Consider the following 108,861-nt stretch of genomic DNA (forward strand, 5'->3'; position numbering starts at 1 on the left):
TGCTATAACAATAGGATGGGGGCTTAGCATAAATCACTACATGGCCATTAAGCAGAAAGATCATTCCCTCTCTCTCTCTCTCTGTCAATTAAGCAATATCAGATACAGGCAGATACACTGACAAGAAGACATCCTTTTTCATCTGAGAAAATAAGCTTAAGCAATCCCTATACAATCACTCTTTTTCCCAGCAAGCTTTCTGGAGCACAGATAAGATCAAAGGCTGCTTTCCCAGCCAACAAAGTTATTAACACCTCAAGGAAAAAGTGATGTTACACAAAAGCCAGAGCCGTCTGATGGCTTCCTTAATCTGAGGATGGAGACACGTGGAGCAGCAGGGAGCCTTACCCCAGTACAAACAGGGCAGCATCTGCGCATGAATCAGAAAACAACACGCTTTTTGGGTAAGAATACATATTTTCAAGACATTTTCTTTGACAGAACAGTGCCCAAAATAAAAAAAATGCACATGTATTTTTAACTACAGAAAAACATCTTCATGGCACGCAATCAGAAAGCACAGCAGACAATGCACTGCCTGCTGAAGTTAAGAGGAAAGGAGATAGGTTTTACCGTAAAGTTGTTTCACAAGCAAGTGAATTCTGAATCCATTTTCACAAGACAAACCCTCTTACCCCCAAGATCTCAAAAAATCCAGTCAGCTCAATTTTATTACGAACATGAAGATAACAGACCCATGGAATACATTTTAATTTAATTTTTGTCTTTGTTAGCTGGGAAAAGAGGCCAAACTGTAGGGAGTACTAGGGAAGGGAGTCCATTAGAAACTAGGAGCTCCATACAAGCAGATACAGTAAAACTGTTCCCTGTCTTTACTTTCGCTAAAGCCAACATACAGCATGGACTCTGATGTACAAGGAATGTTTTTCCTCCTATTTTCAAGAAAATTACTTCAACTCACTACCCCTTGACTTTCCTTTGTAAAATGTGGCTAGAATGGGCCAAAGGATTCAAAAGCTGCTGAGGAGAGACAACAAAAAGAGACAGAGATGTACAAAGTAAGGACATGAATTTGTTTCCTGAAGCTGTAACAATAATAAGAAAGGAGAAAGAATAATCTGGGCCAGCAGTTCCAAAAATATGACATAAGTATCATCTGCAGTTTGAAAGCGGTATGCAAATGACATCTGAACAGCCAAACTATGTTTGTGCATGCCACTGAGACTACATTTGTAAAAGCCTTGTGCAGAGTACAATCAAGCTAAAACAAACCACAAGCATTTAATTCATCATAACCAGCATGGCAAGAGACTCCTCCCTAACACAGCACACTCTGACCCTCCTACCTGCACTACACCAATTTAAGGAGAGCCCTACCACACCTTGCCAGTGACCATCACGGTATCTAAGGCTCTTCAAGAGACATGCCAAAATTGCATCATTGTTACTTCAGCCATGTAAGGAAAGAAAACCTCCACTCTTCTAGAAAGAAAATATAGCTCAGAAACATGGAACTGAAAGGAGAAACATTGCATTTGAATTGAAGAAATGGTAGCATGCATTCCAGTTCCAGCCTGAAAAGCCTGGGAACATGGACATGGGAGAGGATTATGCATCTCTGCCTAGGTCAGTCCATAGCTCTATTCACAGATGCCCAAGAGAAATCAATGCAGAGAAAGCTATCAGAAAAAATTATTATTACTTAATATTTATGCAGCACTTTCCACCTGGCAATTTTTAGGCAAGCAATACATTAAGTAATTTACCAAGAAAAAGAAAAACATACATTGGCCTTCTTTGTGATCCGTAGCTCGTGCTTTCAGAGGAAAACAATTCTACTTTATTAAACTTTAAGGCCTGAATTTACTACACATGATTCACTGTTACATTTTAAATTGGTAGCGAGGTAATCAATCAGGTTATTAGCTCCAAAATGCATTTAACAGTGCATTTTGATAAGTTCCCATATTAAGAAAACCACAGAAAAAGCTGGAGCTGTTAACATCTTTTTTATCATTGGTTAAGAACAAGTTAGGGCACTGTAATTGTTGCTAAAAAAATCAAAGCAAACCAACCTGAAAAATATCCCACCTTCCAACTTTGCCACCCTGGATTATTCTCTTGCCAATGATGCCCAGTTAGTGATTCTCCCTTATTTCAATTCATCTGTTGAGATCCTTCTGAAATCATTTCCAGCTACAACAGGGCTTCCTTTTTGTGGGTAGCAGCACATGTCAGCTTGGCACAGCTTTCCTTTTACACAAATGCAAGATGCTTCCTTGTGTTAATACAGAAAGCTATCAAAAACATACAGTGGCTGGATTTAAAAGCAGATTCCATAGCACTGGCTGTCATTAGCATTTCTAGCCAGCAACATTATCTGAAAATAAATCTTTTGGGGCTATGATTTAAAAAATACTGTTCACATGCTCACTGCCAACAGAGCAATTCCTGTATTTCAGATATTTGGTCCATCTCTCCTCTATGGCCTGTGGGATGAAGTGGCAGCACACTGATTTTTATTGCTGGTGAACTCAGACAAGAGACTGCTCTTTATAAGACACAATACAAGCACAAGCAACTATGATGGCTGCATCCACTCAATTCAGATCTCTTTTTTTTTTTTTTAATGCATAAAATGGGTACATGAATTTAGGTGACATTCAAACTTTTGGCAAATGGCCAATCCACCACATCAGTAACATAAATATTGGTCATTTTTGACTTGGGATACCATGGCATGAATCACTGAAAAAATCAGGGACTCATCTTGTCTCCTTCTCTCCTTTAGCAGTAGGGAGATGAATTTCCAGAGGGGGATAAACTTTCTGTTCTCTGAGGTACTCAACTGAGCAAGGCTGGATACAAGAAAAAGGTGGATCGTTAACCCAAGTAAGCAGCTCTTTAATATGACATCTTGCTTTTGTAACTTCTTTATTAATCTTAACTGTTAGAAGACAAGTTAAATTGCGTGAGAGCATCTTGTGATTATTATATGTGCTCCCACAAATACAACTGATACTTTAAATTAATTTTCCTTAAAGTTTCCTTAGCAGTTTTGTATTTCTTCTATGCTCTGCTTGCAGCTGGTATTCCCACATAACTTACATAGCCAGGAGTCAAATAATCTCTTGAAAATCAAAAGTAGAACTATGAGGCTCAATACATCAGTAGTAAATACAGTAAACACTTGACAAAAATACAGAGACAACTGGGGTGTGGAACCAGTTCATTTTCTTACATCTCTAAAAGCTTCTGTCTAATTAGGTTCATTTTTTGACAAACAAGAATGGGATTAGATCAGCATTATTGTTATTATAGCAGTCACATGACAGAACCTAGATGGTTATATTTGTCAAGCATTTGATCAATTTCTAGTCCTGTACTGGCCTCTCCTTAACAAAGCTCATGGGAGACTACATGACTTTCTCATGAGCAGGAATCATCATGTTTACCCACATGTCAGGGTTAACCCACAGTGGAATCACCATCTTTATAAATACTTCACAACATTTCAAAAATGGCCTTCTGTCTGGGAGGAGAGGAAGATCATAGCCCATTTGTTCTCCCTCTTTTTTCTTGGAGGGAAAAGGGGAGAAATCAAATTCCGTATTTCAGAAAACAGAGACATAATTCCTAACAAATTGCAATGTCATGTACTGAAAACGTGGTCAGGAAACAACAACTATAAGCCCCTACTTGTTCATATGACAAATATTTCACTGAAAGGTGGAGCAACATCAAAAAGCTAGAAAATAAATGGTCATTCTCAGCTCTGTCAGTGTTGCAGCTGGTATTCACGCAGGTTTAGATTAATCCATGAGACACTTTCTCATATCTCATCCCAGGTGTCAGTTAAGCAAGAAATCAGGCTCACGATAACCAAAGAGTTTAAAATCGCCTTCAAATCGTGCATAGAGGCGTCTTATGTCTCTCTTGCTAATTCCTGAAAAATACCGCTCTACTTTTGTTCTGTTGTACACCGTTATGCCTGGTGGGATGGTGGGGTATGACACCAAGTGGTCTATGCCAGCTGCTTTCAAGATATATGGAGCATCGTCCTCCAGGGTCTCGTGGTGTCCGATCACACTGTATGTGATTTCACAGGGAGCACAAAGTTCCACATATGTTACCCAGTGAATGATGTGGTCACCAAACTGAACATCCAGCCATCGGTGATTCGGGTCACCCAGGTAGCGCACAAAATCCTCAAACTGCAGCCCTTTGGTCTCTGTGCGATTCTTTCTGTATTTACGAATGATGCCAGGAGCAATTTCATGCCGGTACCAAGGTTCGAACCGAGGATTGTGCACAAACTTGTCTTTAAATGCAGAAATAAGTCTTTCAAATGGATCTCTAACAATAAAAAACTTGAAGTATAAATTCAGTCTAAACAGAGGAAGAAAAAAAATTAAAGAATTAAGGAAAGTGTTTAGCACATACTTAAAAAATGTACATAAACTCTGAACACAGCCACAGCAATGTGAATCTCAGAGCACTTGCATAGTCTATCAGTATTATAATCAATAGGACCAGAAATACCATTTCTGTCTTCTTACTAGCAGTTTTTGCATACAGGACAAAGAGGAAATAGTTTACCCCAGTTTCCACATTTTTTTCAAACTGGAGGAGTTTAGTTTATCTCAATCCATATAAACAGGAGACAAAAGATGCAGAGAACTCCAAGTCAAAGACATATGTTATGCCATGTGATCGAGCTCAAAAAGCAAAATACACAAGGGCATGGGGAAAAGTGCATTGCTGAAGCTAAATGCATACAGAAGGCTGCATTTTTCACTGGCAGGCAGTTAGATAAATTGCTGCTTAAGTTAAAAAAAAAAGAAGTATTTTATTTGATGTTTTGTCATGTTTTCAATAACGGCTGAGAACACTATTGAGACCACATGTTTCAACAGTGAAACATGTGACCACAGTTTTCAAATTAATTTCACGTATTACTGTGATACTATAATATGTAATATTCTGTAGTCAGATTATCTGTAGGAGGAGTAAATTGAAAACAAAGTTTATTTCAATAAATAACTAAGAAAAGAGATTGAGAGCCCAATCCTCACTGAAATAAGGATGGACTGGATGTGGATGGACTCTTTTCAGCCTCTAGAGCACTTGAATCATACTTCAGATTCTCCTGACCTACTCCTAGCCAGGCAGGGCTAGATAGAGGTCAGCAAACTAAATCAACAGATCCACACCATCCTGCTTTCCATACCTAAAACTCTGGTAATTTCATGTTACACACCTGCAGCATAGCCTCCATGCTGAGCAGAGAATGCAGCAACCCAAGCAATAGTGGCATTCAATTTCATATATCCTAACTAGGGCACACTCCTAGGTGAACAGTGTTCAGGGCTGCACTCAGGGAGGGAGAACAGATCCCCTTTCTCAAGAAAATAATGACAATACTTTGCTTTGCACAGTATCAATCCAATCAACTGACCCCAATTCTACAGGCAGAGCTGTGATAAATGTCCTTGTGCCACTGCATGCAACAAAAAACCTTGGGCTGAGCTCTACTGACATCTGACACATGTATAAGGGGTTGAGTCTTCAGAATGGCATAATGCACACAAACCCCATGCAGGCACACGCTTACACATGTTCACTGTCACCTTATGTCCTATTCTGTCCATGCTGCTACCCCTTACAGGGATTATATATGGCACAGGCTTCAGTAGAGATGAGAGCAGGCACAGTTAAAGATCTAGCCAAAGTAATGTAGAAGTTCTATTGCAGAGTATTTTTTGGCTCTGAAAATAACTAGAAGCACTTGAACAGGAAGACAAAAGTGGTTCAGCTGAATGGAAAATATTGTGGGGCTAAGAAGCACTAACAATTTAAATCTAACCAGTTCAATCCCAGTAATTAAGTCTGCTGCAACGACAATCTTACCCGTAGGCAGTAAGGTTTACCATGCAAGACATCAGGAATGGGCTGTTCAATTAAACCTTCAGTTCTGAAGGTCAACTATCTAACAACTAGGTATGCACTGAATTGCAGAAACCTTATATCCAAGGAGTTGGTTGGCTCAGCTAACTATACCACAAATTACACTGGTGCTCTCCTTCAAAGCCAGTAGGAAGACAGACACACCAACATCTGTGAGGGTAACAGAATAGTGCCATAATACAAGTGGTGGAGCAGAAACTCTGCTGTCCTCAGTTTCAGATGCAGACTTCAGCTGTACCCTTGATTGCTCATAACACCACTGACCTCAACGCCGTCCCTCATCAGAAGGGCCACTTACCGTTTTTTAATTTCAGAGTCACTGAAAGAGGACAAGCGTGGAAGGCCATTCTTCTCATGATCATGTACAATGTTTTCTGGGATCTCTTCTATGGAAGAAAATGCTCCTAGACAAATCAAAATGACAGAACAAGTGATTCATTCAAGGGAAAAAGCAGTGAGTATAAGCAAGCATGTGTGCCTTTGGCTGACAGTTTTATGTCTTTCTCTTTTCTTTATTTTTACCATTTAAAGTTACTATGTTTAAAACTGTTAAATTATGAGAGATTCTGACTGCAAAGCGGAAACCTGCTAAAATTCTTTAGGGTATATGACATCAAGGTCCAAGACCAAATGGCCCCAAAATTCTCAGAAAAGCATATTATGCAAATTTCATCAACAATTATGTCTAAGCCTGTAACTCCTCACATGTCAGTGTACCCATTCCCTTTCCCTCTGCCTGCCCATGCAAATGGAGGAAGACTTTAAGGATTAACTCAGACGAAGGAACCAGCTTTTTGGCTGAGTTTCAACCACCAACAAAAATAAATGCTATGAGCTGCTTTTGGAACTGCTTCAATGCAAAAGTACTTTGCTGTCAGGATCCATAAAGTTTTTTTAACAAGTATGCTGTGCTGAAACAAAAATTCCAATCAGAGAATACTCCACAGATTAAAAGGCACTAAAATTAACAACAAAAAGTCTCCAGATACTAATTTCTGCAAGCACATAAGCTGACAAGAAAAATAATGTCACTTAACTCTGCTGCGTTCATTTTAATATCCTGATCCAGGAAAGTTTTATGACCTTGAGAAACATCTCATGTGGCCCCTTGGGCTTTAGGCATAAGCCTTCACACAACAGCATCATTTCAGAGTATCAACCTGCAACAAGCACAGGGTGCTACAAAACAAGCCCGTTCGGTGAAAGTCTCTACAGCCTTCTCGTTTCCAGAACTGAAGCGAATAATACACACCAGTCAGCTGCTCAGTTTTCCAATTTTTTTTTCCTGGAGGGGGCAGGGCATGACAGGTGGGGACTGGAGTTGTATTTTAGCAATTTCACGTTTTCAACTGTATTTTTTGGTACTACAGGTAACTCACATGTGGACAACGGATGTCAGATTAGACAGCCTCAGGAACCGATACCTTGCATTTATTCAGAGAACATATTCAGTACAAGCAGTAGCAGAGTTACCCCCCCACACACAGTGCCACAGCTGCATTTCCCCATCCTGAATCTCCAAATACCACTTAGGTATTTGAACATAAATTATTCCCCCTCAAGTATGAGCCCTGCCTTCTGAAACTACCCAAAGAGGAGAAAGTTAGATCAATCACAGCAGTAGCCTTCATCAGCAGACACCAGTGCACTTAAGTGGCAGCTTAAGGCAAAAGGGACCAGTGTTTATGGGGAAACAATTTTTTATCATTATCTAACATGATAAAACTAGGAAACTCAAGGTGAAAAGTTCCCTGCTTTTAAGATGTGAGTTATCCTCCACTTGGCGCAGCCAATATATCCCTGCCCATCCTGAGGCGTTCTTTGCATGTTATCTTTTAAATGCTGATAAGAGAGGTACTTCTAATGTCCTCATATAGCTCCATATTTAGTACTTAGAGTGTGACTTTCATAGGTACTAAGACACATGCACACACATAGGTATGAGTGTATCTCTGCTAGATTTTTAGCTCACATCCATAGATCAAGGATGAAACAAACATTAAAGTTTTTAATGTTAGTACTGCTTGCTAGAAAAATTTTGCTGAGGCACACAGTTCATTTGCTTATTTTTCAAACATACTCATCCCTTTATTCCTTCTTTCACCATTTTTTATAACGTAACTTTGGTGAGCAAACTATTGCATTAAGCACCTCAGAATCTTCATAACTCTTAAGATGGTTCACTGATAGAACATACACAAGATTTCAGCAATATAGACCAACAGCACCTGCCAAGTTTTAACTGGCTTTCTTCATAGCTAAGATCTCTAGTTAAAAGTCACTGGCCTTTAGTCAGAAATTTCATATTATTGCTACTTAGGAATTACGATACCTTGTCATATACTTTCAAATTCTGTAAATTAGTGCACCCCTTCAAAGATCAGAAACCTACCTACCACATGCATATGGGGACTCTGTCATGACTCAAATAACTTTTGAGCCAAGAAATAACAATACTTATTTTTACAGAAAGAATAGATCTCATTTTAAGGGGATATTTTGAAAGGACTAGAAACAACTGTGATAAATGCAAAGCTGAAATTAAGTATCAGTGTACAGAAATGCAGAAAGAATCCATTTTAGTTGCCCCAGTTAGAGCAATTCTGTTTCCTCCTGCTCTTCAAAGAAACCCACACACCCATGGAAGAGTAGATACCATTTAAAACAATCAAGACTTTTTTCCACTGAGTGTTGCCCACTTTCGGCGTCTGACAAAACAGGATCTTGTGCTTGTCACACACAAATATTCGGTCCAAGACGAACTTGGACACTGCAGTATGAGAGAGATCTCTCAATGCAGTGTCTCTGCAGACATTCCTGAGAAGCTCGAGTCTTTCCATATGAACCAGGGGTTGGCGGATAAGACTTCCTGAAAAAGCTTTTCCAGTTGGCTTTATGAAATGCAGAGGAGAAAGAAAAAACAAAAGTGAAAGATTTCAGTTTTCAGATCAAATTCTCAGGTATAAAAATCCCCAAACTACGCACCCTAATGACTCCCAGATTCATGATTAAAACATTGCTATGTATTAATTAAAGGAGTAGCCCACAGTTTGCTTTCTGCGCTGCTGCTATACATTGTTTCAACTCTTAAGACATTACATGGTAGTATACAGTAGTAAGAGCTTTTCCATACAATAATTTAAGTCTGCTGCACAGCAGCAGTGTCTTATCTGTGTGGATAAAACATGCTTTGATCAAATACTGGAACTCCCACAGAGTTCCAACAACCTGTAAGAAAGCTTCTGAGAGGTTAGGACAGGAATTTCAACACAAATTATGCTTTAAACTCTGAGAAAATGGGGCTGACCCATGGTGTGATTCTTGGGGACATCCTGTGCAGAGTTAAGAGTTGGACTCGATGATCCTTGCGGGTCCCTTCCAACTCAGAATATTTTGTGACCCATCTGGCAGGGAAAGAATTTAGGATAAAAATTCTGCGTTGTTGTTTGCTAGCACCTGTAGGCATTCACTGTTTCCATTTATCCAAGTTGAAATAAAATCAGGTGAATAAAAATGTGAACAATGAGCATCAGTGTGACAAATAAAAGAAGTAGCAGGATACCTCTCCCCAAAAATGGATGAGCTGTTTCACACGTCTCATTTTCTGAGACTTAGATGGGAACCAAAACCACCTCTTGCCTCACAACTAGTGGAGTGAGAGGAAAAAGGAGCTTCTCTGATTAAGAGGTGATGGGAAAGCTTAAATTTCTACTGACAAATTTTCACCTTTCCACTAACTGAATGGCAATCCCCAATATCAATACAGACTAAGGGATGAACTGATTGAGACCAACCCTACCAAGGACTTGGGGATACTGATGAGTGAAAAATTGGTATGTGCTGGCAGTGTGTACTTGCAGCCCAGAAAGCCAACTGCACCATGGGCTGCATAAAAAAGCACTGTGGCCCGCAGGCCAAAGGAGGTGATTCTCCCCCTGTACTCTGCTCTACTGCCACCTGGAGTGCTGCATGCAGCCCTGGGGCCTCAGCACAGGAAAGACCTGGACCTGTGAAGGGAAGGTTCAGAGGAGGCCATGAAGATGGTCTGACATGGAGCACCTCTCCTACGAAGACAGGCTGAGACAGCTGTGGCTGTTCAGCCTGGAGAAGAAAAGGCTCCAGGAAAACCTCACTGCCACCTTTCAATGCTCACAAGGGGTTTTTAAGAAAGACAGAGAAACTTTTTACGAAGGCCTGTAGTGACAAGACAGGGGTAATGGTTTTCAACTGAAAAAAGATAGGTTTAGACATTAGGAAGGAATTTTTTCCTATGAGGGTGGTCAGGCACTAGAACAGGTTACCCAGAGAAGCTGTAGATGGTCCAGCCGAGAAATATTCAAGGCCAGGTTGGATGGGGCTCTGAGCAACCTGTTCTAATGAAGGGTGTCCCTGTCCATGGCAGACGAGCTGGAACTAGATGATCTTCAAAGGTCTCTTCGAACTCAAACCATTCTGTGATTCTATGATTTTAGGTACAGCGTCCAAGTTACAGATGAAAAAGGAATTATTTTTGTCCCAAGCTTCCACAAGGAAAAAAATATTCTCCTTTTTCTGTTTGTTACTCTTCTTCAATATCCCCTGCTCAGAATGCGATCTGAACAGTCTGTCAGATTATTTTATCTGTCCAAACAATTCTTTCTGCATGCAACCAAAATTAATGTTGTTATTCTACATTTCATGCTGTCAGGAAGCCAAGAGGGAATTGGTTTAGATCCAGAAACCTTATTATCCTCTTCCATACTAGTAAAGAAAGCATTTAAAACTCACTACACATATCTGCCAATCTTCCACTGAATGAAGTGTTTTTCCCAAGTATTTTGAGGGTAACTTAAATTTCATGTTTTTGAAAAATGGAAGCAAAAAGAGTCGTGTTTATACAACTAACCTATGTTCCATGCTGCATCATAAAAATACTTTAAATATAAGATGACTTACATACTAATGCAAAAAAAAAGAAAAAAAATTGGGATTTAGCCCACTCTGCAAATGGTCTCAAATTTATACTTGTATAAAGGATTTTCAGAGTTTCTGTGTCAATCTGCTGAAAGCATGGAACTATGCATCCAAAAGATCAACTGGTATTGATTACTATTGTGTTTATATTCTACTTCGGAAAAATGCTGAAATGTGACACATAAAGAGCACAAAAGATGAAAAAGAAATTGACACTGATAAAAAGAAACAGAGAGATTGGGCAGAGATCTAAGAGAATAGAGAAGACACAGGCCTGCCCTCAACAACCACAACCTGATCTCTATGGCAAGACAGAACTTGAGTAATCCAAAACTGGGCCATTATATTAAAAAGGCTAACAAAAATGACTGTTCTGACTTGATAAAGGAATACTGTAACAATTTTCTCCTAGAAATGGAAACACATTAAGTTCAATCATTCAGATGAAACAAGACAGCAGGTTACCGTGACAAACCAGCTCTGTGAAGTTAAAATGAATTCTGTTGGCTCTATCTAAACAGAACAGTCTGAATAAGTAATTCCTGTCTATCAATTCACCTTAACATCAGGAAGCCCTTCCTTAAGCTCTTATTTTTTTCTACTCTTTAACACACATAACCCTTATCTCAACAGTATGCACCTGGAATTCTTCAGGCCAATGTTTTTCCTCTGGCACATGTACCTCCTCCACTTTTGTCACAGCTGTCAGTATCAATGGCTCTTGCTTGGCACCATAGCCTAAAGAAGGAAGAGAGATAACAGCATTACAGAAGATGAGGAGAAGGCAACTATTTCTGCTTTACAACTAAAACACATGAACTTTACGTTCTGTATTAAGCTTACAAAACATTAGAATTTGTTTCTACATGGAAAGGCACTAGACAAGACAGGCACAAACTATGAATATTTTAAAGGATGTACTCTGTGGGAATTTTGGATGCAACTTCATTTGAGTTTTATCAAAGAAATATGCCCATCATCTTTTACTTGGTTTTTTTGGTTGTTTGTTTTGTTTTTTTCTAAAAACTGTGCAGATAGACATCGAAATCTTGAATCCAAATATCGCAACTGATAGACAATTTGGTCTAACAATATGGACTTGTGCATAGGAGATTTATATTTTCAATAAAAAACAATCTATCAGGTTTCTCTCTCCCCTTGCACTAGTAGAAATGTTTCTTCTTCTGTAAACTATTAAACTTACAAGAAGAAGTGTTGTTACAGACACCCTTTTATTTCTGTGGTACTCTAAGTAAGCACCTATAACCAACAATAAAGAAAGATCCCCCCTTCCTTTGTTACTGGACCAATGGCCTTCCTTAGAGATTCTCACAACAACAACAAACTCTGCTCATACTCTTGTTCCTTTTATTGGTTTTAGGGCAGCTAATAGTTTGAGACCAATTTAAAGCATGTAAGGGAAGAACCCTTTTCATCTTTTGCACTTAGTATGGTACAGAAAAACCAAAAAATAACACAAGGTTATAGCTTTAGTCTACACATTGCAGAAAGATCAAAAATAATTTAAAGCAGCTTTCGCTAACTACAAAGCAAAAAGAACACGATTTCTCTCTGAAAATTTATTTCCATCTATATTGGATTACTTTTCCCTTCATACAGATTCTTCTATGAATAATGTTTCTTCATCTGCATCCACAGGGGCTTACCGCTTTATGGTTGAGAAAATGTGTGTACTGCCTATGTCCTTTTCTTCAGGGAGTACTCTGCCTACACTGGATTTTAACAAAGGGCACACATGGAAAAGCAAGTTAAAACTGAAAGCAATGTAAGCATTCAAGCACTGTAATTATTGCTGTGCGCAGATTTACTTCATGGTATTCTTCTGGAAAATACAAGTAATCCGATTCAGCTAAACTGTTTTTCACTATCATTGTGTAAAAGCATGCCTGTAGATGCTACAGAAACTTGCTCCTTAAGAAGTTCCTACTGTTCATGCACCCAGGACATTAGTAAAAGGCTTAAACAAAAGAACATTGATTCATTGAGCATCTGCTGGTTTTAGTCTATCTGCTAAGAAGACACATCCAAATAAGAAGAATTTCTGACAAGTCATATTTTATTAAGTCTAGAAGAGCTTCTCCAGGATTTACCATCCTGTTTGGACTTTCTCCAAAATTCTGTTGGTATATTCAAAGTATTTCCCTTCATTAGTTCTAGTACACTCCAACACATATATACACTTAACCACAGTCATGCCTTTGCAGGACAAGCTTAAGAACTTATATATCATCTGGTTAGAGAGCTATTTAAAAGGAGTGGAAGATTCAGCATAGAAAAAAATAAAAAAGAGAAAAAACTCGGCAAGCAAAGATAAAAAAAAGCAAGTAAATGCAGAGGGTATGCTGTAGTAATTTTTTTTTTTTAACTACATTTTAATTTTCCTGACAAATTCTGATGAAAAGAACCACTCAAAGAACACCTGAGCTGGGAAACGAGTTGGCATAGAGTGAAATACTGGAAGATACAACTACCTAACGTAAGACTAGCTGATTTGCAGATGTACCAGGACAGAACAGCCGGGTCCAAGGAAAGCTAAGTTAGTCTACAGTTCTCCTCTGCAAGATTTGCTGAATAAATCTCCACATAGATGCGTACTATTTATAAAGGTACACCTAATGTACTTACCCCTTATCAAGTTATTGAAAAATATGGCACCTAGTATCAGTGCTTCAAAAGTTACTTTTTTTTTGCGTATCTTAGGAAGATTCAGAAACACAGACCTCTTAAGACTGTAAGTCATATCATCACCTTCACCCAAAACTCTGAGTAGGATGGCTTTGTAAGAGCAGCTCCCCAGCAGACAGAAAACTAAAATGCTAGGTGGTGTCATCAAATGGCTTAAATTCTTCATCATCTTAATAACATCTCAGCTACTTAAGCTAAGCAAAAGCCTGTAAGCTGTTTACAAGTCAAACAGCAGGTGATAAAACTGAATGCAAGAAGCAGGGCAGAGGTGGCTAGGCAAAGTGCATTGCAAATGAAATAAAACTTTCCACAAGTTTTACATAATACCTCTGCCACAAGACAAGCAGTCACAAGGAGACAGAAACTAGTATCATGTGAAATGAACTCTTCAATATCTTCTGAGTCTCTTTTAACTTTAAACAGGTAATAGTACTCTGTTGTTTTTGCACAACTCCTACCCCTAGTAAATCAAGATACTGACACTAAATGTATTTGAAAAAGCAGACCTACCAGAACAGTACTGTCAAACATGATCCCTCCTGTTCTTAACCATCAAAACCCCCACCATGACATTAGACTTGCAGACTTCTAGCAAGGAAAGAAGGAGCTGAATATCAGCACTGTCACTTCTAGAAATTTAGTTGTTCTGTTCTCAGTCCTACTGAAGAAGTAGTAACATGCCAAGAACTACTTTTCATAGAAAAGAGTATTTGTGTGAAGCACTATTCAATTTTCTGTTTCACACCAAACATTAAAGCTGAACTTACCATCTGGGTCTTTAAAAGTCAGTGTGATAAACTTGCTAGCAACCATGAACATGAATATCACCCAAAAGCATGCAGCTAGCAGCAGCCACTGGTGGTGCATGTTGTCAGATGTGAGCCATATAAAGTTGGCACTTCCTGTTTGAAAGAGAAAAGATTGAAACACTAGTTATTTTTGCTACAGTTTAGAAAAATACTTTCTATAACCTAAAAGAAAAAACTTTAATACGTATGTGTGCCGTAAAACACAGCAGTAGATTTCACTTTTTACTTTTTGCCCATTCAGTCATATTTTTAACCAGTGTTAAGGCTGAGGCAATGTAACCACTGACTGCTATCAAAAGGAGGCTTCACTTCTTCACCCCTGTGTACACATTCCCAGCCTCCTGATTGTGCTGAGAATAGCACTGGCTGGCTGACTGCTCGGGGAGACAGATCAGCAAAACCCATGATTTTTTTAAAGAAGAGTTTATTTTTTGATTCAGCTTAGCAAGACAGCCCAACGCAGAAAAGGAAGGGAGCATGAAGAACGCTGTGCTCTCAGTGGTAGATGTAACATTAATACTGTTCTTGGTTATCCCAAGTCAGCTTATGACACATAACATGGACTCTTCCCCTGCCCGGCCTACAGAAGCTACCAAGCTGCAATGCTAAGCTTAACCTGGCCAAATATTTTTCGTTTTCCTTGCAGCAGTGCCTACTACCTGCAGCTGTATCCCTGCCTCAAAGACACAACTTCCTCAGGAGTGCAGGAAGGGTTACCCAAACAGTTGAGACTGCAGCTTTAATGTGCAAAGAAACCACCCACAGGAACAGACTGAATACATGCAGTTTTATCCTGATTTTTGAAACTGCAATCCTAATAAATTATTTTCCATGACTGTAAGTTAAGATTAAATATAAGGAAACCGATGATAAAAAGGATTGAAGCTCCCAGCCACTAAGAGAAATGGAAAATGTTAAGCTGTATCTTTTGCTGAATTGCCAGCTTCTGATGGGCAATACACACAGGGGTGGAATCAGGCATCTGTGAAGCTCCACCACAAATAAAAAACAACCCACAACCAAAACCTAGAAAAACACAGCTCTATTGTCTCTACTGTTGCTGGAGAGGTAAGACACCTGAGGGGCTGAACTCAAAAGAAAAAGAGTGAATGCTTCCTTCTGAGGACGTATGCAACACAACATCAGAACACTTAACTGAAGAGGACCTAATACAAAAATCTCATACAATTACATCCTCACAGCAATCCTGTAACTACCAATAGGATCAAACTCAGTCCTAAAGTAGCCAGACGCAACTTCAGCGAGAGTCACAACTGCATGGTTTGTGATCACAATTTCTATACAGCCATTTGAGTGAATTGCCAAGGAATGTAAGAAATGCCCTCATTCCCAGTTATGATGCTAAAAAATGTTAGTTAATACTTCTAAGGAAGCGTTTATTAAGTTTTTCAGTCATATACCAGTATTCCATCTTCTTCATTCCCACAAAGCATCAATAACAAAAGTAAGATACTACTGCTACAGGTGCCAATTGCTTTTCCAACTAGCTTTTGCCTTCTAGCAATGTAAATGTTTCCAGGAAGAGTTCTCTCCACAGCTGACAGCAGTGAACCATCTTCAGAACATGCTGAAAGTCTGTGCAGGCAGTCAAGCAGTTCAAAACACATTTGGGACCCAAATGATGTATGCAAAATGGGTAAGAGGAGGTAAAGAACTGAGTATCTCCAGTTAAAGGGAAAAATATTTAGCTAGGGTGCCAGTGTTCAGGCCTACTTTTATTTTCTCGGTGCAGCATTTTTCAGCTTGGCTTCTGAAAGTTCCCTTCTTTCCCCCTCTTCTTTCATGAGTTCATTTTTAAGTACTTCTAAAAACACCACACCTAGGTATCAACTGTCTTTTGGACACTTAGAGGTGCAGTGACCTCCATTAAGACAATGTTTGTCATCTCCTGTTTTTTGCTGCAATTCCCTGGCTCACAACTGAGCATGCCATGTCCAAAACATGTTTATTCTTCATGATCTGGAAGACTGTTGACCAGGAAAGGCAAATACGGTATGAATTCCATCAGACTTTTCAGTCTGGCCTCTTTTCAGCTAAGCAGTTCAAAAGTTATTCCCAACCTACCACTGCACTAGTGCAAAGCCTACCCTAAGATTCATGCTGAAAACCACCAGGTCTCAAAGGTCCTCATTTTTCAGTCTGCCATGAAATGCACCATCTTCCACTTAGGCACTGAGATTTGTCACCTTTACTTTCAGACATCACATTCATTTCCAACTCTCACAGATGACAGAATTCAGACTGACTATCAAGACACAAAAATGTAGAAACAACATTTTTTACTTTTTAGGTAGCTCTGCTAAAACCATGAGAACCGTTCAACATTCTAAACACAATGCAGCGGGCTGACAGAAGCTTGCAGAGAACACTCTGCAGGAGGAAAATCTCTAACCATCAGCTGATGGTTAACCACGGGCTTTTCAGAGGTATAATGAAAGGTCTGGGCCAAACCTCTCTGCCCAACTCAGTATATTTGTTCTACATAAAGCAGGGTAGAAACAGCCTCCAACATTCGTAGCATCCCTGCTAGTCTGCCCACTTTTATAATGGTGACGGATGCACACCATTCAGTAAGAAGTATTGATCTATATCCCCTTACGTAATTTATGTATTGGATTTCTAAGAAATTGTGTTAAGTCACATGGGAAATGCAGTTTCCATGTGCTCTGACCTGAAATGCAGTTAGTGTAGACAGGACCCTGCTGCCAGGTCCTGTGCTGTAAGGACAGGAGAGCATTTCAGCCAAAGTCACCTACAAGCAGTACAGTTCTCACCTCAAGGACAGGGCTTAGGGAGTAGGAAGGGGTCAGAACTGCAGCCACATCCATAGGAACCACCACTTCTACCCTTGAAGACGTGGAAGCTGAGAGGAAAACATTAAGCAGTTTTGTCTACTCTTTTTTTTTTTAATGTGCACAGGAAATCTGCAACCATACCCATGAATGTAAGAGCCTTGTCAGAGGATCTGTCATAATGTAATTATGATGTTACTACACTGTTACTCACTTCTAGCATCCTAAAGTACATCTATATCAGCAGCACATCACCCATCTCAAGAAGCAGAACTCTTCAAAGTTACAGACAGAAGTACCTCAACATGCTCACTTAAATGCAATGATCAGTACTTTGTAAAAAAATAATGTGTTTATGTGGTTTCTCTGTCTCTACCTTAACATTTTTATTGTTTTCACATAGGGCAATTGCATTTCCTATTTTATCTCCAACCTTACTGCATTTCTGTTGCTTCTCTTGCACTTATTTTCTAGTAAATACAAGTACTAGCTTCTGGTTTTCCTCTTTAATAGTTTCCTTCAGCTTCCAAAACAGTCTTCTATTTCTGGTTGTCTAAAACACAATTTTTCTTTACAAGTAGAAAAAAATGAGAAATATGTTGACGGTTTAGTCCATTTTCTCACAAGGAAATACACAGAGTTTTCTGGTTACTCTTTCTCCCTCTTATTGCAATTCTACACTTTTTAGGAGTGATCGCAAAACTCCTGTCCCTACCCATTCCTCTGTCCTTCCCCCTCAGGGCTACCACAAAGACAAACTGCCACATAACCCTCAGATTAGCCAGATGAAGAGTTTTGCATGAGAAGAAATGGGATCACCAACACACACACAAACATAAACCAAAGATCAAGACACAGAGTTGCAGGCTTGACCCGTTGCCTGCAAGTAACCTGCTACCTCCAATAAAATTCTTTGCACAAGACTGCTGTCTTCAAGTGACTGATGGGACAAAGTGTGAAAGATTTAAGCAGCATTAAAACTCAGTGCAGTCTCTGCTCCGCAGCTTATGCTGCTTGCATAGGGGCTCCTTGGCAGGACAGTCCTTGCACGCATCGTGAATGGCAGTGACACGCCAGGAGGCTCAAACTCCCAACTTCGTGCCCAATCAGCACATGATTAATGACGTAACTAGAAATGGAACTGGTAAGGAAAGCAGCAACTAACTGGGACACCTAAGCCATTTTCATCAATGCTTCCTTTGTGTTATCTTACAGGTAAGAAAATCTGGCCAATTTGTTAAATTTAAAAATATTCCTGACTAATATCTATCACAGACGGTCCTTTGGCAAGTTGCGTGGTGCTACTAAATGTTGTAACATACATCGTAACAGGCTGGTTCTTTCCTAAGGCTTTGCTCCTCCCGAGGGCACTGACAGGCCTGTGCGTCTGCTCTTCCAGCTCCGGCTGGGGCGCGGAGCGCTGCCTGCGCACGCAGCTCACCTGTCAGCGGGATGTGAACCGAGGCCCGGGGCAGCAGCGCCTGCACCAGCTTCGTGACCCACCTCAGCCCGGGGCAGGCCCGGCGTGTGCCGGTGTCGCGGCCCCGGGCTGCGCCGGGACCCTGCCTCCCCTCCGTACGTCGTGCCCTGACAGACACCAGCTCCCACTCCAGCGAGCGCCCCATGCTCTTCACAGCTGGGAAGGGCAGCGGCTCCTCTGTCCCCTGCATCCAGGCTTCCTGGGTGCTCCATTCATTCCATAAGAGCAGAGCGGTCCCCGCCAAGAAGAGGGGACAGGGCCGTGCTCTGACCGGCAGGGGACGAGCCGAGGTAATGGCCAGCCCCAGCCCGGCTCCGGACGCAAGGACCTGGGCTGAACAGACATAAACTTTTCCCGTTCTGGAGGAGGACGACGAAGCTGGGCGGGCTTCCCCTCACCCCCAGGAGGGACGGACGACACATGCCCGCAGCGCCCGCTGGCTTCCCCGCCCAACCCGGGATGCCGGAGGAGCCTGTGCCCGGGGCTGGCGGCCGCCAGGCCTCCCCCCGTGGCCCTCCCCAGCCCCTCCCCGGCTTACCGGCCCTCCAGCGCCGCTGCCCGCGGCCCCGGCCCGCGGCGGCGGGGTCCCGCCTCACTCGGCAGCACGGCCGGCCCGCTCGGGCGGCCCCGGCTGTCGGCGCATCCCCCCCGCCCGGCTGCGGGCGGCGGCGGCGCCTCCCCGGCCCCGCTCAGCCCCTGCCGCCGCCGCCCGGCCCTGCCGCCGCCGCCTCCATTTCCTCCCAGGGCCGCGGGCAGGCCCCAGCCCCACCGCCGGGAAGGGGAGGAAGGTGAAGGCCGCCGCGGGGACGGCTCGGTTCGGCTGCGAGAAGACGCAGCGCCGCACCCGGCCGCCCGAAGGCGGGAGGGAAGGAGGGAGGGCTGGGCAGCTCTGCCCTCCTCTCCCCGCCTCTTCCCTCCTTCCCCTCGAGTGTGGCTTTCCGGCTGGACTCACATATATACACGTGTGTACGTGTGTTTGGGTTGTTGCGGTTTTTTTTTTTTTGACGGCTAAAACATCTTTCGTAGGTAACTAATGCTCCTGTTTAAAAAAACCATATAGATGTGGAAATCACAGAACCATTAATATTGGAACAGACCTCTAGGATCTTCGAGTCCAACCGTTTCCCCAGCACTGCCAAGGCCACCACTAAACCGTGTCCCCGAGGGTCACATCCATATGGGTGCTGTGGGAAGGTGATTGCACCGCTGCCCTGGGCAGTCTGTACCCATGTTTGACAACCCTTTCCACAAAGAAATTTTCCCAAAAACCTGACCTAGATCTCCTCTGGTGCAATTTGAGCCTGTTTCCTCTGGACCCATCACTTGTACTTAGGAGATGAAATCGATCGTTGCTCGGCTACAGCTTCCTGTTAGGGAGTTGTAGAGATCAAGAGTCCCTTTCCATGTGACTCTTCCTCCCTGATGTTTCTCCAAACACTTCTTACTATTTCTTCAATTGTCTGAGGCCCACCATCAGGCAGGAAAGTTGCCCTTGGCCAGGCAGGAATGAAAAAAAAATGTAAAAGCAGCTGGCAGAGCCAGGCATTGCCCAACGCCTCACCCTGACACGGTAGACACAGGGCGGGTGTAGGCTCCAGGAGAAGAGGAACACTGCCCTAAACCACTGTGAGAAACAGCTGTAGTGTGAAGGCCGGTGTTGTCTGAATGCTGCTGTCCATAGCCTTTAGCTAAGCCCAGGCTCCTTTTCCCCCAAAGGCACTGCATAGTGCACACAGTCACTGCACACAGCTGTACACTCAGTGCTCAGCTCACTGGACAAGAAACATGCTCACAGTGGACAAGCAAAATGCTCACCTTGAGGACTCTGATACACACAAACCCCATGAAAACCCAGTGATGGTGATCTTCTTAACATCTATTTAAACAGGTCCTCTTGAGGACATATTGCAGTCTTACAGGGCACTCCTCCCTGTTAGAGGAGGATTTAGCCCCTCTGATCCATGTCTTTTCAGACTTGACTACCGTGGTGCACTTTGCTGAAGCCTGACCAAGGAAGTCCAAGGATTCTGTCACTGGTACAGATACCATGGCCAACCTATGGAGCAGAACAGGGTAATGCAAATGCGTTAGCAATTATATGCTCAGCTGATGGCTGCTGGTCTCCAGTGAAGCAGCGGAAACACAGATCTCACTGGGAACCAGTGGCCAAAAGCCAGTAATCAGAAAACCAATTCTCTGACTGACTCTCTGTTTGTTTGTATCAGCACCTTGGGACACCACATTCTTGTGCATCCCTTCCTCTCTACCTGTGAAGTAGAAATGATGATTGTGACAGTTACCTTGTTGGCAAAGCACGTTGGAAATCTGTGGCTGTCACCAGTCTGAGTCTTGCACAGGCTAGAAAGCTACTCCTTTCTTCAGGTTTCAGTGATGACTACCGTTTCAGCTACACACAGATTTATTAATAAGCAGTCTCCAGCTGTGGAACCAATTCCTGCCAGATTATCAGGCTCAATTTAGGAACTTTAACCTTTCAAGTATGTTGTTACTGACATGTATAATAATTAATCCAGTACAAAAGAGACCAATTTTCCAAATTAAGCAAAGTTAATAAGCTTTGTTGTCAGTAATCAGGCCTGAAAGTGTCTGATGAAGTTGAAGAATGTGTTGCATAGGCAACTGTACTGTTGGATTATATAGTTGCTACTTCAGGCCAACAGGATTCTTGCTACTAATAATGCTAAATCGTAGATTGTAGTGGAGTTTAGCATTTCAAATAGGCAGCAAAATTGATGTGTGAGTCTAGGTTCTTTTTAATACTAGAGAATTTTTACATTGCCAAAGAGATGTAAAGGATAAGTGAGCTGGTGAAAAGTCACCCTCCTCTCTCTGGGATATTCTAGAGTGTCTTTCCCAGATATATGATGCTAAAGCCAACGGAAGTGATGTACCCATTTTTTCTGTAAAGATATGGGCCTAAACGTAAAAAGTTGATCTTTATAACATGTTTAATGTTTATGCCACTAAAAAAAGGGGTGTATGTCCTAATAACTCTTGTATATCTTTATTCCAGGTTTGACATTTCTCCTGGAACAGTCTTACAAAAGATCCACATTTGCAGGTTGGCCACTCAGGGAAGACCAGGTGTAGCTCATTCAAGCATTTTAAGAAGTTATCTGTCAGTGGCAGGCTGTCATGACTGCCCTTGGTATAAGTTAATTCTAAATAGCATTTAAGCATACCAAAATGTTTAAATGAGCCTCTGTCTTGGACAAGGTAAGCAATCATCCATAGTGCAGTTTGCATTTGAGCACATCCAGCCTAATCACACTGAAAGAACCTTTATTTTCCTTGACCTTCCAAGCTCATCCTATTCAGCAGAAGCCTGGGCTTGCCCATATTGTTAAACTTATGCTATGTTTATTTTTTGCTCTTTGCAGTTATTTCAGGTTTAAATCCAATGCCAATTACTAGGATTAGTCTTGGTAGCCCTTTTGAGTCATGCTTTGTTTCCATAAGAGCTGACCTTAAGACAAGTCACCTGCGCAGCATCAAGTACTTGCGAAGATTTAAATCTTATTGAAATCAGTAGGAAGACGTGCTTTTCCTAGTGCACTGCCATTATTAGTGAAATCATCTGTCTGTTTCATGACTGCATTTCTGAAGCATGACTGATCACCAAAGGAGATCTCTTGGGTACAAGTACCTTGATTTGCAGATCAGACATGGCACCTTTGGTATGTAACACATTTATTAGAGTGTGATCTTCGTCACCAGATTCTGTCTCTTTCTGGAACTTAAGGGAGCTTATTTAAATGTGGTTTGTGTTGATACAAGATACAACATATAGTATACTTTGTGGCCTCTACATTATTAAGAGACACTGTGGAAATAAAAAAAAAAGGCAGGCCAATGAATGCAGGGAGATACAGCCTCACACAGATGCAGGATTTACTAATATGGCATAAATATCATACATAAAGTAGCATGTGTTTCCTGGATTTTTTAAAATATAAAATAACTTTAACAAAGAATAAAGTGCATGTCAAAAACAGCTCTTTCATAGGAAAGATTGAGGTGTGTGGAGGGACTGGGGGGACTTAGGGCTGATATCTGTAGCAAAAACATACTGCCTGTAGTAGGGGTATAATCAAATCCATAAGCAGCAAATGAGATGTGTTCATTTGAAGATTAAGTTAACTTTTTATTTTGGGTTAGAGGCAAGTTTTACCTTGATGACGAGTGCCTTGGAATTCTTAAATCTTTGCATATCATTACACAATTTGATTGCCCTTTGAGAAGGAGACAAAAAGTTTAGATTGAGGTAAGTAGGTCATTAGCTGAACCATCTAATTTATCTTATATTCTTCAGACATTTAGTCTGAGCTGGTAGTTTGAAAAGGGAAAACAGCTTTGTGAAGTTTATTAATAGCAAAGAACGAAACATGCTGCTAGACACTGGACTAGAGTAGCTAAGAACTACATTTAATTATCAAACCAATTTCAATTAAAATTGAACCTAATGATTCAAAATTAATTATATAGGTCATAAAATGAGTGCAGCCAATCAGCAAACTATCATGTCAATGTAGCAAGGTAAGTCAATTCTTTAAATAAAAATCAGAAATAACAATTGAATTTTAAGTCCCAGTTATGGGTGTTTCCCAAAGTAGAGAAATTAAGACAATTGACTGAACCACTTAGTGTCCAAAACAAGTTAGTGTATTGCAAAGCGACCTGCTACCCTCTTTTAACCCTCCCCTCTCCCCACAGCTCAAATCAGACAGCTGGATTCACCAACTTTCATTTTGCTCTATGGCTGGCAGAGTCAAACTGGCAAGCAGCTGAGTCTTAAATTCACCTGTTGCATTCCCCAAGGGACAAGTTATTTCCAGGCTACTCCCAGGTGACAAAGTTGCTGTGACCCTGCAGGTATGGCGCTCACGGTTGCATCTGTGACTTAGGCTCCAGTGAGGACAAACTGCAGCAGTGCTGCAGTGCAAACCTGCCAGTGCTGTGCCTTGCCTCGAGAGGAGCTGCAAGATTGGCATTGCACAAATAGAGAGCACCAGAGCTGCTCTAGGCTCAGTAAGAAGTAAGGCAGATTTCAGGTGGAGGTTTTTTTTGTCACTGCATTTCAAAAAGGATTATTGAGTGGAGGCAGCTGTGCTGCTCTGAACCAATACTTCTCTTTACCAGTGTTTGAGATTACACTCTAAAATATTGGAAAAAACACCTAAGGACAGCATGCTAAGCAGAAGACACAATTCCTCACATATCTGATACCAGTAGTACTGCTGTAGCAAGGGTTGGGAGAGCTGTTGTCTTCTGCTTGATTATCTCCACATTAGAAAACTGACCAGTTTTGGGGTAAGCAGAAACACCTGAAGGAGGCTGAGGGGTGACTTGGGTCATGGGGGGATGAGATTAAAAAAGAAAAGAGGGGGCAGGCAGAGAACCTGGGTCCCATTTGCTAATGAATGTATGTAGGATTAGAATATTTTACGTTAAGTGGAACAGCCTTCACAGGGACACTGAGTGCTTCAAATAATTTATAACTTGCTGTTTAGGGCTGGCTCTTGGGAGGTGGCAGATGTGGTATCTATCAGGAGGAATTTGAACATTTGTTTCCCATATCCTTATAGTTGAATAATTAATTAGGAATCACACCACTCTTGTGAAGGCAAGAAAAAAAATGTTTGTGCCAGAAATTCAAGGAAATGTAAGTCTAAAAGAGTTATCCTAAAATGACAGGCATTGTGCTACAATCCAGACTTGGGAGGGCAAGTGGGTGAGAGGTGGGACTTCACCTCTGTTGGCACATCCTCCTGACCAAGGCACTGCAAATGCAGACTGTGCTCTGGCCACAGGGAGTGACTCCCCAGGGAGGGCCCACGTCCTCCTGCACAGTGTGGCCCCTGTGCCATACCTCAGAGTGTGGTCCTCTGGGGGCATGGTCCTCATCCAAGAATAATTTTGGAGTTATTTATATGTGACTGTTTCCAATGGAAATTAAGAACCCATCATTTTACAAAATCTGATGCCTACTCCATAGTTTCCTTGACTCTTTAAAACAAACAAAAAACAACAAAAAAAATCCCCTCACCCCCCAAAAGAAGAGAAACACAAATTCTTTGTGTTTTTAGGGGATTTTTTTGCTGCCTTCCTGAATATGAGCTGTTAACTATGTTACCATGTGTCCTTAACTTACCATGCATGTTCACATGCTACAATATAAAAAAACAAAAAAAGGGACAAGGAATTTCCCCAGTCACCACATAGACAGAAATAGGGATGGGAGGAAGAATTAAGAGGAAGTAGTTGGATTGTTTTGAAGAACAGGCCTTTGGAGTTGTAACACTGAGGTGAGATGAATTCTTCAGTCACTGAAACTTACGTTGAAGTTTCTTGCCCTTGAAAAACAGAGACATCAAGATCTAGCTTTACCTTGATTCTCCGTGGCAAATTTTATTTCCTTCAACTCAATGTTTCTGAAGATATTAGAGCACAGCCCGTCTTGGGCTGCAACAATAAAATCTTGTTCTCACTAAGGTGAGAACACATAGGAGATTGTCTATTTGAAAATGCCCATTTCTAAAATAGGTGTAATTTAACCAGTTATGGCAACCACCACCAAAAAGATCCCTGAAAATATGACGGGTAGGGTAAATATGGCAAGTTTTAGTGACACTGCTTTCAGCCTCACTACAAGGAAAAGGCTTGAGAATATAAGATGATTTCAACATTTAATGTAAAGCTTTGAGATCTCCCGAAGTATAACTGATGGTCACCAACTAGCCTCTCAATTTATTCAGTTCACCCAAAGTGCAGTTGATGTTTTGGAATTGTGACCGCCAGCCATGCATCAAACCTTATGTCAGGACCAGCCATGATAGATCAACCATGAAAAGCATTAGGTTTTATCTCCAGAATTTATTCACCTAAAAAGAGGGAGAATGATTTTACATCTTCTTTCTATGTATTCAACTTAAATGAAAGAAGGTTAACAAGATGAAATTCATATTCACAGATGATCTCTGAAAAGTATTAAAAGATACTCAGTTACAAAGCATACAGTTAAATGAATAAGTCACCTGTTGCTATTGCAATTGGTATTTGATAAAAGGCAATATTGAAGGTGCCAGCTTTATACTTCAAGAAAAGAAAAGTCATTGTTTAATGCTTTATATCCATCACTGTAGTGTTTATGAAAGTATCATTGTGTTTTTTCAAGTGATGTTGCTCTAAATTGCAAAATCTACATCTGAGCTCAAAATAATGAAACGAAATAAAAAAAGAGTAAGCCAAGCCAAGATGTTGTTTTCAAGTATGAACCAAGTGTTATGATTAAAAGTACATTTTTTTAGTGGTTCAGAATACCATCTTGTAGCACAGATCCTACAGACTCTCAGCTCTTTTAAAAATATTGTGGGTAGCCTATATCAGCTGTATTAAGCATTCCTCTCTTACCATATTACAGCATAAATTCTTACTAAATACAATCTTTTTTGACCATTTGGAGCCAAACCTTTCCCTTTCTTAGGCTGTCAGCTCTTGCTGTCAGGCACTAGATCCTCTGTTCACCTTCAGGCTCTGCTCACAATAATCTTTGAGAATTACAACTATTTCTTTTTTAGTATAAGGAACACCCCAGCCCTGCATTTGGAAGCATCACACCACTTAGGCAGGCATATTTCCACAGCAACACTGTCTTTCTTTTAAGTTGTATCCCCAGAAAAGAAGGAGGCTGCCATCCATCCATCCATCCACTTACCAATTCCCTCTAGAGATTTTGTCCTTTTATATTTTTCATCATTTAACTAGTGGGCTTTCCTGGTTTGAAAAAAACCCTACCAGAGCAGTTAGCACGTACTTTGCTGCGACATCCTTATTCCCTAATTTACACATCTTTGTTGAGCACTCACTTCATTAAGGAAACTGTGTCACTAAGCAGTGACTCATTGATCCAGCCACTGCAAAGAGGGCAGATTATTTTCTCCTTCAGGAACGATAAACAACAGCAACACACTGAGCCTCATTCTCTTGGGTAACTCGTGGTGCCACATTGTGTCTTGCTCTGTTGTTGTCTAAATGCGCTCCTGTTACAGAAGTTCACAGAATTCACAGAATGTCTGGGTTGGAAGAGACCTTCAAGATGATTGAGTCCAACCCATGCCCTAGCACCTCAACTGGATCATGGCATCGAGTGCCATATCCAGTCTTTTTTTAAACACATCCAGGGATGGGTCATATCAGCTTCTGCTGTTCTCTTGATATTGCTGGAGTTAGAACAGGAAAATTAATTTTGGCTATGTTTTCTCCAAACAGAAGGCAGGGAGCTCTGCTTGATTTTTCCTTTTTTTTTTTTTTTTAATTGTCACACTGTAGTCATTATTGATGCCATGATGATTTTTTGCCTTTTCTTTTATACCCCTTTTATATACCTTTTTATAGCTTTTTGTATTCTTAGTGGTTTTTAGCCTACATTCTTAGACTTATTTTGTTAAGCTAGGAGACCAAACATCTTAGAAGCCTCGTAGTTAAAGATCAAAAAGCCCCAGACACCAAGGTCCTCTCCAGAACACATTTTTTAAACTAAGGTAGAACCATCCAGGGGAAGGTTCCTTGAGGAGAAGGGCTCACTTGAGCCTCTCACTGGGGAATCTTTGATAGATATGCTAATTAGTAAAACCTATAATGTTATACCTGATCTATTGGGTGTGGGCATTGCAGTGTGCGTTTCAACACATTCCACCTGGACGTAGTGCACCTAAGGATCCTTAAAATAAATACTGAAGTAAAACCCCTTTTTCCCTTCTAACCATGTTTGATTCTTAATTTTAAGACCAAGAAAAGGCATCATTATGAGGTTATCCTTAAGCCATTGCACACAGATTTCATCTTATCCAACTCCTTCACACAGGAAAAATCTCTTTTCTTCACTAGCATTTTACAACTGGATAAGTGAAGCATGTTATTGATTCCATGGCAAAAATAACACTGCTTTAAAACAATGCTTAATAATGGTAGTTTGATATAGAAGTTACCTCAAGACTGCCTTTCAGAGTTGCAGGCAGACCAGGAACTGCAGCAGCATCACTGTTTTATGCCAAAAACTCTGCAAATTGCTAGAACCTGCCAGGCTACGCTCTGAAGTGAATGTGTATTTCTTTTAATGTAAAACCAACAGAAATTGGATACACAAATATGTTTCTCATGTAGAACAGAGGACATTTAAAAATATTTTTCAAATGATAGCTTGGGTTTTGGAAATATATCCAATACACTCTCTAGAAATTGTTTCTGTAACTTTATTATGCCTCATGAAGCTTTATCAAGGTCTTTATTGGCTTCTTTAATGTTGTACTCATTTATCTTACTGTATTTCATCGTAGATGAATTGATTTTGACTTTACATCATTCTTCACTATCCCATTAAACACTATCTTCTTCAGACACTCTGTTGCCAGCTGGGAATATGTTAACTCTGTCAACAGAAAGAAAAAGAAAATTGAAATTGTATGCAGTTAATTCTCCTGTCTCAGGACTATTCATCCAGCTAAATAAACATTACGTGTTCTCCAGTTTCATGTGACTTCATGACAAGCACATACCTCTGGCCATCATAAATCTCTGAGGTTTGCAGTGATAAACTAGACAGGATTTGCCAGTTAGTGCACTGTATCTTTTTATATTAACATATTATGAGATGTGGTCCCAATGTGTCATCTCTGCTAAACCTCTCCTCAGTGACATGTACTTAGAAGAAAGGTACCTGATATAACCATTGATGTGGCTGCCTGTTTTGGCTTTTCCTTCATCTTTAACAATTAAGTCTTTCCAGGTAAAACCCTAAGCTCTCTGCTCACTTTTAAGTGGGGTGCCTTACAGCAAATTATACTGCAGAGAAAAGTCTGTCTTCTCCACTTACATGCTACAGAGGCTCCAGCCTCCACATTTTTCTGTAGTAGGGCTGAGACAGGCAGGGACTGCATTTGACAAAACATGAGGGATAGAGTAGTCCTCTGCTGAGTCAGAAAGTAGTTTTCCCTGTGGATAAGCTCTCCGCTCTGTTCTTTGGTCATTATTTCCTTCAAATTCTCTCAAATTTTTCCCCTTCTTCTTTGGCTTTGGAGTAATTCCTTCTTTATCTTGGAGCCTTCAGAGCCAGCAGATAGTGCAGCAGTTACCATTTAGGACAGACGATGCATTGTCAAGATGTGTTGTTATGAAGGGGAAAAGCAAGCTGGCCTTACTGCATTTTGTGCACAATGTTGCTAGCATTGGGGGACATTCAGGTGCATAATTATCCCAGGGAAAAACTGCTCATAGCTTAAACCAACTCAAGACTGAAGTAGTTTATTGAATTATTAACAGCACAGAATTGGTCAGCAACTGGTGAAAAATATATTCAAGAGCTATACCAGGAGATAAACCTCAACATTAGACACTCACAAACTGTTACTGAACTGGAAATTTTTAAACACCCTTGTATAACTAATCTCCAAATGCTCAAATTCTGCACAGGGAGGGACAAATGCCCACCGCTCTCTCCAGGGTAATGGGCTCCACTCCTGCCTACTTCTCCTTTGGGGGATGTGTGTGCTCTGGCTGTGTGTGATCCCCCACTGCTCCCAACACTCCCTGAACCCTCATGCCACCAAGTGAGACCTGTTGGGCCACAGGTGCACAATCTGCACTACATCCACTGGGTCATCCCTGCTGGGTGCCAGCTGTGTCCCCCAATCCACATGGGTGCTGCAGTGCCAGTGCTGAGCAAGGCCCCCGTCACTGTCAAACCCTGCTCTGTTACCATCACCAGGGCACTACCCTCTGTTGGAAATTTTGGTCCATCTTTTGCACATCTTTTGAAGCTCAGTCTATTTCAACAGACTCTAATATCCTGGTTCCTGTTAAACCCTGGTGATGGTCTTCATCTATAAGCAGCACCTGTTTGGGCAAGCATCTTCTCAGTTTCTGGTGTTCCACTCGTGCTTGTTGACAATCAGCTTCCTGTCTTACTAAGCTATTTTGTGAAGGGTGGTCCACAAAAGCATTCCCCCCCCCCCCCCCCAATATTTTGCTGTAAAGAAATATTTACTAAGAAGAGAAATGAAATACAGATGGAGGATAGGAACTCCCAAAATGTCTGTATTCCTGCCACCACACTATCATTCTCCCTCATTTGTCTTGTCTAGCTGGTGCATCATATTATGGGAGGTCTTTTTCTATGCATTTCTGTCTAATGGTGTGTCTAGATCTTGGACTGGAACTTTGACCCCCGTTGGGCCTGGAAAGGGCTGAGCAACACAGTTCCCAGAGCAGAGATCAAGCGAGCAGAAGGGCTCATTCATGGAGTCCTTCCCCAGGCAGGGAGAGCTTTCTTAATTCAAGGTTTGGCCTACATGGAGCAACTAAAATCAAGAAGATAATGTGTAAATTGGGTGTTAATGGATACAAATTAATTCTGTATCTATAATAAATGCCACCATGCTTCTGCAAACAGACCTTTGGGAAAGGATAACAAAAAAATCTCATTCAAATTTATTGGAGAAGGAGATTAAAAGCTTTTAAAAGACATTCAACTGTAAAATGGTTCCTTCAAAGGAAAACCTGCCTTTTGTTTGCCTGTGATTCTTCTGGACAGCTGCTTGCAGGCAGACCAGGCAGATCTTTTGCCATAGAGGAAAGATGTATGTGTTCTGGGCACAAAGGGCTTTAGGACTCAGGTGGGGAGAGAAACAGCTTCTGAGGATGAGACGCAATTCTCAGTAGAGGCTATGGACAACACATCACTACTGACAGACAGGTTTGGACCCTAATCCAAGCAGTAGGATTAGTATTAGTGGTTCTTTGTTTATTGTTGGTTTACAGTCTGGTCTGACTGCTAGACCCAGAAGTGCATTTCCATGAAACTTGCAATTCCAATATTTTGAGGCCAATAAAATCCTCTAACAACTGAAAAGTTTTGCTTTCTGATATAGTAGAGCTTTTGTGGAGTGATATAATCTAATGAGATTTAAAAAATACTCAGGCCAATGAGTGTCAAGGCATAACCGTTTTGGCCAAAGGACAGCATAAAAATTAGCTTAAGTTTTACATCTTAAGTCAGAAGGCATACAACAGTTCGTACAAATGACATTTAATGTGTAAAAGAAGCAATCACTTCATTTTCAATACCAGCAATACTCTGTAAAGATATAGCTGACTTGAAAGAGAATGAGAAAAATGAATTGCTTTCATATTAAGTAAGTCAAGTTACTTAAGAAAAACACAGGTATTTTCAGCAATAAGTGTAAGTGACAGTGTTTGAGTACTTACTCATTTTGAATGGCCCTCAACTCAGATGTCTGACAGGATTAACTGTTGATAAGTATGGCTAAGGGAGCAGAGCTTTGGGTTAAACTCTTTGCTCCTCATTCAATAAGTGACATGTAAGTTGGAGTGTCCAGAGGCTTGAGCTCCAGTTATTTAAGCACTCAGCTTCCCAGATGGGTTGGTTTTTGTGTATCATGTTAAAGTCAGGCAGATGATGGGTCATATCACTAGTACAGGGTGGATGGGTCATATGATACTGAAATAGAGTAAAGTAGTCTGGTGATTTCTTCTCTCTGGCTGGTGGGTTTAGAGTGAGTGATCTTTGAGGAAACATAGTCAGGTAGTAAAAATGGTCTGGGACTGGCTCTCCCTGTAGTCAGTTCTTGGTGAGACAAACATTTATTTTCAGCTACTCTCTTCTCATATAGTAATGGATATGTAGGATTTGGGTATTTGCCAGAAATCTGAGATGAATGATACACATGTTAAGTCCTTTACTCTAGTAATCAGTGTAAGGTGTCCACAGACTGTGGTGATCCCTCTATAAACACAAAATTATGATTTACATATAGCTATACTCAAAGAAAATTAAAGATACAAATGAAGTCATTTAGATTTAGGAGGCATGGATGAATCAGTGTCAGCATTATAATTCAACTATTAAAATCAAATTTGTTCAGCTGGTGCTGTGAAGTATGTGTCAGCCACTCCAGCATTTGACTCAGAGGCCACCTGGAAATTTATGGCAGGGCTAAGATGCCAGGAATTAATCATTCTGGACAAATCCTTGATGAAAGCTCAATTGCAGATATTGATTGAGTTATCCCACCAGTTGCCTGAGCAGAAGAGCATACTGCTTCCCTGTCCAGCTGGGGCAACACCAAATAAAATTAAGCCAAGTCAGAGCTCCAGGTTAAAGATCTTTTCAAATGTCTCAAAATCTAGAAATTATACTGATCCTTTATCCCACTGTATAATATATACAAATACTTCCCATTGCTACAGCACTCTTTCCATACAGCACAACATGATAGGTACAAATTGCTCCATTTCAGAGGAATTTACACTTCTCTGGCTGAATGTAGCAGACATAAAATCACATTTCTCCAAAAATTAGCCAAGAAACTATCCAAAAGAATGCAAATATTTAGATTCCTGGTCTAGTTTCCTAACCTCACCACTAGCATCTGTCCTCCATTTTGATGCTCTTGGTTAGTTCTTGTCTTTGAACTCCTGCCCTGTGGGACATGCTTTTAACTGATCCCCTTGAAACATTTACTTGCTGGCCTACTCAACTTTAAGACCACGGCTTTATAGCTGTAAGGTATAGCAACCCAACCACAAGCAGAAGCATAAGACTGACTATTGTGTACTTACTTGACATTCTGACAACCAAATCAGCACCTATAGCAGATACCAGTTTTACAAAAGTGTGATATGTGCTAGTAAAGCAAAGTTGGGGCACACAGCTCTGAGTGCCCAGTGGAGCCCATGTGAAAACAAAAATGAGACAAGCTCCCACTGTTTGGACCACTTGTTTGTGCTGGAAAGGTAAACAAATGTTAACTAAAACCACATCAAACACAGCCTTGTATTCAACGTAAGTAGGCACTGTTATATGTAATAGGAACAGTGGGAGATGTCTGCAGGCTCTGTGACAGGTTTGCCTCATAAATCCTCTCCATTTTCTGCAGCTTTCCTCATCTTTCCAAACAGGTCGTGGCTGAGGTATTGAAAGCCCTCAGAGCAGGATAAGGCTTTGTAGGAAGTGCTGCTGAGCTGCGGAGGGGGAGAGGCATGAGCAAGCAGAAGCAGCCGGTTGGGACGCACTCGGGAACTGCTCGATGGTGACATTTTGCAGACTCTGTCCTTGCTGTCTGCAATAACTACTGATTTCATTGCAGAAATCACTTACAAAAAGGAAACCAGCCCTTCATCTGTTTTGCCCATTGACACCAAATTTTCTTCTTATTCATTTATCAATCACAGCATGTTTTAGTCTAAAATTATGGGTGATATTGCTGTTGCTAAATATATGCCAAGCCTCCTTACTCACAATAAAAAAAAAATCCTCTTGTTTCTCATCGACTCCCTACTAAAGCTTCATTTTAAACTCACTTGTGAATCACTGTGGGCACTGAAAGTCACCCTAATTTTCTCTCTTTGTGCAGAGAGCCCAGGACCTTAAAGCAGTAATTTTATTTATCCAGTAAAAGTGTGGCTCATTAATGTGGCTTGGTGTTGATATATCCATTGGCAGAGCTGCACCTTAGCTAACACCTTTGAAATGAAACATCCAGCAGCAAAGAAAGTTCTGATTTTAGGAAGCTGAATGTGTTCATTATAAAACACCCTCATATATTTGAAATTTTAGTTCTCAACACTTTCCCCATTCTTCTCTCATACTGCACGGCTGTGATAAAATACTATTTTCAACTAGGAGATAAGTTGTGATTTTTTTTTAGTGAAGTTTGAATGAGTAAATTTTTATCTCATCTCTAAGTATTAAGCCTCACTTGATGCAAATGAATAGCTCCATAGGCTTCACTGTAGGCAAAATTTGCTGAAAGAAGACACAGAGTACACTTAGGGCACTCCATGGTAAAGGATGAAATAAAGCAGCAGATGGTTTATTGTGCATGAGAAGGAGGAAGGAAAGGTTCAGGTAGCATCCAGTATTTTATGAAAGGTAGAAGTAGATTTTACTCACCCAGCATGATCACATGCCACTTTTCCTATGCTGTTACAAAAAAAATCCCACTCCTAAACTCAGATGTGTTGAAAGAGGCTACTATATAGCAGGCTGTGTGAGAAAGAAGTGGGAATTTAGGCAGGTAATGGGTCACCTGAGGAAGAAGGCAGAAGACTGTGCTTTTCTACTCAGATAGGGAAAGCCAGAGAACCACATCCCATTACAGTGAACTATCACTAGCAATCTGGTAATAATTTATAAGTATTCTTTTGTAAAAAGATAGCAAATTATTAGGATTTAAAAGGATTGGTATCTCATATGTTAACATTAAAAAAATAATAACAAATAGTGAATCTTTAATGGCTCTCCAAAATCCCATGAGTCTGCAGCATGGGAGTGATTTGGATGCAAGATCTGTGATAAGCATGGCAAGAGAAAAACTGTTGGTGAAAAATAATTTTAAGTTTGGTTAAAGTGTTGAAAGACAGAAAGAAGATAGTTAATATGAAAATGTGTAATCCTTCAGAGTATCTTTACCTTCTCTCATTTTACTGTCTGCCTGTGATGAGCCCAGCTCACACTTAGTGGGGCTCTGCTTTCACATTTCTGTGACTACACTGGCTTAAATAAATTACACCAAACACAAACCTGCTTCTTGCTGCTATCAAAAATTAAACACCATCCTCCTTTTATGAGCGAATTTAACAAACACAGACAGTCCTTTCACTCCAGGATTTCATGGGCTTGGGTAGAAAGCAGGACCACTGCAAATAGGAGCTATGGGCTTCCTGGAACCCTGCATCTTCTTGTTAATGAAAGCCTGGGAGGATTTGCTGTGAGAAACTATCATCACAAAACTTGCTGCAATCTGCTTTAGCTCCCACTAATTATACAGTCAGAGGGACTAATCTCTTTGAATTCTATCCTGTCTTGAAACTCCCATTTCCACTTAAGACAGTGTGAATCTGACAGCTGAGTGTCTACTCCAGCAATGTCTGACCTCTCCTGACATCTCCCTACTCAGATTATTGCCCCCAAAAGGCTGTGATGAGGCGAAGACAGCTGTCTCTCCCAGGGGAAGGAACAAAGGGTGAACTAACAGTGTTGGGGTCACTCGGCTGCTCCAGTGCCTCTTTACATGTTCAGGACACACAGCTGTGTAGCTGACAAAGTCGATGAAGTCTGGCTCCCTTTTTCTTGGTGAGAAAGCAGGTGTGTCTCCTCCCTGACTGTTCTGAGATGCTCCCACTAGGAACAGTCCTACCGTCATCCTTTTAGTGTGCAGCACAGCCATTGAGGGACATTATGAGATGAGGTGGGATGCTGTGAAAATAATAGCTTCTGCAGCTCCTTATGTCTCATATCCCACACTGGAGCCGTTGCCTCCCAAGCATGTCGAGTCCATAGAATCATAGAATAGTTAGGGTTGGAAGGGATCTTAGAGATCATGTAGTTCCAACCCCGCTATGTTAGAAGTTGGACAACTGAATATGTATTTGCTTCAGCAGGCCCAAAGTCTATAAAAAAAAGAGTTTGGGAGGGCTCTGCCTTTCTCAGTCTGTGATCTGATTAGAAAGCATTGCCCTTACAACTTGCACAGAGAAAACCAGGAAGAGTTTTCCATAGTCAAACACAATGATTAAATCAGGAAGAAAGGAGATTCACTTCCTGTTGAGAGCAGATCTGTATCTCTTCTACAGCCATACCCACTGCGAAATGAACAAAGAGGTGGATGGCCTTCCTTATTTCACGTGAAGGTAAATGTAGTAAAATGGGCCAGGACTTGTTCAATATGAAAGTTCACATCCTTTCTAATTAGAAGGCAAACTTTATTTCCCAAACTGCCATGAGGAGAAATAATTTCCAAACACTCAGCAAGCCCTACTACAAAACAGAATTTTCTGTTGCTCCGTCATGTGACCATGCACAGCATCTTCTTTTCATCTCTCACTCTTTCCTCTCAGTCACCTCTTGTAGAAAAGCAGCTTTGACGGAGAGTTCTCGGGGTTGGAGAACGGGGTCCCTACGGCTGGGGTGGGGGTTTCTCGTCACGGCGTGCCGAGCCGCGGGGCGGTGGGGGCGGCAGTGCTTGTCCGGCAGCGGGAGCGACACCGGGAGCGACAGTGGGAGCGCTGCTTGGGACCGCCCCGGCGCCCATTGGCTCGGCGGCTCCATATGGGGCTCGGCGCGGCCCCATAAAGGAGCCCGTCCGCTCGCCCATCCGTCCATCCCCGGCCCGCCATGCCCTCGGCGCCGCCTGCCCTGCCCTGGCTCCTGGCCGCCTGCTGCCTCTGCGCCCTCCCGCGGGGCTCAGGTACGTCCCGGCACCGGCGTCAGGGGAACGCGAGAGAACCCGCGGAAAGGGTCGGCTCCTCTCGAGAGAGGAGCGCCGTCGGGGCTGGGCTCCGCGGCATCCCAACGCACCCGTGTCCCGTCCCGCAGGGTTCCCGCAGCCTTTCTCGCGCTACCGGGACGGTGTGGAGCTGCCCCAAAACCAGGTACGTCTGTCATTGTCGTCTGACAGCGATGCGCGGTGGAGAGGTAGGGTAGAGACGAGGAAGGTGGAAAACGACACTCATCTTTGGCAGGGAAAAGAGGTAGGAAATCGGCAACGGAGTGGCAATGCCTTATTAAAAACCCTGGGGGAGATGGTAAAGAGAGGAGGGAGGCTGGCGCCCTGTGCCCTCCGCAGCGGCAGGTGGAACAGGTGTGGGCAGGGGTATGGTGTGCAGCCGGGTGCAGAATAGGACACCTGGGTCAGCAAAAGCTGGACAGGCTAATAACGAGCCAGTCCCGACTTCCCGAGTGAAAACACAGGTCCGAAGGTATGATAGACTCACTGTTAATGTCTATTCTTTACTTTTTAAAGCAACTGGCACTGTGTTTCAGTCAATGGATGGAAATGTCGGATCAGCCTCAGGTAATTTGACTCTGGTAGTGTGTTTGATCTGCTGAGACTCTCTCCTCCAGACATACTAATTGTCCTGTATAACCCGGAGCATCGATGCCTGCAGGTGGCACAGCCTCTGCCAGAGAGCCAGCAGCTCTGGAGAGCAGAGCTGGTTTGTTGGTGTATGTGCTCTCCTCCCAGTGAAGCTAATGCGGACCTAAAGGAAAGCACGGGTTTGTTTTTCCTTTCTTGCCATGCCAGTAGTAGCTAACACTGAAGCAAGAAGTGGCGGACAGTTCTGCAGGAGTTAAAGGTCCTATGTGGTCCTGGCTCGGTGCCTGGTGGGTGGATGGGTTTTTTCTGGGGTGCTCAGAGGAGAGGGGAGCAAGGGGAAGTTTTCACAGATCACTTCTGCTGGCCCAGAGCTTACAAACACTTTAGAAGAAAAAATTAGTATGTGAAAGATCAGCTACACTGCATTTAATATCGAGCCCAAGGGTTATTTTCAAAGTGGGGAGAAAAATATTTGCAGGATCAGGAAGTATTTGGAAATTTTTAACATTTTGTGCTGATTTTTTTCTGTCTGAAATCTTACAGTTTTATGAACCAAGACTTGTAGAAAACTGTTCCCAGAGCCTGTTTTTGAGGGGTCTTACACCTCACTTCCTTTGAAGCTGTAGTTCTTACCTAATGTGATTGCATGCATAAGCAAATCCCTGTCCTGTGGCAATGACTATGGGACAGTAATTTCAGTATTCATGGTTAATGATTATAGCATTGATTGACTGAAATGCTTGTAGGTGAAAAGGAGCACAGATTAAACATGGCACAAACCAAAGCTATCCCTAGAACAATTAGCATAGAAAAATGTATTTTAAATGTGAGGTTGATTTAGATCTCTTTATAGCACCAGACTGTATTGACAACTGTTGTATTCTGCGTATTCTCCTCAAACAAGAGACTAATTTTTCAGCTCATAATAGCATCAGTAAGTTTTCCCCTGCTACGAGTGTTTTTAGTGAACTGTGCTCAATCTAAATTGATTCAGGATCAGAATCAAGCCTGTTTTCTATCAAACCATGTACACCACATTCTCCCAGTAAATATATTAAAGTATTGCTTGTTTTTTCAGATCTCCAGCACTGTTTTGGATCTCTGTTATTCCATATTCAACAGCATGCATAAAAATGAGGTAAGGGGCCATTGTTTCTTTTGTTTCAAAGCACCCCTTTCTTAAACTTAAAAAGCAACCACTCCACGATCAACTTTTTGACATTTCTCTCCAAACAATAATGTAGAATCTAATAGTGTGATGGTTTAAGAGATGTAGGAGAGTATATAAAATATTTTCTTCTTGTTAGTAGTTTGCATGTAATTCTTAGTTACTTTATTTATATGAAATTGCTGTTTTTCACCAATTTAGAGCTCAAGAACCAAAACATGCACCTACAGTCAGAGTATTTTAACCTGACCCTCAGTTTTGAATAACACTGGGTTAAATATGCTTAAAAGATACATAACACTGGATCAATAGCATACCTTGTATCATGCTGAACATGGAGGTGTATGAATTGCTTTACTGATTTTAATACTCTATTTGAAATGGTCTTGGGGTTTCTTTGTGTTTCTGACTCAGATTAAAGAGATTAAGTTGAGGAGTTATTGAGTACAGTTCTTTTTTGTTAGTGCAGTCATATAAAGACCCACCTCAGTGTCAGTTCTGCTTTATATCACTATTTTATTATCACCACTTCATTAACAACCTTTTCCAGAAAATTCACTCACCCCCGGGTGTAAGCTAAAAAGCCAGTTTACTTGTGGAGGCTGAGTCCTCTGTTGTTTCAAAACAAGAGTAGATCCTGCAAGACAATAATAGAAAGTATTTTGAAATGCACTTCAATATCTCTTCTTGCCAGTGTCTTTGGCTTATTATAATTCCAAGCATGCTTTCCTGAAGCAGTAATAAAACTCTACAATACTGAAGCTGATAGTATAAAAAAATTCTAGCATTTCAGTCTTGAATGTCTAATAAATGTTTTTGAGTTCACTATTGACTCTTATGCCTCCACGACTTAGCTAATGAGGGAACATCCAGAATCATCTGGTAACTTTGAACAGAGTCCTATTCCTGGTTACTGTTGTAGTAACTAACTTTGCAAAAAATGGTGTCCTCAAGATTAGAAGCTGAATCTCATACAATAGCCTTTCAAAAAATATGAGCTACGTGTCTGCAATATGATTTCTAGGTGTGGTCTGAGTAAAGCAGCAGATAAAGTAAATATGTGAAATATGGAAAAAGAACTATGTGACGTTTTACCCAGCTGATCGAATCTCATATTACATGAAGTTATACTTTCTTAGCCCACAAGGAATCTTGAGAATACACTACAAACATGAGTCTGTACGTAGTGAGTCCAAGGAAAAAGTTATGAAATCCTACTAATGGCAGCTGAACTTAAATTTCTACATTATCCGATATTTCTGTGAATAAAAAATAATTATTTAGTCAGAGTTAGAGATTCTATAGAGAAGGTAGGTGGGGTTTCAAGAGAATGAATGAGGCCTCAGCACTGTGAAAGGTGAAGTCCATGGCAATTTGGGCTTGAATGGGACTTGAACCCCACCTGGGGAATTTAAAATATTTTGTGAGAGCTAAGACTAACATCATCGTCTAATCTTTGGGTAAACCTTGTAGATGGTGCTTTCAAAGAAAGCAAAAAGAGCTATCTAAACCCATCTACATCACAATCACTTCACTGTGTGTTCGAAATTTCCATCCTAGAGTTGTTTGGAAGCTCAGTTTTTACCATATTTCTTCCACATAGTAATCTCTCACCTGTTATAAATTAGTTAGGATAGTTGAAACTTCAGGCTAAGTCATGAGTCAATCTCTGTCTTTGCTTGGTATGTAATAATCATATCAGAACAAGGGTAGCATTCATATTGTCTCTGCAGTAGTCTCCTCCTTTGCATACTTTAAAGCACCTTGATTGAGCAGGAGGGCTCCCAAACCATGGCTGCAGGTTCAGGGCTGCGTTACATGTTGAACTTAGTCTGCTCATGTAAAGTCATGGGGAACATTTCTATTCCCTGAAGTAAGGCTGAGTAGAAAAATGAGCAATTTTCTGAAGAATAAAGAGTGCAGGGGAAGGCTTAAACCCAGCAATCTTTCCTGGGTTAAAACCAAGAGCAGTCTGAAAGGTGAAGAGCAGCCACATTTTAACAAGGTAAGAGCTATCAGTACAATTCTAGCCTGAGGAGTGGAGCTCCAGTCTAAGCTCTGCTTCACCCCCCAGAGCATGGCTGCACTTTGCTGTACAGCAAGAGAAGCCTGTTGAATGATGGTAATGAACAGAGTAACATTCCAGGCAAGACTCCACATTAATCTTTACAAAGATCAGTTTGCTGCTGTTCTTACATCAGTCTGTGATAAGTGTAAGGTTATCTCTCTTCTCACATGGAGTGTACCAACCTCATCAGTAATAGAGGGTCACTGTAACAAACCAAAACATGCCGGCATCTTGATTAACTTACAGTGTCCACTTGCAGGAATCACAGATTGCTTCTGCAAAGTTTACAAAGAAGGTATGTAAATGTGAAGACAAGCAGTGGCAGTAGCAGTGGCTAGGGAAGTATGTCCCTTTCCTTGTTTCTTTTGCTGCTTTTTTAAAGTCACCTTGTTTTTTTTCAGTGGTTGGGAAGTGATCTATGCTGACCCTGCTTATACCCGATGCGTAAAGCTTTCTTTTATATCTCTTCTAAACCCTGTGAATCTTTAATTATGGTAATTTATTATATTTACACTCGACACAATGTTCTTTAGGCATTAATTTTTAATCAGCATCCCAGATGAATGGGCATTGGGGACTATCAAAATCTTGTTTGCATGCTGCTGAAAAAGGCCCCAAATTACCGATATTCTGATAGAAAGGTAAAATTTGGCAACGGATCTATGGAACTGAGTTTAAAGTGTTTTGTCATTGTTTGTGTTTGATTTTACAGGACAGTCATGGAACTCTGGGGCGGCCTTTCTTCCTTTTCAGGGTATCTGAGTCTCTTCATTTTAAAGATTCTCAATAGCGGACATTGTTATATGTTCACAGATGAGCAGCTGTTTCACAAATTCTTGCTGCAGTTGTTTTGAAGAGAGGCCAAATATCCCTTGCTTGAAAGCTTAGGGAGCCATTTGCTCGAAAAGCTCTGGTTTGACTAAAATATGACAAGATAATGAGATCTGGGGTACTAATGGATTAAACACTTATTTTTGTTTGAAGATACGCCTCTGCAAATGTTTTATCTTGAGCCAAATCATCCATGTGGCTTCTATCTCTGAGACTGTCAAGGTGCACTGATGCTAAATAAATTAGATCAAACATGTGCCTGAGCTGAGTGTCCACCTGGTTTGAGAGGGCTGGCAGGAAGCAAAGTCACTGCGTAACGGTGAAAAGCCAAAGCAAAATGATCATCATTTCTGTCATGGTTTTCACCCATGGGCTTGCTGAGCTATGACATGGTCTAATACCCAATGTGCTGGTTTAGACACTCCCTGATTAACACCAAAGTAATTTTTAGGAATATCTTGAACACATTTTAAAAAATTTAAAATATTGTAAAGTAGGTCATGTCAGGTAACCAGAGTCCCAATTTGGCAGTAATTTATGTTTAATTCAAGTTATTTCAAGTGTGTCCATCCAGGTTCTTTCAGTGCTGGTATTTATATGCTCTTTCTTAGGCATGTGCCTATACTACCCCAACGAATTGAGATCCAAACCCTGAATGAGAATAATTAAAGCCAGAATGTTTAGGTTTTTGGGCAGAGGCTGAATGAAAATTTCTCATATTCAAAGGCATAACCCACCCTGCATGGGTCCCCTGTCATTTGACATGTTGCTGTAAAGAAAATCTTACTACAGTCTTATACAGTCCTCTGTCTGCACGATGGGAATGTATTTTTGGTGTGCTTATAGGTCTGTAATCCATTACTTCTTTGCAATCACCTAATTATTATATTTTTCAGCCTCGAAATGGAAGAACTATTGAAGGCAGTGGTAAGTAGGCAGCCAAAAGCATAAAGAATTTCTTCTTCCTTTTCACTAATGATGATCCTCATGACGAAAGAAGGTCCTGAGAAGCATTACAAACCTAGTACCAATCTATGAAACATACATTTCATATGGCCACTGAGAGTTGTCTTGACAGAAACATGGGGTTTTTTCATGCTCACAGACTTAAGAGTACACACCCTTGACAAAGGGATGGTTTTCTTCATCATGCTTCCATACTCTAAAAGAAGGTCAGCAGGGTTACAACATGGTAGAAAGAGAATTGTGTGAGGAGGGAGGATTCATGTTTGAGCAAAAATAACAGATTTGGGTGCTTATCTAAACTTTCAAGCATCTTAATCTTCTGGTATTAGAATCTGAAGCTATTTAATTTCTAACTTTGAGAAGAACCAGATGCACAGAACTCTGAGTACTAAGTCATATTCACATCAACATCTCAACATAAAAGATGATACTGTGTTAATTCATTTCAGAATACCGTGGAATATGAAGTTCATGGATTCATTTACCAACTCGATGACTTGGTTTACATAAAGGAAAGAGACTTCCCATTGCACTGGTTGTCTATTATGTGACGCAGTTGTCTGGAATTTGCTGTTCCATGTAATAAATTTGCAATCAGTAATTCTTTTTGTTGTCCTTTTTTTATTGAAGCCCATACCAGGCTTCCTTGGGCTATAGTGGAGCAGTGCCTGGTGCTAGCTGTAATCAAAGGAAATCAATGATCTCAATATCAACAATTTTCAAATCCAACAGTGAATTTTATAACATCTTCTTTAATATGGTCATAAATGATAAGCTTGTCCTTTTGACTAGGTAATATATTTCCCCATTATTTCAGAATAGGCATCCGGAACAGCACAATATTAAAATCATCACGGACATTTTAATGATTTGTTTTGAGTAACTAAGTGCTTGAGTGTGATAATTGATGAAGCCAAAGCACTTTGAAAGAAGAGGAACAAGTACTGCTGCTACACACAGACATGATTTGATCAGATCATGTATTTTTTTCAGCTTTGCCTTACTGGCTATCATAAAGCACAAATGATGCACTTTGGAGAAATATTCTGAACATCTGCCCTTTTCTCCTGAAATCATGCTTTTAAAAATGTAGTGCAGCTGCTTGTGCTTGTACTGTATGGAGTGTTTTGGTACATGGAGACATTTATGGGCACAAAACTTCAAGTACTAAGCAGTTACTTCCTTAGGAAGAGAAGAACATAGTAAAATTGAGGGTCTAGGGATACAAATGAGGCTGCAATTCCTGAATGTACCATTGGTTTCCTGAAGCCCTCTGTTACCCCTCCTTCTCTTTGGGCATAGTACCATTTCAGTTACACTGGCACAGCCACATGTGATTTGGAGACACCTTTAAAAACAAACCCTGAGATACCTGCAATTTTGTTGTTTTGTGGGGTTTTATCTGGGCAAGTTCCCAATTTGGGCTGTGTTAACAGAAGTTTGGTTGGCAGATAGAGAGAAGTGAGGAGTTGTTCGGCAATTTTTGACTGCATCTAGAGTAGAGTGTTCAGTTTGGACCCTCACAATACAGGAAGGCCATGGAAAAACTGGAGGGAGGGCCTCCAAGGTGGTGAGAACTGCATCACCTACCCCTGAAGAGATGCAAGGGCAACTGGGCTGGTTCAGCCTGAAGGAGAGATGCCTTCAGGGGAATCTAATATACCCTCCAGTGCATATGAGGGTCATCAAGGAGACAGCTGGGCTCCTTACAGTGTGGGGTGGGAGGACAAGTAGCAACAGGCATAAGTTGAAGCAAGAGCTGTTGAAATTTCCAGGCAGTGCAACCAGTTGTCCAGAGAGGACAGTCCTTGGAGATTTTCAAGACCAGAGTAGACAACAGCTGGTCTGAATTCCCACTTGGGACCAGACTAGAGACCTCCTGAAGTCCCTGCCAGCCTCAGTTATTCTGTGACATGAGTACAATATCATGCTATTTATTCCAGCCTCCAACAGGGTCAAGACCTGGCTGAATTACAGCTCCTGGGCAGAGGGTGCTGGTGGGGTTGGGGCGGTTCCCAGGCAGGCTCCTCAGAGAATTGAGGCCTATTTGTGCCCTCATAGCACCCTGTTGCTGTTGTCAAATCCTGTAGGAAATTATTCACCCTTGGAATGGGATGCTGGCTCCTCTGGCTTCTCAGGTATCTGGAACCAGTTAGGATGTCCCTCTGGAAGGAACAACTAAGCCAAATAAAAGTGGTGGGGATGCACTCTGGAAATGCAAATAAATAAGAGATAATGACGCAAAAGCACTGCAATGGCACTTCTGGCTTGTTTCATGTCAGAGGCCAAATCTGAAAAGTATCAAGTTTTGCTCAGTTCTGCATAAGTATTGGTAACAGGTATTGGCTGGGGTAGAGTTAATTGTCTTCACAGCAGCTTTTATGGTGCTGTGTTTTGGATCTGTGACCAAAACAGTGTTGATAACACAGGGATATTTTAGCTATTGCTGAGCAGGACTTGCACAAGACCTGTTTCCCACCCCACCAGTGGGGCAGCTGGGGGTGCACAAAGAGTTGGGAGGTGACAGAGCTGGGACAGCTGACCCAACTGCCAAAGGGATATCCCACACTATAAGCTGTCATTCTCTGCAATAAAAATTTGGGAGGAGAAAAGGACATCCCCCCCCCCCCCCTTTGGAGTGATGGTGTTTGCCTTCCCAAGTCACAGTTAGGCATGATGGAGCCTGGCTTTCCTGGAGATGGCTGAACACCTTCCTGCTGATGTAAAGCAGTGAATGAATTCCTTGTTCTGCTTTGCTTTTACCTATTAAACTGCTTTCATCTCAGCCCACAGCTTTGCTCACTTTTACCCTTTCAATTCTCTCCCCAACCTTTGGGGAAAGTAAACAAGCTGGGGAGTTAAACCACAGCAGTACTGCACCACAGGCAACTCATGCTGTGCTCTCACAGTCAGCAATGGCTTTCTTCACCCTCAACAGGTTTCAAGAATAACATCTATTTGGGCCTTGAAACTTAAATAAGATTGATAAATAGGTGGTAATTTGCAGGTGAGAACCTATCAGGCTCCTCAGCCATCTGTAGTAACTGGCTCCTCCATAAAAAACACAGAAGAGCTCTTCTTCATTACTCAGTGGAAATCTTTGCTCCCTGGAGCAATGCAAATGTCACCTGTGAAACAAGAGAAATTAATAATATAGAAATGCAAAGGTCATCTCTGGCTTGAAACTTTCTGAATATCTCACTTCAAAACCCACGGCAGAAATTCAGGAGCGCAGGTGACAACAGGTGACAACAACAATTAGAAGCACAGAAATATTTCTGCAAGAAAAAGAGGTGAAAGCTCAGTTCTCACTGTCAGACAAAGAGACAAATCAAGAGTTTCATGACAAGGTATACAAAGTAATGAGTGTGTTTAGAAGAGTAAATTGGGGCCTATCCATCCTCTTGTAATAAAAAGCATCAAGAAGGCACAGTCAATTACACTGAGAGGCAACATATTTCAGCTGCAAAGGGGAATTATTTTGTAGCACTTAATCAACTCCTGAAACCAGTTGCCACAGCTTAGAGCATGTGGTTACGAACAGCTCAGAGGACTCTTGGAAAGGCAGGAATGGTCAGGAGCGCACACCTTCGTGCCTCCTAACTTGACTTGAAAAATCACTTCAGGCTGGCCTAGGACCTTAAAAGCCTGGCCTGCTGGAGCTGGGCTCAGGAAGGCACTGCTCAGCAGAGCGCACAGCAAGGGACCTGGAAATGCACTCACCTGTGGGGGAGTGAGTGCTGCCTGGCCTCATGACATGCTGCTCACCAAAGAGACAGAGCACGAAGCACAAGAGGAAAACCTTCTTGGTGTTTTACTTCCCTCTCTCTGGTCCCTTCGTGATCTTGTGCCTTGGACAGCCTCACTCCCTTCTCAGCTCCCACAGGGAAGTGCTCACTTACTGAATCTTCAGGTAACTGCAAGCTGGGAGGGATGGCAATGCTGCAGGACAGAGTCAGCATTCAGAATGATCTTGGCAAAGATGCATATGGAAAAAAATATGTACAGCTCACTGGGGATGAAAGGAAGTGATTACACATAGTGAAGAATAATCAATTGCAGCTTTGCAGCAAAGGGGATGGGTAACTGTAGAGAGTCAAATACCATAGTGTTGAGGAGAACACAAAAATACAACATGGAATGAATAAGAAACTGTAGAGACTGTCACAGGGGAGGTGTTGCATTACTGAATATAGGTAAGGCTTCATGTACAGAGCAATACAGGAGAAGAAAGGGGAACCACCAGCAAAGAGGAAAGGCAGAGGTCAAGGAAAGTTGGAACTCTGAAGTGGGATTGATTTTCAAGAAGGAAAGTATGAGGAGGGGAACGATAAAATGCTTCATTTTAAGCTCACCATTCCTGTAGGCATTCATCAATGCCTGTGTTTACTTATTTGCTGGGATCTTAGAGTCAAGCAGTGATTCCAGGATATCTACTGGTTTCTTATGTGGAAATCACTCTTAAGACAGATTTACCTGTTCCAGACAGCTCACACATTGCAATTGCCATCCCTCTACCTTATTAAACAGGGTAGAAACATATCTTTGACTGGGCTGGAGTGCATAAACTGTCTTAATCTATATATCTATCACTCTGATAGATTTCTCCACTGAACAACTAGAAGGAGCTACTAAGTCTCCTTCAGTCACTTCTGGATCTACTTTTTCCAGTGTACAAAACCAAAAATATGACTGATCTTATAGCAGGTTATGATTCACCACCTAAAATTTTGACATTTCTCTTGTGCAAAGAACCTTGCACACCAAACACCATCTCTCTATTAGCCTTCAACCTGCTAAGAGATCAATACAGGTAGACTGAATGATAACATAAGGCAAACTTGAAAGAAAAGTATTTTGCATATCTTTACTACAAAGCTTCTGCACCCAGGGGTTACCACACAGCAGTCCAGATAGTACTTGCTGGATTACTGCACTGAAAGATGCGTACACAAGTACAGGCTTCTGGAGTACAGTTATCTAAATATTAACCAGAAAAATACCTAAATATGGATTAGAACTTCCAAAAGAAAATGCAAAAATGTGCAACGCACATGAACCGACCTCAGAGCACCCACAGACAATCATGTGTGATCCATCAGAAAAGAAGCAAAATTCAGGAGCCTCATTCAGCACAGCACCAAGGTCATATTTCCTCTCATGACCCTGGCATGAACTGATGTGCCACAGCCACCTACATACACCGCTGCACAGCTTGGCCTCTCCAGGGACTTCACCAGAGACACTGCTACGAGAAAAAAACACCAAAAATAGCTTTTGCTATGACTCAGTAGTCTTATACTACATCTTTTCCTTCATTTTCACAGCTCTGTGTAGTCTGCATAGTTCCACAGACTATGTATAGTCTCAGATTACAACCCAAATTCACTACACTGTGACTTTCACGAGAGCAGCAGTTGACTTCCAGGACAAGAGTGTTTAGGAATTGCAATATTTAGACTGGTCAGCAGAGGGCAATGCCAGGATCAAATTTGGGGTGTTCAAAGCAGATGCACTCCGGGCCCTACCCCTCTCCATCGTGCGCTGAGCTTGACCAGTTCAGGTAGTGAATGAGTTCAGACCTTGTACTCACCAAGACAAGAATCTCTGAGGCCATAACTTGGGATGCTTCCTCTCCTTACAGAGAAAGTAAAGGTGACAGAAGATATCAAGCCTATAAACACACAAATCTCAATGCAGAGTGAGCAACAAGCACTCTGCACAACTAAGACATCCATCAACAGCATCCAGTCCTCTAGACAGATAAAAGAAGAAGAGTTTTTCCAGGCATCATTTCACCTCCATGCTTCCATCTGCCCACCACTTCACTGAATTGTGGAGCACCATGTACACGCATTTTCTAATGGGTGTTATTGAAGACATCTGTTTTCCTTGAGAGACACTGGTGCCATGACATAACTGAGTTAGGAAAGTAACATCACATCAAGATAAATGTGTTTTGCAGCATAGGTAACAGGAGAGTTGCCAGAGGAGCTGTGTTTTGAATGGTTGTTTTCTTTTTTTGCTTCGATTTGCAACTAAGTCACATACCGGCCTCAGCTACAGGTGATTGAGCCAAGTTGAAACCTATAGCATGAGACATGAGAGAACTAGTCATGTGCAAAAGTACCATGCACTTAATGTCTCGTTTTGTCACAGTAAATGAGCACTTTGGTGATCAACAGAACAGGCAAACTTATTTCTATTAGATTTGTAGTTTGAAGAGGATCTCCTATACTGTATTACATGAAAGAAAGTTTTTAATCACAATTTCATTAGAATCACCTGGGGTATGATTTCCATACTACAGTTTCCATGCTTCCAAGCACTTCATTGAAGAAGGGCTTTCCTGTGGGTATGAAGCTAAACATCTACACTACTAAGATGACACCTTTATCTTTCCCCTTTGTGAAAAAAGGGTATAGTTACTTAGCCTCAAAAGTTTTGCTGTGATACTCTGTGCATTTCTGTTCAAAATCATTCAGAGGGCTTATTAATCAACCTGGATACAACCCCAACTTTCCAAGGAAGCCAAATATTGATGATCTGGATATTTGTCTGAACTTGTTCCCAATGCCTATGGTTAGAACAAATAATGATATTAATGACCATGATAGACTAGTAATATTTGTTGAGAATTTACCTTATGATCAAATAAGAGAATTTATCCTTGAAAAAAACTTGTTTTCTGATTACATGAATGCAACATTATTTATCAGTTTAATTAGTGCTACTCTAGTAAATGTTTAAGTGCTTCTCAGCATGTTTTGCAAAACTGGGTGCCAAAACTGAGTTCTGCATTTTTCCCCTCTCAGACTCGCAACACCTCTAAGCAAAAAAAAAAACAAATAAACCCCCCAAAAAACACAAAACAAAAACCCCCAACTTTTCTTATTGTTCTATCCCCAGGTTTCTGAGGATCTATAATTTCACTGCTGATGTGTTGTAAGGCAGCAGTGAAGTGCCATAACTGTGTTTATTTCCTCTTCAGCAGGAGAACATTTGATCTGTTGGTGGCCCCTGCCAGGGCTGGCTTGAAACTTAATGAGCTGCATTCACTTCTAACAAGTGTTGTGGAAGAAAGAATATGTCTAGAAAATATCAGTAGTGCCGTTGTGTAAGTAACAGGACAGCAGGTATAAATGCAGAGCAAAAATGGCCAGAAAGTATCCTGACATTCCTCTTGCCTGACAAGCTTTATAGTGTAAACAAAAGAGTATCACTCAGTTCTTCCTGCCACACAGGGAAATTTTCTTCGCTTTATTCTATTGTGAAATGCTACCTCACACAAATTTTACATTCACTTCCTGCTGACATTTATGCTGCTCTTTCCTTCATGGTCTATATCTATCTCTCATTCTATTTTTACAGCATTTTCATCTCCATTCTCACATTTCACAGTTTCTCACCACTTCGGAACTATTTCTCTCAACAACAACTTCTACTTGACCTTTTCCTCCTCCTGTTGCCCCAGCACAGAGTGTCCTGGTACAGAGGAAGAAGGCAATGAACAGGCTCTGACGAGGAACATGCTATAAAGCAAATACCAGAGAAAGTTTCCTTTGAGAGGAACTATTACTTGTTAATTTCAGTCAAAGTAAGTTAAATGGCCCTGAATATGGAAGAGCCATTTTACTTTTTTGAAAAGATGCAAAAATGACTATTTAAAAAAAATTATGGATCCATAGAGGAAAGCCAATGGACTAGGGAGGGGAGAAGGGGGGTAAGACCCCTTCTCACGTTCTTGATAACTTTGTACAATAGACAAACACTGAAATTATCATCTGTGTTAAGAGAGAAGACATGGCTGCACCAGTTTCTGCATGCTTTGCCGCGATAGAGACTTAGAGTAATGATGGAGCAGTGTAAAGAGAAGCAGATGCTCAGTACAGTTTTATGAGCAATACAGCTTTAAAATGCACAGGGTTACTAACTTTTAAAGCAGAGTTAAACAACCTCTGAGGCACTGAACTAATTGCACCATGAATCTGTGCTAGATGGAAGAAAAGTTCACAGGAATAGCAGTGTGTATCTTTTCCCTCCTCTCCCTGATTCACAACACTTACCTGTAACGTGTTTTCAAAAGTAAGCATGTACTGGACTTTTTAAAAAAAGTTATTCAGGCGCTATTCTAGGCTATTTTTTTTTTTAATATTTTCTCTGTTCTTCCATCCATGAGAAAAGGAGACCAGTGTTGCATTCTAGAAACTTTGTTACATGCTTTAAAAATGCCTTAAAATTAGCAGGCAAAATACTTGACAAAGAAGCAAACACATACAAATTAGTGGTACTGAGTTCCATCATCCATAAGTGCACAGACCAGACCAGGAAAAGCAAGTTTCAGTGGCTACCACCATATTCCTGAGATGAAGCAACAGTTCTACTAGTTTTCTTTGGAAGGAGCTGAGAGAGGATCTTTGGTACAACCCCGCCTTGAGGAATGGTCACACAGGCAAAGAATTTGTTCAGCTCTTCATCACTTCTCACAGCTAGCTGAATGTGCCTTGGCAGGATCCTTGTTTTCTTGTTTTCATGTGCAGCATTCCCTGCCAGCTCCAGGACCTCTGCTACCATGTACTCCATTACTGCAGCCAGGTAGATGGCAGCACCAGAAGCAATCCTATCAGCATACTTCCCTCTTTGGAGGAATCTATAGACACGACCCACAGGGAACTGCAGACCTGCCCTGGCTGATTTGCTTCTCCTTGATGCACTTCCAGGCTTGCCAGCCACTGCTTGTTTCTTTCCACGTGCAGACATTCTGACAGGTAAGGAGACACAGAGGGCTGGAGGTCTTCAAAATACTTGGGTGCTTGGGCTACAGCTAATGGATAGCAAGAGGAGGCAAGAGCAAGGTCAGTTACCCTTTCTGCTCTTCCACATCAAGGACAGAGCTCATGCTTTTCTTGAGGAAAGAGCTCACCACACACCACAGTCTATCAAGAGCAGAACTAAAATTTTAGCTGTTATTGCCCTTTTACAGCCTGCCTTTTAGGAGAAGGATCTCATTGCAAATCCTGTCAAGGGTTACTGAAGTTAGATATGAAAGGCTCAGAAGAAGAGAGGCTTTACCCTACTACTTGGAATGTATTTGGGATTGAGGCACAGTGGATCTTCTCCAGTAAGATTTTTTTAAACACCACGGCTGTTACCTCAGAGCTAACTTGAGGCCAAGCCTGTCTCTTCTTCCAAGAGGAATCTGTATTATAACAACTTCTACTATCAAGTTACAACTTTCCTCCATTTTAAATCTAAAAATGGAAAAATTCTTGCATCCCACAGCTTGTTATACCCAAAATACTCCAGGACATTTTCATACAGAGTTTTAAATTAATTCCCCAAGTGTTATTCTCTGGCTGCTATGAGAGTACTACTGGAAGTCTTCTGCACCAGGAAAAGGATGAATTGATTTGGACAGCACAATGCAGACTGAAAAATAGAAATTACCATCTACTTCCTCATGACAAAGGAAATTCAGCCCAACTAGAATACTCTTACAACTAGAGTAGCAAAAATACTCATTTAAATAACATTTCTAGTCTATGAGTAAATAGGACAGTTAGCTTCCAGCACAGCTGTTTGCAATATACAAGAACACCCATCCCTACATTAATATATAGGGTTTTTACAAAGGTTTAAGTATTTAAGAAAAATCAGAATAAGCTTTGAGAAGAAGAAGAAAAAAAAAGTAGAAATAAAAAACCCCAGCCCCTAATAAAATTTAAGCAAACCAAACCATAACTCCTTATCCCTATTACCAGACAATACTTTTTCTAAATTACTCACAATACAGGCATACTGTGCAATAGAGGCAGCTAACTTACAAAATAACATGAAGCCCACAACTACTCTAAATCTTCCATGATATATTATAAATGAAAAATGCATCACACTACCTTCAAAAATTCTTATTTTGTTCTAGTCTATGCCTTACTGCAACCTAGCCTCAACCACAGGCAAGCCACATAACACCTCTAACCCCTGGGCTGAGAACCTTTTTATTAGCAACATTTTCTCTTCATCAGTGGGTCACCTGGGTAATTAATTAGTCATTTGTACACATGCTTCATCTTCCTTCACCTAATCCCTGATTTGGGGCAAAATGAAGAAATATGTTACAGCTGCTGAGAAGCAAATTCCCTGGGGTGAGGGGGAAGAAGGCAGGCTGTCTCCGAGGGCTGAGCCATAGCTACATTTCAGTCTCATTAGGACACTGCCAGTTCTCACCCACTCTGGCTGGAGTATTTCTGTCTGTACGCTATGTGTAAAAACAGTCCCCTCCTTCCTGACGAAGCTGGATAAAAAAAGTACATAGGGAAAGTGGGCTTTATAAGTATATTTTTAGTTGGGTGGGAGGGGGAAACTGTGTTTTGCTTTACATGTGTCCTGGGCAGAGTAATGCTTGGTTCACATCGTGTCTGACCCCCACCAACTGATGTGATGGGGCTGCTCCTAAGATTTAGGCTTCTGCCCCCTCTTCTGGTAACTGTCGCAGATGGGGCTCAGGGTTTACTGTGGTTCTGGGTGCTTGGCTAGTTCCTCTCAGTTCACTTGGGCAAAAATCTCACCTCAGGCAAAGGAATATTTTTGAGCGCCTTTTAAAAAAATGAGTGCCTGCTCATACTCTTTCTGTGTTTGTTTTCTGGCATTCAAAGTAGGTTCCAACCAGCAACATACAAGAGCCATGGGTGTGAACAGTATTTCAGCCACAGAAGATGACTATTTAAACCAGAGGGTACTCTCGGAAGCCCAGGCTCTGGCAAAACATTCAGACAACAGAACTGTCATGAGCAGCTCAGCCTTTGGTTCTGCCTGCCAGATACCAACTGTGGGTCAGAGCCTCAGAGCACCTGTATTTGTGGCACTCACCCACTTTTCCCATAAGGATGAGCATTTAGTCCAAGCTGAGTGAGGTTGAGTTTCCCACCACCTCAGGGCATTGCACAACTGGTATGGGGTACCCTCTGCATCTCCAAATGCTCACCATAAGGACTGATGTCCTCTCAAAGGACAGCTGTCCATTTCTTCTAATTCAAAGGCAGAAAAGGAGGCTGTGCCTTCCCTTTAGTAACCCAGACTTAGCATAGGGAAAGTGGCCAGCCCACTTCAGAATAGCTGGCTGGTAATGGACTGCCCAGGATCTTACAACATGTGGAAGTAGGGCTCCTGAATTTTCATTTCAGCCCTTGCCAGAGCTGAGACAGTCCTTCCTCCACACACCCAAACACAGTCTTAAGGCCTGCTGGCAGATTCTTTAGGGTCCTTTTCTGGGGACTGAGATCTGGGCTCCCCCTTTCTGGGCGAGCATCCTGTCCATTGGGCTAGAGCATAAAAAGAGGGGAAGGGAGGCAGGAGCAGGTCTCTTCCCTCTTCTCTGCTATGTGTCTTTGAGAAGCAAGTTGAAAAGATCTACTCAGTTCTTTGAAAGGGCAGGCCTAGGTGCCCATTTGTATGGAATGGGGTGTTGATCCCAAGCAGATTTGGGTCACCACACTCGACACACTTCTCAGTGTTTTCTGAGTGATACTTTAACTTGGACTCAAAACCGAAATAAAAGTAACTACCTAGAGACAAATTTTTGGTAATGTTAGTTGGCTAACAACTAACAATATTACAAGTACAGCTAATTAGGCCTAATAAGAGTAGATAATACAGCCTTGATTGCTTACTTTATTTTTATTTTAACAGGTCAGGGAAAGAAAAATAAGCAGATAAACCAGCAGGGAAATAAAGCAGGGTATGAAATGCAAACGGATAAAAAAGGCTCAGTGAAGTGGAAAGAGAAAAGTTACAGGGAATCACGGAATAAGATTGGAATGGAGCACGGTGGGTCATCTCTCCACCCTCCCTGCTCAAGCATGGTTATTCTAGGCCCGGTTGGACCAGTTTACTGGAAGGTGCCCCTGCCCACAGCAGGGGGATTTACGATCTTTAGGGTGCCTTTCAACCCAAGCAATTCCGCGGCGCTCTCTAAGCGCCCATGCCGGCCCGGAGCCCCTACCGCGGGGAACCAGCCTTATTAGGCCGTGCGGGAAGCGGCGCCCGCCCGGCGCCCGCCCCGCCCGGGAGCGCCGCCTCCTCCGGCCGCGCCGCGCACGCCGGGACCGGCCCTGCCCGGCCTTGCCCAGCGCCGCCGCCGCTGCCCGGGCACGGCCGCGGCTCGGCCCCGCCGGCACGATGCAGGTGAGCAGCCGCGGTGCCCCCGTGTCCTCGCACCCGGCCGTGTGCGGGCGGTGCTGCGGGGCAAGCCCGGCCGGGCCGAGGGCTGGGGCCCCGCCGACAGCCACGGGCCGCCCTCCCCGGCCGAGTGCCCGGGGCAGCCGGGGCGGGGGCGGCCCGGGTTCGTGCCGCTCTCTCGGGGCGGACGTGGCTGTTACGCGTCAGTGTTCTTCGGAGCTCCGTGGCTGGGTTTGTGGCGATTTGTTGCTTTTTTTGCAAGTACGGTACTTACTTCACTACTGTAGTGAGCGGGGGCGTTTCAGGCAGTGCATCAGCGTGTTAGTAAACGATAGTAAATGCGGGGTCGAGGGAAAGGTGACCACGGTCAGAGACAGAAAACAAATAGTATCTGGTGTTCTGTGTGCTGAGCTACATTGTTCTCTTTATTTATTTCTTCTTTTTCTTCTCTCTCTCTGTCCCCTACCCCTCCCTTCCTGTCCCGGTAGCCTATAAGTGCTGGGGTTTAGTCTGAGAAGAGATACGGTGATATGGATGTGAACAGACCTAGTGTAAGGTGTACTGATACAAGCTGTAGCAAAGCAGTAGGCGCGTTCAGTTTACAAAGTGGACCTAGGCCAAGATAGCAAGGAAGCACAATCAGCCTGTGGGTGCTTATCACTGAGATTTCTTGTATTTTAAAAATTAAAATTGCCTGCTAAATAGGAAAGTCTTACATTGAGCTTTTCAACAATACACGGGGGCCTGTTGGCCTTGTTTTGCAGGATTATTGCAACTATTTTACAGTGAAGTCTCAAGAATAGTTTAGCTGTAGATTTACATCTGAATCCTTAGCAATGGGCTTGGCTGACAGAGACTGCTTGCTTTTCTCTAAACACTCACATGGTCACTCTGACTTGAATCTAAGACGGAGACTTCCCGCGTACTGAGAGGCCTGTAAGGTTGGTGCCTGTGTATGTCTTGTCACTAGTGCTTCCTGATGCAGTGACCATTGATTTGGTGGCCTGTTCTGCTCAGGGTCTATAAGGGAGCCCTTTGGCCACCATGCTTCCCTGTCACCCAGCTGATACCCTCTCCTTTCATTGCACTTTGTTAGAGATGCAGCAGTGGTTACAATGCTTCAAACCGTGGTACCCAACCAAGGCCTCACGTATGTGCTGTGAGTGGGAGGAAATAAAACAAAGTCAGTCTTCGTGGTGCTACAGGTCTGGGGCTGGAAAGAAGCCCCAGCATCAGGAGGATTCGTGCTGTGACTTTCTGGTACCATCCATCCAGTTACCAGTTTAGCAACTGTGTTGAGTTCTGGAAGTGGTAAAGTTCACTTTGAAGAAATATCATCCATATGTTGTTCTGTTCCAGGATCCAAATAAAGACACAGAGTGGAATGACATTCTGCGCAAGAAAGGTATCCTTCCTCCAAAGGAAAACTCGGAGGAACAGGAACGTGCGAAGGAAGAGGAGCAGTTTGCCATCCTTCAGAAATCTCTTGGTGAGTGACCAGCCAACTCAGGCAGCCGCACAACAAGCCTTGGAATGGCTTCTGGGGGAAGCTTTTTCAAAGAAATGGCCAGCAGCAATGTTTATATGCTTGTAAAGCAATGTATCATTTTCCAGGTCTGTAGGGATACCAGAGCTTCATCTGTGCAGGGTGATCAGCTGATAATGGTATCAAACAAATACATTCCTGAACACATGGATTCTTCCAGCACAGGAAAGCTTTTTTCTTCATGTCAGCTCTGTATTTTTATGGAAGTAAATGTTTGAAAACATTTTTGAAATGTTTGTAAACATGTTTGGAAACAGAAACAAGAACAATGCAAAGGTAGTCTAGCAGGTGAAGTGCATGTCTGTGCTGCAGCTGCTAAACTTGAAAGCTTGTGCAGGTAGTTGGATGCTAGTCTAGGCAGCCTTCAGCTCAGAGGCTTTTCCATCATATTCTTTCCACCTATATATCTAAAGCACATAACACTTTCTAAAAATCCAGTAGGAATAATAATGACAGGTTGAGAAAGCAGGGGCTGCTCAGCCTGCAGAAGAGAAGGGTTGGGGGAGAACTGTAGCACCTTCCAGTGCCAAAGGGACTGACAAGAGAGCTGGGGAGGGACTTTTTTGAATCCTAGAACAGAATCATAGAATATCCTGAGCTGGAAGGGACCCACAAGGATCGCTGAAGTCCCAACTCCTAAGGGCAATTGCAGCTTTATGATACCATGTATGGTATCATATATAGGTAACATAGATAGGATAAGGGAGAATAGCCTTAAGATGAAGGAGAGTAGGCTTAGATTAGATATTAAGAAGAAATTCTTTGCTGTGAGGGTTGTGAAGCACTGGAACAGGTTGCCCAGAGAAGCTGTGAATGTCCCATTGCTGGAAGTGTTCAAGGCCAGGCTGGATGGGGCTTTGAGCAGCTTGGTATAGTGAAAGGTGTCCCTGCCCTTGGCAGGAGGGGTGGGAAGTAGATGGTCTTCAAGGTCCCTTTCAACCCAAGCCATTCTATTATTGTAGGATAATACTCAAAAAAATCCACTCCATGTTTCCTATTAATCTGTCCTTAGAGTAAATAAATTCTGTTGGATTGATAAAAGATGATGAGTTTTAATCCTGGAATGAGGTTTTTGCTGATTTGATGTTTCTTCCATTTTAGTGAAAACTTATGAGGACATGACTCTGGAAGAGCTAGAAGAGAATGAAGATGAATTTAATGAGGAAGATGAGAAAGCTATTGAAATGTACAGGTCAGAGCAGCTTGCAGAACTTGGCTTTAATGATAATTGGAGGGTCTTTCTTTTATATGCTTTTTAGATATTGTTGAAGAGAAAGAATGTTTTTAGGATGATGGAAAAAGGGGGTTGTGTTTCTGGTCTCTTGTGGAGCTTCTAAGTGTCTTTAAAAGGATAACAGTGTTTGAATTCACTATCCTTTATCTACGACCTAGCTTTGCAGAGATAATGTGCACCTGCTGAGTGCATGGCTGGGAATCCTGAAAGCTTTGAAAATCACCTCCAATATTTCCTAACTTTTGTGTGAATGAGATTAAGGTGCTGCAGATTTGCATAATTAGTGTTGGTTTCCGTTTATCTCTTAACCTCTCTCATGGTTTTTGCCATTTAGTTTTGTAGTGTATTGCCTGCAGAAGAAATGTCTAGTGAGGCCAGAAATGAGGAGAAAAAGGCATTTCTAAAAACATAGTTGTACTTCTTGCATGTTGGTGGTTTTAACTTACAGTGCAAATACAAGAGCATCTACTATGTCATTTTGCTTTCACTGCTCTGGGGTTAGAAGAAGTTTGTAGTGTGTCTCTGAAGTCTAGGTTTCAACCAGCTCCTTCAAGTGTTGTTCTGTCAAGAAAATGCTTCTAATCACAAGATGTCTTTTCCATTCCTGGCTATTCAGGCAGCAAAGGTTAGCAGAAATGAAGGCAGCTCAAATGAAGAATAAATTTGGGGAAGTTTTGGAAATTTCGGGAAAAGATTATGTTCAAGAGGTTACAAAAGCTGGAAAAGGTATATGGGTAGTCTTGCACCTCTACAAACAAGGGTAAGAATTTGTTTTTAACCATTAAACCTTGCACTGTCAATAGCTGAAAATGTTCCAAGGTAAATTTGTAGTTATTGTGGAACTAAGGACTGATTCTGGAGTTCTAAGAAATAAAAACAAATTAGTAATTTCAATACTGTTGATTCAAGACTGCTGGACTTCATTTTAGAATGATGTAACCATGAATTGGCTTTTTTATACATTGATATGACACAGCATGATGTGTACCATACAGCTGCCATAGAGGTAGCTGCTGCCACTGAAATATCCAAGCTGTGGAAACTATTCTGCATTAAATGCAAGGGTCAGTGAATAAGAAGGATTGATGTATATTTAGCTTGGTTTCTAGTGGCATACAAATGGAGTGAGCAAGCTTTCCAGTCCTGTCACCATGATAGAAAACCTTGTCAAAAAGGTCTGTTAAGTGCTAGAATTTTTTGGAAGGGTTATAAATACTTGCTGTTGTTCTTTGTCTCTAATTTCCTCACAGGTGTTGATCATCATTTGCATGCTTTCTTCCAGGAGCAGCTTTTCTTTTTATTTTGCCCTTGCTCATGAAATTTCTAAGTATCTTAAATCCATAAGTTTCCCTGTATATAATGGGGATAGAGGGGAAGGCTGCATTAGTAATATATTAAAACAAAACCCTACCACACACCACAATCTCAGTGGTGCTGATCTCCTTTGAGTCCTGGAATACTGGACAACAAAAGTATCCAGAAGTTGCTTCTGGTACTTTCGTTTTTCCAGAAACTCATCAATCTGATATTTCTGACCTTTCTTCTGGAGATGTTTACTTTTGAATTGTCTTGTGTTTTTTCCTTATGTGTGTGTGTTGCTGTTCTTCACAGAATTCCACTCTGTGCCTTAATAAATCAACATATGAGTGGGCTTGCGAAGAAGTTCAGAGATGTGAAATTCATCAAAGCCATCTCTACCACCTGCATTCCCAACTATCCCGATAAGAACCTGCCTACGATATTTGTGTACCTGGAGGGAGACATCAAAGCTCAGTTCATTGGGCCTTTGGTGTTTGGTGGCATGAACCTGACACGGGACGGTGAGTGGCTGCATCTCTGGTCTTCCGAAGGCAAAGCAAAACTGTTTTGCTGGGAATGAGAGAAATGAAGCTTAGGAGGAGAAGGGAGGTACTGAAAATCATATTAGATTTTTTTTTCCACCCCTATGGCTCAACCACATGGCTATCTTGTACAAGCAGTGATAGGCCAACATATAGAGATTTGTCTTGTGTGTGCAACTGTTTATGCCCTGTGTTGGGTGAAACACATTTTGCTGGATATATTAAAGGGTAAACAGTACCCATGCATGTTCTTTGGGTGTCTTGGACATGAATGATTGCCCTTGCCTGCAGTGATAATCTGTGCACTTGCCTATTGGACTGTAGGGCTCTTTGTTTCATTTTTAAGACGATGGCATATGTTTGTCTGTTGTTCCTGACTGAGTCAGCTTAATTCAGTCATCGCAGGAAGCTGTGCACTGAAATTTCTGCACTTTCTTTTGTCTTCATTCCTTCTCCCCTAGGCCAGGTGCCTTCCACTGGAAATTAAAGAAAGTGTGAGGTTGGATTCATTATTCTGTAACATCTGAAGGAAATTAGATTTGATTATAGGATTGTCAGCAGGAGTAGGAGAAGGGTTTCAACTGTATGTGTTGTATTGACTTTCTACCACTTCTGGGAAGCAATCCAGTCCAATTTGGGCCTACTGCTGGTGGTGGTCTCTCTTTACTGTCTTAAGGAGCTAATATTTAGTGTGTGATGTAGAGGCAAAGGGGTGAATTCTATTTACAAGGTACATCCCTGAAAAATACCTATAATTCAGATGTGTACATGAAATTTCCACAATTTTTTGCCCTTTATTAAATTTATTTCCTGCCTCTTCTGATTGTGGTGAGCTCAGTGTATGATGGGAACAGCTGTAATGTACGAGCAGTATTCCTTCACTGGCAATAGATGTGCAAACATGTCTTCTGCCCTTATGTGCTTAGAAGGAGGTACCATTCATTTTCCCTGGGAGAGTTGCCTCTAAAGCTGTTGCTCTGTATCCATCACCTCTTCTGCACTCCTGGTTGCAGGGTGGCACTGGGGATGTCACTGGTGGGCTGCAGAGCAATACCCTGACCTCTGTGCCCTGGGCTGAGACCTGTGCCAGCACTAGGGACTGGGAAAGGAGGGCTTGGTTGGAACAGGTGTGGTAAACAGGGCAGGAGCTTGGCTCTGGTTGTGGAAGAAGAGGAGGAGGACCCTAGTGTGGTGGTGGTGGTAGGGTGATAAGGGAAGTCAGCTGGGGAGTGAAGGGTGGGCTTTCTCCAGTTTGCTCCCGTATGTTCATGTCTCTTGTTTTGCATTGCACAGAATTGGAGTGGAAGATTTCAGAGTCGGGTGCCATCAAGACAGACCTCGAAGAGAACCCCAGGAAGCAGATCCAGGACCAGCTCATGTCCTCAATCAGGGCGTGTGTCCCAGCCAGGGGGGACAGTGACTCAGAGGATGACTAATTCCTGCGACTGCATCCAGACTGATGCAGTGTACTTGCAGCCAGTGTTCCCACCTCAAGCACTGGAGACACTCCTCAAGGCCTTGCTGAGCCCCAGAAGGGTCACCTTTCAAGATGTTCATTCTAGAAACCTCTAGAAACTAAAAACATTTCTGTTTTTTAAAAATTGCAGCTTAAGATGCTGAAAGACATTTTGTATAGTGAAGCCTGAGTAAATCTTACTCAAGAGTTTTAAAATACAGACATGACTAGAAACGGGTCTCTTGTTATTATTTTCATAGTAAATTGCTGACTTCTTTAAAAAATTTGAAATATGGTGTGAAGTGCACTGTTTTTAACAAGCTTAAGTTGTACAAATCAAATCTAAATAGCTGCTCTTAAATAATTGCTTATGGCACTTGGATGGGCCATCTCTTAGCCCACTGTGCTCAGACCTCTGACAGCCTGGACTTCATAGAGAGCTGGGGGAGGGTACCCGTGGTATGGGTGCTTCTGAAGGTGGTATGTGGTGCTCTGCAGAGATGTGCTGGCACCAGAGGGTCAATAAGAGGCTGTAAGCTGGGACCCTGTGCATCTTGAGAGAGGCCTTGCGGATGGCCAACCTCTCCTGGGACCTGCTGAGTCCAGAACTCCACTTTGAGTTAGCAGCACTATTTTGCCTTTCACAAGGGCTGAACTTCCTGTACCATCTTGCCTGCTAATTGCAGAATAAAACTCAAGCTGGTGGTGCTCAAGCGTGAAACTGCTGATTTCTTCCACAAGATCAGAAGTCAGGTGTTCTTGCAGTAGTGCCATTGCCAAATGGGAGGGAGGATGATGTTTGAGGAACTGAGATCTTGCTATATTAAAGATTTCTATCTTCTAGCTACAGTAATAGTAACTGAAGCCTTAGAAGAGTATAAACTTAAATACCACCTTGATTATGGATCTGCTGACACTGAGAGCTTCTTGATTATTTTGGGTTGGATTTAATGTCCACCTACACTTTCAGTTGGTCTACACTCAGGCTAACAATCTCCAAGAGCTTTTGCTAACGAGGCTGCCCCAATGACATTTTGTTAAATTGCTGGTGGATTCTGTGGGTGGATGGTACAGAATGCAATACTCAATAAGAAGTGATATTTTTAAAACTTTTTTTTCTTAGTTCGTAGTGACTTTCAAGCATGATTCCTGCACTCTAGACAAATCAGTGTGTAGACCAAACAACAAATAACTGTTCCTTCAGGTGAGCTTGTAAGATCCTGATGGAGAGCTTCCTCTGAGATGTGAATGGTGATTTGAGTCTCACTTGTGTCTTTTCTTGTCTTTTACGTGTTTTTTGGCAGATAGCTAAAATATTAATCTTGTGCAAGTGAGCCAAATGCAGCACAATAGAAGCTGATAAATCCTGAGTATTACTATACAGCAGCACTCCTCTCATGACTATCCCATTTGGGACTACCCCAAATGCTATCAGACTTGATGCTTTACTGTGCTCACCTACAGCTTTGTACAGTCTAGGAAGAGGACAACTCTTCCTCTGTGTAGAAGCCTACACTGCATATTTTGCTTATCTTTTGCTTGTTCACATTGAATTGGTCTTTGGAGTGACCTCAGATCATGTGGACTGCATTCCTTTTGGAGTAAACTAGAGGAGCTAGAGGTGAATAAAAAGGGGAGGTGGGACTTCAGACTGTTTCCTTCACAGTCTCTTCTTCCAGCTGGGTCTTAAAACTATAGCTGTGTTCCCCTTTTGTGTGTGGTCCAATGGGTTTTGTGAGCTCTTGGACCAGCGAGAGGACAGCTCCTGAAGAGGAGCAGGGCTGCCTGTGGGTTGTCCCAGGCCACTCAGCTGCGGTGAGCCAGATACCCTGTGCCTGGGAATGGTACCTGTGGCACCCCCAATTGTAGTTATCTCTTTCCTCTACAAGAAGCAGACCTGGTCTGCCTGGGAGGTTCATCCAGGAGATTAGCTAGGAGAGGGGGAGAGTGCCTGCTCCCTGCCGTCGGGGCTACAGCCGGGGGCTGCCTCACCATTTCATAGGCAGCTGTATTTTGGTAGAGCAATTCAGGAGAAATGGAGACAGTTTGACCTCCATCTTTTATCCTCAACTGCTTAATCTGCTGGCATGTTGGAGGATGCCACTGGAGGATGCCATGCTGAAAGGGGCAGATGTGAGAATCATCACGAACTAGAAGAGTCTGAATATCCCGCCCAGCTGATGACACCCACATGGAGCATCATTTCAGATGGTGTCTACACTCCTCACTCCTTGGCTAGGTGTTAAAATAGCTTTTTGTAACATTATTTTTCGTGCCAATCATATTGCCGTGCTCAAGGCCTTTTGTAGAAATTAGGTCTCTGCAGGAAACAGATAATGAGATCTGTTTAACCTTTTGGCAGAGCAGAAGCTGTATAAACACAGTTAAGGGAATGAGCTTTAGCTTAAAAGGAAGCTGGCTGCTAAATAGCAAATCAAAAGAGTCAATTATTATACATTGCAGAAAGGGGCAATATAATGGGAAAAAATAACTGGAGAGCATGAACTCTCATTTGCCAAGGCTTGGGGCACTGTTGCTAAATGCACTATCAATATTTTTGCAGCCTGTCAACAGTTAGTGTCAGATCAATGCTCACTTTTCATCTGTGTGAGAAGGGTCTTTCTGTCAGCTATCATGGGAGAAATCAGAGGCAGCAATCCTGTAAACAGTGCTGAGGCTTGGATGAGTTGCTGTCCTGCATACTGCTGTGAGAGCATCCCTGACTCATCCCACACTGCAGCCGTGCCAGCAGGTGGTGGGAGAGGGAAAAGTAACCCCAGGCCATAGACGGGGGCAGATGATTTGCCATTAGTGGACAGTCACTCCGGAGTTTTTTGTCTGAAATGTAAGTGCACCACTAGTAATAAAAAGAGTTTTCTTCATGGTGCAAGTCTGAAGTCTGCTGCTTAGCCAGGCCATGTGAGCAGTTGCATCAGGTTCACGGCAGGCTGCCCTGATCTGGATAAGTTACCATTCTGATCTTTTTCCCCCCAAATCTTCTTGTATTCACAATATGGACTCACCAAACCTGGAGGGCAGCGTTTTACAACAATTTCACTTGTAGAGGGAGAGCCTGGTGTTGTGCAAGCAGGGCAAAGCCATGGTTAAGCTACCAGTTCTCCAGGTACTGAATCCAGCCACAGTCAGGGACCTGTACATAGGTAGAAGCATCCTCAGGACTGTGGCTGCAGGAGGTGAAATGAAGGAGAGTCCTTTGAATGGCTGTGCTGTCCTGTACCTGTTTTGGCCGGGTCCTACTTTCCCAGGGCTCAGCTCAGCCTCTCCTGCCTCCTCCTTGTGGCTGTCCTATCATCTGCTTTCCCAAATATGCTCAGGTGGATATTTGGTTGGCCTTGTTGCCAGGAATAATTTAAGTTAGGTGAGATGACTCACTATGGGAAAGCTGGGTGTGTGCCTCCAGCTCTGTTGGATCAACACACAGGATGGGCACACAGTGCTAAGCCATAGCTTAGCCTGACACCTGAATACTAGTATTTGTCTTTGCAGAGTTCATGAAGAAAGTCATTCTGATCTACAGCAATTCTCATGAAAGTTAAGGTGCACTTTTTATTCCTGTTTTAAAAACTCAAGTTCAGAATAATTTGTCATTATCCTCTGGAAATCTGGGGAAGTTAATCTACTTCACAGGCAATGAGAAATGAAACTTCTAACAGAAACTTCGGTAACTTAGTTTGGAGTAGCTCTTTTTTTGCGAAGGGGTTAAAACCCCTTGCTGTTATATGAACATTTTGCTGCATATTTATTGGGATTGGATCATGTCTAAAGAAACTTTACTCTCACTGAGATCAAAGGGGAATGCTTCCCCATCATTGCTAAAACTAATATATTCCCTGTTTGGAATTATTTGGAAGGCAATTGAACTCATTTCTCATCTCAGCCCATTATAAATCACTCCTCATTTCAATCTCATTTAGTTAATTCAGTCATCAAAGGGTTGTAGGAGGCATGAAGTATTTTATTGATGTATTTAGCTCTTCACAGAATTAAAAAGAAGTATTGAACTTCTTAGGTCTATTTGCAGATGGCTCTTGTGATGGAGGAAAAAGCTTCCTTCCCTCCTGTAGAAGCCAGAACCATTAAAATATGAAAACCAAACAGCAAGAGACTCTCTCCAGGCTTCTGTGGGAGACTGATGAACAATATGACTTGTTTTCATATACCATGTTTAAAATTTCATCTCTTGACAGCATGCCAAAGTTTTGAGGACTTCATCATACTAATTTGAATTTACAGAGCTGACTGAAGCAACTGAGGTCTGATAAAAAAAGTCAGGAAAAATATCAAGTAATTCTGAAGTTGTTTTCTATTTAACACTTCAAATGTTATATAAGGAAGGAATTATAAGATCTAAGGCAGAACAGTCCATATAGAAGTTATTAATGGACAATGAGATGTATGTAATTATACATATTTGTAAGCCTCTACTTCAATATGTCTCCTATAAAAAGGCCTATTGCAGTATTTCATCAAACACAAAGATGCTTCTTGTAAAGGCAAAGGTTACAGCACTTGCTAGTGAGAGCAAATCTTGGGTTTTCAGCTAGCCATTGCCTACCCCCACAGAAACTGACTCATGCTATAACATGTGTCATCCTGATCCCCCTCCCCTCAATATCCATGGGAATACTTTCTTTTACAAGGAAGGTAGCAAAGCCAGCTAATGAACTCCTTCTTCCATGACTGCAGCTTATCCTTCTGTGAATTAGTACAGACCATTTGGGGGTGTTGGGAAACTTCATTAATTATCTGTCCATACAGAGATGATTTCTGTTAAGCTGAAAGTAGGGATGTCCTGGATCCTCCAAGCTGACTGTCACTTCCTGTGGTTTAATTGTTGCCCTCAGGTGATTAGGAGAGCAATTGTGAGGGCTGCCTCCATGGCAGAGAAGCCCAGAAACAGACAATTGCAGAGATCTGCCACAACATTACGGCATAAACTATAGTCTTTAACAAGAAAGTGCTGGTGGTAAAAGGGTGCAAAGTTTGGTGTGATATAGCAAAACCATGAGAATATTCAAAATGTGGAGTTGGGTCTCCTGTCTGGTAAACATCCCCAAACTTCTCCAGCTGAGGTGCATTCGCTCTGATTATGTCTATCCAGAAAATTTAATAGAGCTGAGGAATGGGATGTGAACCAGATCTTGTGGGGTGAACCAAGTCCAGATCAAAGGGCTCATCCTGGAAGTGCTCAGTGAAAATTTTTCTTGTTTTCCTTCTCCCCCGAGAAAAAAGTGAAGGGGAGAGTCCTTGAGTCAGTGGAAGAGATGAAGGGCAAGACGCAGAGGCAGGATAAAAGGAGCTCAGATGGGAAGCTTCAAAGAGAAGTCTGACCATTGCTAGAGAAGAAGGGTAGAGGTGAAGAAGATAATAAAGAAAAATTTTAGAGCTTGCATTATGACGAATATTTGGTGTTGGGGTAGACTGAGAGAAGCACTGTTCTCAAAAGATAGACTTTGTGTGTGTAGCTGAAGACTGTGCACAGAGGAGAGCAGAGTGGATGGCAGCATTAAATCACAGCAGAGAATTTTGGTGCAGACCCATGAAAACTTCATCCTTTACTTCAGCGTACAGGAATAAAAAAGGTAAAGATGCATGCTCTGTTCCACAGAGAAATGCTGGGGGTGAGCAAGTGAGCACCACTAAGAGCAGAAATCAGGCAGGTTTTCAATAAGTAAAATGGATTGGTAAAAAAATAATCACATGCAATTCAAGCCAGGAGAAGATATTGCAGTATTATTTGCCTACTAATAAGCTGTCTTTAGCATGAGCTCAGGAGAAGCTATGAATCTTTCAGGTGAGAGGCACTGTTTATATACAGTTTTACAAGACACAGGAGGCACTAGCGACATCGTGTCATCTGGCATATGTTACAGATCCAGCCCAGTGGGTAATACAGGCTTTCTCGCTACATTATGATGCCAAATGGCATTTTCAGTTTAAAAACACTACTATACTGTCATTTTCAAAGTTAGCTGCTGCCCTATGTCTTTGTGTTTTATTATAAAAAGAGATATCAGTGTCATTTTAAAAACAGTTGAGCAACACTCTCACCACTGGCTTATTGGTAGCAGTCCCACATTGAATGCAGCTAGAAAAGGGAGAAGGAGAGAGAAAACATCTCTTTGTCCTTTTACTGATGAGTTGCTGACACTTCAGGCTTTAAAACCTCAGGCGTCTCCTGGTGAGAAAATGGTGACCAAGGATTTTGGTGGCGCCTCTGCAAAACAAACAAATCCCTGTCCTCTTCCTCTCCTGGTGGTAGGATAACCAGTGAGAACATGGACATCCTCCCAGCTAAGATACCAGCAGGCTTCCATCACTCTGGGCTTCAGTTAGGGGAAAATCTTTATCATCAAGGCTGTAACTGTCACTCAAATCTGTGTGGAACACGTGGGATTTCCCTACAGAGTTATCCAAGCAACTGGACCCTGGGTTGTGCGTCATGCACCTTGTTCTGAAATGCAGATAATGCCCTGGAGATCCATAGAGGTCCCCTCAAAAGGCCCAAGGAGTTTTCCCCAGTGCAAAGGACCCCTTGGAATGGGGCACCTCCATGCAGTGACAGAGGAGTTGCATTGTCCCCGTCGCTGTCGGTGCATTTCACTCCACTACCCTGTCAAAAGGGGAGCATATGCAAACCAGAGTGAGGGAGGATGGGGCCCTGGCTGAGAGCAAGCAGCTGGTGGGTGGGGTGCTCAGGTCCACCAGGATCCAGGGAGTGCTTGGAATCACTGGCTCACCCTCCAGCTTTGCTAGCAGGGAGACAAAAACCTACCTGGAGCAGACCTTCCCACATGAAGGAGATGATTAAGAGTGTGGATGGCAGCATAGTGTGGAAATCCTGAGAATGATGGGGTGCCCGATCTGTCACATACCTCTGCAGAAGGACTCCCAGGCTGCTGTGATATACATTGCTCTATGTTTTAGGGAGGACATGCTCATGGATGAGGTATGGAAATGGGATCAGCTTCTCCTGGTGTAGCTGTGGCAGCTCTTCCTTACATAAACAACACAGCTTCTTTGGGTCTCATATTCCTCACTAGGAGAATTCATGTTTGTGTTTACTGACCATATATTGGTATTTGAAGGGTTTTTTGTAATTTATGCCTGCAGTGAGTTACGAAGCACTGTTGCTAAACTATAGTAATTGTTGGTTTGTCTATTTGTCCATCTATGCCAGATTTTCCTGCGCAGGAGTTCTCTACTGCTGCTGTACTTACTGTGAGTCTGCATGGCTTCCAGCACATGCACATAGTCTGTGAGTAAGTGCTGCTATTCCACTTGCTAATGAAAAAAAACTTTTGTAGAACTTGGTCAGTCCTGGTTTTCCACTATTCATTGATTTCATTGTGATACAGCTGGCTTTCTCCATTAAATATACTTAATGAAGCTCCTGGCCAGACAAAAAGAAAAAATGTGCTAGCCCAGAAAGCGATTCAGATCTTCTTATTGTTGCTTGAGGACTGGAACAGCTGTTGCTATTTAGGGAGACTGCTCCATTCAAGGGCTTGAACTCTGCTGGAGGCATCCTGGAGTTTTCATGAGAGGCAAGGGTGAACAAGTTCTGCAGTATCATCTCTCACAAAGATGCTGGGCACTAAGTAAATGCAGTTGTGCACAAGATGGCAATGTTCTCCACGAAAAGGACCTTTCATTCCTTCCTTGCTACAATCTGCCTGTGTACTTTGAGACAGAATCTGGCTTCAGTAAAGTATCAATGGCAGCACTTGAGGTGTTCAGTTCTGCTCTGTGAATACATAGAGATATGCACACCATTTGTATGTTCAAATGTGTCTCACTGCAGGCACATGTTAACCTGTCCCACAGGTTTCTAACAGATCTAGTGAATGCACCAGACAGCAGCTTGTTTTTTCCTGCGTTCTGACCTGACTATCAGTGCACTTAAGCCTAGTGTCTAGGTGATTAACTTTGTAAGACTGCTCTTTGGGAAGAATAAATCTGCACCATGTTGGTCACAATAGCTGACTGTAAACACTTCTAATTCACCCATCACCACAGACCCAGATGACTTGTCCACAAAAACATCACATCTACATCAGTCTCCAGAAAGAACCCGGATCCAAATCCAGATGACTGAGGTGTGAGCTTAACCTGTCTGTAGCAGGTCCATCCCTATGTATGAGACGTGTGAAAGTCTTCACAGGACTGCAAGTTCCCTGTCACTGTTCCTGTCTGAGGTAAGATAATTTCCATGCCTTTCTCCAATATCATCTGCACTCCTCTGGAGAAAATCCTGCATAAATAGATTACTTTCACTGAGCGAGCTCCATACATTAGGACTCACATGATTTACAGAGTAGAAAGCACCATGGACCAGGAGTGGACACCTCTAGACAGAGAGAAAACCATCCTGAGTTAAGAATCTGAGGGCTAGTATCTATCAGTGATGTTCAGAAAGACCCAGAAACTTAAAAACAAAACAAAACATAAAGTTGTATTGAGTACTGGTTTGATTAGAAAGAATATTCACAAGTAACAATCCAGATTGATCAGGCAAATAGGTGAGAGTCCCTTCATAGATCTTTGATTTTCTGATCAGACTCAGAAGAGTCCCTGGCTTGGCATTGCAGGTACCAGTCTAGGTGGGTGGCTGCCACCGCGGTGGAGAGACATCTTGGCAGGAGGCATGAGAATCTCTTCGCAGTTCCTGTGGACATCCGCCCCTTCAGGAGGCACTGCTGTGCAGCAGCAGCACTGACTCAGTCTCCCCGTAGCTGAGCCACCTGCGGGGATGTCGCCACACGGCAGCCACCACTGCATATCCCACTGCAGCTCTGCTCCCTGGGGAAGCTGTACAGAGGCACTGGAGAGGACGTTTCAGGAGAGGAGAAGAATCTTCCATTTCCTCCAGCAAAAACTAATTTCTAGACTTGGTGAGGGGACATCAAGGTGCAGTCCCGTGTGCTGCTCAGTAACTGAGGGTTAAGCGCCCTCCACCTGCATGAACAGCGGTGCATAATCACTTGAGGAGCTTTTCAGCGTCTATCACTCATGGGTAGACCAGGAGGGATTTGAGCCCTAATGTGATACTTCTTATAAGGCTTTTGTCCCAACTCTCTGCTACAAGTGGTGATTCAGCTTCTCTTCATGGGGTCACTTTCCTCTGTTCTTTCTGAAGACACATTTTTTCATAACAGCATTGCTTTGAAACTTTGTTTACAGAGGAAGTCAAACCCCATTTTTTATTGCTAAAGACCATCAAGTATGATGATGGGGGGAGAAATAGAACCCGGACAGTTTACAAATCAGAGCTGGATTCTGGTTGAGTGCACTAAGAAATGGCCAAAGAGAACCCAACCAGAACTGCTGGAGCACACAGCATGCCATTAATAATGACAGTGACAGGGTAGACCTCATACCTTGCAGTCACAGGAAGATATGTGGTCTCCCAAGTCTTAGGGTCTAATGCTGTGCTTCGCAGAGCTGTAGTGTTATTCTGTGAGATTTCAGGATTCTGTGTCTTGGTTGTTTGTTGATTGCTTGGAATGTGGGTAGCCTCTCAGAATAGAAAAATATTTTACCAAGGAGTAACTGAAGTTCCTTGAGATGGATTGGCCACTTCTCCTTCAGAGCCCTGCCCAGCTGAGATTCTGCAGTTTAGGTTTCTAAGCTTGGTTTTCTAATCTGCAGTAGGCACAATCCACAATTTATGCTGTTCAGCAGAAGGGCTCTCCAAGGGCATATGCATGGTATGGGTGTGCACAGTGGGTCAGGAAATTCTAGTTTTGGATGTGTGCAGTGCCCATACAAGCCTATGGCCTGTGGCCATGGGCAGAGCACCCCATATACCTCTATTTCTGTATGTGATTGACATTCAGTTATTAGAACCTCCATAGAGCTTTTCAAACCTTAAATAACCCAGCCTCATAATCACTCTGGGAGGTAATTAAGCTGCCTGGTTATCAACAGTAGAACTGAAATGTGGAGTTGGGATCTAAATTTTGGATGAGATATCCTTTTTTTTTTGCAGGTCAGGTCAGAAAACATTAATGAAAGTGGTGTGGAACAGGATTTCTGCTTCTATTATGTCTCAACATCAATACTTGAGTTAGATGTTTAGGAAGCTCCAATATCCCAGCCCCGTTCTCAGAACATCTTCCCATAAGGCAGAATCCCAATGTATCTTGTTAGAAAAATGAACAGAACAGGATGTTTTAAAAAATCTGAACTGTACCAAGATCATGGTAATTTACAGAACACCACAGGCATGTTTCTGTGTCTCAATGCACTGTTAGTGTCTCCCTTTGTATCAGGTTTTAGCATAATCTGTGATGGACTGGACTCTTTTTTTTGCCATGGCAACCTCACTATGGTGATTCCAGGGTTAGGGAGCTTTATATTTATCTTGACCAGCATGAAGAAGTCTGACCCTCATTAACTGAGGAAGGTGGATGGATAGCATGTGGAACACACTGCACACGAGACGGCGCTTCCCTTCCCAGGGCAACTGGGTCATTTGTATTATCTACATGAGCTGTGATTTTCCTTTTGGAAATACTGAGTTGCTAACTGTTCTCTCTGTCCCAAGGGAAGAAAATCCAGACAGACGGCTTCAGAGAAACCTTGCATCTTTAAGGGAAGATATCCTCCTGGAACAATAATTAATGCTGGTGGGACTTTTTTTTTTTTTGAGAAGCTTGGAAAGAATTCAGTATCACCAGAGGGCATTAACACAGAGCCTTGCAGAGGACAGAAAAAGATAAAGAGGGGAAAAAATAGCTAGCACAAAGCAGTGATCCTATTAAAATGACATTGAAGAATTCTATTAGTGCTCTTTGCCCCCTCGCCTGCTGCCTTCGAAGATTCAAGGCAAAACACAAGTGCTTGTCAGTCAGACAAAGCCTACTAATAGTCTCTGCTAAAAGGTGACATTCACAAACTGCAGAGGGACACATGGGGCTCCAGGCTCTGGGCTGACCACATCAGGAGGCTGCTGGCAGAAACCTGTATCTGGCTGTGGGTGCCAGCAGCCAAGGCTGGAGGGGAGGGGATGGTGGGGCAGGCATGGGTTTGGGCTGCTCACCACCCCGAGGCTCAGCAGCTCTGCCTGTGTTAGTGGGGCTGAGCAGCACCGCTGATACTGTGCCAGTATTGTCTCCACAGGAAAGGAGACTGTTGGTATGCTTTGTATGAGGGCCCTGGAGCACTGGGCGAGTGGGTTGAACTTTGTCCTCACTTTACTGTAGCTGAAACACCTTCCTGTACTGCTATCCTCTGGTAAAACCTCATCCCTATTGAAATAACACTGTTTTGAGCTTTGGATGTGTTGACTCTTACTGTTAGAAGCACACAACTATAAGGGAAGAAAAGCTGGATCCTAAGCTAGTCTTTTCAAACAGAAGTAACAACTACCTTGGATGTGCTGCCTAGTTTGATGCTGTGTGCTATATCCCAGGGTTCTCCAAAACAGTGATGACTTTGGGAACCATGAAAACTGAGACTAAGGGTCGTTCTCTACCAAGGATCACTGGGAAAATGCAAGACCTCATTCCCCACTAGCAGCTAAACCTCCTTATTTTAACTTCCTGAACTTGTTCTGCCGGTACATTTCAGCAAATGTTTGTGCAAGAGTATCTAGTGCACCATGCACAGGATTAAGAATGTTTTCTTTTCCTAGACACATTCAAAGTAAGTTTTGATTTCTATTAATTTTTCTCTCTCCCAGCTTTTTTAGTAAGAAAGTCTGCTTGGATCAGGATCAAAGGGATAGATTATCGCTCTTTGTGGAAAAGTAGATTCTCTGGAAATTACTAAATGTAGCACAGAAAACTCATACACCATTTTGTCTGTTTTACTCAGCAGAGATAATGTCTCAGCTGGAGTACTTTGTGTAGCACTGGGCACTGCGTCCCAGAGAGATACAGCCTAGCTGGAGTGAATCCAGAAGGGAGCTGCAGGAAGGATCAGAGGGCTGGAAATCATGACCTACCAGAAAGAATTACTCCATTTGGGTTGCTTTTCTTAAAGGAAAGAAGATTAAGGATGGGGGAAGGGAGAATGATAATATTCCTCAAATATGCAAAAGACTGCTGCTGAGAGAAGAGGAAAAATTTCTTCTCCCTTGTGAAAAGCAAAAGAAATAATGGGTTCATATTGCAGCAAGAATAACTTAAGTTAGGCATTATGTAAAAGCTTTCTAACAGGATGGAAAATGAAGCACTGGACAGGATCATCTGGGGAGACATGCCACATGCCATAGATCCCACTGGGAGTCTTTAAAACCAAATTAAGCAACTGTTCCTCTTGGACAAAGGAAAGGAACAGATGACTTCGGGAGTTAAAGGCATTATTATTAATATGACATTTTATATGAAAGTAATTCACCTGGAAATTCAGCCACTGGTAAAGTGGCAAGTTTAAGAAGAAAATAATAAAGTTTTTATTCACACTTTTCTATGTCTTATAAACTTTAAAAATCATCCTTTCAAGATTTACTAGGCATATCATATTAAAACATTAAAAGATAACAGAAAAACAACAGAACCTAAAGGGGAGAGTTTGTACGTTTCAGTACTGGACTGCACTTGGCATCTCCAAGCCACTGACGTACCCGGGGATACTTGGCAGTGTCTCTCTCCAGAAAGCTCACATCTTTCCAGATCATCCAAGTGAGGAAGGCAGATTTCCTGCCTTCTTCAGGGAGCCTGGCACTGCCAAAGGTGTTCGGAGAGTATCATCGGGGCAATCCAGAAAGGAGAGCTACACCTGCTCTAAATGGTGGCTAAGCACTGCGCTGGAATGTCAGAGGATGGAAATGGAAAGAGACGATAAGAAGATTGCCAAGTTGGCCCCTGCAGCTGAAAACACCCTGGCAAAAGTCCTCTCCTGCTTCTCTGCTGCAACCTCTCAATCACTCTTGGTACAGCCTTTGTAATGCTCTGCCAAATAGGATTACGCTCCAGCAGAGGGAGAATTTACACATTCCATAGCACTTGATGACAGAGCAATTGATAAGGGCACGACACTGTATTAACTGGAAAAAAAATCCATATCTATTAGGGGCTGGCTGGGTGAGAAAAGGAGAGTTACATCCCCCTGTTTGGTTGGTTCAAGCCCAAGCAACCCTTGTCTTCGTGCAGGGAGAGTCTTCTCACAAGCCTTGTGCTTGTTAGAATTTAATTGCTTGCTGGTTGTGCTGCTGGCGAACTGGTGCAAATAGAGATGATCCGTCATTAATGCAGAAGCTTACATGAGGCCAGCTCCAAGGAATAATTGCAGTCGTGTCTAAACACTGTCTGGTCCAAGTTTCCTTAAACCAGAACGATGTTTTATTAACATATCTGAACAGAAAGAAAAATCAGCAACAAATCTTTCTGGTAACTGTTTCTTCATCCTCCAGATACTTTTAAAAGTAGGTCTTGTGAGTTTGTCTTAGAGGGTATTTGTGTCCTGGAACTGCATAGAAATGCATTTGGAAACACATCACCAGGCAGGAGGTCAAGGGGCCAACGGCCACTATTAATTGCCTTGCAGCCAGGCAGGAGCAGAAACGCTGCCCTTCGGCCTTGCTCGGATGAGGAGAGTGTAGCACAGCTGTAAACAGCTGTAAAGAGCCGTCAGCGAAGGAGAAAGCTACACCTACCTTTTGCTTTTTTAGTCTTATGTGGAGAAAAAATATAAAAAGCAAATGAAAAACTCCCCTTGCAGGAAGATGTGCGTGGATTTCTTCTCCTCCTCTTCTGAAGCTGAACACATCAGTCTTCTTTCGCATGCGACGCGAGCTGCATGCTGAGACACCTTGTGATTATAAACTCTCCTCAGCAAAATTACTGAGGGTCAAAGAATCTGAGGACTCGTGGGATGATGTGATTGGCAGGACAATTAGGTCTGGACTGTGTTCTTTCATTTCTACTGGAAACTTGGTGTAATTACAGCTTCTGCCTCTGGCCCGTGTGCTGCCGGAGGTTGGATGAGGTGATCAGAATACTCCCTCTGGCCGTAAAATCTATTAACCTTGCTTTGCACCACACATGGCTCAGGCATACAGAAATTCAATACCTGTCCACCATCTGAAAGCTCTCTTGTCAACGAGGGAGAAATAGAAGTACTGAGGTGAGCAGGGTTTCTTTCCAGTTTTTTCCATTGAAATTGCTGGAAAGAAGCTCCCAGGTGAGGGAAGCAGGGCTGTGTTTTGGAGGCTCTTATGACAGGACTTGGGAGGAGTGGGCCCCTCAGCTGGGGTGCACTGCAGAGCTGCTTGGCAAGTGATGGACAACTGAGGGAGACAAGGGCCATAGGGATCCCCATGCTCACTGAAGGTGCTGTTTCCTTATTTAAAGGGGATGGAAAAGGGAAATCTGTTTTTTTGGTAGCAAGGGGGCTTGCTACCCTTTCTTATAAAAGGAAAGCTCTTGAGTACAGGAAAATAGGCTGCCCCAGAAACAGGCCAGAAAATCACCATACTCCAGAGACTGTAATCTTTATTTTTGCACATATAGGGCAGAAGGATTTTTTTGAGTGAGGATCCTACTTATTTACCAGCTTTCTTCGGGGGTATTTTTTGGAGAAAGGGGCTAGTGAGGCTTTCTAGTTAATTTGGTAATCTGCCTTAATGAGTGGGAGATTCATCTGCCTTAAGTTTGGTATCTAAAGGTAAAAGCTTTCAAGCCTGAGCCAGCCAGACTTTTACTCCCTTTGTAGGAAAAACAGAAGAAGAGATGGCAAAGACAGATCAGACTACTGAGCCTCTGGAGATGCCCATTTCCCTGCATCAGCTACACAGGGAGCCATGGGTGACCACTTCAGGCTGCAACACCTAACTTGCAGGATTCCAAGGTTAGGTAAGATACGCAGTAGCCATCGGAGTAAAACTGCCATGCTTTTCACAGATGATATTAATGTCATTAGAGAAAAAAGTACCACCGAGCAATCAATCCTTAGCTTAACTAGCTCCAAGCTGTGAAGTCAGACAGTTCCAGCTGGAGGCCAAATCCAGCCTGTGGGCTGACTCCATCTGTCTTATTTGTGCCTCTGCCGTGACTGTGTGGTGGGATGGGCGGTGATGGGGAGCAGCTGTTTGCACCCTGGGGGAAAGTCCAGCAGTTCCTCGTGTTTCTACCGTACTTAAATGCAGCCAAACCCTCAGTTCAGGGAGGTGCTGTGTCCACATGGCTCACAAGGGGAGTCTACAAATGGGCATCTGGGCTCCAGGAAGACAAAACAAAGCTTGGACCACCCTGTGAATTAAGTCATTCTTCTTGGCCAGAAAGAGACTTAGGAAAGTAAACATCTTGAAGCTTATATTGCACAGCCTTTCTTTCAAAAGTCCAAATTAAGTGCTTGGATGTGCAGCCTGTGCTGAGAGGTAGCATTTGTGTTGTTGGGGTTCTTGCAATTTCCTTTGGAGGGATTTTCACAAAGAAAACAAGAGTTTGTGTTTTCTGACATTTGCTTTAACTAAAAGACATTATGAGGACTTTTACAGAATGCCAATTAGACTCACAGGTTAGTGAGTGAGAGCTATGCACTTTGTGTTGGCTGAGGTCACTGCACAGCAGGAAAAAGAATCAGAGCTATTCACAAACAGCCTATCCCAGAGCTGCAAATCTGATTTCTCCACTTTAGCTAGATGAGGGTTGTTAGCAGAAGTAGCATCTCTCCTTACATCCACTGATTCAGTTAGAAAAGAGTAGACTATTAGTTGGGCTGTGATCAAGGTCTGAAATAGAACCTGGCAACCAGAAGGGCTTCTGCTCCCAGGGGCTCATCTGGGCTCTTTTTTTTTTTTTTTTTTTCCTTTTTTTCTTCACAGCTACAGCAGCCAGTCTAGGAAGAAATATTACCTCACTATAAATGATGACTTACATCTATCTCTGACAATCACAGCTATAGCAATATTGCTCTTAATTCCTATCACTATTCAACAATTGTAAGGCTTAGAACCCTCTAAAAATACTTTTTGTGCCTTTGTGTTTGTCAACAGCTTTATGTGCTTATGTTTGACAGGTGATGCCTGTTAATGCCAGGGCCACTGGTGCCATGAGACAGGTTGTGCTCTTGGGTCACCAGAGAAAGCCTGTTTACCCTGTGCTGGGCTCAGGGAGAGCTGGGTGCTCCAACAGGTCCAAGTATGGCTCATAGGTGAAATTTTATCAAAGTAAAGCAATCCTGTACCTCAGAGACTCCTTTCCCTAATATTCCTCTGCCTTGAGAAAGCTATAGAGCAAAACAAACCCTTTCCTCCATAGGTACCACACAAGAAGCACACCTGCCTGGCAATGGATGGACACTCACATCACAAAGCAAGAGGACAAGAGGGATTCCCTGAGGCAAATCCAGAACTTGCTGAGAGACAGACACCACCACTCTGAGCTATAGGAGGACAGACCATCTCCTATGACTGTTTTCTGAGTGGGCCACTGAAAACAAGAATGAGGAAGAGCACATTGTAATGTTATAGCACATCTTCTCAGTGGTGTGGAGCACAAAAAAACTACTTTTCATATGGCAGTAATATGCAGTGTTTAACAAAAATATATAAAGTAAAGAAGGTCAAGGTAAATTGGAGCAATTTACTCTCAATTTTTACTCATGTTACCTCTAATTCAGCAGACAGGTTTTCTTGCACTCTCTCTCTGGTATGAAACAAAGTGTATATCTCTAATAGTGATAGAGCTGTACAGAACAGAATTTAGCCACCTACACAGCTTTAATCAAACATCTTTCACTACTTGAAAGGGGAATTTATCCAAGTAACAGCTTTTAAATTGACCATGCTTGTGTTTCTGCGATAAGCCCTCCATCATTTCTTGGTATTTTTCCCCATCTGTCACATTAACCTTCCTCTGATTTCTCTCTTACATGTCAGTTCACCAGGGTCAGAGGCAGCCACAACATGGCCAGGAGGGCCCTGAGGTAGTGCAGCTCTTTCTTCATTACCTGATTTGGCACACGTTCGTGTGGCAGCTGAGACTGATGCCCCTGAAACTCCCCCAGTTAGTTTGTCCCTTGAACAGAAGAACAGCGAAAAATGTCACTCTTTTTGATGGATATAGTTCTCTCATAGATGATCTAAGTCCCAATCCTGTAATTCCTCGCTAGTGTGTATCATCACTCTCTTTAACATTTCTATTGCTCTGCACCATAACCATGTAGGCAATGTCCGTGCTGCAAACAAAAAAGGATTAGGTACCGATGCCTGGTCCTAAAGCCAAGTGGCATATTGGGTACAGCTCCTGTATGAAGATATAGCTCCCATGCTGAAAGCCTCCTTACTTCAGCTTACAGAAGCTGAAGTAGAGAGTAGCTGCTGTCTTTTCTAAATTTTAGTCTGTGTAGTCTTTAGCTCAAGCAAATTGTTAGAAAAAGTAGTTGCTCTACTGAGGTTGATATGAAGCATAGTGTATAGGTGTTGCATATAGAATGAAACTTCCCATCGAACTCATTATTGAAAGAACAGATTTTAATGCTAGGAAGGGTTCATCAATTAATGGTAGTGTTGTCTCAAAACAGTATTTGGAAAGTACATACAGGCACATGCATGTGCATGCACACACCACCTTATTCATGACCTGCTCCTCTTTCTTAAGTTCTCTGGTCACTACATGTAAAGTGGAATCCTTACTTCTTTAAATAACTCATTTCTTCCTCTTTCAATGAACTTACTCATGCTCTTTGAACTTCAAGGTAGAAAGATCAAAAGCAGTCACTGTGTCTCTTAGGAGTTCTTGACCTACTTTGTACTGATCAGTTCTCATCTCCTACAGAAATGTGGAAACTGTGTCAGAAGGATTTACACAATAAGCTGTTGAGAATGTTTCTTTTTTTAACTTTATGCATTTCAAGGAAGGGAACCTGAATGCAATATGCACAATCTTTAGATACAAATGTAGGAAAAATGTCCATGCCAACAGATAATGTAAAAGATCCTCTGTGGGCTCAAGAGGTGACTTGAATGAGTTGTCTAGTGTAATTCAAAAAAGAGTCCCTGAATTCTTTCATGTTGGCAGTAAAATCAGAACTATCACAGAGTGATTTTGTTGACAGAAAAAGGGGAAATTTGAAAACTGGGGGAAGGAGGTAAAGTAAAATGTTTTCCCACTTGAAGATAAAATTCTACTAATCAGTTACTGATCAGTGGCATGAGATAAAAGCTCATAATAAAAAGTAATGATCCATTATGAACAGAGGACTTCATATTTTAAAAATGTTGCTAAATAATCAAAGATCTGTTTAGGTACTGGTTTGGCCACCCACCCCTCAACCTGTCAAATGCCCATTAATTAAATTGGCAGTCCAGGACACTGCTATGCAGAGATCAGGACAAAACAGGTTTCATTGTGAGATAGCCTTTGAATTCTCCCCAAAAAAAAGAAGGAAAACTAGTTACCTTCACAGCCTTTTTATGTCCCGTCTCCTCATCCTCTGCCTGGGACTTCCTTAGAAATAGGGATTTCTTCCCCTGGCAGGCTCTGAGGACCATATTTAGGAACGCAACACAATAGGAAATGACAGTCTTACAAAACTTTGGAATGGTGAATATACAACCTGCTGAAGAAGTGGCATCCTGCAAGAATCAGAAAGAGTTTTGGTTAATGTCCTCAGGGGCTTTGCTTAGTGTCATTAGGGGTCAGCCTCATGATTACCACTGTGCTCTCAGACACAAGTTGGTCACATCTGTCAGTGCTGGGCATCCCTGTAAAGCCCACACGGTTCTGTGCTAAAACATACAACAAACAACACATAGTCCATTTGTTGCTTGGAAATGCCCTTGTTTCTGGCAGCAAACACTTCTCTACATGGATAGCAGTATAAGTGTTCTGATACTTCCATTAAAACACCACCAGCTTTTTTGAATACAAAGGATTTAGCTTTCAACATGTCCATTAAAAGGTTTGGTATCTTTTTGTGCCAATACCTCTGTGACCACGTATGTGTTGTATTCATATATGAACGTGCACGTGTGCTTTTTCACAAACCTTTACTGTGGAAATGGAACACCCGTATCTCTGTGATCAGCACTTTGTGGGGACAAAAGCAAGGCAAGCTTGCATCATTATTGTAATGCCTCCAGTTCAAGGGCAGAGCTTTTCTCAAACTGTATGGGAGAAAGTCTGCCTCTAAGAGAAAAACTGATTTAAAGGATGTTGGATCCTTCAGTGACAATTGACTTAAAGCTACGGTGGCATCAGCATTGTCAGACAAATGAGCGGCACCAAATGCTCTCCTCAGCCCTTCTGATCCCAGAGCTGCTACTGAGGCTTAGTTTGGATCTTGCTCCTTTCTGCAATGTTTTTCTCCAATGTGGACATGAAATGAAGGGATGGGAGGGTCTATGCCATGCTTACCGAGTTGTTTGCCATGAGCTCCTTCAGACTGGTGGAGTTGCACCCCATGCTAGGAATGGAGGTGTGTGACCCAGGCTGATCTTCCTCCCAGCCGGCATGATGCCCTCTCCTGCCCTTCAGACAGCCTGCTCTTCCGTCTCCTGGAAAGACCACGAGCTGCTTCTCTGGAAGAAAAAAGGATGTGATAGGCAATTTCCATTTAAACCTGGTTTGTGGGTATGATTCTTGTCACCATGATGTTCTAAATACAGACAGACATATTCCCATGCATGCAGATGAATACATCACACCTCTGTGTTGTTCTGAGCACAGCTATTAAAATAAGGGGAGTCTGATAGATACTCACCACCATATATTAAAGCTACAGCCTGCTAGAGCCATCTCCTCTCCATTTTGTGCATGTACCAGCAGTAACCAGGTAACAGTAAACTGATTAACATTCCAGGGAGATTATCCGCAGTGATGTGCTCCATTAAATGGGCGGACGGTGGCTTACATTTCATAATCCATGGTGACATACTGGAAATGAAAGTGACAAAAATTATAGATAGCTCTTTGGCTGAAGATGTGAAAGAAAAGGCCTGGAGAAGAGAGGCCCAGGGGCTTGCTTTTGCAAAATGCCAAGCCAGGCTGTGACATACCGGCTCATGGATCAGGTGCAAAGGGTTGTACTAGGGGTTACATCAGGCTGGTGACCAGTCAAATGGGTTCCATCTTAGGCCCAGTTCTCTTCGACATCTTCATAAATTACTTGGATGCAGAATTCAAAGAGTTACTAAGCAAGTATGCCTATGATAGTAAGTTGGGAGGAGCCATCCACTCCCTCCAGGGCAGAGACAATATGCAGAGAGACCTCGACAAATTAGAGGGCTGGGCAATCACCAACCACATGAAATTTAACAATGACAGGTGCAAGATCCTGCAACCCTGGATTTACAGCCAGACTGGGAGACATGAGGATGGAGAGCCGCCCCATGGAAAGGTCATTGGGGGTCCTGGTCAATGGCCAGTTGAACATGAGTCAGCAGTGCCCTGGTAGCCAGGAGGGTCAAGCGTGTCCTGGAGGGCATCAGGCACAGCATCGCCAGCCGGGCAAGGGAGGGGATTGTCCCGCTCTGCTCTGCACTGGGGCAGCCTCACCTCGAGTGCTGGGGGCAGTTTTGGGCGCCAGAGCACAAGAAGGATATAAGGCTATTAGAGAGTGTCCAAAGGAGGGCTATGGAAATGGTGAAGGGCCTTGAGGGGGAAGCCACATGAGGAGTGACTGAGGTCAGTTTGTTTGCTCAGCCTGGAGAAGAGGAGACTGAGGGGAGACCTCATTAACATCCTCAGTGGTGGAAGGGGGAAGAGGAAGTATAGACACTGATCTCTTCTCTGTGGTGACCAGTGACAGGACTCAAAGGAATGGCCCTGAAGTTGTGTCCAAGGAGATTCAGGCTGACTATTAGAAAAAGGTTTTTCACCCAGAGTGTGGTCAGGCACTGGAAGAGGCTCCCCAGGGAAGTGGTCACAGCACCAAGCCTGACAGAGTTAAAAAACATTTGGACAATGCTCTCAGGCACACAATGTGACTCTTGGGGATGGTGCTGTGCAATACCAGGAGTTGGACATTGATGATCCTTGTGGGTCCCTTCCAACTCAGGATGTTCTGTGATTCTGTGAGTGCTCCCATTTCCACTTGAGGGCTGTGAAAGAAGGGCACCGAGCCCCTCAGAGGAGGGCAGGATGGAGCTCCCATTTGGAAAGGAAATGTTTATTTCTTTACAAATATCATCTTCTGTGACTCAAAGAACATTAAATCAAGTGCAAACTTTGAATTTGCTATTTTTCTGGTTTTTATGAAGGCACAGCTACGAATGTGTGTATGTAGGTGTTTATTTGAGGATTTAACTCAACGCAGGCTTAGTTTGAAAAATAAGCCATTACTGACCCCAAAGATCACAAAGGCAAGCAATGAAGACTGAAATTGATGGAACAAACAGAAATTGTGAAAAGAATCTCAGATGCCTGAAATTTGTATTAGACTGCATTTTTTTAAGCCATAGGACACTCGAATACAGATAAATACTAAAACTGGGTCAGCTCACAAGCATTCAACAATTCCGTATCTCTTCTTGATGACTGCTCCTTGGGTCACAGATGCTAACGCTCCACAGTTAAATAAATAAATAGGGCCATCATTTGTGTCTCCATGTTTCTAAAGTCACTAGTGGGCACTCTGGGACCTTAGGGGTTTCTGGAAGAGCCATGGTTGAATCCAGGGACACCTGTAAAATAGTTTTATTCAAAATTAGCATCCTAAAAAGAGACTTAAATCAGCCACATGTCAAGACAGCCTTTAAAATCAGAAACATAAAAATAAATCCCTACAGACTTGCCTTAAAAGATAGCTCTGAACTCAACAGCTCTGAAGTCGAATAAGTGCAGTATAAACATCTTTTGAGCAAAACATACTGGTGAAAAGAATGTTTATTGTGTTACAAAAATCAATGCAACCTGCAGGGACCGAATCAAATAGCTGTACAGTCTACCCTGTGATTCATTTTGCTTTCATGAGTAAGGGATGCTAGGATGAAATGGAATATGCATGTAGCTGGAATGGTTGGAATATACACGATGAGAAAATATAATCACTTTTTTCTGGCTTGGAATCTGACATATGCTTTACATTGCTTTCATTAATATATCAAGATGTTCTTGTCACATGATGAAAACCACTAATTCATGAAAATGCAGATTAGATGCCACAACCCCTAAACTAGCAGAGAACCTTTCACTTAGGTATAATTATGAAATACTACCATCACCCAGTCTACTGCTGGCATGCAGGATTTGCTATCATCATTCACACATATATTTTTGTGTGAGTTAGACTTGCAGCTCATATTTTCAAAGCATTTGTGTCAGTCTCTGAGCTCCTTTGCTTTAAAGTAAATATATAACTGCATGAAAAAGATTGGCAGTGTCACCAGCAGCATGTCTTTATTCTAAAGTGGAGATGAGTCAAGCAAAAATTAAATTATAATCAAGTAATGCCCATTCTACACACAACTATCAGCCCCTTACTTGCCAGGACTGAGGTAGATATCTACTTTTTTCAGTGTTTTGAATGTTAATTTTTTGAGTTTGTCATACGGAAATGAGTTAACTGAGTATTGTAAGGCCAGTCTTTGCCCCACGAGGGATACGTCTGTAGGAGAAAGCAAGCAAGTCCTGAGAGGGCTCTGAGCATCCTTGGAGCTGCATGAGTTCAGTGCTTAGTTCAATGCACCCTGAGACACAGCAAGCTGAAGGGTTCATACTTGGTGCCAGGCTGACTATGGCCACTTTTGTTTTGATTCACACCACTGCACATCTTTCTGCTCTAGGGCACACACAAAGCAAGGCTGCTCCTGCCTACAAAGTGTTGTGGGCATATTCTAGTCACTGTTTCCCAGCTCTTAAACAAATAAAGTACACATGCATGGAGGAGATGGGAGGGTTGTGGTCATGGCACTGGACTGAATCTGCATTTTTCTGTGCAGCCTTGGTATTTCATAGTATTTCCTTTTACTCCTGTCTTAATTCCCCTTCTGACTAGCTGGAATAAAGATGCTGGCTTTTATACTGTACAAGGTTGGCTTTCTGTCTGGTCATGACAGGTTTGCATAGTAGGGTGTTGAGGGACCATACAAGTACCAAGCCAGAGGGAGAGGGAGCAAACCAGAAAGGTTGAAATGTTAAACGATGTATTGCAATAACAGAGGTGTTTGGTTGGGGTTTTTTTGGTTTGTTGGGTATTTTTTTTAGCCTGAAGAATTTATAAAAGGACAGCAAAGCAATGGCAATCTGCTTGTCACATCACAGCCCATCGCAGCCCTCCCTCTCTCCTGCGCTGTCACTGTGCACCCACTGAATGAATAGGCAAACCCAACTTCATTTCAGCTTCGGACAAGGACTGTCAGTCACTTCTGACAACAAGCATTTGGTGCCCGTTTTTAGCAAGATTTTAACAGATCAATCTTTATCTAGTGGTTCAAAGAAGCAGTTCCATCTGCGTGCAGCTTCGTACTTGCAAATGCTGTGCTTGATCTCTAAACGTATCATTGTTCTGAGTCACCGGCTGCTTCTGTTTTAATGTAGGTGATCTGATTCACCAAAGTAAGTTAATAATATAAATGGGGAAAATTAAGTTCCTATTTCTATGAAAGCATAAATGTTATCTGAGATGGTGACATTTACGATTCACTGAAAAATATGATTTGTTTTATATGCAGTTGTTGAGCTGCCAAGGAGGGGTTTTTTTTATTTCTAGCAATTTAAGATTCTCTGTAAAGTAGATGATTTAAGACAGGCAGAAGATGCCTTTTCCTCACTGATCCATTATGCCTGCCTTTTCACTTACTCTTGCTCTACAGCAGGCAAAGAAGCAGCACTGGTTAGAAATCACTGGATAAATGTACACAGCCCATTTTTCTTTGTAATATGAGGGAGGGAGAAGAAAACCTTATAAAACACAGAGCCATTAAAAAAAAAAAAAGGAGCAGACAATTCTATCATGATGGATAACACTTACACAATTAAATAAAAGTACACTTGCGATACCAAAGAGCAGAGCACATTTCATTTTTATCTGCAGTGTCACTCTCCTAATGGTTTCTGTCACAAAACCTAACCAAAACAAATCTTTGAAGCAGACAAAGTCTCAGATTTCAGGGATGCAGAGTTCTGCCAGGTGGATCAGAAAAGTAGGTCAGTGGGTCATTAATGCAAACCTGACAGGAAATAAACCCTGACCTGCTGAAAAGGACAAGGTTTAGCACAGTCGTACATTCAATACACTCCATGCATATCATTTTCTCTAAACAGGCATTGTAGGTCAAGCACTGCAAGCCAAAATGCAGATCTGAGGACATCTCAGAGACTGATATACCTTCATCCTCTCACATTGTGTGGAGTTCACAAATCACATTACATAGATGTGGAGTTTTCACACTCAAAGAGCAACATATATTACAATTTCTGTGTGCCTGAGTCTACTGCAAATAATTTTCAGAAACTCTTATAGTCTTATTTCTATTACTGACCAAGTCACTTACCGCTTAAAATGTTTTTCATTTTTCTACGTCCTTCTAAAAGCCTGGAATATTTTTGACATTTCATTTTCCAAGAAGGCATGATAGATGCAAGGTTGGGAATTTCCACTTGCAGCCTTGCACTGTTAGCTGCTTTGTGGCTTCCCCCTTATACATGGTGAGGAACATGTGGTGGGGAGTGAAAACAAGTCCTGGTCCCTTGGGCATGTGGCAAGGATGCCATCCTGAGCTCCTCAGTGCCCTGCAGGTAAACCTTCTGTATCCCTGCATCCCTGTCTGCTGCTTGTTAGTCCCTTTTGCCTCCCCTAGCCACCCCAAAGGAGACCTGCCAATGGCAGCTTTTGCCTTCAGGCTTTCTGGATCTGTTTGTTTTTACTTAGTTTACCTCTCTTTGTATAGACTCAAGGCAATTTTTCACAAAAAAATCTGGGGGTTTTACTCATTTTTCTCTTCTGGTCAAGGAATCAAGCACTTGGGTATTTTTGGTTTGTTGCTTGTTTGGGATTTTTTTCACATTGTTAACTTAATCAGAATTTCCTGCTTTGTACTATTTTACTTTGGCACCAAGTTTTTCCATCTCTCTTACCCTTCTTCTGGCATCAGAGTTTCGTGTTTCCCTCCACCTTGAAAAGCCCATTTCAGGAAATTCAGAGTCAGTGGTTAAGAAATCTGATGCAGCTTGGAAATCCTTCATGATACATTAGTTCCCAGAAACATGTGACAAGCAAAAGTCCTTTGGTAGCTGGAGGCATTAAAAAATACATATAAACAAGCACAGAAATTTGGAGTTAAGATTTCTTATCTTCCATACAACAACTTTCTTGCACTTGTTCAACTCTCCTTTTGGCTGGCATTATATCTTTTCTGGGCAACTTGAAAACCTAAATGTGGGTATGGCATAATAAAAAAATCCCACACCAAGACAGACACATCGGGTTTAGCTTAAACTCTTCTGAAATGACAAGTAAGATAATCAACCAAATGGTGCATGCAGCAACAGCAGGTCACCGTATACATTAAAGCAGTGCAGCACATCTCTACTCAGTGTCAAGGTGGTTCTGGGTGCCTACTGAAATCCCAGACCTGAAAGTCTTGTCCTGGCCAGGACAGCTTGTGATCCTTTGCAGGATTAACTAACTCACCTGGCACAGAGAGCAGGTCTACAGCAGGAGGAGGAAGGGAGGCCAAGCCTCCTGGTTCCATGCCTAGTCCTCAACGCTGGATTTCACAGCAGGTAATTGCTTTTGTATGTCTTGAAAGAGGTGTATAATAAATGAGTGGATACCTACATGTCATAGACACGGGTTTGAATCCAATTGTTTCTAATTATGATTTCAGTCATTAACAGAAAATGGCTAATCCTTTTTTGCTGCTTGTTTTAACTTTATACTTCAAGAATATTTCCCCACACAAAAGCCTGTAATCAATAATTGATGAGCTTTGTTTTTTTGTTTTTTTTTGCAACACTAGAAGGTGAGCAAATCCACATCAAATTATTTGTGCAGTTATGGTTTACAAACATTTATTCATATCCTTAATTTGTGAGTTACTTAATTTTGAAATGCCAAACAAAGCATCTCTTATTTATTAGATGCTGATTCCTTCTTACTTACAATTTAAATGAAAATGGAATTAATTAAAATATGTGAGATCAAAGCTTTATTATTGTTTGAATAATCTCAGCAAAGCTAACTTAGATGCACTGTATGTGTGCCACAAAGTGAACATGCTATAGCATTTTAAGCAACTAAATACCCTCTTTAATAAATAGAGGAGGCAACATTTCTGTTTGCCTAATTAAATTGATTATTTATGGCCACCTGCCTTTTGATTATCTCAGAAGTAGTAATTTTTATCCTTTCACATTAGTTTTTACTCACTAGTAGTGTGTCTGTTTTTTTAAGTGTGTACTTGGCTTTCAATTTAAATTACCTAGTCCTTGACCAGAGCTTGAAAAAAAAGTAAAGCAGAAAATGTTCCATTTTTACTTACAGTAGACGTTACCTCTGATTAAAAAAATATTTGTGACTGTAGCAAACCCTATTTCCAAGTAAATTCAGTATTCCTACTGAATAACTTTCCCTAGTTGACAGGCGTCTTTTTTTAAAACCATGGCTGCAATCATATAATTTGTTACTTTTATTGTAATTTATATTATTCTAATATATTATAAGAAATTTAGATTTTCCCTTATGTTGTCATATTTTACATTTTAGTTTTAAGCAATTATTGGTTTAAAGAGAAAAATAGGATTTAATTTCAACTGTAATATACAGATTTTTAATGAAAATATCAATAGATTCAAATCAGTAGAGCAAGTTGATTACACCAAAAAAACCATATTTAGCAACATTTCTGTTGCCATATATGTCAAATTATTCTATGCAGTAATAACTTGAAAGTATAATTTTATTTATTATCTCTCTAGCAGTTGAAAGTACTTCAGATATACTCTGTTGATGAAGGGACATACTATGAGTGCAGTCTAATTCCTACTTAAATCCAGAGTTTAAGTTCTAATAGAAATTGGATAAAAAAAAGAATTTGCTGGATTTTTTGTTAAATTGAGAGCCAGAGAGAGACACACAACAATTTAAAGAGATTAAGGATCATTCTTGAAAGCCTGACTTTGTATTCATTTGATATCTTCAAGTAACAGAAAAAAAATAAAAGTTGGAGGGGCAGTCAAACAAAAATTAAGTCTTTGTTTTAACTAATGGGTCACAGTGCAAAGCAATAATGATGGCAGAATGATGTGCACTTAGGTGCTGCAATTGAAGTTGTCATCTCGGCTTTAGAGGTCATCCCAGACTGCAGGTGCCAACTCCCTCTTTCAGTGCCATGCACAGGCAGGCAGAGCTATGAGGGATTTTTCCAGTGCCCAAGCTCCAGGCTGCCATCCTGCCCCCACGTACCCCCCCAGATCACCTCCTCTTTGGGGTGGTGAGAGCCTTTGGAGGCTCTTGAGGACAGATCCTCATGGATTGAAATGGCCCCGTCTTGGTGGAGCTGACAATGATTTACACCAGCTGGGTACCTGCCCTCAGCACATACCCTACTGGTATGTGTAAGTCAGTGAGGGTTAAACAGCGGGGAATTATCTTTGACATGAATTTCTAAAACAATGCATTTAACATATGAAAGCCTGGGAATCCAAAATGAAAGTTTTTACATACTTGGCATTCAATTGTAAGTTGGCAGCGACAGCTTTCATCCTACAGAAAACATTTTTTATCTCATGAAAGTTGAAAATAGCTTTGTGCAATACCGGTGCCTCTCGCTAAGATGGGGCTTTTCATCCGTGACCTACTTTGCTTTCTGCACAATATACCTAATGAGTAATAATGACTTCGGAAAGGGCAGCGCTACAGAAGAAGTCGAAGTAACGCCTTAAGATGCTGTCTGTGCAAACATCAAACAGAATATTTTTCATCAGACTGAATAAAAGAATCTGGTTAAAGTACACATAAGTTTAAGACGTAAGCAACACTCGGCTGCTGGTTGCAGGCTCTCGGCACAAGGCAGCGGTGGCCGTGCTGTGACAGCCCCAGGCGCACACGGGCATCCATCGCTCCCTGCCAGCACGGGGACACCCGCTGGCACGGCACTGCGGGAAGCTGCCCTGCAGGGCACCCCTGAGACTCTGCAGCCTTTCGGGGGGGAGGCACCTGCAGGGAGCGAGGGCCGGGGCTGAGCAGCTGGGAGAAGCATTAGGGAGCCACAGAAGATGGGGATACCAAGCTCCACCCTCACCTGCTGAGCTGCTCTATCTTTTGCAGGCCAGTCACTCATCAGCATGGCGCAGTCCCCACCTGAATTTGTCCACCTGCTCTTCTGCAGCCCTCCTTTACCCCTCACCACCCTCCAGCTGAGAGCCAGAGCTGTATGACAGCCACATCCCTCCTTCTTCTGCAAGTGGGGCCGATGCACAGCTCCCGCTTCTCCAGCCCTCCTTGGCTCTCTGGGTTTCCACCCCTTTGCAATCACCCAGTCCACAAGCCACCCCTCCACTCGCAGAGAATAAAGCTCTGCCTCTTCTCACCCCCCCTGCTCCATTTGTATTCCAGCTTCCTAGGTTATGTTTATTTTCATTGCAGAAATCTTGGTTAGATAAAGAAGGTAAAATACAACTTTTATTATTATTGCTATTAAAATTCTATTTGCTTTTTAGACTGAAGTACTTTGATTTTGCAGGAGTAGAAAAGATATGCTTTTTTCTTTTTGGGTGACTGAAACTGTTAGATTGTAAAGGTCATTTATTTTGTTCTTCTCAGGTAAACTGAGAATATTCTTGACAGCAAGAACATTCCTTGTGAAACTGTATAGAAGGAAAAGGATTTTATATATAAAAAATGTATGCAAGTCTCCATTTCAAAAATCCATGCAAGCCACAACACTGTATCATTTTTCTTTCTTTCTGTCAGCAGATGCCTTTGAATTTTCTCACCAGGCCGACTTTGAATTGTATTTTGCTTCTTTGCCCATGGAGCATAATCAGAAACCTGGGGAGATTGCATGAAAAGCACGAAATGCCTCCCTGAACAATGAAGAGTAAATAAAGCAGGCCAAATGCCAGGCAGCAGAGAGGAGAGATGAGCTGCAGAAGGAAGATGAGTTGTGAGTTTGCTGCTGCAGGCGAGGAGAGGACACAGAGGGGAGCTGGGGCCTCTTCAGCCTCTGACCCTGCCTCAAGAAAGAGTTACCCACTTCAGGCACAGCTCAAGATGAAGGCTGATCTGAGGGATTCAACTTAGAGGTGATCAGCAGGTCCAGACTTGACAATAAATTCAATTTCATACCAATTAGCATAAACTAGTCCTGAGGAACAGCACTGAAAGCCACGAAAGCCATGAGAAGCAGAGAAGGACAGCTGACTTCCCTCACAGTATGTCTAGTAGGATAAAGGAGTATTAAGATGCTGATATTCTCAATGTTCACAGCTGCAAGGCCCCTTTATAATACTGACATGATCTGAAGGGGCGTTTGTTTAAGTGAAAAGCATATCCAGTGCCTTAAGTAGGTCAAGTTCAAAGCCTAGTCAATATTTGAAAAATCTGTGCAAGTTAAAGAGGCAATGAGAAAAATTAGCATGTGAACCCACCAGAGCTTTACTTCCCAACTGCACTTTGCATGGGGAAAATGAGGACAGTACACAATGAATTGGTATTTGTGTCCCAAATACCCAACTCCTTCTCCAATTTTCCATAGGAAAAAAAAGAAATAATTCAGACACTCTTTTTCTGAGCTCTTACTTGATCATCCTTTTTTCTAAATTGGGAAATGGAAACTTTGATTTCTCATCGTAACTTTGCCAGAAAAATCAAGAGCTAAAAGTGAGTTTTATGTAATTTAATTCCCAAACATTTACCATACATCCTAATTACGATATATTGCTGTAACTTGGAAAAGCTGGATACCAGATATACGTACCACAAAATATAGACTATGGATGACAGGAGCAGCCTTTCAAAACAATGACTAAAACTGTTTCTTCATTTACAAAAAGCTTAAATGAAAGAATGATCTAAAGGATGTGGGGGATGCCAGGTCAGGGAAGGAAGGGAAAAGATGAAGGACAGCTCATGCCAGCTCGGGCCAGTGACATTTAGGCACAGTTTCTCTTGTGTTCCTCTTTAGCGAGTGCACTTCCAGAGAGCAGCTCAGAGCAGAGGTTGTGAGTCATTTTTTGGCAGAGCCTCTGGATGAGCTACACTGGTATATCAATTCAGATCAGGAGCGCACTTCAGGAGGGATTATCCCAATTGTCCCCATTTAAAACACTGGTTTTCATGGCAGAGCAACACTTAGCTTCCAGATGAAACCAAACAGGGAGAGGCACTCCAGGAGGGCACTCATAGTGGTACAGCCACAAGAGCATCCATGCTTGGCACGCAGGACTGACCAGGCCTAATTTGAGATAAAATTGTTACATTTGGAGAAGTGAGCCTCAGTACTGACTGTTTTACCCTGTAGGCCCTTATTTGTGGGTCCACAAAACTTTTTACCGTAGGCGCAACTCCTGTCTTTGGGCATGCAGAAAGTCTAAAGGAGCACCTGTCTCAAGCAGCAGAGTTCAACACCCAAAGGTGGCTGGTGTAAACATCCCTCAGTGTGACTTGCAGCTGCAGCTGACCTAACAGCCAGCACCATCCCTGCCATGTTCGCCAGGATGCTCCCAGAAGGACACACTGCTGCAGGGACAAGACTGAGCATGCAAGCGGAAACTGCGTGTGAACTCTGGTATGTTCGAAAGGGGCTTGAGGAGCCACAAACACTTTCCCACCTTGGTCACCATTTAAACTTTCCACTTTGCTGAAAATTAATTTAAGGAGTCAATGCAAAAATCTGTGGGCTAGTCTCCCTGTCATAGCAAACATGTTTCCATCATTCATCGGGGTACAGAACTCTGGCTGAGAGGGGGTAAGAAAGGCCCTTAGTCATGTAGGGTTTCTGAGCAGGTTCGTAATTTCGAGACCAATTAATAGAGAGGAAGATGGATGGAAAGGAAGCAAGATGCCATGTGGAAAAACAGCATAGTTATTTAATGGGTGCTGTTTTAAAAAGCTACACAAATTTGGATTCTGTGAGGCTAAATGACAAAATTTCTGCTGCTGTTAGAGGGCCCAGAATATGATCTTTGTGAGTCTGGAATTGTTAGCCCAGAGATTTTCATCAGTAAACCAGTAGACTGAAAACTAAAACCAGACCAAAGCAGAGTTCTGCATTTATGCAAGAAGAGATTCAATAAAATGAACATAAAATTCAAACAATATTACAATATTTATTTATTTCAGATTTATTTTATTCTTAGGGGAACTTAATAGGGCTTAGCTATGCATTTCTGTGTTCAGTTGTAATTCTAGCTGCAACACCGATTTCATACCTGAGTTTAGCCAAGGAAATGAACCAACCACAAGTTGTAACAGCAGTTTTAAGTTAATGGTCTTGCTTATGTTTCTAAAAATACTTTGGATATGAGACATGTTAAATAGTATCTTGCTAAGGTAAAGAGAAGAGAGAGAGAAATGCAGAGACATACATAATTTTTCTTATATTTTATATTAACTTTAAAAATACAATGATTTTGTCAGCGCAACAGCATGAACAATAGGTTATAGTAAAAGGGGCATGGGTGACAGTCTTTATATAAGTTTGAAACATACTTCCTTCTTTCCAAAGAAAAACATGGTGTCAGTACAGTTAAATAATTGTACAGTTCTGAAAAGTTCACTGTACTTTTCCATACACAAATACACACAAGTGCTGCAAGAGAAAAAAGTGCATACTAACAATTTGTCTTAGCTGCCTCATACTGACTCCTAGGCAACACTGATGAGCTTCAGTTTTACACTTCACTAAGGATAAACAATATGGCAAAAACATTAAAAGCTATGCAAACATGGTTTCAGGATCCCATCTAAGAGATCCTTCTGAAAACAATTTTTTTCCTTATCTAATACCCTCACAAGAGTACATTTGTCATTACATTTCTGCCACCTGGAGAATTCCAGTGAAGTGAGAAGAAATAATGAGCAACATTACAGCGACCTGAGAAAAGAATACATGAGAAATGCAAAGTATTCTCCACTATTCCCATTGCATAAATATGCACCTTCCAGGGAGAAGAGAGAAAAAGTAGCAAGGATATTACTTTGCCCACACTGATCCCAACCCAACAGCCAAGATGTAAAGACTTGTTTATATTTACAGCTGCCTGTTGCTCATCAGCCACTCTGGGATGGTGATCACGTCTCTTCACTGCTTGTTAAATGGAAAAGAGTGACTGAAAATAACAACAATCCCTGGCCCTCTTTCTTTGGAGGTGGTGGTGGCTTGTGAGCAATTCTTACCTTTGGAGGACCTATAAACCAGCCCCAAACACCTGAGAGCCATGCGGTCCAAGGATGGAACCACCTGTTACACTATTTTCCCTAGCAGGCAATACTTCATTTATTTTTGCACACACTGAATAATAATAGTAATAATAATGACAATAATAATTCTTTAAAAAAAAAAAAAAAGCAACTCTGCAGATCACCTGGTCTTTCCCATGTCATAGTATCCTATCTGCCTTCAGAGATACAATCCCAGTGCCCCAGGCTGAAATGCTTTGGTGCTTGATCGATTTAGGCTCCAATACTTTGGGTAAAGGCTGAATTAGACACAAATTTGAAGCTGTTGAAGCTGCTTAGGTTGTTCATACAGTATAGGCAGTGTGTACCTTTCACTGCAAAATTCCTTGATTCTTAGTGTCATTACTAAATAGGAATATTTAGTCTAGGTTTACCAAAAGAGCCCTTGGGTATTGAGAAACTTTCACATTTGTCTGAGTTTATATCCTCAGGGTGAAAACATAAAATTATTTAGGTTGGAAAAGACCTCTAAGATTATCAAATCAAACCAAAATATATTTTCTCAGGGAGTTTTGACTAAAGAATGACCAAAGAAGCTAGTCAGATCATGACTTTGCTTGAGTTTTGAGCAGTTCAGAGAAGGGCTGATAGACATGGAGCCCAAAAAGCACACTAAGCAGTTATCAGTTGGACTCAGATTGGCAAAGTCAGGTCAAATGCAAGCGCTGCAGTAAGATTTTGGTTTCAAAATTCAGATGTGGGAAAAGAGGACATTAAAATGGAGTTGAATAGTTGCATAAAACCCCAAATCAGGATGTTATTTTCACTTAGCAGATGGTTTGTTTTTTCACAATACTTCTTGCAGCCGGTTTGACAGTGTACCAGTGCAGAACTAACGCTGTCAGAGCCAACTACGTGTACTGCAGCATACAACAAAGTAAGGCACTACTGTGAGAAAGTTTGCCTCAAGGCTGTATTTCTAATAGACACTAAGACCATAAGATGGAAACAAAAATCTATGAAATAATCATTGAGGAGATGCATTCACGCAATGAAAAAAGTAAACTGAGGGCAGCATTTTTGGTGCAAGCAAGGCAGAACCACAAATACACTGCACTGCATCAAGTTTCTGGTGATCATTAGCTTTAGCTAGTAGTCTGAGTTAGCTCTGAAAATGTGAGTTTGTTTTTCTAAATCCACCCATCTCTTCTCTCCCCATTGCAGGGCAGAACTAAGAGCTTCTTGATTTGCTCTTCCCTCCCTTCCCTTCTCACCCTCCCCCTCATGTCCGCAGGAGACCAGGCTTCATTGCTTTGACTGTTTGCAGAATGGCTAGTTTATGGTGCTGACATTATGCTTTTTGGGTTATAGGACAAAGTCCCTGTCCCAAGGAGCTACCTCCCAAGGAGTTGTGGGAACACAATACAAGTAATCACAGGAGAGATAAGGAAAGCAGTGTGACTCTGTGCAAAAGGGAAAGGAGAGAAGGACAGCTCCCCAGGTCCCAGCAAATAAGTCTGTATATTGCTAGGACAGATGTTTATTTCTTCCCTCTCCTCTTCTTTCTCTCACATGCACACAAACATGCTCATTTAATGATTGCAGGCAAACACAAGCATAGGCTTTCTTGTAGCACCAAACAGAAAGAAGAGGTTGATTATGAGGGTGATATTGCTATACCTTCAGCTATAGCAAAGGGAATACTGAGAGCTGCTGGAAAAATAAATTGCTTTTTTACATCAAAGTTCTGTTATATTGAAAATGTCCCACTATGCGAATTCCTCTGTGAAAAGAAAGCAAGAATGGCTGAGGCTGGTTTTAGCTCTGGTAAACTCTAAAGAACTGAGGCCTTCCAGAATTCAAGTGCTGAGATGGATTGCAGAGTGAGAAGGATTACATTAAAAAAAAAAAAGCAAAGAAACCCACTTTCAATCTAACACATTTCAATTACTGAAATTATTTAGTATTGGACCTTAATTTCTTTAAGCTTCTTACTTTGACAAGAAGTTACTGCACACCAAAAGATTTAGAGCATATAGGATTCCTCCTGCAATGACTTTGTGTTCACTGGTAATACAGGGAGGGAGCTTTCCATGCCACCTCATCACTGGGAAATCCACTGGAAAAGAATCATTTTTCAGACCTAACTCTCCACAGCAGAAGTGAGATCAGCCTCTATGTATGTATTTTGAGTGTGTAGTTAATGAGCAGAATTAATTGCATTAGTCTTCTAAAGGCCTCATCTTTCCCAACCTTGAATTCACACTTTAATGATATTTTATGATGTGAAGTCTTCTGATCTTGAATAACACCATACTTTAGAAAAAAATTCCTCCTATTATCATTCTCACTGTCAGAGAATAACTAGATGCTCAAGACAGTTTTGCCAGGGAGAAAAAATTGGGGAAGTGATGATAAAAATAAATTATCAGTGTGGGTGCCCCACTTTGCCTCCTTGATTATGTCCCTGTAATGAAAGAGATGTTGGGATTCTGTTGGGAGCTCACAGGATCCTGTGCTTGTGCAAACGCTTCCTTAGGAAGCAGAGCTGAGTATGAAGGGTCAAGATAAACTGTATGGATTCAAGAGATGAGAGAGATAAGACTCATCCATGGCTGGGCCACCAGCAGTGAGGATTCTCCCTGTGGCAGTGGAGAGGGGCTGAACAGCAGGCTGACATCCAACTGGCGGGATCCCCACTTCAAGTGAGCCTCTCCTCTGCCTTTTGCCTCATCCTGCTTACAACACCGTGCTCTGCGGAAACAACTGGCATGGCAGATCCATCCTGATTGCTCCCAGATTTCTGCCTAAGAAGAGGATGTTTGCTATTATCATACAGTAATTCAGTCTTTTGAAATTCCAGTTCTTTGAGGCTAAAGTGCTTTCAGCTCAAACCCTCACTCTGAGCCTCTTTTGGAAGCTCCCCATCTAAGGAGCCCTGTCAGGCTGGATGATTGTTAGACCAGATTTCAGTGCAGTATTCTGAAAATCCAGCATGTGCTTTGCTAAACCAGGGTACCTTTGCACAGCTCTTACATTCAAGGCCAGCCGAGCCCCAGACCTCCAGGTGAAGACCCAGGAGAAAACCAAATTTGTGGCAAGTCCAGGTTGAATGAGGCTTTGAGCAACCTGGTCTAGTGGAAGGTGTCCCTGCCCACAGGAGGGAGGCTGGAACTTAGTGGTCTTTAAAGTACCTTCCAACCCAAACCATTCTGTGATTCTATGGTTCTATGACAAAGCAGAGTTCCTTGCATTCCCTGGCGACCTTGCAGGACTACTCAACACCTTCTTTGTTCCAATGAAAAGGTGTGCAGTCTTTTCAGCCAGCTGGTGATTCATAAAAGGGTTCCGTGTGGCAGCCCCTCTGTCTCACACCAGGAGATGTGCAGGGCAGTCATTCTGCTCACAGCCAGGCAAAGGACAGGAGAACATGGCTGCAGAGAGCAGACTGCTGCTGCTGCCCCAGTGTGACACTGAGTCATCTGCAAGCCACCTAGGAAGGAGGTGCATGCAGATGTGTGTCCCAGAAGCTCCTGTTCTCATGGCTGCCTAGTGGTCTGCACCACTTAGTAGGTCTCATCAGACATCTTTACGCTGAAGATGGGAAGATCCCCATATCCTTTTGTTTATTAGTTCCTAATTTGCTCAGTAAAAGGATATTTCAGGCTTGGGCTACAGTCAAGACAAAATACAGTTTGCTGGACATTGTGATTTAAGGTCAAGAATACCCAGAGCTTAGTAGAACAGGTGATGACCAGGGATGCAGTGAAAGAGGAATGCTGGCAGGAAGCAAGGAGGAGAGTCCAACTGCAGCTTGGGCAAAAGCAAAAAGAAAAAGTATGGCAGGCTCCTGTCATCCAGGCCTGCAGAGCTCCCACTTCCGACAGTGCCAGCAAGGAGAAGAGCATGTCTCACAGCTGTGAAAAGCCATGCCCCTTCCATTTGGAAATATCAGTGCATCTCCTTGCTGTAGCACAGAGATTGGTTTCAGAGAGACATCCCAGTGTCTCATAGTATAAAATATTTTGTTGAGATATTTTTGCATTTTATAGATTACTGGAGCAGTTAATATCTTCACCTGAGCTCAAAACCATCTGGAAACAGGGGAAAAAACAAGCAAAGTTACAGCTGCATTTTATCCTGTATCTGCAAAAAAAGTGTTCAGAGGAAATTGAAGATGTGAGAAAGGTTCATCTCACTACTGACAGCGGAAGCCTCTTAGGCATTTCAGGTGCTTTATAGCTTTCAATTTACTCAAGCAAGAAAAGTTAACAATAAAACCATAGCATGGAAATGTTAAAAGTGCCAAACTCCACATAAAAACGAGCAGGAGAGAAATCAACACAGCAAGGCATATGGGGAACTCACATAAGCTTGCTGTTCCTGCTGCAATACTTGTTCTAACCAGATGAAGATGAGACACAAACATGCATTGAAAACTGGAAAGCTGAAATTCATTTGTCATTTACTCACCTAAATCACTAATCTTCATAGAGATGTCCAGTGAACCTACAGCACACTCTCAAAACCAGTTCAAGATACCAAAGGCATCAATGGCAGCATTGGCTGTTCTGAGGTATCAATGAAAGCCAAGCTGGACTCCTCAGGGACAGGCTGTGACTGCACTCCTGCTGCAGGCTGGAGCACAGCTTTGCAGTGGTGAAGGTGGTGATTTGGCGAGTATGCAGCTTACAAGCCACTGGGGTGCCAAGAAAGGGGAGATTTCTGGTCTCCACAAATATATACTTCTCTCTTTTGGCTTGATAGGGCCCTTGCATAGTTCAGGAGTGCTTCACTATGCATGTGAAATAAAGTGGTGAATGAGGTGCCTCTGACAAGTGGATAGAACTCTTTCCCAAAAGCAATACATTCAATTTAGTAGGGAGAAACAGGACACAATTCCTGCCTGTATTTATGAGAAACATTATCTGAAAATGGGTACAGGTTATTACTGGTTACCATGCAAAACCAAGTCCAGAATGTAGAGAATATTTTTTTCCAACACAAGGACAGGATTTGGAAATTAAATACGATCTTGGAAGAAACAGGGTAGCTGCAAATACACTCTCTAGAGCAGTGTTCTCCACACTTTCAGATGTGCTTCATACAAAGTTGTACATTGCCTTTACTGCCCACCTAGAAACAACCCTGGAGAACCTTGAAGGAACACCATGCCCCAGTCCAGGGTGCTGGTTGACAGTGGCACATGAGCCAGTGTGTGCCCCGGTGGCCAAGAAGGCCAATGGCATTCTGGCCTGTATCAGCAATAGTGTGGCCAGCAGGACCAAGGCTGGGATTGTCCCCCTGTGTAGTGGTGCAATGCTTTATTTTATTTCTGTATGTTCTTTGTACCTCAATGGTTCGTCTCTATTTCCCCTATTCCCAGTTGGTCTACCCCCAAATCCAAGCTGCTCCCTTGGTGCTCCTAATATGGTTATTACCCTCCCTTTGTTCTGGCACCTTCCCCGCCACCCGCCAATCATCCCTCCTGGAGTTCCAGACAGTTCTGTGCCCGTCACCCAAGTCTTCCCTAATTACCCCATGTGGTCACTGTCAATCCCCCGAGACCCTGCCTCCTTTAATACCTCCCCTTTGGAAATCCCCTAAAACCTTGACGCCCCATTGGGGCATGTGACCCCTCTCCCCCCACCCACCAAGACCATTGGACCCGGTGTAGGTCCTCCCCCTCCAGCGCCCCCCCCAAATCCTCCTATTGGTCCCTAGTCGGGCCACGCCCCCTGTTAGCCCCCTTTATAAGATGTTGCAACCCCTCACTTCTTGGTTGTTTGTGGGGGATGGTCTTCGAGGAGGGCTGGGATTGTATCCCCTGGCAAGCTTCTTTGCTACTTTTTATCTTTCCCCTCGTGGAGGGCTGCTGACAACCACAGGGCCTGGAGCCTTTGCTCCCCTGGGTAGGGCAGAGGCTTCAGAGGAGCAGCTTCAAAGCCCCGTGCCTCCGGCTGCTCCCCACTCCTGCCGCACACCGCTGGAGCTAGCCTGGGCAGTGGACAGCAGCGGTCACTGCAACACCCCGTACTCAGCACTAGTGAGGCTTCTTATGTCCAGTTTTGGGCCCCTCACTTCAAGACAGACATTGAGATGCTGGAGCATGTCTGGAGAAGGATGAAGGGTCTAGAAAACATGTCTTATGAGGAGCAGCTGAGGGAACTGGGCTTGTTTAGTCTGGAGGAGAGGAGCCTCAGTGGGGACCTCACTGCTCTCTAAAACTATCTGAAAGGTTGCAGTGAGGTGGCGGTCAGTCTCTTCTGCCATTTTCAGGTGGAAGGACAAGAAGAAATAGCCTTAAGTTGAGGCAAAGGAGGTTCAGACTATAAATCAGAAAAAAAATTTCACTGGAAGTGTGTTTGGCATCAGAAGAAATTGCTCGGAGAAGTGGAATCACCACTTCTAGAAGTGTTCAAGAGGTGTGTGGATGTGGCAGTTGGGGGTATGGTTTATGGTGATTCTGATGGTGCTGGGTTGACAGTTGAACAAGATGATCTCTTGCAACCTTGATGATTCCATGGCTTGTGACCCCACTGGAGCAGCCTGTTCCTGAAGGACCGCACAGTGTGGAAAGGAGACACACTGGAGCAGTTTGTGAAGAACTGCAGCCTGTGGGAAGGACTGAGGTTGGAAAAATTCGTGGGGGACTGTCTCCTGTGGGAGGGATCTCATGTTGGACAAGGGGAAAAGCGTGAGGAGCTGTCCCCCTGAGGAAAAGGAGCATCAGAGACAATGTGTGATGTACTAACTGTAACCTCTTCTCCCCATTCCACTGATGGGAAGGAGGCAGAGAATTCTGTATTAAGTCCAGGAGGAAGAGAGGGGCAGCGGGGGAAGATGTTTTTAAGATTTGGTTTTATTTCTCATCATCCTATTCTTATTTAATTGGTAATGAATTAAGTTAATTTTTCCCCAAGTTGAGTCTGGTTTGCCTTTGAAAGTAATTAGTGAGTGATCCCCCCTGTCCTTATTGATCACAAGCCTTTTATTATATTTTTCCTCCCATGTCCAGCTGAGGAGACAAAGATATAGAATGGCCTTGGTGGGTACCTAGCATCCCCTACAGCTCTTTTATTTGGCATGGGAGCAGGTTGGTTGAGCAAAATCTGGACAGGAACCAAAGGTCAGGTCCCTCAACTCCCTAGGACTGGTGTTGCCAGCACTGGTGTTCCAGGTATGCTGCACAAGTCAGAAGCCTGTTTGTGCTTTCAGACACTTAAAATCTTTGCAACAGTATTAATTTCTTTGGGTTTCCCAATAAGATAGAGCACCAAGGACAAGTCAAACAGCAAAGCATGAACTATTTTATATCTCCCCACTTTCTATTACTAAAAGAGCATGAGAAACACTTGAGGGCAGTTTGCAGAGTGCATCTACCATCCAATATGACAAGTAGGTTAATTGGAATGAAGGAAAATGTGACCCTTGACTACAACTGCCCCTTCAGGGTATTGAGTTTAGTGTTGTTGTTATTGTGTTCTGCAGCGTTGTGAGGCAAAACACAGTGATGGGCTCTTCTCAAGCACAGGAGCTGTTCTTAACAAATGGAGCTGCACTGAGTGACTTGGATTAGATTTGACTAAATCTTGCCTCAAGAAATCTTTCCCTAGAAAATCCTGTAGCGCTCACAAATATTTTAGGAGTGACAATGCTGGGTGTCCAGCTCAGCAGAAAAGCACACGAGCTATAAGGGTGCACTATGATAGGCATCTTGCAAGCAGGAGAATGTGAGGATCACCTGCCATTTCTGTTGCTGGCTGTGCGTGCAAAGGAATCAGCTCAGTGACTTTGTGTGAATGTTGAGATGGGGAAATAGTTGTCTTTGGGTTTGGTTTTGTTTGGGTTTTTTTCCAAAGAGGAAGAAGGCAGCAAGAAAATATGTGCAAATTTGTGTTAAAGAATGGTGATTTTTAGTCTCATGCTCTTGGATGTTCTGCTCTGTTGAATGCCAGATAGACTCTATGGAAATTCGGACAGGAAGAGTTGAGATTACGCACATACAAATTAGAGCTCGCTACAGCTCGGTGTTAAAAGCTATTGATAACATGGATAGAGCTTATTCTCCTAAACTGGCCCACCAGTTTCTATGGGACTCTCCCATGGAATCAGGTTTTGAAGAAGGAATTGAGTTGTACTCACAGCACTGGGATTTCCTGGGTGCCTATCCTGGAAGCATGTGAAGATGCCAGCAAACACGGGGCAGATTTGGCTCCCTGGCTGATGTCCTATCCTTTCCTCTCCTCTTCCCCCAAGCAGAACCAGCCAGAGGAGGGCTGAGCTGACAGAGGAGGATGTGGAGTGGTGGGATCCTGCTGTCCTTGCCCCAAGAGCTGAGCAAGATCAACTTGGTCTTGTCACTGAGGCCTGTTCTTGGCTGTCCATTGAAGACCACTGCAAACCACATCCCAGCTTTGGAAGGAGCATGTGCCTGGAAATGTCCTCCTGAGGCAAAGGGTCTGGGCAAAAGCACAGCTGTGGACAGAAGGGCCACATGCAAGGTCATAACACTCCCAAGAAAAGATCAAAATGTGGGAAATGGTAAGAAAGGCAGTGTTAACAAGAGGAATACAGAAAAATGTGGTCTGAGGAGATTCTGAAGTCAGCTGGGATGTATATACCATCTAGATCTGGAACTGCTGGCAGGATTTTTTTCTAGGTAAAGGCTGTTTTTAGCTGGGGGATGTGAAAGGTAGTAGGGTATGAAATAAAGAAATAAGGTCTCAAGAGTAAGGCATAGGCAAAGCTGAAAAATATGTTGCAAATAGAAATCAATATAACTTACACCTTCTTTTTCCATATTGTACCTGCTATAGTAATCCTCAGCTAAAACTGGAAAAACAGATTGCTCATCCCTGCATAGGAGATACCAGGAAAAAAGGCAGAAAGGAATTCTCTCTGAAATAAGCATACTCATAAAGACCTGAGATCTGAACTTCAAAAGAGGCACATTGTCCTTGCTCTCTCTCCTTGTCCCAAAACAGGATTAACCCAAACCACAAGTTTTTATACATCCATACCCATATTAGCTGTATAATTTCACTTTATATTGAATTTCTTCCATTGGTCCAGTTTTACATGTGTCACTGACCTCACTGGGAGCAGAACTGGTACATTGCCTTGTACTATCTGAACAATAAGCAATAAAAACATAAATGTTCCTTAGAGCCAAATCTGTTCTCTGGCAGCAAAGTTTCAAAACTCTCCAAAAGATGAATTATTAAATGAGATGAAAGTGTCTTTCAAACTGTGGTAGAGGTTGACCTGTGACTTAGTGAACAGTGATTTGAATATTTTGAATTTTCTGAACATTTTTTACACTTCTTTGCATTTCTTTGGGATTCATAAGCCACTCCACTGAAGGGTGAAATTGCAGGGGAATATTAGCAAAAGCACCAAGGGCTCCTAGGCGTTTACTTTCTCTTGGAATCTTCTCCGAGATACCTGTCTTACATCAATGTAGGTCTTAGGAAAACAGGTGGTCAGTTTTGACACCTCCACAGAGGACGGTGGAGGTTTAAAAGCACAGTCTGATCAGCTGTTCCTATTGCTGGTGTGGGTTACCTGTTCTGCCCTGCTGTAACTGGTTGTTACTCCTTTCCTGGCTGCTGGCCACCTCTGGGGCCCACCAACTCAGCTCTGCTGGTGTGGCCTTGCCAGGTCACCCTCTGCACGAATGATCTGTTGAATGATCCCCTTTGCCTCTATGAAGAACAAACTGAAAAGAAAACTCAAGCCCTGTATAGTAGGATCAGGCTTTTACATTTTAATGATATTAAGAAGAATGATTAAACCAGAAGAACTAACTTGGCAGCGATGTCGGAAGGTGACTGGAATAAAATACTGAATTTGGATGGCAAGTACTCCACTCAGCTTGTCTGCCTGGGATCCTACATATTGTGGATCCTACTTGTGAACTAGGTCTTGAACCAGTTTCTGTATGTGCCTCAGCATCAGTTTGCAAATACATCTCTGGGAGCTTTCCTACCTCACTGTTCCAAGAAGCAGGGGTTTTTTGGATTGATATTTGCAGCATACAGAGTGACTGGAAAAAAAAGATCAAAATAAGCTGACTTTTTGCTAGTACATGAAGAAAGTAGAAAGAAAAAAGTTATTGTTCTTAGATAGACCTGGAAGTCATAGCATTATACAGATAAAGAAATACTTGGAAACACATTAGGACTATGATATTCCAGCTGAGACATGGAAATAACTTGTCTTGTTGGTGCTCATTTTCAGACAACAGAAATGAAATCATGTCTCCAGCATGGAAAGGTCAGCCAACAAGATTTTGTTAAACTCATCAAACTGTGCTCCCCACTGAGTAGCTGTCACTGGCGTGGACTAAAGTAACAGAGGGGCTGAAGGTGTTTTCACCCAAACAGCACAACGTGGCCAGAATAGAAGCTGAGAAAAAATGCATTGATCTTTTTATTTCTTGTGTACTGAGAAGTAGGATTCCCTAGATGCAACTTAGCACATATCTTTCTTTCCTCCCCCATCTTTTATCTGGCAAAATAACACTTAATGGCTTTAGAAAGAAACCACTGTTCCAGCCAGCATCACCTGGCAGTAACAAGATGCAAGAAAGTTCTCCAAGTTTTGAGTTCAATATTTTTACTGAGCAATAAAATATAAGTCAATTTGACTGTTCTCCTGAAACCAAGAAGAAAAGAATATTCTGTAGAAAATTGTGTAAGGAGATCCTTATGCATTTCGAAACTGGTTCAAAGCTACAACCATAATTTTTGCAGCATCCACAGATTAGATGACATTTACAACAGTTTTTAATTAAATTTACTTAATTTAGATATTTATCAGCCAGAATCCATTGGCACACTTTCTTCCATCCTTCTTAAAGGTTAAATGAGCAATATGTGTAATGAGGTCTTTAAGGGAATACAAATTGTGTCAGCCTCAAATTATCCCCAAAGCCAGTACTGCGCTGGAGGATTTGTCGAGCACTGGCAGAGGGGAAGGTGCCTCCTGCTCACTCTGCTGACACCAGAGTGCAGTGTACGACCTTCACACTGGCTGCTCCTGCCCAGGTTGGAGCCTGTGGTGTGATCACAGCACAGAATTATCTGGCTACAGGATCTGTTCACAGTTCCAGCCTCTCACAAATACCACTCTTACAGCTGCTTTCAGGGGTCTTAAAGATACTGTGAGGTAGTGGCTGAGGAAAGTTTTCTTAAAGACTCCTCAGGAGACACCGAGCTGGGACAAGACCTTCTGAAGTGTGGCAAAGTGCGGGGAATGAAAGAGTAGTGCAAGCCCAGCTGGCTGCGGACACCCTTTGCATCTCTGGAACAGCTGAAATGCTTTGCTGAGGATTGAGGGGGAAGGAGAGCAAGGAAGGTAATGTCTCTCTTCATCCCCAAGATGAGCACCCACAACCTTCTTCCTCTACATTAGAGCTGCGCTCTGTGCCTGCATCGACCCTGCCATTCAGTATGGCACTACTGCACCTTTCAAAAAGTGTTTGGTGAAGCATGTCTTGGAAAGAACATGATCACAAGCCAGCACGAAGCAGAATGAAATGCACTATGAAAAGGGCAATTACAGTGAAACTACATATGAGAGTTGCAGATGGACGCAATATGTAGTTGAATGACTAACAAGGAAACACAGTAGATGGCCTCCTAACAGCACATGGACCATATGGTATAGCAAAACTTGGGGAATCGTTCTCATCAACGTGGCAGTTTTATGAACGCCAAGGTAAAAAAACACATAAGCTTTTTTGAAAATCTCAGTGAGTATCTCATCTCAAACTGACAGATTTCTTCAAAGCTAGCCTTATGGGTTCAGATAATTCAGTGCTGAATATGCTGACAATAAGACAGAACAGAAGACTTCAGTTAAAGTCCGCACAAGATGGTAGAACTCTCTTAAATTCAGCATCACTGAATTCACTAAATCTGGCATCAGCACCGCTTAGAGGTAGGTCAAGCTATCTCCACATTAGTTTTTAATTCTTCAAACAATTTGGTGGTAATAAATTGCATCTAACAACACAGAATACTTAATTACCCAATATGCTAGAAATAATCAGCCTTGATTCTTGCTGTCCAACTATGTATTGCAATTGTGCAGGAATGGTCTTCACCACAGGTAACTCATGTACCAGTTGTTGTAAACAAATACCCAGATAATCTGGACTGTCAGATACCAGGGAAAATGGGCCTGAACTTGGGGGAATTAGGGGCAAAGAATGACTGGGGAAAAGGGGCTCAGTGGTGAACTTCCTTTTGCATTATCCCATCAATGTCATCGTTGTTATTACTGCTACTACTACTACTACTTACTACTACTAGTATTAAATATCAACTGGTGGTTGGTCATCTGGTGCTTTATCTGGGTCCTCCAGCACAAAACATCTTCAGGAATGCTTGGTTTCCCATCTGATTCAGATGCCTCCACTTGGGCTTGCAAAATAATTACATTTGGTCCTGACCATATGTCTGCCAGAGTCTTTGTGTGTTACTGTCTGACAGTGGAGGTCTCGGGTTGTATTGGTAGCTTCTTGTCAAAAACTGACTAAAAGATAAAAACTGTATCCTTGTGATGGGGTAAGCAACAGTACCAAGCATTTAGTCTTTGCTTGGTTTGTCACTTGTCTTTGGCAGTGTCAAAACCACTGCTCTGAAGGCTGAGGTCCGGAGCTCATTGTGTTTGTCTTATTTGATCCTGATTATCTTAAACAATCTGACAAGACACTGGGAAATGGAAACATGACATTTATTATTCTGCAGAATGAAGGATTTTATGTTCTAGTGTATTTTTGGCAAAATAGAGCAAGGATTTAGCAGACATCTCTTAAGCAATATGCTAACTTATTTCTTTCTGTCCAAACCGTAAGCTATATGACAGCTGCCTTTCTAATGAGAAAAATGCAGTAATCATTACTTACATGTAGTGGTTGGCAACAGTTGTTTGAATTTCTGGTGAGCATAACTCTCTGATCTGTTTTTCTTGTGGTAGTTTACATACAGTTTCTAAAGTTTGCATTGTTAGTCATACCTATATTTAGAACTTCCATTAGCGATGACTCAAGAGAAGCAGAAAAAAAGTAAAGAGTAAAGATATGCCTGTAAAGCTCAGTAGTGATGAGTAAAAAATGATGTCCTGAATTTCATTCTGTGGCAATGCACGTCTTGAATTCAAATTGGAATTAATTTAAGCAGTCAAAAATGTTTTTAAAATAATTGACAGCGCAGAGAAACTAATTTCTAAGCTGATTTTTACACATCGAATTTTGCTTTAATTGCTGTAAATGCTTTCTTTCCCTGATTAAAAAGGTGCTAAGGGTAGCTTAAGGCAAATGTATTCAGTTATTTACTTTAAGTAAAGAGCTCTGATTGCATTTGCCAGGTAGAAGGGGTAGATGGGGAATATTGGTTTAACTTTTCATCAAAGAAGGGACAGTTAGTCAAAGAATCATAGAAAAGAATCATGGTGGCGTAGGAAGACCAGGAAGCTTCATGCTGACTGGGACCTTTGCCATTGCAGTCCCAAATAGCACAGCAACGTTCAGTTTGAATGATCTGATGAAAATGGATTTGTATGGTGGCAGCAAAGAAACTGCAGGCAGCATGGCATGGCCAGGTTTGGTTGGCCTGAGCCCCAGTTCACTGGGTGAAATCGAGTGCCCCTTATAGAAAACTGTCTGTGCTCATTTTTGCCTTCCCTTGCCTGGGTAGAACAGCACCCTGGTCCTCCTGGGTGATGTCTCCTTGCAGTAATGTTGGCTGTCCTGTCAACAGCTGTGACCCTGCACAAATAAGCAATACATGGGTGGCTTAAGAAGAAGTTGCAAAGATCTCTCTTACAGATTCACAGTCTTCATGCAGCCATCTGCATCTTTCAGCTTCTGGGGTATTTCATATTAATAAAGTGTACAGAGCAGGCTTTTGTGCAGGAACAAGAGAATAAAAAATACTGTGAAAAGACCAGAACAAGTGAGGAGAATAAAGAGTAATACTGTGAAAAATACTATGTTTTCATCATTTGTATCATAGATAAATGTAGTTAGTATGTGGGTTATGTAAGGCATTGGCCTAATTCTGCCCTCATCTTTCTTCCAGTGATGCCCTTTGACTTACCTTTTAAAGGTGAAAATGCGAAGTTTTGGCTAATTTCCTAAAGAGGACTTCTACATTATTTTGAGGGTGAGATGCTGCCCAGAATTAATTGAATCAGTTGGATACTGCAGGGTCACTCCTAGACATATTTCACAAGAAAAGATTAATTTATAGTTGGTGCAAATTAGTGCAGCTTGAGTAGAGTCAATTGAATTACTCTTGCTCAGTTCAGGCCTTGTAGTCAGATTGCCTCTGGAATATGAAGTATATCTTGTCTACTATCAGCTAAGAAGCTAATTTAATCTTTCTAAGTGATAAAAGAGGGGCCAAGCCTTCCTTCCATAAGGTAAGAGAAATGAATATGTATTTTAGAGGAACATTGAGGAGGAACATTTAAATGAAAAAAACCAATCCTGGAGAAGACGTCATGTCACCGATATAAGGGCAAAAAGGCATCTGCTCAGAGAGCTGACACCCCAGGAGTAGATAAGGAGGTAGTGGCCAGCAATATTTGGCACTTGGCTTCAGTCACAGAGAAGAGATGCAACAGGGGCCATTGACTCCTCTCTCAACAGAGAACTTCTGAGAGTGGGAAGAAGGAGTTCAGCAGATCCCTGACATGCTTCCGATGTGCTGATGCACAGCGGTGCCAGACCCAGCTGCCTTGTTTTGACCCAGGAAAGTGTTTTTAGAAGGATGTGCTACCAGCTTCATTGGCAATTTGTTCACTCAGATAGTTCAGTTTTCAAACACTCTTCTCACAGCTGAGGATGCTGAGTAGACTTGCAAAAACTCACAGTTTGTGTGAGATGTTTGAAAATTAACCTCTGCTGATTTACTGAGATATCTCTGTAGCACATGTATCAAAGCACCTGGAGATAGGAGTAGTCATTGTCCATCTACCCATCAGGAAATTCAGTGTTAAAGTGGAACCAAAAGGCTGCATACAGGTATATCCACAAATACAGACACATATCAATGATGCATAGCTGGAAAGTCGCAGCTTTGGATGTATTTTGCTATTCCAGTAGAAAAATTAATATTCTAGGGTACATGACTATACTTTCCAGAATATTTTCCTGATCATCTCAGATTTCCTGAAGATTAGGCTTTAGTGTAATATCAGAGCTATTCACCAAGTGCTCTTTGGGAGGGCTGTGTGGCAGTAACATAGATGGAAAATATTTTCCCTCATATTAAGTATAACATTGCTGTCTGGAGATTATTAATTACTTCTGATTTTTTAATGTTTATTTCTCTGAGACAAATGAATGGAAAATGAAATAGCTCCTTGTTATAATTTAGTATGTAACTTCAGAAAAAAAAGCAGCATTTGCCTGTATTTTGAAAAGGCTTAAAGACTAGCCCAGTATGGTGCATTTGCCAGAAAATGGAACACAAAATAAAAACGCAAAGAGAAGAAGATGCTAGAAATTATTTCCTAACAACTAACTCATCTGCAGGAAGCACAGTGTGGGCCAAAGTGGTTCTCTGTTTTCTTCATGAAGAAAAATCTTGCTATTGTTAATTAGATCCAAATGCCTGAGTTTTGATATGTTACATTGCTATTTAACAAAGGAAGGAATTTCGTGAAATCTCTTCCCAAATAAATAATTCTGAACAGAAACTTAATGCCAATATCAAAGTTGCTTCTGCTTATGGTCAGAAGTATTCATTTCTTGTGAAAACGCTGTAGGGTGTTGCCAATGTTGATGAATTTCAGATTTTGATTCCAAGATCCAAGCACTGACTAATGAAATAGATATCAGCTGTCTGTGTAAGTCTGCAGACTACCACCATCATTCATTTGTTTCTTCAAGGTGGAAGTATTTTCCCAGTAAGTTTCAAAAATCTCTTTAAAATACAGTTCTACAGAGGAAAAAAGAAAATACTTTTATGCTGACATTCTGGGGTTTCTGCCATCACAGTGACAAGTAGCTCAAATGTGCTCTGTGTACTGGCAGAAGAACAAGGTTTCTGACTGCCAGCCTGGACAGGGAGGAAGGTGGTGATAGTGGGAGGTTGCCTGGGCCACCCCTGGGGTCAGTGGCACTTGTGACAGATGTGAAATGTACTTTTGTCCCAGCATAAAGAAACAAGAAATATTTCTCCATTTTTAAGCAACTTCTCTGATTTCTGCCCAGTGTTCTGTTTCATGCTGTTTCCATGCAACATAGGATTCAACAACTTAGCAAGATGTTGCTATTAAAAAGCCAGCCCCTTTTTCTGCAAAACCACTGGGTCAAAGTCTTTTGCTCAGCTCTCAGTGACTAGCTACGTTTTTTTCACAGATATTAAGAAAGAGACCCTTCTTTTGAAGGGCCTCCTTCTCATCTAGTGATTTTCTAAAAAAATTCCTCGTGTTTACATCTGTTTCCAATTCATATAATCTGATTTAACCACATATTGTGCCAAAATGTCACCTTTCCCTGCTGGAATAAAGAGGGTGAAAACCCAATCCCTGCTTAGGTTGAGAGTATCCTTCTCAATAAGATGGAGAAGACCCCCATCATAGCAAATCATGCAAAACACCAGCATTGCTAGACTTGCAGAATCCATTTTGTCTCCAATTGACAAGATCCCCTCAGAGTACACACCAATGTGACAGGATACCAAAAATGGACTTA

General features: G+C 42.2%; 4 protein-coding genes across 6 annotated transcripts; 2 read left to right on the forward strand and 2 right to left on the reverse strand.

Annotated features, from left to right (window-relative positions):
• Positions 1 to 653: 653 nt before the first annotated feature.
• On the reverse strand, positions 654 to 19,330 carry CHST10 (carbohydrate sulfotransferase 10). The gene is made up of 6 exons (XM_048325700.1): positions 19,228 to 19,330; positions 14,355 to 14,489; positions 11,522 to 11,619; positions 8,585 to 8,819; positions 6,227 to 6,332; positions 654 to 4,350 (listed from the first exon to the last, which is right to left on the reverse strand). The coding sequence occupies exons 2-6, from the start codon at positions 14,452 to 14,454 to the stop codon at positions 3,813 to 3,815; spliced, it is 1,077 nt and encodes a 358-aa protein (XP_048181657.1). The 5' UTR covers positions 14,455 to 14,489; positions 19,228 to 19,330; the 3' UTR covers positions 654 to 3,812.
• A 2,923-nt stretch (positions 19,331 to 22,253) lies between these two features.
• NMS (neuromedin S) lies at positions 22,254 to 42,238 on the forward strand. Of its 3 annotated transcripts, none has more exons than XM_048325720.1 (8): positions 22,254 to 22,387; positions 36,103 to 36,158; positions 36,530 to 36,580; positions 37,683 to 37,742; positions 40,100 to 40,135; positions 40,553 to 40,594; positions 41,568 to 41,598; positions 42,087 to 42,238. In XM_048325720.1, exons 1-8 carry the CDS (start codon positions 22,318 to 22,320, stop codon positions 42,101 to 42,103), a joined length of 363 nt encoding a protein of 120 aa, XP_048181677.1. In that variant the 5' UTR covers positions 22,254 to 22,317; the 3' UTR covers positions 42,104 to 42,238. The 3 variants fall into 3 exon arrangements, with proteins under 3 accessions (XP_048181677.1, XP_048181669.1, XP_048181685.1); XM_048325712.1 differs by lacking the exon at positions 22,254 to 22,387 and adding an exon at positions 35,830 to 35,974; XM_048325728.1 differs by lacking the exons at positions 22,254 to 22,387; positions 40,100 to 40,135 and adding an exon at positions 35,830 to 35,974.
• Positions 42,239 to 49,977: 7,739 nt separating this feature from the next.
• Positions 49,978 to 50,397, reverse strand: LOC125321169 (histone H2A-beta, sperm-like). The gene has a single exon (XM_048293563.1). It carries the CDS (start codon positions 50,395 to 50,397, stop codon positions 49,978 to 49,980), a length of 420 nt encoding a protein of 139 aa, XP_048149520.1.
• A 3,345-nt stretch (positions 50,398 to 53,742) lies between these two features.
• PDCL3 (phosducin like 3) lies at positions 53,743 to 60,604 on the forward strand. The gene is made up of 6 exons (XM_048325740.1): positions 53,743 to 53,820; positions 55,174 to 55,303; positions 56,462 to 56,552; positions 57,211 to 57,354; positions 58,206 to 58,414; positions 59,729 to 60,604. Exons 1-6 carry the CDS (start codon positions 53,815 to 53,817, stop codon positions 59,869 to 59,871), a joined length of 723 nt encoding a protein of 240 aa, XP_048181697.1. The 5' UTR covers positions 53,743 to 53,814; the 3' UTR covers positions 59,872 to 60,604.
• Positions 60,605 to 108,861: the final 48,257 nt, after the last annotated feature.

The sequence above is a fragment of the Corvus hawaiiensis genome, chromosome 2 (genome assembly GCF_020740725.1).
Source record: "Corvus hawaiiensis isolate bCorHaw1 chromosome 2, bCorHaw1.pri.cur, whole genome shotgun sequence".
NCBI classification, from domain to species: Eukaryota; Metazoa; Chordata; class Aves; order Passeriformes; family Corvidae; genus Corvus; species Corvus hawaiiensis.

Bases quoted from the DNA above. Each gene is read 5' to 3' on its own strand.
- CHST10 (XM_048325700.1), bottom strand. From the start codon at position 14,454: ATGCACCACCAGTGGCTGCTGCTAGCTGCATGCTTTTGGGTGATATTC. The intron at 11,620-14,354 runs GTAAGTTCAGCT...TTCCTTCTTTAG, and splicing joins GACTTTTAAAGACCCAGATG to GCTATGGTGCCAAGCAAGAG. The intron at 8,820-11,521 runs GTGCATACTGTT...CATTTCATAAAG, and splicing joins ATTGGCCTGAAGAATTCCAG to CCAACTGGAAAAGCTTTTTC.
- NMS (XM_048325712.1), top strand. From the start codon at position 35,902: ATGCCCTCGGCGCCGCCTGCCCTGCCCTGGCTCCTGGCCGCCTGCTGC. The intron at 35,975-36,102 runs GTACGTCCCGGC...CCCGTCCCGCAG, and splicing joins CGCCCTCCCGCGGGGCTCAG to GGTTCCCGCAGCCTTTCTCG. The intron at 40,595-41,567 runs GTATCTGAGTCT...TATATTTTTCAG, and splicing joins GGCCTTTCTTCCTTTTCAGG to CCTCGAAATGGAAGAACTAT.
- LOC125321169 (XM_048293563.1), bottom strand. From the start codon at position 50,397: ATGTCTGCACGTGGAAAGAAACAAGCAGTGGCTGGCAAGCCTGGAAGT.
- PDCL3 (XM_048325740.1), top strand. The intron at 56,553-57,210 runs GTCAGAGCAGCT...CTGGCTATTCAG, and splicing joins AAAGCTATTGAAATGTACAG to GCAGCAAAGGTTAGCAGAAA. The intron at 57,355-58,205 runs GTAAGAATTTGT...TGTTCTTCACAG, and splicing joins TTGCACCTCTACAAACAAGG to AATTCCACTCTGTGCCTTAA.